Here is a 144,179-nt window from a genome sequence, read left to right as displayed (position 1 = left end):
ATTTACAATCAATCCACTAGGTGAAGAGGAAAGCTCTAACAAGTTCCTAAATCATTTTGTTCAGACCTATTCCCAAAGCACCTGCAAAATTAGACCTAAAATTCACTTTCCTAAATCCATTCCCATTAGTCACCTGTAATATTAGACCATTCCCATTGGTTGTAGCGTCGATGTGATTGACATTGATTATTATCACCAACGAGTCGCCGATTCAAGTTTTTGTTTGTGTATACATTATGTCTAATGTGATTGTGCGTGATAGTCATCGTGCTTTGAGGTTTCGCCTCACATTAACCATTTACTAGTTACGATGCTAATATTTTAACAATTTTAGGTTCAAAAAGTTAGAGCCGAAATGGAAAAAGATGAAAGGAAGTCAAGAAACGAGTTGGAAGAACGAGTGCAACAAATGGAATAAATGGAAAAAGAACTTAAGGAAAATGAAGAAAGAAGGCAAAAACAATTTGATGAGTTTATGAGAAAGTTTGAAGTCGGTAGTAATTAGTAGTAGTTTCAAATATTTTGAATTCATAACTTATTAGTGAAGGTTTGTTAATGTACACTTGTTTTGAATTTATGTTATTGTGTTTGTTAAACTTATGAAATAGCCACATTTATCTATGTGTGACCAAAAGTATGATAATAGCCACAATTTATATTACAAAAGCATTATGTGTGACAAACGGTAAGACAATGGCCACACCACAAACTACAAAAGAGTGTTTGACTGGCAAGCTCACATTTTTAGCCACATTGACAATAACCTCCAGTGTCTATATGATATGATTAGCCACACAATACCTCACTATGTGTGACGAAAAGTTTGACAATAGCCACATTTTAAATTACGAAAAGCATTATGTGTGACAAACGGTAAGACAACAGCCACACTATAATCTACAAAGGAGTGTTTGAGTGACAAGTAAACATTTTTAGCCACTTTTAATGTAATATCCAGTGTCTATATAATATAATTATGTAAGGCCCCGTTACCGGTAGCCCTACTTTGGTGTTGGATTTACTCATAAACGCAGTTCTAAATATCAGAGTTAAGTAAACATTCACGGAACATAAAAACTTTCATAAAACATTTCATAACAATCCAAAACTTGTCTTAAACAAACAACTTTTCTTTCAAAAACTAAGTAATTAAAACATAACACGTCTTGAGTCTTTTGATGCCAGCCTCTTATTCAATGTCGCGTGTCCCCTCAAGCGAGCTGCCTCATTCTACTCACTTGCGTGCATACTAAAAGTCAGCTACGCTGAGTGAGTTCTAGTTAATCACGTATCGTATAATACATACACTTACCTTCAATCATGCACCCGAAGATACATAATATTTACTTTACTAGCTTACTTTCATTACATAATTTCATATATACATTCATACTTTATTACTTTCATACTATATAAATTACTGTTCATTCTATCTCAGATATTATTAGGGTCTGGTCCCTCTTTCCTTTGTATATCTCAGATATTATTAGGGTCTGATCCCTTTCTTGTCTATCTCAGATATTATTAGGGTCTGGTCCCTTTTTACTTCTCTATCGCATATATTATTAGGGTCTGGTCCCTTCTATTTCAGATATTATTAGGGTCTGGTCCCACTTTCTTCATCTTCGAACATACTGTCTTTACATACCCATAACATACATACTTTCTTTAATCATTCATACATATTCATATATTATACATATATATATCATACACATTCATCTATCATAAACATACCTCCCTTGTTAGCACGTGCAATATCCGAAGATCGTTCACGTACCGACAAGCTTTCACTCACATTTAAGATATACATACATAACATATAAACCATATAAGGCATACACTTACCAGTTAAGGTAAGTGTATTAACTATCACATCGAGTATGCACACAACCCCGAAAACATAACAAGGAAATGGGGCTAGAAACTCACCTGAATGCGGTTACGCTCTCCGTTAATCGTTATTCCCTTCTTGAGCTGTACACGGCTAACTGTATAATATTTACATGTATCAATTAACTACTACTACCCATATCGTATTTTCTATCTTTATATAACCCATAACGAACGGGGGTCCGGGGGCAGCGCCCATGACAGCGGGGTCTAGGGGCGGCAGCCCCTAGCATGGTCCAAGGGGCAGAGCCCCTGGCTGGGGTCGAGCTGCCAGGTCAGCTTGGAAAAATTTTATTTACATTAATTGTCTTAACACATTTTCCACTAGGATTTTAATTTATTTCTCAGCGAACTTAACTTTTGGCTAACTTAATATTAAGCGAATTTAACATTAGCGAACTTGTATTAGGCGAAGTTCCCAGTGGGCGAACTTGTATACAAGCGAACTTAAGGTTCAGCGAACTTATCTCCAGCGAAGTTAATCAGAAGCGAACTTGGATTCTGGCGAACTTGTCAGGGGCGAAGTTACTTAGTTGCGAACTTACACCGCTAGCGAAGTTATGCCACAGGCGAACTTATGCTTTCGGCGAAGTTATACAGCAAGTTCACTGCAGCGAGCTGCTGCTGCCGGAGTTCGTTTCACCAATCCAAAACACGCGTTTTGCGACCCTTGTTCGCTTATTATGGTTCGGCCCTACTCCCAGCCGTTCCCTAGACCGATTACGGCCCAAGCTTGACCCGAACGATTCGTAAAGTTCGATCTTTTAAGCTAAAATGTTCCAACTAGGTTTACGGGTTTATTAGGTTCGTTTTAGCATCAAGTTTACAACTTTACGTTTCCTTTATACTCGACCTATTCTCATTCTAAGTTTCAAGGCTAAACGTTTATAAAAACGTAAACTTTAGGATCAAAACATACCTTATATACGTTCGGCTGGTCGCGTTTTGCTTGGTTATCTTGTATCTAGCTCTTATATGAGAGATCTATTGCTATTCGATGTTCGTTGGTCGTTTCACCCTCTTCCTCTCTCTCTCGGCCGTAAATAATAATAAGGAAGTGTGTGCGTTTTTGAGTGTGTAGAGATTAGGATGGAAATGAATGAGGGTTTAGGGTTTTAGGTTGGTTTAGGGGATATTTATATCCCTTAAAGCCCATGGACCTAAGGCCCATTCCCATTTAACCCACCTTAATTAATCTAAGTCCATGATCCGTTCTTTACTCGATATTAATTAATTAATAACGCGAAATCACTAAACGTAACTTTCTTTATTTAGCATTATAATATTTAGGATGTTACAAATTAGCAACACTATTATTAAATTTAAGTGACCATTGCTTTGCTATATCCACACGGTATAGGTCACAATGCACGCTTAACACAACCCTATTGGCCACATTATTATAAAATTCATGTGGCTGAAACATTAATTCATGTGACTCTATACGTGCAATGGTCACTCATAGTAAATAGTCATGTGGCCATTTTCTACCGTTTAGCCACACTTATTGGAGAGGCTTCTTGATGGCCAACAACTAATGCATGTACCCTTTAGCCACACTTATTACCACATAAGGCCACTAAAAACTGTGTGTGGCCATATCATACCCACGGTGTCGCGACCTTTGGCCACATATGACCTGAACCAAATGTGTGTGGCTAAAGGCCTACGGCCACACTTTTTCGTGTGACCGAAGGTCAATAAGTGATCCCGTTTTCTTGTTTCGGTTAATAAATAAAATATGTGTTATTATGAGCTGGGCTTGTGTTGGGTAAATAGAGTGAGTTATGGACTTGGGTTAAAAACGAAAGAAGAAAAGACCATGGGCTTAAGCCCATGACCCATCATATATATACAATAATTACTCCATAATCCATTCATTTCACATATTCCATGCACCACCCAAAACACACACTTAAGATCTCTCTCTAGTTTCTCTTTTCTCTAGCCGAACCAAGAAGAAAAATCGATCCCAACCCGAGGTAATGATAGTATAATCTTGTATGGATCCAAACCCGCTAGATTTAGTTGCGAAACGACGAGCCGACACCCTTAAACCGTTTAAGTCATGAGATCCGGGTGGAATCGGGTATAAACCGAACAAAAGATGAGCTTAGGGATCACCCTAGCTCAGATATGGATCGAACTGGACGAAAAAACGGTGAAAAACGAGTGAGATCTCGTTTTTCCGGCAAAATCGCGGTTTTCCGGCGACGACGGCGCCGGAAAACGGCGTACGAGGTTAAGCATGTCAAAGAATGTTTTTGACATTCTCTGACCTAACCCTAATTCGTTAACGGAAGTTTAACGAACTAGCCTAATTCGTATGCTGATTCGTTAAAGAAAGAGTGACGAACTAGCCTTAGTTCGTATCCAAATTCGTTAAGGAAAATATAACGAATTAACCCCAATTCGTTATGCCCATTCACTAAGGTTCAATTCGTTATGATGACCAGTTCGTTATAAAATGGTCATTCGTTATAAGAACCAATTCGTTATAAGGTTCAGTTCGTCTTTAAGGTCAATTTTCGTTATAAAGGCCAATTCGCTATGAAGGCCAAATCGTTATGAAGTAACGAATTAGCCAATTCGTTATGAAAAACAGAAGTAACGAATATATATATATATATACATATATATATATCACAATCAAACAATTATAATAATTATAAAACAAAAAGTTGGCGTGTAGTGGGGGGTGGTTCACAAAATCGCGCCCTTTTGGCTTGTTTGTCGCCCCACTACGGACACCCTAATGAGTGTGGAAAATTTTGTTTGATTGGAATGGATTGGTGGAAGAGTGATAAATTAATTTTGTAATGAAGATTAGGTTTTAGATTAGTTTGTGAATGAGTTGAGTGAGTTTGGTGGCTAAACTATACAAATTGATAACTTTTGGCTAAACTATACTAATCGACTTTTAAGCACGTATATATAATATAATGAATAAAAAAATTACTGTGTAAAATGAGAGCATATTCGAGTTTTGTTTTTCTTTATAATCTTCTATAATATACATAGTACAATATGTTAATGATAATATTTGAAATTATATTTTTTTCAGTATTTGAGAAACATGGTTTGTTGTTGATTTTTAGATTTCATCAAGTATTTTGAAATATATAGTAAAATAATATGTTTATATTTATTTTTATAAAAATGTATATATATAATATAAATATAGTATAAAAGAAAAGTGAATAATTATTTATCTATTGCATATATTAATGCCAATTAAGATCTTAGTTTTGGAGAGAAATAAATTATGAGAATTAACTAAAAGATAACTAGTGTCCACAATTATTTTACTTTATTAGAATATATAGATATATATGACTTCAAGGCCGAGAGTTATGGGCTTACCCTATAGATTTTCTTTTCATGATGTGGGCCGCCGTCAGTAGTTACAACAAAATATGGTTTAGGGTTACACTTACTATTCTATATAAGGAATGAAACTCCAATCACAAACTCGTCGCTCACTTCTCGCACTCTCTAGATCCCTCTCCCAAAGACGGCATCTCTTAATCTGTGTGCAAAGTAAGCGCTTTTGATTATGTTTTACTTATTTGCCTCGTAATCATTCATTATATGTTTCAAAATCATAGCTGGTTTTCAAAAGTACATATCATGATTTTTAAGTTTTGGTATTTTTATGGACATATATCCATTGATTTTTTTGATGTAAATATAGCATGTTCACTTATGTTTGTTGTGGAAATGTCTTTTCCGGTTCTATATTTGGTATGTGCAAAGTATTTGGGATTTAACGTTTTCTAATTGTTTTGTTAATTATTAATGTCAGGATTGATGCTACCCATCTTACGTTACAAACAAATTAGGCTAATCAATTAGAAGGACATAACAACATGATGATTGTTCATAGTATCTCGGTGGTCGGGTTCAAGGTAACGCTTAAGCAACTTAACTACTTAAGAAAATGGTAATTGACAAAAACGTGGGATGAACCAGAAAAATTAAATTTGTTTAGTTTTTATGATATTCATTTGTTTCTGTGATTTTAACAATTTGCATATTGTGTTGTTTTGGTAATGTAAAAGTTGAGACCCGCCCTTGTATCTTATTTCAATCTTAACAAAATAATTATTATAACAAAATAAATTGGGTCAACTAGAAAATCATCCTACTCAAGAATCATTCACATGCTTTAAACTTATATTAATGAAAACGGTGTCCTCAGGTTGCTTGCTTCCTGTGTTTCGATTCAGACCGACATGCGAAGAACTTCTTCTACGTTTCCTGAAACCCAAGACACAAATGTTACCTTTGTCTTACCCGATCCCTGAAACAAATGTTAGCAGTTGGGCTCCATGGAATTTACCAGGTCCGTTTTTATTATATAAAAACAAAACAGAAAAAAAGTTACATAAGATTGGGTTTTTAATATTTTATGATAACTGCTTCTTTTTTGTTTAGGTGATTTGAATGCAGAACGGTACTTTTTTAGCATGGCGCAAACCAAGACCCAAGGGCTAAACAAAGCGATAGAAAAGCTCCAACGGGATATTGGAAAGCGACAGTGAAGAAAAGAAGGTTTTTGATTCTGAGAAAAAAGGAAATTGTGACAAAAAGGAAACTCTTTGTTTTCTACACATCCAAGCCTCTAAATGGGACTAAAACGAACTGGATAATGCATGAGGACTTTAAAAAATATATGATGAAAACTCGAGTTCACTAAATGATGTTATATATGGAGAATGAAGGTGGTTCAAGTTCACTTACGGTTGCGTGTGAAGATGAAGAAATAGTAAATAGATAGAATAATGTTAATAGTAGTATTAATGGTGTTTTTAAGTTAGTAATTAGTTTATGTTATTTTGGAACCGGTTTAATATGAAAGGTGTAATCTTATGTAGATAATGAATAATATCAGTTACTATTTTAACTTTTTTCAAGCACTCACTTTGCAATTAAAGCTGATTATCAAATAATAAATGAAAACCAAGAAATCAGATTCATGTTTATCAATCTCAAGATTCCGTGTCCATATTTGAGAGCTTAACACTTTTTACTATTATTAGATGATAATCTGATTGTCAAATGCAGTTTGAATGTATCATAAAACTTGTTAGATCATCTCCAATAATGCTCACGTAACATCGTTTGGATTATAAACCACTTTTTCATGTCATTGACCTTCCGTTTCAATGGCATGGAGGTGATAGTTACGGCTAGAGATCGTATGGTCTTAGGTTTAGTAACCTAACTCAAGAGGGTTTTCCAACTGTGGTGGATTTCCTTATTAATATTGTCTGGTAAGTCAGACCTGAAACGTCAAAATTAGTATGAACGGTTGAGAAGAGGTTGACGAAAGATTTAAATTATTATAAATTTTGTGAGCAATAACAAAAACAAACAACCATTAAATTTATAATAAATATAAAGTAAACGAACATTTAAATGGGTTATTTATTTTTTCATTAAAAAAATGTAACGTCTACTTTAAAAGAATAGTTATTAAATTAACTTTTTTTTATTTATTTTAGGTGTGTTTTTAAAAATATTATATGTTTTTAAGTTTTTTTAATACTAGGTGTATTTTTAGAAATGTTGTACTAAGTTTATTTTTAAAATGTGTTTATTATCCTGGTAATTGATTTTTTGTCTTTTATTATTTAATGTATTTAATTGATACGAAATACAAATAAATTAATTATCAAAGATATAAATTATATACAGATTAAATAAGGAAAAAGTAGATGATGAAGTGATTGTATGAAACAAAAACAGATAATAACCACTGAAAGAGAAATACAAGTTTTTGTAAGCTAGTTTAAAATCTTATGTGGCAAGAGGCGGACCTAGGTAGTTGCGAAAGGGAGAGGGGGGGTTGTCCCTATGGATTTTTTTCTTTAATAGTATATATATGATATACTCTTGACCGCCCGCCGTGAACTTTGATGTCGGCATGCCGCCCCCATGAATACCAGGAAAACCGTATAAGAAAGAAGAGAGTTAAGGAAAGATTTTTCTTTTTCTAGCGAACATGTGTATAACTCGGTTACGTAACGTTGGTAAAGAAAGTAGAATATTCATGGACAAAAAATTACAATTTTAATACAATAAAATATTAGAAAAAGAAAGTTGGTGGGTGATTGCCTTTTGTGTCACACCTAGGACCATGCGTGGCTAAAATTTCTACACTTAGGCGTTTTGTGACACATGACGGTTCAATCAGTATTGAAGAGTTATGTAAAAGGTGGTATAGTAATGGAAAAAAACTCATAACTCTCATGCAATTATTACTCATCTATCTCTCTCTCTCTCAAAACGCCTCCCCTTCAAAGTTAAAATTATGTATATAACTTTGAAACCCATAATTTTACCCATAACTTCGAGGGAGCAGTGTAAGGGAGAGTTATGGGCCATTTTATCCATAACTCTCTCACTACACCGGGTCTAAGAGCATCCATAACAACAAACTGTTACATCAACGTTATATCGAAGTTCAAATTTTCTTAAAAACTCACACTTTCTTCCATAACAACAAACATTCACAAACTACCACATCATAACCAACTTCTAAAATTTATTTATATTTAATTAAATTACTTTTATAACAAATTTAGTTTTATAATTCATATATATTTAAATGATAGATTGCACATTTAAAAATATAACTTTAAAAATTATAAATTTAAAAATATAGTATTTAAAAAATAAAATACAGTAAACTTAAAAATAAAACATACATTAACCGACAATAAAGTGTACATTAACTAAAATAAAAACATACATCAACTTAAGATAAATTATTAGATAAAATAAAAAATTAATCTCAATTGTTACGTTTTTTCCTTGATTTTTTAACATGACGCTAAGTGAGTTTCCAACGTGTTCGACTCCATATTTTAGTGGTCCATCAATATAATGGCATACCTTGATTAAACAAAATTTGATCCATTTGCTCATGAAATTTATCGAAAGATGTCGTTTTCTTAGTCATATATTCTTGCATTTGCTCAATGACATTATCGATAATTGGTTAATCTTTCACTTTGCTTCTCGCTCGTGCCTTTGCCTTTTTTTTCCAATTGATCGTTGCAATTGTTCAAATTCATCCACCACATTGAACGCCACTTCATCACTCAAGTTACCGAGATTGACGTTGAAGCTTTTATGTGCGTCTAAAATTGATGAGGTGTACTTCCCCGAAGTTGATGTTTTCGTCCTTTTATAGTGAACCGGCTTGGCCCTCTTTGGCTCATGTCTAACAATATTCCACACATGCTCATACTTAAAAGCACCTTTCGTCTCTTCTTTAAACTCGTTTTTTGTGTGGCTCATGACTTGATCGTCATATCACCCGCTTCTTTTTTGTTGTTGGATATGGTTGAATAACTCTTAAAACTTATGAACCAGACCTGCCACTATGTGCCAATGCGACATTAAATTTTTGACAGATCGAGAGATGTCACCGCTTTCATTACAGAAATACTTATGCATCCGAGCCCAGAAATCATGGTTTTTTTTGTTGTTACCGGTGTTAGAGTCAACAAAGATGTCAATGAAAGCACAAACTATAATTATTTCTTTGGCAATATTCCATCTAGGTATCGTGACCTTTGGCTTAAAGATGGTCCGACGGTGGATTTATCCTTCTTTCTACCCAAATGAGCTATCGGGTGTATGGATGACGTTCCAGACGATTGAGGAGATTGGTGATGAATTCATTGTGTACGGATTAAAGTCGAGATGAAAGTGTGGTGGAAACTAAACTTGTTGTAGATTATTTTAATAATTTTGCATCATAATAGTCAAATGATGCTTCTTTTTGGAGAAGAAGCCTAGTATTGACGTTTCTTCGTGAAGAAGAAACATGACACATAAATGGTAAATAACTAAAAGGACTAAAGTTCCAAGTGTTTTATACAACAAATGATATATCAAGGTTAAAACTATGTAAAACAGACTAAAAGTCTGAAGCTAGATCGTTGATATAGTATTTACAAAATGTTACTTTCATACTATAGGTCCGAGGTAACGCACAAGCTGAAATCAGTATTGTATTGATCATCATAAACAAAGGAGAATGCACTTAAACTTTTATAACTCTTTAATCGAGTCATTAACAGTTTACATGAGAATATGTATTCCTAAAACTTTACAAACAAAGGTAATCGCTGGCCCTCATGCTATCGTATACGTTTGTCCGGATTCTTACCTATGCGGTCAGTCGGTGGGCACACCGCACCACAGATGGTCATTCTTCAGCCATTACGTGCCGGATTTAAGTAATATTTGAGTGGGGAATGGTCTGGTGTATATTGGTAGTTGGTAAGTACTCGAACGTTGCGGTGTTTGTTGAGCGGTTTCGAGTTGAGCTTGAGTTTATAATAGAAATTTAGAATTTCATAACTTGGTTATTCTCTTTGCCATGACAGGCCGAGTCACAATATACCCATCAGGGATAATTAAGTATGTAAAATATTTTAGTGTCAATGTGTTCACCAACATGTGTTGCTGACGTATTTTATAGAATGTTTTACAGGTAATGAGGAATATAGATAGAGGATGGTGGTATGGCCATTAGACGATATGATCATATGTATAGTTTAATGTTAAAAAAATGTAAATTATAGTTTTTCAAGTTTAATACTTTTGTACTAGCTATCGGGTGTTTAAGTCATGAGATTTAAAAATAATAATATTTTAATCAAAGACTTATGCTTTAAAACCTTAAACTCTGATATATTTATAAAACATGTGCCAATATTGGTCACACTTCTAGGCACTAATATGGAGCGTGACAACTATTCTCTAAATGGACTAATCCCCATGTACGTTTAGGATGCAACTTAGTCGGATAGAACCTAAGGCCCCGGGTCCCACTGCTATTTTTACCGTAGATCCTATCACTATGAAGAATCAGTTGCATGAAGTGCTAGAACGTACTAAATCCCGCGAAGGCTTGTAGTCTCATGATAGAAGAAAACTAATGCGATAGACACATATTAACAATCTAAAACCATGAAGCAAACTCTGATTAAAACCTACTTATAACTTGAAGCCCCTAAATCACAACCGAATAGAGAAATGCCTTATCAATTTACAATTTATCTACTAGGTGAAGAGGAAAGCTCTAATAAGTTCCTAAATCCTTTTGTTCAGACCTATCCTAAAGTAGTAACTCAATCAACTAATTATATTACTAGTTTGTCCATTACTCGTAAAGGTCTCAAGCCTTAGATTGAAAAGTGTCAATTTAACAACCTAAAAATAACTAAAATTAATCAAGGAGCATAACTACTCTCTAGATCAAAGATAACCACACAAACCAATAATATAATCAACACAAAAAGGGCATACATGCACATCATAAGTAGGGCTGTTCAAAAAGTTCACGACTCGAAACTCGCTCGATAAAAGCTCGAATAAACTAGCTTAATAAACTTGATTTGAAACAAACTAAGGTGAGTTGGCTTATTTTTGTAACTGAGCCAATCAACCATGGTTCGGCTCGGGACATAGCTTGGCTCGTTGGCTCAATCTTAGGCTCGTTTAACTTCAAATTTGGGCTCAAACCTAGCTGAGGTGCCTCGTTTAATTTCGAACTCGAGCTCGAAGCCACCCTGACTCAACTCGTGAACAACCCTAATCATAAGAGTGTAAAATTAGAATTTTACTAAAATCATGTAAACATAAACATTAGTCAAAGATCGTGACCGTATTAAAGTGTAGAAATATAAATTTGTTTAGCAAGTGAAATATTCTTATTCTTCATTCTTTTTTTTTGTTTTGATTGATATAATGATTTAGAATGTAGTTCTCATCAATTATTCATGTAGTACATGGTCTCAAACTAATTTATCTCTTTGTACATTGGTATGTTGTACTTAGTGCTTTGTTGATGTTTTTGATCAACCTCACACATCTTTATCCCTTTTTCATTTTCTATATTCATTATTAATTCTTACACTTTGATACAATCATTTTAGCCCATATTACACTTACCCTAATAGCTAGGGGTGAGCATATAACGTTAACCGAACCATAACCGACTTTACCGAACTGATTTTAACCGATAACCGACAACACTTGTGAGCCTACTTAGTGAATTTTCGAAAACCGTCAAATGTGGGTCGGTTTTGGTTAAAGATACTTTCAAATCTGTCATAACCAAACCACCCCATTTATATAACTATGGTAGTTGAGAAATAGAGATTTGAAAATTAGAAGTAGTGCATGATTGGGACATTTATAACTCTTTGGCTTCAATAGGCTTTTCGTAGTATATGGTTCGTAGCCTATATCTCTGCACTTATTGCTCTTAGAAATCTCTACACCTACTAGGATTTTGGCAAATATTAATAATATTAGTGACTATGCTTAGTGATTCCAATATTAATCCAATCTTCCAAAATTAATTGTCTGTTCATAGTTGCCCGGCTATTCAATTTTTCAAAATATCAATTAGATATACATAATTACAGTTAAAAAAACTATATATTCTACTTCCAGAATTCACTTTAGCCACTATTCACCATTCACAATCATGGCATTTTTTGTAAAATATTTTGCACAAATGTTTTATGCCCGATTATATTTATTTTGGTCACGGTTAATCGATCCATAGTGACTCATTATAACCTTCAAAACCAATTAACCAAATCCGTCATAACGGATCGGTTTATCTATTAATTAACATATCGGTTATGGTTACGAGTTTGACAAAAAACCGGCCCAAACTGAGCCATGCACACCCCTAGTAATAACTATACATAAACGGGCGTGCTTCAACATTTTACATCCACCTTTCGTTTGCCGAAGCCTCCTCGATCCCTATTTTTAACTGCTTGAATGCTTTAAAGACCGTCATCATATTAAACAAATTAGATTTTTTTTTAACAATTACGCCCCTACCACAACGCAATGGTCAAAATACTAGTTAAAACTATAACATTAAAAATACATTTGAGTGAGTGAGTTTGGTGGCTAAACTATACAAATTGATTTAACTTTTGGGCCAAATAGAAAAGAAAAACCTAACTACTTTACAAATTAATAAACCCTGCTGCACTCATCGTCGATCTTTTACAACCTCCATTAACGCCGCCGTTGCAACTAAATACAGCAACTTTAGTCTCATACAAGCATGAAGCTGAAAGTAATATCTCGTTCAGCAGATGAATTCACACGCGAACGAAGTAACGATCTTCAGAGGGTTTCTAGAAACTTCGATCCCAACCTTCGTCCTCAGGAGAAGGCCGTCGAATACGTCAGAGCTCTTAATGCTGCTAAATTAGATAAGGTTTGTTGTTATTATTATTATTATTATTATAAGTTGTTGTGTTGTATGCATTTTAAATGTTTGTGATAATTGGGGGCATAATAATTTAGGTATTTGCAAGGCCTTTTATTGGAGCCATGGATGGGCATGTCGATGCGGTTTCGTGTATGGCGAAAAACCCCAACCATTTGAAGGGGGTGTTTTCGGGCTCTATGGATGGAGGTATGGTTAAGTGACTAGTGTTTCTTATGTCATTTGTTTTAAGTTAGTATTGTATGTTTATCAAACTTATTAAAATTAGTGTTGGAGAACTCGTTACACGCGAGTCGGGTGGTGGGGTAACATGGTTTAATCGGATTGGATTTTATATGTAAGTTTTCAAATTACACACGCAAACATAGAAAATTTTCAAAATTTCATATGTAATTTTATAAACTTATTAATCGAATTGGATTAATAAATTTAGTTTTTTAAATATCTTGAAGTTTTTGACAGATTTTGACTAAAAGTTGAATGATTTGGGTGGTTTTGACCAACTACCAATTATTGGTTTGATGGTTTCACATAGCTGAAATTGCATCGGTTACTCACCATTAGCAATTGCTGACTAATCAGCAAATAATACTGGTATTTGCAACACTGATGAAATGGTTTTACTTTTTGTTTTATGCATATCTTAAGTGGCAAATCCAATCTGTTTTTCTACTTATCCAAAGTCCAAACCAAGAATTTATGGGTTTTCTCATGCTAAGAACTGATATGTTTTTGTTGTATACATAACTGTGTTAAGATGACAATTATAACATAGATGATGAAAAATATTGCATTTGGAGTTTTATTTGTGAATGTATCTAGTTTTAATGCTGTTAAGTATGTTGGGTCGAGACCATGTAGTCGTTTATATTTTTGTCTACCTCTCTTGGTTAGTGGCTTTGCCAAATGACATGTCGGTTTACGTTAGAAAATGTAACAATTAGTTGTCACTTTAGTCACCAACTATGTCCTTTGGTCAGTTTGGTAACGGTAAATTTCATGTACCATGCCTTGGTAGATCATTGTTTCAGATGTGGGGTTAGACCAAAACAATATGTCCTTTATGCAGAATAAAAATATACACATGTTTTACCATTTTTGAGCTACAACTTCTTAGTCACAGAGTACTTGAAAGTAGTTTGGATTGGACCCATAATGTACCTTAACCTGAACCCAACCAACGTTAGGGGTGTTCACGGTCCAGTTTGACTAGGATGTTTGGGCAAACCAGCAGTTTAGTGGTTTTGTATGTGAAGTGTGAACTAAACTGACCGACAGTTTGGCGGTTTGTTATTGACAGTTTTAACAGTTTTGGGGTTTGGTTTTGAAAGTGTGACACTTTGACCCTTTTTTACTTACAACTTTATTCTCTTTTTCACACGTCAGAAGAATGTATGCTCAAACTTCTAACCACAAGCCGTGCTAAATGTTTTGAATTAAGGAGACGGGGCACTGACCCTTCTCATTGCTAAATAGGTCTTGTTTGTTTTCTACTTTGCAAGTTGTCTCTTTGATAAGTTCTAAAACGTTTTTGCTTTTTGCAGATATTCGTCTATGGGATATTGCTTCAAGGTACTTTTCTGTGCTTTAACCTTTTTGTTGTTCAATATCTGTCAACATTTCAGCTTGTTTAGATAAAGGAACTGAGCTGACTCGGCTCGGTTTGTAAACAAGGCGGTGATTTCTACTATCTAATATATACTGCTTTTTTTTCTTATCCAGAAAAACAGTATGTCAATATCCTGGTCACCAAGGTGCTGTACGCGGTTTGACAGTATCTACAGATGGACGTATACTTGTGTCATGTGGAAGTGACTGCACGTAAGGCCAACTCTTTTTTCTGGTCACCAAAATTTTTATTTAGATTTTTGATATGTTCAGTTTGTTTTACCAGAGATAGTTTGTGGGTCGACATCTGTCAAAATTCTAGTAGCAATATTGATATTGACATCTGTATCTTTAATGATTGAATCAGTGTTAGACTGTGGAGGGTCCCTCTTAAAAGTGGCATCGATTCGGATGACTCATCTGATAGCTCAGACAAGGTCAGTGGTTTCTTGATTATTGATGAAGTGATTTCCTTTTTTGACACACTTGTATCATTTGCTTTCTGTGAATGCAGTCACTGGCATCCTATGTTTGGAAGAATGCTTTTTGGTAAGTTTATTTTGCTATATTTTAAGCACAGTATAAATTTGTTGCATCTTTATCTTTTGTTTTGCAATTCATATATTCTCATGTTTATTCAAGCTACTTTGTTATAAGACAGTCTTCAGAGGCACAAATCAAACATAATATGATCAACAATAAAGTAAGAGTTAAGTGCCATTTTAGTACCTATGATTTGTTTCATTACGCAACTTTAGTATCATTTCTGAATTTATTGCAAATAACTACCTCACATTTCTAAAACTTGCTATTATAGTACTTTTTTCTAACCTCGTTTATTTTTGTACGTTACGTCAAGGGTAATTTGGTAACTTCGTTATTCTATTTAATTTTTTTTATGTCCCTTTTATCTTTCATAACCACCCACCATTGTCATCGTTCTCAACACCAAAATAAGCATATACTTCAATTTTGCAATCCAAAAACATATTTTGTTAAAGAAGCTTTAAATCAAGATTATACACTTCCAAATAAATCGCTGGAGACGACAAGAAACACCGGCCCAAACGTCGCCGCTGTATGGAACAGATCTGGGTGAAAAATTTTCCGGCAAGAGAGAGGAAATCGATGTCCGTTGCGTTTTTCGGCAGAGCATCCTTCCCTATCTGCTATCTGTGTGGTCGATGGCCCGCCCGCTAATATGGTAGTGGTGTGAAATCGATGGCCCCTAATTTGATGTTCCAGGTTACCGTCTTCCCCGGCAAGGAAGAAAATCTGACAACCACCTCTCTTTATCTCTCTCAACAACCATGTCACCACCAGGAAAACGATAGATCTGGAATGGTGGTGGTGGCCGGCAATACACTACTGCACTACTAATTTTTTTATATCTTATTTGAGCAATCTGGCAATATGGCTGAACAAGGGCCATCGATTCCTGTGGAACAAACCACAATTCAGCCTTATTTTGAATTAAATTGCTCCATTGCTTGAAGATCCGACTATCAATAAAGCGAGGAGTTTGAAGAATCGATGAACGATTGATGGGCAGGTGTTAGGATTTGGGCATTTAGGGTTATGAAAGTATAAAGGTGAAGTCATTTAATATAAAAGAAAAAATAAATAAAAAATAACAAAGTTACGAAATTACCCCTGACTTAACGCACAAAAATAAACGCGGTTAGAAAAAAGTATTAAAATAGCAAGTTTTAGAAAAGTGAGGTAGTCATTTGCAATAAATTCAAAAACGGTACTAAAGTTGCGTAATGGAACAAACCACAGGTACTAAAATGGCACTTAACTCATAAAGTAAATAAAGCATATTTTGATATACGTGAGCTTAAAAAATGGAACTTTAATGAACATAGTTTGTTACGAAATCATTTAACATACAATATCTCACTTTTTCTTGGCAAGCAGCATACCTTTCATCTAACTTACACTAGCAATGAGTTTTTGCTCTTTTTAGCTTTACCGGCCATTCAATATTGCACAAATTTATTTTAAGATATACTTTTTGGTTATGCAAAGATGCTAAGTAGTCACCCTTAAATGCAACTTTATTTTTAAGTACAAATATTGGCACTCACAATTCACGTATTATCTTAACCAACCAATCACTATTCTAAGCACTTAGGGTCCTGTAAGTCAAGACGTGAGGCAAAGGTGTTAGCTTCACGTACGAGAGGTGCCTTATATTATCTAAATACTTTTAAATTATCTCCAGATAACATTTCTTACTTGTTAATCTTTAAGCACTAAAGTAGATGATAAAAATAGTATATAATATAAGAAGCATGCACACTATTTTCTGTTCCTTTTTTGTGCCAACACCCCTAATTTTACCCAAATGTACATGATTACTTTCGACGAGATTTTTAAGGATATTGATCATATAAATAACTTGTTTCCGCCCAAATGTTTACTTATAAACATGCTCTAACAACAAAAGCATCATCAAGTTCCTTTTGGTTCTTCGCTCAAGCTCTTCAAACCTTCAAGACAAAAATAGACTCTATTTTCAACCCATCTTAAACACATGCCTGGGCTTTTTTGTAAAAATATTAATATTTTTCAATTAACGTACTAGTAAAGTGTCCATTTTGTTCTCTTTTTTTACCATGACTAAGTTTTTACTTGCCTATTGACTTATTTTGACACTGTCTTACGTCACACTTTGGTTAAATCTTGACTTGTCTCTCTTTTCTTTTCTGTTTCTCTACAAAATAAGTTCACATCAGAATATAATTTCCAGTGCCAGATCTAGACATTAATATCAGGGGTAACGGTCAATTTTTTTTTACATACAATGTAAACGAAACAAAAATAGAAACATGATATATAGGGTGCTAATTTCTTCTATTCGGTTCTTGAAAGCTTGAAATCGAGCCATTACATACTACACAAATTAAAACATTATTCAAATACTCAACACGCATTCACTTGTGTAAACCTGTATTGATAAGTTTCATTTTAGAAAAACATATTTCAACGGTTGCAGTTGCAATCGGTAAAACCAGCGTTAGCTTTAATATTCGATAAGCTAAAGGAAAAGTAGTGTGCTTTCTGGCTTCCACCATTACACGAGCAAGGTCGCACATTCACCCAATTTTGCAACTTTATCATCTTCCTTTAAAGTGTGATAAAATGTCGTACGATCACCCGAAATACACCATTTTTCTTCATTACTAGTCTAAAATCATTCGGATACATTTTCGAAAATGCCACTATCTTAGATATGTCAAACTTGGAAAACGAATCTTAAGATCTAAACCAGACATATTTTTTAACAAACTAGTTGAGACCTCACTAAATCTATTTCTAGGTTAATGAATTTGCATATCCAAAACCATATTATAAATTTCAACCTCAAAATGATGATTATGTTGAGCTTGCTTATGTTTGATGTTTCTCGTGTAAACAAAAGAAAAAAAGGTTAATGGTTTCTAGTTGTTTTGGGCTATAAACTTTGTTTGGGCTTTATTTGATTTGAACTTTTAAAAAATGATGATTTTGTTGAGCCTGTTTATATTTAAGTCTGATCCTGTTTAATGTTACTAGTTAAAAACAAGAAACAAAAAAATTAGTTGTTTTTATTTGCTTTGGGCTATAAATTTGTTTGGGCTTTATATAATTTGAACTTTTAAATTGGTTGGTCTTTAAACAAATAGGGGCAACATAATATTTCTTTTCAGGGGTAGCGAAATACGAAAATGGTCCAAAAAGAAAAAAAATTACACTGCCCATCCGCCCCTGATGATTTCCATTACATTGCATCCATTTTTTTTTTAATTTTGATTTTTTTTTTAAATTCTCATGTTTATGGCGTCTACAGAATATAATAATGTGAAATTAATTGTGATCTGTTTTCATAAATACTTTTTATGTTAACCTATGGCTTTCATTTTCTAGGGCTGTGGACCACCAATGGGAAGGCAATTTATTCGCCACAGCTGGTGCTCAAGTGGATATATGGGATCACAATAGGTAATGATCTGGAAATTGTTTAGATCTTTATTACAAGATTTATGTGTGTTCTAATTATTCGCACATATAGATCACAGCCAGTCACCAGTTTTTCTTGGGGAAATGAAACGGTTATATCAGTTCGTTTTAATCCTGGTGAGCCAAATATCTTTGCAACATCTGGCAGGTATTCAACACTCTGTAAAGTGGCATTTTACATGCAAAGCATCAATATGTTGATGTGATTTGTTATGCGAACTTTTACTTTGTGACAATGTAATCACATAATATATTTTTGTGTAGTGATCGGTTCATAAAAGTTTATGACCTTCGAACATCATCACCAGCAGAAAAGGTTCCGATGCAGGTATGCATGCAATATGGCGTTTTAACTTCATAATATCTTATTCTTTTAACATTCCATTATTTCTTTATATGATTCACTCAACTTTACTTACTAGTTTATTACTAACTCGTGTGTGCGTGTGTAAAATGGCTTAGTGTTCAATAGGCAAGTTTATTACCAACATTAGAAAAAGAAAACAAACGAAATAGAATGTTATATAGCAATTGGCTATTTGATAATTGATACAAATATTAGTATTAGTTTTATTATTAAATTTATTCTTACATTGTCATGGTTACGATTACTTACTATCAATGTTTGTAATTAGTATTATTCCAGGACTGCAGGTGATTGACACGTTGTTAATATCTTCACTAGTGTTAGTTTAATATTTACACTTTACTAATATAATGTTCCTTTGAGTTGTAAAACATTCACTAATGTTGTGAGTTAACAAATATACTTTCTTATTAGGTTAAAAATCAGTTTACTTATTTTTCATTTTTGCAGACAAAGACCAATTCTATAGCTTGGAATCCGATGGAGCCCATGAACTTCACAGCTGTAAGTGGCTATATAAAGCGACCAAAATTAAATTAGAAAAATTATTTAATAGGAAAGAAAATTGCACTTAGAACTTGTTATTGTGTCAGGCAAATGAGAACTGTAACTGTTACAGCTTTGACGCAAGAAAGTTGCAAGTTCCCACATGTGTACACAAAGATCACGTGTCTGCAGTGTAAGAATGGCATGAGCATATATATATACGGGTTATGTGAATTAATAATTTAATACTAATAATTGTTGTGTGTAAACTTTGCAGTATGGATATTGATTACTCACCAACAGGCCGTGAATTTGTAACCGGATCTTATGACCGAACCGTAAGTTAATTTTTGTATCAGAATTAGTAATGAAAGCATCCTCGTTACTCATACATTACGTTATTGGGTTTTTGCAGGTGAGGATTTTCCAGTACAATGGTGGACATAGTAGGGAAATCTATCACACTAAGAGAATGCAAAGGTTTGTTTTCTTGATGCTTGTTGATGATAATAATAATAATGTGTTTTTTGTTTTGTGGGCCCACGCGTAATATTTTGTTTGTGAACACAGGGTCTTCTGTGTTAAGTTCAGTTGTGATGCAAGTTATGTTATTTCGGGTAGTGATGATACAAATCTTCGACTTTGGAAGGCTAAAGCATCTGAGCAACTTGGTGTTGTAAGTTTTGTTTATTTAACTTTTTTATTTCTGTTTGGTTGCTAGTTTGCTATTAATTTTTTATGCCTCAAAACACACTTCATTTGATTATACAACACTGGGCGGACAGGGTTTTAAAATGGGTACTTTTTTATATGATTTAACTAAGAAATCTGTCCAAATTATGAAAAACGAATTACATGGATGGTCCCTGTGTGGATTACCCATATAAAGGATTTTATACTTTATTTTTGGATATTACATCCCCCGCCCTTAGATGTGGTTAAGTTTACCTGTTTGAGCACTATTATTTTTTAGCTAATATCATTAATATTACCTGTTTGACCAGATTCTACCACGAGAACGCAAGAAGCATGAATATATGGAGGCTCTGAAGAATCGTTACAAGCACCTTCCTGAGGTCAAACGCATATTGAGGTATTATAAAGACCCTAATGGATTGGTCTATTCATGAGGCTCGTGTTTCTCTGTTATAAGAGCTAAATTGGTTCGCGTTGGGTCAATGATAGTCAAATCGGGGTTTTGCTTAAACAACTGGCAGGGGTGTAATGAGCCAAGCCGGCTCGTAAGCTACTCGAAATCAGTTTGTTTAAAGATTGAATTGAGCTGTGCATAAGCGAGCTTGATTTCGAGCTCGAGTTATAAAATAATCTTGTTTACTAAGCGAGCCCGGGCCCGAGCTTCACTTAACTAGCTGGAGCTGGCTCGCGAGCCTATGATATATATAATTATTTGTTTAATGTATTAAAATATACTTATATAACAATATTTATTGTATATAAATTTATGATAAAAAAGGCTAAACAATATATTTCATGTTATATATAAAACTTATGGTTAAAAAATGTATAAAAATAATTAAATTTGTGTATTAATTAATTAATAAATAATAAACGAGCCGAGCTCAAGTGTGAACAATCAATTCATGAGCCTAGATTGAGCTTCAGAAAAAGAGCTTGAATCGAGATTGAGCTTCAGAAAAAGAGCTTGAATCGAGCTGAGCTCTAGTTTGAGCCCTCTTTAAGTCAAAGCGATCTGAGCTCGAGCCTAGTTGAGATCTGGCTCTGCTCATTTTCACCTCTACAAACTATTTGGGTTGAAACCGGTCTTTTTAAGGGAAAAGATGTGGTTTGACCGGTTTTTAAGTATAGCGTTACAAACTGATTTCAACCCTTCGGTTCGGGTCTGAACCGGGTTCAACGAAATTGGTTTCCAAATTGGGTTTATCAGGTTCGGTTTTTACTTTGGTTCGGGTTAAGAAACTGTAAAAGCAAAGTTGTGTCATAAGCAACAACCAATGGATTAGATAACGTGTCAAATTTTGAATATAGTTAACTTCTGTCATATACTCGTATACAAAGCACTTTTTTTAATTGTATTTTTCTTGTTCCATTTTGACGTTTATAATTTGTAATTTGTTTAATTGTTTTTTCCATTTTGACGTTGATGCAGGTATAGACACTTACCGAGACCAATTTACAAGGCTGGTTTGCTTAGACGTACAATGGCCGATGCAGAGAAGAGGAAGGAAGAACGAAGGAGAGCCCACAGTGCCCCGGGAAGCATGCCGAGGAAGTCTGTACGTCAAAGCAGAATTATCAAAGAAAAAGAATGACACTCAGCGATTTATCATATGTTTCTCTCTAGTTAATGTTCTAAGATTTATGTTAAAATTCAAATTAACCCAATTTTGTTATATTATTGATATATCTTTTAAGTGTTGAGATGAGTTGAAAGTTTTTAAAACTCTATGAAACCCGATACATGATTTGCAATCCACAAAACCTTTATAATTTAGCTTTAAAATCTTAAGTGTCGGGTTAATCCCGATCATTTATCAAAGTTAAAAGTTGGGATTATATCATAGAATAGTAATCAACTTTTGCAAGTGTCTCAATTAGGTTACTGGTGCAATTGTTTGTTCTATTTAGGTAACTAAGTTTTGTTTTATGTCTCAATTAGATTTTTTACAAGTTCTTTGTTTTTTATTCTTAAAACGACATTCACTTATTAATAAATGTGATATTTCATATATACAGAAAGGTAAAGAAGATTAAGGCTTTATTAATTATCAGTTGTTTGGCATATACATCAACAGTTCTTGTACATGAAAAGAACAATTCTTGGGCTAATTAAACTCAAGACAAGACACAATAACAAGAACAAAAGGTAACCAAAATTAAACATTAGGATGTCACACATCCAAGTGCTGAAACGTCGTCGAATTGAAGGGAGATTGAACTTCTGCTCTGGACCAAAAATTTCCCAGAAGCAACCACCGCGCGCGCATGTTAGAGAGGTTTTAAACGCATGTTGGTGGTATTTTTTGAATCCCTTGTCTACGTAATTCCCCCATCACACTATCAAGTGCGGGCGGTTTTAGTCCAAGTGGAAGAGGTTGCCATGGCTTTGATAATATATCTCCAATTGCTGCATCAATGCTCTCCTTTGTCTGTTTCACAAGTTGTAACAACAACAAAATTATAAACAATATTCACAAATATAAATTTGTATATATGAATATACATAGATATATGTGTGTGTATATTATTTATATATGTACATGGCCTATATTTATTTGGATCTAGTAAAAGATATTTGGTTTGGACCGGTGTATTTTGAGGGCTATTAGGACATATCATGTTGCATGTGCTATTTATTGGCACTTAGTACTCTCATTTTCAATCTTTCTCGTCCTTTAGAAAACATGACAAGTACTTACTTCTGTTTTTATTTTTGGCCATTAAAATTCAAAATTATTAAGTAAAATCTTGTATTTGCTAAAAGTTTCATATAGGGTAATTAACTTAGTACTAATTGGTTAACTTTTTTTTTCTTCCAAGAATTGGATTGAATTAAATGAAGAACAAAATCGCGGTCACATTTCCTTAAACATAACTCTTTTGACTGTACAAACCGTGTGGTTAAGCTTGTTTGAACCTTTAACTCCATGTTTAATAAGTGTAGATTGGTACTTACTGGATGTAGGTCCAATGGTGGCCGGGGGCAGGATTGTCCGCTGGATGGAGTGGTGACAACCACGCCGGAGTCTATTTTGTACATGGCATGGGGTGGTGGTACACCGGGGACCGGTACATGCGGAATTGGAAATCTCTGAAAATGTATATAACAAAACAAAATGAAAACCATTTTTTTACAAAAGTTACCCAACAAGGTAATTTAAGAATAATAATAAGCTTACCGCTTGTGGTAAAATTTGTGGGTAGTATGGTGCCTGCACAAACAAATGTATTAGGTTAAAAGTGTAATTATGATTATTAAGATATATATTATATGCGTTTTTATTTTTACAAAGTGGACACGGGACAAGAACAAATATTTCCTCTATCCCGGGAGATTAAGAAGCTGACATCCGACGCTAAATTCTTTTATTTAGTTATTATCATACTTTAAGTGTATAAAGTAGATATAACACATCTATAAAGTGTAGCTAAAAGAATTTGTATAACTAGAAAACATAAAATACAAGTAAAAGGAAAAACATAAATTTTGGAAAAAAAAACATACTCTTTGGTGATGAGGGTGCCAAGTTGGTGGAGGAGACGTTGATGGTGGCCAAACATGTGGCAATTGCGGTGGTGGTGGTGGTGATGGTGAGTGCGCAATATGTTTTGGCCATACTTGCATCAAAGGCCTCTCCATAGAGGGGTGACCCCATACATGCAACGGTCTATAATGAGGAACCGGTGGCATGGAAGGGAAGCCCATGCTTGGTGGTGGTGCGACCCAAGGTCCCATGTCCCTCTTGCCACCTGGGCCGCTAACGCCTCCTCCAACGGGCTTGGTGCCACCATACATTTGACGCCTATGACTCCAACTTGCCGCCTCGGCTTCCCTTGCAAGCAGATGTTTTCGATGCGACCTATATTTCTGTAGCAAATTACATAACTTTGAGATTAGATTTACATGTTTGCATATCTTAAAAGAAAAGTCCCATCCATGCACATTATCATATCCTCTCAACTCTATTTTTAAAAGTTACAAAAACATTTTAAATAATCACATAAACATCAAACTTGTATCAGAATTAATTACCATTAATTCATATAATTAAAGAAAGTAAATATAATGATGAAAAGACACAATATTTATTTTACCACATATATTTTCATTGTATTTATAGTGTTGTAATTTTATTAATATACCTTCATTTTTTTTCTTTTTCAAATTTTTAAAGATTTATGATTCTTTCAGTTAAATAAAGGTAAAAGAAAACAAACAAAATATGAATGCTGCATCTCTGTCGTTGTTTCTTAATTGGGATCAATAAAGTTGCCTTTTTATAGTACAAACTACTTTAGAACAGAAATTCATTTGCCTGCAAACCTTGCATGTGAAGACTTTTAACATTAGATGTTTTTTCAAAATAATTGATGTATCATATTTTAACACAACCAATTTACTTGGTACTCAAAACTTTCTTTTGAAATCGAAAATTTTCAACTTTTAACCGAAATTTATTCACCGAATGAAGAGCTTATCATAATCAACATGCCAATAAATGTTATAGATAAATATGAAATGAGACTTCATCAAATCTGTTATATATGTAAATTTGCTTTGATTCAAAGTGAAACCAAACATATATATTTGGTGTTAGATGTATAACATAATGGTGATTACATGCCAAAAATTCCCCATTGTGGTCCATATATATCTTTTTGTAATGACTATTTACTTACAAAAAGAAGCTATAGTACAATAACATTGTAGCCTTACCTAATTGCACAATATATGATATACTCTTAATAATTTATTTAATGCTCCAAATAATAAATTAATATTCAAAATGAAAATAGTACTATATAATTTTGATTTCCTGGATAGCAATAATTGATAAAAGAATTCAGCAGTGTAATTACAGTTAACAAATGATTAAACATCCTTATGAATAATATTATAGATATCCATACAATATCTAAATATGTAGTTAGAAAAATCTATAAAAGAATATACCAAAAGATATAAAATTGCGGGTATGATTCATATGTATATATACCTGAAGATGGCTAGCAATGTTGTGGCGAGTAAGACATCCAATACCCATAATCTCTAGAATTCTCGAAGGGACTGCCTTATCCACCCCCAACTGCTCCACGGCTTGCACAAATCTCCGGTGAAGTTCCGGAGTCCAGTCCACCTAAAATATCCATTGATCATATATCATTAAAATGAACTTTTTATATCAAAGAATGCAACTTTAATGATTTATTTATATTGGTTTTAGTATGTATATTGGGATCTGCTAATTAATTTAACTTTTTCTATAATAAAAGGCTGCTGTTATGTTTCCTTCAGATGATACTCGTGAAGGGTTGGTCACCCGTGAACTTATTTATAGATAAAACTTTCATTCCATTTTGTGGTCTACATGAGTTTTATGTAAATTTAGGGTACAATCATATTTGCACTTATAGATTAAGTATGTGTTTCTGTACTACTTCTGCTAACTCAAGATTTCTTTTCTATACACTGTTTCCTTAAAACCCTAATTGTATCCTTCTAAAGACATCATATTTATACATATAGAGAGAGAGACGTCAAATGACAGTCAAATACTCATATGATTATTAGTCAAAAGCTTAAGAACCGAATGGTTCAAAGAAACCAAAAACGGCGTTCTTTATAATAATTAAAACTCATAAAACTCTCTAAAACAATTAACCCTAATCTCAACTTACTTATAGGTGTATTAATATTTAATACTTTAACTAGATAACCAAATAAGATAGATTTAAATTTAATATATATTGTTTAAAAATGCAAAAACTATATTACTATATTGTACTAAGCAAACAAAAGAAACCCTAGTTCTTGTTAGTGAATGTTATGGTTATCCTAGACCAATAATTTATGTGAAAGAATCCTATTATTATTTACCTTCACTTTTCTTTTCCCTTGAGATGAACTCTTGGATTTATCCGACAAAGATTTGATTCCTAGATTGGTTTCTTTTTCCTTTGGAACAATATTTGTTGCCTCAGCTTCATGTCCACCATCTTTTTTGCTCACAACTTCTTTAGTTGACATCAACTCTTCATGTTTCTTATCACTAGAGAAAGATGTCACACTATTATTATTAAACTCACATGAATCTTCTCCACCACTAAGCGAAAATTCACCGGCAAGGAGTTCCGGGTCCATTTCCAAATCAGGCAACATGTCTTGACCATCCATCCCCACAAACAAATCATCAAAATCAATACTTTCCAGCAAATTATCATCCGAAAAGTCCGGAAAGTCGGATGAAAACCCTCCCTGATCTCTTCCATCTCTGCCCGTGGTGTTGTTTTCTAGTGGTGACACAACAGCTAACATTACCACACTAGTAAAGTGATGAAGTTGTGTATATATTGTAACACAAACAAATTGTCACAATATATGGTGGTCTAGTACTTGACTAGAAGATGATATTTTGCATTAGATATGTATGTTTTCCGGTGAGATTTCGATCCGGGAACTAGAATGAATGATAGAAGAGACAATATGCAATAAATAATTGGATTGCAATGCTTATTGCAGTGTGAGAGGGTGGTGGTGAGGATGGATCTCAACCACAACAAGTATGAGTTGAATCGGTGAAGAGGGGTCTTGTTTGTTTGTACTTATGCATATGTTTTTGTATTTTTTGTTCATATTATATCATATCTTTAGACAGACAATTTTATATTAGTTGTATATAGTAGAGAATGTGTGATATGTGGGTGAGGTTTTTTTGTGGAGCTTCAAAAATTGTTTCTGCATTATGCTTAAATGGCGCACTCGTGAGTAGTTTTATTATTTTCTTTGGTGAGAGTGATGGGAGAAAGGCAAGTTGGGCCCTAATAACTTTTTAAATATTTTTTTTTGTTATATTAATTTGCAGAGATGTAACTTTAATTTGGTTTGTGTATTTTTTTAACCACAAGATTATTAGATTATTGATATTTTTTTACCGGTAAAACAAACTTTTATTAAACAAGCAAACAATTACAAGAACAAGATAAAAAAGATGTTGGATTAAGATGGCGCGCCCCCAAGTAAAGTACAATGAATTATCACCGCAAATTGAAGTAATCCATGATATATCACCTACTAAATACCTCCTAGCTATTTAAACAACAGGAAACACAACCTTTTATTGATTATTGATCATCTATAAAATGGGCAACAAAGTACTCTAGTTCAATCCAATCCCGGATTTTACCCACAGGTAAAAAAAAAACATATTCTTCTAATCATTATCTATGACATGTGACCCAATCATTGGACTCAGCTTTTTTTTTTCTGTTTCTAAAATAATGTAATATAAGAGACGTGCTATATTTTACCTTCCTCCTCTAATGGTGTTTGGAAATACCCAAATACCAAGTCTGTTTTTTCTAGACGGGCGTTAACTGTTAAAACTGATTTTGACGTTTGAAATCTGACTCACTTAAGAACACTATCAAGATGGAACTCCATTGCTATGGGAAAACTCAATTGAATCAGATTTCGAACCTAAGACCGTAAAGATCCTACACTTTAACCATCACCCTCATGTCATTGGACTAGAATGTTAATTATACTTTTTATTTCCGTACCCAAAGGCTTTGAGCAATAATGTACGTTGCTAAGTAAAAATCAAAATCGGAGAACAAATACTATGAAAATTGGGCACTTGTGATTGTAATTTTGATCGAAAATAGATGCAAAATAGTCTTTTTTTTGGCTGATTTTCCGCAACTAATCACATTTTCCACCCGCTTTATGACAGAGGATTATTTAACGACAAAATCTTTGCCATCACAAATCTTGTGACTAAATTTGCGTGTTTGTCTTACATTCAGTGTGATTGACCATGAATCACTCTGATTGAACAAGTTTGACGTACGCTGAATGTATATGTTTGACGTAACATGTCATATCATTTCATAGGTGTCACAGACTCACAATGGTTTATGACTTATAATGGGGCCTTATAAGTCGATCGTACTGGTTTTTGTTACTGAGTTTGACTATATTTGACATGCATAGTGTGAGGAACGATTCCATTTGTAAGAATAAACTAAGAAGATGTTACTGTTAGTTGCTATGATTGGTGGAATGAATATTAACAATATTACTCAAACTCTCAATGAATTACTTAGAACAATTTGGAATAATAATAACAATAAGTTTCATAAAACACAAGTCATGATCACTTTCATGCCCAATTATATTACTTTTAATTCTTAAAGGTTGCAAATATTACAAGAAAGATAAGACACGAGCATTCTTTAATATTCATGTGACAGAGTGACAGACTATATATACTTTTGGAACCTTACCGGCCACCACTAGCAACCTGATGGACAACTAGAAATCTAGAATCAATACAAACCAATGATTTGGTTGTTTAGAATTAATATAAACCATTGGTACTAAACTAGTGCACAATGAATAGCTTATATAACTTGTTACAAAGAAACAGAAAAAAACAAGTAATTAATAGACAAAACAGTTTTAGGATAAATCCGTTGCAGACTTGAGTATCTTGTCCTGTATAATATAATGGCCGGCGCATTACAACATAATTGACACGGGAAGTCGGGAACATCATAACTAAACCTTAATTAGTGAAGGTAATGTTTGCTAGGTACTCTATATACCCTTGATAATTTCATAAAGCGATTTTAAAACAAAACAGTTAGCGAATGTTGGTGATCAACATAACGCCGATAAGCATGAAAATCATTTATGCTTGGTATGAATGAATGATAAATTAAACGCCAAATACTTGACCGTATTTGAGTGGTAGTCTAAACACTCAATTGGACTACCAACACCCTAAGAGTACAACTACTCGTACACATTAGGTCACCATGACTAATCTTGTAGCTCTTACATATGAACGTCTATAATTCGGTCCTATACTGGTTACATCGTCTCACCTGTAACACATTTAAACACCGGATACAACTATACGCATACTAATGGTGAGTTCTCATGTTAAACTACTTTATGCAATTAAATGGTTGTAAAATCTTTCAAATCGCGTTTATAAGTATGAGAGTTAACGTGTTCCCCTTTGTAACATGTCTTTCCTTCTGTTAACAAAATATATATGGTTCTTTAACATATAGGTTTTATTAATCATTTTGATTATCATGGGAACTAGTTTTATAACCTTGAACTTAAAAGAGGTCTAGTTTTAAAGATTCAAACCTTGCTTAAATTGTTGGATTCGTTAACGGGTTCAAAACCTTAATAACTAAATTTACAAGCACTAACATAGAAAAAGATAACTGTCATCTATGCTAGGTACCCTTTATGTCACCCGCATGCAAAGTTTAGGACCAAAAGTTTAATTTTCAAGACTTGGGAACCTAAAGTGAAATATGGGTTTACCACAAGGACCTTCTTTGCTATTACCTCGAGAAAGAAGTGTTCTAAAAATCTGTCTATGGGCTATTGTTATTTTCGTGTCTTTTCAAAGATCATGTATGGTCATTTAATCAAACTTTTGTGATTAAATACTTGAAGTGTTGTGTTTATTAATAGTTTTGTATTGTTATGTTAGTCTCATTTCACCCGTTGGATTCTTTTTAAAAGATAAACACGCGCCCCATCGTGAAGTACGGGTTACCTGTCTTCTAGTTTGTGATCTAGTTCTGTTAAACCTTGATATTTGTTGTGTGTTTCTTAATCGTCATATTTATTTATTATGATATTGTACTTTATTATGTTCTCCGCTCCTATCCAATTCGATCAGACGTCTGAAAAATTCTAGTGTTCGGTTGTGAGAAATGTACTCACTGTTAAAAGGTAAGCTCATGGGAAAAAATCGTGAGTGCTCAAATGCGCACGAGTACGTTAAACTCTACTAAATACTTTTAAAAACATTTTGAATGTTTGAATTTGTGATAGCAGATTAAGGTGCTAATGCTAGCTTTACCATGGTTACTTGTTGATGTAGTTGACAAATCTAGATTAACATTTTTAAGGACCCGTTTTAATTTGCTTTAAGACCTCAAAATGATTGAGTCAACACCCTAGGACAATCGAGCCCGAATCCGATGAACAAATTTAAAACCCGAAACATTCATGATGAGTGATGGGACAAATACTCTTGTATATATGAGGCCAGGTATGTGATTATTTTTGAACTTTTTGTAGGTATGAGATCAGATGATACCTGACTCAGTTACTTGATAACACATACTCGTTTACCTAAATATATAACAAAAAAAAATTTATTGTAGTTTTCGATTTTCGTTAACTATCATTTGGTAGCAATTTTTAATAGTTTTATTATGTGATTTTGTTTTTTTTGAAATATATTTGATAGTTTTTTTCCTATTTTTTATTTCATGATATGAAGCATTAAGTTATTTCTTTATTTATGTCATAATAAATTTTACATAATTTAGATATTTCAAAAATTTTATAACGATGTTGACATGCATATGATTTATCATACTTTTAGTTTATTGTAGTGGTTAGCAGCATAAAATTGTGTTAAAATTAAAATGGTAAGTAAAAACAATTATTTGGAAATGTCAAAAAAAAAACTTTTTAACAAGCTAGCGAGTATGCCATATACGTATAACCACGGGTGCACCCATACCTAATGACTAATTATCTGATATATACCCAACGGGTAGGGAGCCGTTGATGGATTACATGAGGAATACTGGTAGAATGTACATGTGTTTTATAAGTTTGTGAATAATGTTTTGCGGACATGAGACCCTAATTTGTGACTAGGTGTTGACTAGGAATACCAATACCCGACTCAAACTCATCTTGTTTCTATCCCTAGTCGGCCTTGGCTGTGTTATGTAAATGAGTTATAGCATCACATGTAAATCTAACAAAGTTAGGTGCACTGGTTTGAGCGTGTGGCATACATTAAGCGAATACCACAACCCTGGTGAGATGGTAGAGCAAAATAAGGAAAATGAGTGCATAAAGTAGTCGTCAAGGGCGGATATTTTAGGTTTTTAGTATTGTTATGAAACAAGTATGTATATTATATTTAGAAGTTTGTAAACATCAAGTGAATGCGCTATGTGGTTATTTAGCATGACTTGAAGTCATCTGTTCTTTGGCCACGTAGGTTTGAGTCTTGGTGTTCACATTTTTTTTTCAAACTTCAACTTTCAAATATCAAAATTGATTCATTAGATAAAAACTGTTTACTAAATTAGTCTTCAACTACTATTTGTATCCACTTTTACTTTCAAAACCAGATTAATCAATTAAACTATAAATTGTTTGCAAAATTTGGATGCCTTTGGATCCAAAAATTTTATTTTTTGAAACATCACTGAATTTTTTTTTCTAGATTCGTCACTCGGAGTCGTCGTAGCACATTAGACAAATTTCATACAACCTGTGGGCATAAACAAATGTCGGGTTCATTAAATTATATCTTGCATCAAATACTACACGTCATTTTGGACACAACGGCTATAGAAATGAATGGAAAACTCCACAAGTGTGTTTAAGTGTGGGAAATTTCAAAATAGACGGATTTTTTTAGTAGCCTTCACTTAAAATATAAAAGCAAGTCTTAAATTTCTTCTACCATGAAAATAAGCTAAATATTAATTTCTAATATAATAATTTAATATATTTTGGGTTGAGATTTAAAGAATGAATTATTGCAGTGGAGTCAAAGTCTAGGCTTTGGAGCTTTCTTAGAATAAGAGAAATCTTAATTTAGAGAGAGAGAGATGAAAATAACACAAGAACAATTATTGAGGTCAATTCTGGTCTGCTTTTTAATGCAAGTCCTTATCGGTCCCACTATGAATTGTAAAGATACATGTCTCCTCTCTGACGGTTTATATCGCATATATTTGCTCTCTAAAATGAAAAGATAGTATTTTCATTTTACCAACCGTGGTTTTAGAAAACAACACCTGTGTCATCATCATTTTGGTAGGGTCATAAGTAATTTTACTTTTAAGTTTATCTAATAGCTTTTTTCGTTTGACGTTACGGGTTTGAATCCCGCTTATAATCCGATTTAAGCCTGGGTGAAGCATCACTAGATGGATTAGGCCTCACAATATCGAACCTTCCCCCCCCCCCCCGGTCCCCCGTCTCTCTTTGAGAGCTTTCTAGGGCTTTAGTCAAGTGTTTGTCACTAAAAGAAAAAGGAAAACAACACTTCTATTACATGGTATTCGATTATCAATGACAAAGTAACTACAATGTCTTTTTAATGTTTAAACTTCAAAAACTATTATGTTAACAAAATTAAATACTACAAGAATTATACTTAACTAGAATGGATTTTTCAAGTTAGTCTAGTCATACTTGAAATTTAGCATGCAAACAATGTCCATACATTAAAAAAGGTGTAATACTATTTGCCTATTTGGAAGTGTAATTTATACCGGGTCAGTTGACTTCTTGTTATTTCAATTTTCAAGCCTTGGTGTTGAATAATAATGTTTGTTGGTCGATAAAAAAATAAAATTTGTGGTGTATTTCACATGATTCAAAGTTAATACGATGTTAATATAAAAGAATGTAATCCTAATTTGGTTCTCTAGGTATGTCTTCACATAATTGATCGGCTAACATTGTTCCTCTTAATTATTTATTTGAATATAATAAATAGTTTAATGTAAAGGATATTTCTTGACTTTTAGCACCCAAGTTTGAAAATCTACTATTCTCCCCTTCTCAACATGAATATTAAGTTATTCCTCCATTCAGAGTTTTGAACCAAATAATTTTTTCTAGCATGTAATATTGGAACTATTTCATAACCATTAGAATTCAATGCTAGATGGTCGACCTTAAATTCCAGTTATATTATTTTGCTATACGCTGTTTTACTTCCAAAGGGTCTCTGCTTTTGCTGTTGGTAACTCTGGACCGTATTCACAAGCTGATGAAAATGGAACGAACTAAGAGTATGTTTGGTAGCCCCTTAATGATTTTATTAAAAAGCTACATCCAAATCAGTCAGAGACAGAGGGTGTTTAGTTACATATTACAATGGCTTATGGAGTCTTTTAATGGTTAAACTTCAGAACATGTTAATAATTTAGAGACTACATTTTAATCAATCAGACTTCTTACTGCTTCAACATTAGATTGCCACGGCCCTTAAGTTGACAAGCCGGTCAAGTTGGTTTAGTTTTCAAATTTTAATATAACTAATATGATAAAGTTTTGATCACTAAGTTATGGTTAGAATACAAATATAAGGCTTGGTTAGAGGCTTTAAATGCGTGATCAACGGAGAATTGTTATAACGAGTTTTCGAGTCAGTTTTCTCTTGCAATACTAAAGTGTTTGATTAATCATGTGTATTGATTTGCTACTCAAACTGTCTAACTCTTTAACACATCTCTATATACAAAATTAACAATATTCATTATCGATTTTCCTAAACTATAAATTTTAAAACTAAAACTTGAAATGCCTGTTATCGTATGATGACCTTTTTCTTCAAATTAAGTGGGGAATATTTTATTGAAAAATTTTCATATCTTTGCTTACAATTACAAAAGTCTATATATAGACTAAAAGAAAAAACCGCCATAAGCCACCTAGTATGGAAGTAAATTATTTCTCCTTACATCACGGATAATTTTGCTCTAATTTGTTTGACTAGCTCTTATACCCAAAAATAACATATTCTAACATTCCCCCTCAAGTTGCGTAGTGGGATCACCAATACCCAACTTGCAAAGTGTTTCCTAAAAGTTTTTTTTATTCACCGCCTTCGTTAGAATGTCTGCTAGTTGATCTCCTGATCTGACAAATGGTAGTTCAATTATGTTATTTTCAAGTTTCTCTTTTATGAAATGTCGATCAACCTCCACGTGTTTCGTTCGGTCATGTTGCACAGGATTTTCTGACAATCTTATAGCTGCTTTATTGTCAGATAGAAGTTTGCATGCTTTCTGAGATGGGAAACCAATTTCTGCCATTAACTTTCTGAGCCATAATATTTCAGTGAGCCCCCTAGCAATGCCTCTAAACTCAGCTTCAGCACTTGATAAAGAGACAACCTTTTGTTTTTTACTTCGCCATGTAACAAGATTTCCTCCTATAAATGTGAAGTATCCTGCTGTCGATCTTCGGTCATTTGGATTACCTGCCCAATCTGCATCTGTATACCCTTTGATTTCCAGGTTTCCATTCTTTCTAAAGATTACTCCTTTGTCTGCGTACCTTTAAGGTATCTCACAATTCTAAGAGCAGCTTCCATATGTTCCTTTTGTGGATTGTGCATAAACTGACTTACTACGCCGACTGCATACGCTAAGTCTGGCCGAGTGTGAGCAAGATATATCAGTTTCCCAACTAGCCTCTGATACGCTTCTTTGTCTGTTGGTTCTCCTCCTTCTCTTAACTTGAGTCCATGGTTAACCACCATTGGTGTTTCAACAGGTTTACAATCAGTCAATCCAGTTTCAGTTAGGAGATCTAGAACATATTTTTTTTGAGATATGAAAATAGCATTTTCAGACCTTAGGACCTCGATTCCTAAAAAATACTTTAGGGCTCCAAGGTCCTTCATTTCAAACTCATCAAACAGCCTCTCTTTAGTCTTACAATTTCTTCCGAGTCACTTCCGGTTAAAATCATGTCATCGACATAAATTATGAGGCATGTTATCAAATTTTTATTCTTCTTTAGAAACAATGTATGGTCCGAGTTACTTTGTTCATACCCAAATCTTTTCATTGCTGATGTGAATCTTCCAAACCACGCCCTTGGTGATTGCTTTAGACTGTATAAAGCTTTCTTCAGTCAGCACACTTTGTTATCTTGAAACTCTTCCATAAATCCCGGAGGGCCATCCATGTATACTTTCTCTTTTAGTTCCCCATGGAGAAAGGCATTCTTTACATCGAATTGATGAAGAGGCCAGTTTTGATTTGCAGCGACAGAAAATAATACCCTGATTGTGTCAATCTTGGCGACCGGAGAGAATGTCTCCGAATAGTCATTTCCGTATGCTTGGGTGTAGCCTTTTGCAACTAGTCTCGCTTTATATCTTTCCACTGTTCCATCTGCCTTGCGCTTGATTGTGAACACCCATTTACACCCCACCGTGTTTTTTCCTGGTGGCAGATGGCAAACTTCCCATGTTTTATTCCCCTTTAATGCATTGATTTCGGCATTCATTGCTTCCCTCTAATTTTTACTAGACAAAGCTTCTTGCACATTTCGTGGAATCTCTTCTCTGAGCAAGGCCTTAGTAAAAGCGTATGCCTTTTCTGAGAGATTCCCCCTGACCATATTTCCGATTGGGTACCGAGATTTCCTCAGTTCATGTTCAGGAGAATATCTCTTTGGAGGTACCCCTCGAGTACTTCTCGGAGGTAGCTCATATCGATCTTCCTCCTCTTCTTCTTCTTCTTCTACTATCGGTTCGGATGTTGAGCTATCATCATGATCACTTTCAGAGTTAGTATAATCATTATTAGGAGAAGAGTTTGTTACCTCATGAGTATATAGTTCAGGAGATTCATCGGTTGATAGAACAGGTTCGTTAGGCTCTATATTGTTTTCAGAGGCAGGTTCGGTAGGACCGTGTGCTTGTTCTGTTGGAACTACTACAGGAAAAACAGGCATGGACAACCAACTCAACGGATCATTAGTGGTGGCACTAATTTCCCCCTGATCCTTGAGAGGGTTATAGTAGAATGCTGACTCGACAAAGGTACAATCCATCGTGACATACATGTGACGGGTTGGGGGGTGATAGCATCGATACCCCTTTTGGTGAACTGCATACCCCACAAACACACATTTGCGTGCGCAAGGATCAAGTTTGGTTCGTTCAGTTTTCGGTATATGGACAAAAACAGTCGAACCAAATATTTTTGGTGGAAGTGTAAGGTGTGAAGGTATGTTAGTATGTGAAGAAAGACTTTGGATGGGGGTTTGAAAATTGAGTATTTGTGTGGGTAGTCTGTTTAGTAGGTATGTAGCGGTGGAAACCGCCTCAGGCCAAAATGACTTGGGAACTTTCGATTCTAGCATGAGGGACCTAGTCATCTCAAGAAGAATTCGATTCTTCCTTTCGGATACACCATTTTGTTGTGGTGTATTTGGACATGTGGTTTGGTGGACCATTCCGTGTTCTTGTAAAAATTGTTGTAAGACATGGTTCACATATTCGCCTCCATTATCAGACCGCAATATTTTTATTTTTCTATTGTATTGAGTTTGTATCATACGATAAAAAGATATGAATTTTTCAGCTACTTCAGCTTTATTTTTCAACATGTATACCCATGTCATGCGAGTAGTATTGTCAATAAACAGCAAAAAAATCTAAACTTTGAATTAACGGAGTTTGGGGCTGGCCCCCATACATCTGAATGAACCAAAGAAAAGATTTGACTCCTCACGTGTGTTACTAGGATAAAAAGAGGTTCTGTGGCTTTTTGCCAAAATGCAAGTTTCACACGACAACATGTGATTATTTTTTGAAAATAAAGACGGAAATAACATTTTAAGATACCCAAAAGAGGGGTGACCCAATCTACGGTGCCATAGCCAGATTTGCCTATCAGCTGTTCCGTGAGCAAGCCTAGCAGTCCCGTGTTGAACCACCTCGTCAACAAAATAGAGCCCTCCTTGCTCAGTGCCACGCCCAATGATCTCCTGAGTAAGAATATCCTGTAGAAGGCAAAAATCTGGATACATTAGAACTCTACAATTTAATTCACGTGTAACATGGCTAACTGAAAGTAGCTTGCAAGATAATGAAGGAACATATAAACAATTTGACACTTCAATTGTTGGAGAGGTCTTCACACTTCCTGCTCCTTTCACTAATGAAAAATCACCATTTGCAGTTTGGATTTTTTCTTTTTTGAATTTCGTGTGGTTAGTTAAATCGGAGCGATCGTAAGTCATTGTATCAGTTGCTCCACAATCAAAGATCCATTTCTCTTCCTTTTTTTGAGGTGACTTACTAAGTTTGAGAGGCGTTTTGTTTATACCTGATTGCTCAAAATTATTTCCAACACTCACTGCTGCAAATCCTTGTTGACCATCACCTTCACCTTTTGTTTTTTCATTGTTGTCTCCACCATTGATTGTTTCCTGGTATCCAACTATCTTAAAGCAGGTTTCCTTGGTATGTTTTGACATACCACAGTGAGCACATTGGAGTTTTGACTTGTCAACCCATAGCTTAGTTGATTTTTCTGCCCGCCCTTTTTGGTTATTTCCAAAAAATTTCTCACCAGAATTTCGAGTGAAAAGGCCTGCTCCAATTCCCCCTGGCGAATCACCTTCTGGGGGTAATTTTCGACCCTTATGAGACGAGCCCACAGGGGGTAATTTTCTCCATTTAATTTGATGCTTTGTGTTACATTTTCTGAATTGGATGATTGTTGATGCTTTGGAAGGCCAGAAAGACCAGATTTGAGGATTCTTGCAATCTGCAAGGTGAGTTCATCGGTATTTAGATCTTCTCCTGGCATGATTTCAAAGATTTTTTTTTTTTGGGTGGGTATTATTTTTTCTTTTGAAGATGGTGGGTTCCAGCAATCGTCATCGCTCTGATACCATCTTCAAATTAAGTGGGGAATATTTTATTGAAAAATTTTCATATCTTTGCTTACAATTACAAAAGTCTATATATAGACTAAAAGAAAAAACCGCCATAAGCCACCTAGCATGGAAGTAAATTATTTCTCCTTAGGCTGAGGGGTGTGGGCCGCTAACCGGGGCGCTAGAGCCCCTCCGCTCGCGCCCCGGGGCGCTAACCCCACATCACAGGGGCGCGAGCGGGGCGCGAGCAGGGGCGCGAGCGCATAAATCCAGGCAGGCGTGAGGCTGGTCGCGGGAGAAGAGAGAGAAAATGGACGTTGGGAAGGTAAAACGAGCCGTTGGGAAGGGATTAAATTAAAAAATATATATATTTTTTCCCTAAATAATACCCCATTTCATCTATAAAATACCTCATTTCACCCATATCAATCACCACAACTTCAAAATAAAACCCAAAATCAACCCATCTTCCCAACTTTTTTGAATATATTTATAAAAAAATAAAAAAAAAATTCGCTGGAGCCCCTGCTGGAGCCCCTCCACACCAGGGCCAGGGGCTCCAACACCCCCCTTATCCAGTTTCTCTCTCTGCCACACGTCATAATATTATTGGCTGGAGCCCCACTGGAGCCCCCATTAGAGCCCCCCACACCCCTTAGCCTTACATTACGGATAATTTTGCTCTAATTTGTTTGACTAGCTCTTATACCCAAAAATAACATATTCTAACACTTTTAAGTTTTGACACGTTGAGTAACATTTACATTTTTTATATTTTGTAAATCCTTTTTACATTTAATATTTTTTTCCCCCAAAATAGTCCCTTATTTTTTAAAAAAGATAACTATAGCTATTGTGGGTGGGAAACTCACGGACGTAGGTTGAAAAGATTGGTGTTCATTTTTTATTTAAGTGTAAATATTGTTAGGTGTGAAAGGGTAATAGGTGTGTTGTATGATGTGTAAGATGTTATAGTCTCACCATTTGCAAGACTGGTTGTTTCTAATAAAATTTGTCGTTAAAAAAAACAAAACAAAACTATAGAGAAACCTTTAAAGGATTTGCATTTAAAATCTTCGTAGATAGACATTAAAAACCAACAGTTACATCTTCAATTTAAGGTTTGCAAAGATTCCGTAATCAAATAGAAAGCTTAATATCAATAAAATATGACAAACAAGCCTCTTTTTGAATGACATTAACTTGGTAGTAGCAATGTTTCTTTCAAACGGTCATAACACTTATCAAACTATCATAATTACCTGTAGTGTGTTTTCCCCTATTAGGTTGTCCTCAATGGTATTCTCGATTAAAATACCTTCTATTTCATCTAAATTTAAAACACAAAAAGGTTATAAGTTTCCTCCACCACGGAAGACAACCACACGTCGGAGAAGACGACGACATGCCGGAGAAGGCGACGACACGCCGGCGTACGTTAGCAGCGGCAGCGAATACAGTGCACAAGAAGACGACGACACATTATCGGAACTACTCGATTGTTTCCTCCACCACGCCGGAGAAAACGACGGCGATGGCGACGGTTAACGATTCAGAAATATAGCCGTTGAAAGGGAGGGGGCCAACCAATTTTTATCAACCGCGCCGGTCGTTCAAACAATCGGACCTTCGGCGCCCACCCTCCAATCGCGCCCCACTGCGGTGTTCCGCGCCCATCGGCGCCCGCCAGGTCAGCCGTTGGAGCCCCATAGCGAGCTTAGTGACATACACTTGTTGAAATTGAATTGGAATTCCAGAAAGTTCCTACAAAATTATTGTCACATGCGTAATTCAAACAATTATAAATCACCTTGCCTCTCACTTAACCCAACTAGTATTTACCAACTGTGTCAAAGGATCATTGACAACAAACGAGATACAAATTCCAAATTGTTCCTTCTTGAGGCTAAGTTACTCGCCTTTTATTTTATTTTTTTGGATTCATATGAACATGTACACGATGCTCATTGAGCAAAGCAAATTATTTATTTACATACATGATTTAAACCCAAAAATCTTTTAAAGGTTTATAAAAAGAAGTTGAAAATACGACCTTACTTGAACATGTTCTGTTCTATAAGCTCGTACCTCTGTATTCTTAATTCCTAAGAAAACAAAAAGAAAAAAAAAAGAAGTTGAAAATGCACTTGACAACCACCGTACACCTAAAAGTGAGGGTCGTGTCGTAATACTACGGTTTCTCTATAGACATCTTGCATGGTCAACATCACTTTTGATGGTTATAGTTTTATAAAAGTGTGATTAGACTTGGACATATAAAGCAATTAATCAATCCTAATTATCATATGATCAATTTCACTATCTACATGACCAATTCAGCTAGAGTTATCCAAAATCAAGTATTGAATCCACCATGTAACACACCTAACAATTGGTGTGGGCTCCATTTTCCTGATTTCAACACAACCCAAGTTTGTTTCAAATACCTTTGAAATGAGTTTGATAACATTCCATATGATTCCTAAATTTGAAAATTAACACTTACAAAGTATATACAGAGCAAGGTTATAATAAGAAATAGATTTTTCTTAAGAAGTGTAGAAATTATGTTTTTACTATTAAATCTAATAAACACACCGCACAATAAACACATTTTCTACATCCACAGTCAGATCAACATATCTAACGCACCATTTAGACACACTCCACTTCTTATTATAACCCCACCTAGTATACATATATATTGTTGAAAAATTTTTAATGAATGTAAGATCAATATAAGTCTCTTCATGTACATTTTATAAAACTCTTCTTAATTATGCCCATAATGAGAATTAAGTTACAATGAATGTATATAAGTGACACTTATAGTTAGATTTTTCATGAATTCTAATGGTTATGTATAAATAGAGGCTTTGTGCCAAGGTTATATATAAGAAAAACAAGAGAAGTCTTAAAAAAAAGGATGATCAAAAAATAAACCTTAGTATATTTCTTTATCCAAAAATATTGCAAATGGGTACTCTTTAAACTTCATCTTCATATTTTCAAGTTCTAACACACTAAAATATCCGGTGCAACATCGGGTGTGTGGCCTTTCCCGGCTGTACATACTGCTTCGGCTGTTATACCCTGGGAGACAGACGTGCTGTCTTATATAGAGGCGCGAAATCTGTTTTAAGGGAAGCGTGTTAAACACGTGCCTCAGCCTCAACCATCAACCACACTCAATATATATTATTTTGTTCATATGTTGTTGCAGTCAATGGAATTACCCACATAAAGGAAAAAACAAGACGAATGTGAAAATACTCAACGAGGGGAAGACTCGAGTCAAGAAGTTCCTGTTAAAGTTCTCACCAAAGACAGACATCGACATGAATCTTTATATTATGATATAAATTGTACTTTATTTTTATTTTATTTCCTTGTTGATTTTGTACACGGTATTGTACTACAGCATTTCTCTAGTATAACGAGAGTATCGTTATACTTATTTTATTTTATTATTTTTAAATAATATGGTGACCCATGTCCTATATATATATTTGTAATAACTAAAATCCGTTGTTGGTCAGCCAGGTCAACAAATTCGCCAATTTGATAGTATTTGTTAATTTTAGTCATCATATTGTTCGCAACCTTTAAGCGGCCACATCAATAGTTTCTGCAGCCAACATAAGGGAGGTGAATCAAAGTCCAGGGCAGGTGGGTGATGTTCAAGTGTGATTCAGAAACTTCACACCATACTCTCACCTCCTTACCACTAAAGCATATAATATCATAAATTTTTAAGAGTTACGTTTTGATGTTTATAAGTATTGATTCATAAAGTATCCCGTGATAATAAAAGTAACCAAGCGTGTGTTTTATAAAAATAGATGAGTTAAGCGTTATTTTCATGTGTGCCAAATATCTCATATTAGTACTTTTTTTCTAACCTCGTCTATTTTGTCCGATAAGTCAGGGGTATAGATTAAGAGCGATCCTTTATCCGTATTGGCACGCATTGGTTCCTCATCTTTTGATTCTGTGTCAGCCAATGCATCCATCTCTTTAAAGTACAATCCTTCAAATTGTGAATATAGGTGTCAAAACGAAGTTAAACATTCTTGGTTTTTTTTAAAAAAAAACTATATAATATAAGTATTTGAAGCTAAGTTATATAAATACAAAGCAAACCTTAATACTTTTTAAATCTAATGTTTTTTTTTTAAAGCCAGGGACGATTTTTTAGGGTGCCAATCACTAGGGATTGGTTTCTTGTGATGCAAAAATGCCATAGACGAGTGTTTTGGTTAGGGGTTAGTATTTTGACATTAAAACCTGTAGCCACGAGTACTTTGAGGGGGGAGGGGGTGCATTAGTACTTCGAGGGGGACATTGTCAAAGTTGGAATCTTTTTCCTCCCAAGGGACTTGCACGGAATTTTCATTTTTTTTTTATCATAATCTTATATATAAGAACTAGCAAGTTGTAAATGTATATTACAAGCTTTGTTTCTAAAGTGTAGCCTCGATACGTGAGTAGTTTTTCAGACTTTAGCTTGGTTCATGTTTGACTCTTTTTTACTAATTATTAAGATGTTTTATTTGTATATTGTTATAAGTGTTTTCATACAGTTATAAACTTATAATTATAAGTTTTATATATAAAATAATGTATATTATACATATATATTTATTATAGTTCATATATAGTAACTATTATTTAGTAGATGCATATTTAATATATTGAGTGTTTTTTTCTTTTGAACAGATATTTATATATTTATTAGGAGGCTCGATTAGCCCGTGAACCTAATCAGGCACAATAAGTGAAACTTAAATTCGAACGTGCTTATTAAAGGTGCTCTAGTGTAGGTTGAGACTTGATTTCAATTTTTAAACAAGCGGTCACGAGTAGATTACGAAAGACTTAGCCCGTTCACGCCTGTAATTTTAACCTCTTCATTAAATCTCATGATCATCTCTTGACCCTTTCAATAGTCAAGCGATACCATTATGGTAAAAGGAATGTACATTCGAATTTTATGTCATTGTTATTTCATTGGGCCTTATTGGGTCATCGGGCCTTTGGATCCCAACTTCAACAAAGAGCATCCTTATTAGCTTGATTAGGATTTTGGAAAAAAAAACTGTACAAACCATATGGTTAACTAGTAAAGGTAGATCACTCAAAGTCCAAGTTTCGTCACTGCTTGCTTGTAAATCACTAATGATAAATGAGATACACATTCGAAATTCATAATCCGATATATATGAATTCAGTTTTTTTAGTTTAGCCCGAATTGGACTTCTTAAACCCGAATAACTAAACTAAACCGAAAACTTAATATGTAATTCGATTTGATTTAAATTCCATCGGTTTGTACTTTGTAAATAACATATATACCAACACCACCGAATCCAAAAAATAACTTCCAACTCCCATAATTCTATATCACAAGATTTGACGAAGTCAAGAGGTCCAGAAACAACTTTGTTAACTTTGTGACACGGACGGCAAATAGTTTGATTTGACACTATAAGTAAATGACTATTTTATCCTTCATATTTGTAGAACATTTGTTTTTCGAATAAAGGACAATAATGTCCAAATAAAAGAAATTATAACAACCTTAAATCCAGCCATGAATCCAACGATCCGTCTTATTCAACATACATTTCTTGTAGAACTTAATGGATTACTTCAATGAAGTCATGTAATCATGTTTTGTCTTGTGTTCAAACTCAAACCCTCTATAAATATTAATATTGTCACGCATAAACAAAAACTCAACGGTTCCAAATTAGTTACGGTTATAGCTTTTAGATTTGTATCGATTGCAAAAATGTATCGCGTTTTCTTCTATCTTTTGGTGGGAACTATTTTTGTTATAGCAAAATGTTCATATGCCACTATGAAGTCCAATTATACAACCCCGGTTATTTTCATATTTGGTGACTCTACAGCTGATGTAGGAACAAACACTTTCTTGCCAAAAACCAAAATACGAGCGAACTTTCCTTACAATGGGATCGATTTTCCCAATTCTAGACCTACTGGACGCTTTAGCAACGGCTTCAACAGCGCAGATTTCCTATGTTAGTTTGGTTATGTTAATGAAAATCTAGTTACACACATATTTTTGCTTACTAATAATACATGCATGTTTTGTATGTTTTCTCTACGTTTGGTCATATGAAGCCAAGCTAATGGGACACAAAAGAAGCCCACAACCATACTTGTTTCTACTGAAAGTCGGCTTGAGAAAGAAGATGTTTAGAGGTGTAAACTTTGCATCCGGAGGCTCAGGTCTGCTTGATGTGACCGGAGAACACCTTGTAAGTGTGCTATGGTTAAGCCATCTAATATGCATTGTTGCATATAACTTGTTGATGTGGTCACATGACCGCATAATATTTAAAGGTTTGTTGTTTGGTTAAAATGCATACAGAATGTTGTGCCAATGTCCAAGCAAATCAAGCAATTCGAGACGGTTCTCAAAAATCTTATGGTGGTAAAGGGTCGACGAGCGGCTAAAAAGATAATCAAGAAATCGGTTTTCGCCATTAGTGTGGGAAGCAATGATATTTTTGGTTATTTTGAAGATCAAAGCACAGTTGATCCTACTGTTTTCATTCATTCTTTAATGAAGGCATATGAGTGTCACATTGAGGTACATTGTTCAGGGTTATGTGATTATTAAGACACAAATATATACCGCTATTACAAAAACATAGACATATATATATATATAATCCAGATTTTGAATCTTAATATAATATGTTTTTTCGAGAAAAAACACGTTATATAACACGCATATAGTATTGTATAGTTTTACTTATTTGTAAAGCAATTAATGTTGGAATCATTCTAGTCTTTGTACAACCTTGGAGCAAGGAAGTTTGGGATCATTGGTGTACCGCCAATCGGATGTTGCCCATCACAAAGAATTCACAACACGACTGGAGGATGTTTCGAGATTGAAAATACTTTTGCTCGAGCTTTCCGCTCATCACTTGATGTCCTCTTGAACAAACTGTCTTGTAAGCTAACAGGAATGAAGTATTCACTCGGAAATTCATACGAAATGACCATGAATGTTATCAATCACCCACAACTATTTAGTGAGTATCTTGTTATACTTGTCTTTTACAAGATTTTGTTTTGTTATTTCGAAAATAATTTGTAAGAATACAGGGAAAAAAAAAACTTTTTACCTAGTGCATGTACATTATGAACCTCCATTTACTCTATTATAAAAAAAAAAAAAACTTTTTGTATGTTTTTCTAATTTTTATTTAACAAAAAATTTAGCTTTATCAATAATTTGTAACTTATATTTTTTATTCAATTTTTCTTCTTAAAATTTTTCTTAAGTTTTGTTAAAACTTAGTTTTATCTGAATAAAGTATTTTTAAATATTAATATACTGAAATATAATTTATTTATGCCATATATGCATATTTTACAACAAATGATTTTATCGCGCAACATTTTAATTATTACTTTTTACAGATTTAACGTACGTTGATAGAGCATGTTGCGGCAAAGGATGGTTAAATGCTGAAAAGAGTTGCACTCCAAAAGCAAATTTGTGCTCAAATAGAAACAATTACCTATTCTGGGATTTATTCCATCCAACGCAGTATGCATCGAAGCTTGCAGCCATAACCTTATACAATGGTGGACCGCAATTTGTAACCCCGATTAACTTTGCTCAGTTGGTAGCGAACTGATTATTTAGTTTTTGTGATTCGTTTTTATGATTCAATCAAACAAACATATGAACATATCATATGTAGGAATAAGTCAGGTTTGTCTTGAAGCATGTTTAATGCTATAAAAAGACGCTAAGAATCGCGTACACTATTTTATTTAGTGTTATTGACTTGATTAAATCACCAAAACTCAAATTACCAAGTGAACTTCCATGCAACCAAGTGAAATCGTCCCACTCTCAAATCTAGATGTAACTAGGTGATTTACCCGATGCGTTGCGCTAGCTAGTGATGTTTGCCTGTTTGTATACACACTGAAGAAGCAAGCCAGCGTGAATTCAATCGGCATCGGGTTACGTATACGTAACTGGAACTAAACAAAAAAATTAATTTGTCAATACCCAGATACATCTAATTAACATGTTTTAAACAAAAAAAACACGTTGAGGCGGAGAACCGACGTAAATATGGTATAATAGCGGCACTCGTAAAAATTATGATACGAAAAATAAATATTTGAAACGAAGTTTATGTGATCGGTAAAACACGGACATTGCGGCAGCGAATCGGCGCGAATTCGATGGGTATCGAATAGGTTCGTTATGGTACCGAAAATAAACCCTAATAATAATTTTAAGAAATTAACATATTTAAAAGAAAAAAACAAATAAAATAACAAAAAAATATATATAAACACAAAAATATTCAAAGAAAAGTCTCCACATAACCAAAAAAAACTATTAATTTTTTTTAGAGATGTGCCTTCAATCTGCACACCTTTTTCTTTTATAATTTTCTAAATTCTAACAAACTTATTAACAGTCAGCATGCCAAGTTTTCACAGGTTAAATGTATTTTCATATAAATAACACTATACTAATAAAATATTTCTTTAAAAATCTTGTGTGGGACCAAACTTCTCAATATACTAATTAGATAATGTAGTTATTGAATGTATACAAGGTTAGTTTTTCAATTATTTACAAAATTGTCATTACGTTAAATTTACATATCGCATGTAATCATCTATACATGTGATATTATTAAGGTTTCTTGTATTTATGATACTCTATCGTCACATTGTTTTCTATGTTTTTTTAACAATTGACTTTCACATGATGTTCCACTTAAAAAAAAACGTCACCAGCGAACTTTTTAATAGAAAGAACAAACGACGTAGATGTGGTTTCGAGTTTTCACATTTGAGTGTTTTCTTTAGACTTGCCCTCTACAATAACAAGAGCGATAATAAGACTTCTGAGTGACGTCAAATTAAGGTTGATTTTTAGAGAGCATATATATTTGTATAACTTTGTAATTGTCTCTTGGATTTTCCTAAGCATGCAATGTTCGAAAGGAAAGCAACCTATACATTACACCAAAACATTTACAAGGAAACTCATAGTATACAGAGTTGGTGATGACATTTTTACCAACAAAATTGCCTAGCTAACGGCTTCTGTCCTAGTTTCATCACCGTTACAAAACTTCCTTCCGACTTAAGCAGCCCCAATTTCACACGTCAGTCACCATGACGGCCCACCACCGCCCACCATATCCGATGCCACTTCTCCCCATGTCCCTCCAAATAACACCTGTAAGTATCTTTATGTTAAACTGAACAGAAGTTATAAGAAAAATACTTGTAATCTTAAAAGTATTGGTACTTCATGTTAGGAAAATTTATTAAAACTATTCTTCATTATCTTTCATATATGAAAAGAAATGATTATGTCAAATTATAAATAATTTTAGATTAAGTTTAATTCTTTTATTTTTATTATTTCTTTAGCAATAGAATGGCTACTACTTGAATACAGTTGGCAAACCTTGAATTTAATTTGATCAAGTAAGAAACTGTGGGAGAGTAGATGGCAATGCATACCTGGGCTTGATAATGATTTCAGAACCAAGGCATCCACCAGATATACATTTTCCCGAGGTTTTTATGTGAAACCGCTTCAGCAATTAACCGACGAACTTGTCCTTCTACAGCAAGAGGCAAAGACGGTGCTGCTCCCACACCAACAACAATACCTTGCAATCGCGCTTCAATATTGCTTATCGCTCGCTGAATTTTCAACAAGTAATAATTAGCTCTAGTATATAACTTATAAACAACAAAATTACAAACATATGAAACAAAACTTTATTTTTTTACCATGAAAATCCGTTTGGGAAAACTCATTGTTCCCACCAAAATACCCATCAGGTACCGTAAGACACAAATTACGCTGTGCATGTAGCCTTCAAGGGTTTCAGTGGAACTAAACATTAACTCAAATGTTCGTGAACCCTGGGCAGAAATGCGGGACGTTCGTTACTTTTATTAACAAACGATCATGGACAAGTTTTTTGTTCATTTATCTACACGAATGAACATTGAAACATGTATCAATCGTTCATTTATGTTCCATTTAAATTCGTCTATGTTTGTTTATTTAGGTTCATTTATGTTCGTTAGTTTACATATTCATATAAAGATTTAGGTCTATAACGCATTAGTCAACTTTTAGTAACTTTTTAAGAACTAACATATTGCTGTTCACATTTACTTTTAAATGATTATAGCTCAGTTATGTTTGTTCAATCAAGTTCAGTAATGAATGTTCGTTTACGTTCATGAACCGTTCATTTATAGTGTGAACGAACAAACATAAACGAACATGTTCAATTTCTTAACAAACAAACATAACAAGAAAACCACGTTCGTTTGATTGTTCGTGTAAGCCACGGTCGTTTTGGAAACTGAGACAAGAAGACGAAACCTGAGCATGAGGGTTTTGGACTTCCACTCCACTGGATTTGTGAGTTTTAGTCCACTCTACAAGTGGGTCATGGATGAAGGTCTCGAGTACACTCATTAAAGTTTCCCTGTGTTCTCTTAATACCGAAAGAGTGATCTCACTCACAGACCTTCAAAAAGGTGCCTTCATACCCTGTTATCCCCAACCCATCAATCATATTCTGCACACACCATACCATAAACACGATATCAGAATTCAAAAAAATGTATCATTATGTTGGCAATTCTGATTTCCATTGAAATTGGAGATGCAGCATACAAATTTAATGTGGTATCCATTTGACTACAAAATACTATGCTCGGCCATTTGATCTCTTTATATCTATACATGTGTGTGTGTGTATGGAGAGGCTCATTACAAAAAAACTAAATTATTGCGTGAACACATAAAAACCTAAATCGTTTAATTTTCCTACCAATGGTTCAAATTTTTAAATCTCTTACTTCTCACATGCAAATGTATACGATATCTGCATATAAAAAACCACTACATTAAATGTTCATGCCTTTTTTTAATTTTTAAACGTTACCTAAACATGTGTAGGTTGTGTAGAAAATATACCTATGTGTATATATACTTTTTTAGAAATAAACATTGTAGTTCAACCATTTTCTTGTATTTCAACATTTGTTAACATTGAAAAAAATGAATGATTTACTTTTGTTCTTTCTATTCACGCAAAAACTTTCATTTGCGAGTATTATATTATGCATATGTGTGTGTGATTGGAGGGGGGTGGAGTTAGGCTAAAAAATTAATTTTGCCTAAAAAGTATAAAAAGAAAATTAAGCAATGATGTTTTAAATTTTTCAGACATGATGTCATATAACTCCATGCCAAAAAACTTAAAACCACCATGCCGGAAAACTCCTTTTATACCTTTTAAACGAAATTGACTTTTTAGCCAAAATCAAACCTCTGTGTGTGTGCCTGTGTTAAATGCAGACATTTATACCAGTGTTGAACCTAAAATCTACATGTCAATGAAATGCCAGCAACCATTAATCCTAATTTTTCAATCATGTTAATTATAAATAATACAAATAAATGTGTGCATTAAAGAAACAGATGCATAGTTTCAGAACTAATCACCTGAGTCAACCTGAAAGGTACAAGTTCAGGCTTCTCGAGTTGTAACCCTTTATCAAATAAGCAACTGAAATCAACATGAACACAGTCACCAGTAGTCGAGTCAAAAAGAATATTCTCTCCATGACGATCTCCAAGACCAACCATATGACCAACCATTGACCAAACCGCAGTAGTGTGTGCATAAGCAACCCGAGCCCTAAACCATGCTGCGGGTTCAGAAACCGTGTTCAAAAAACACTTATGAAAAGCAGGAGGAAACATGGGAAGAATTCTACTCTTCAACATCTCATCTTCAGCCATTTTACCATGGCATTGATCGTATATACGCTTGATTTGAGGGTTAGTTTTCTGTCGGTCAAACTTGCCACAGCTTATGTATATGTCTTGAAGAATGTGTCGAAGGCCACGAGTGTGTGGGACCCATTCTACCATCCCACAATCCTCTGTTAATGGAATCACAGCAAAAGTGCGCACGTAAAGCTTTCTTCTTCGGCTTTCGGGGCATTTGGATAATAATCGGTTTATCATCGCGTTAAACTCCATCATTCTTGCGTCTTTCCTAAGGTCATCTTTCGGTTTGCACAGGAATGGGCGCTTCACACCGTCACTTCCCAGTAGAATAATCTGTAGCAAGACAGAGTCAACACAATCATACAATAACATGGCATAAATATTTTAAGCCAGATACAACCATCAATATTTCAAGAAAGTTAATTTTAGGTAATATAATCTGATAAGCAGTGAAAATGATGGTGTGGCATAGAAGTGTGCACGGAACGGAAATAACCGACGTAACCGAACAAAATAAAAAACTGACTGTTTGGTTTTATGTTTTTTCTCAAAGAGATTTCAGTTAAGTTTTGATTTTGCTATGAACAAAAAACCGAACAAAAAAACGATTTTAAGTCATTTAGAATTAACTATTATACAGTGTAGCCTCAAATTTCAGGCCGAGTTTCATTAATTTGGTTCTCTTTTTTGGCCCAAAATTCTCAAGCCAAACTTGTAAAACCAAAGAAACAGAAACCAAGCTGAAGTCATTGTGAAAACCAAAAACCGAAACCAAATGTTTTCAGGTTAGTTTTATCTTTACAAAAACGATTTGTTGGTTCGGTTTCGATTTTGCTGTCAACATAAAACCAAACCAACTGGAGCCGAACCAAACTGAAAATCCGATTTTAAATGATTTACAAGAATATAGTATATGGTGTAGCACAAAAATTTTAGGTCCAAATGTGTAATAATCAGTTAATCATTAATTAACTAAGAAATGTAGGCTAAAAGTTTCAAGCCCAAATTCATTATTTTAGCTTCTGCTTTTTGGCCCAAAATTCTGAAGCCCAAATGATAAACTAAAAAAACCAAAATTGTAAAAACCGAAAGAAAAAAAACAAATGGTTTCCGAAAACCAAAAACCGTATTTTCAGTTTTTGGTCTGGTTCAATACGATTTTGCTTGCCTTTTTGGGCCGTTGAAGTGATGAAAGGACCTCGGCTTCATCTGCAATTCCCGTTATAGTAGGAAGATCAGTAGCTGAGAAAAACCCTGTTGTACTTGTACCATAAGTGGGGAGATTAACATTAATTGATCCTAAAGTAGGCATAATGATCTCCAATGGCATCATCCTTTTGAGGGCACTAAATTCAGTAGAAATGTTGATTGTTGCTGACTTGGACTGACCAGAATGAAAGCAAAGCCTAATAAAATGGTCAATTAGGCTCGCAAACTGACCAAACAAACCGTTAGGTGCTCCCTGATTGAACCCTTTTCGGGCATTGTTTATAATCTCTGCAGCCGCTTCGCGCCTTGAAGGAACTGTGGATTTTGAAACAGCTGCCATGATCCAAAGAGCTTGTTGTGTGTATTGTTGAAGAACAGAGGTGATTATCGCTTTGACCACTCGCACAATTTCATCATTTTGGTGGCAGATTCTTGAAACCAATTGAGGGAGAACAGTTAGCCATTGGTAGGTGGGTAAATCTTTCAAACACCCTCGCATAATACCCATCACCTGCCAGTGAAATTGAGTGTATGTCACGCAATTACTAAAAAATTGTAAAAGAGACTGATATAGCATCTGAATGTTGTAATTATATTATTATAATGGTGGGGAATCCTCTATATATAGAAAAGAAACGAGATAGGGGTGTAAAACAGCCAAGCTGCTCGTCAACTACTTGAAATCAGCTCGCTAAAAGCTCAAAGTAAGCCGAGCTTAAATGACCTCGAGCCTAAAAATAAGCTTGTTTCGTTAACGAGCCCGAGCTGGCTCACACGCCTATTATTTATATAATTTTTATTTAATATAGTAATGGGTTGGTATCATTTAAGAACTCTAAAAAAGTTAAGAACTCTTAGGAACTCTACACAACCAAACATTTTTTTTAAAAAAATTTATACATTAACATTATTTTAGAGTAGTTTTATCATACTTTATATAAAAAAATTTGATTATATATATATTAATCACAAGTTTACATATGTGTAAAATTTATATACCAACAAATATACATAGGTGTAAAACAAAACATAGATATGTAAAAAACTAATTTTCAAAATTGTAATCGTAAATATAGATATAAAAAATGATAATACTACACTCAAATAAAATTAACATAAAATTTTTTTTATAAAAAAAGTTAGTTTTCAAGGGTTCCTTTAAGTTCTTAAACAATTTAACAGTTCTGTAATGATACTCATCCATATAGTAATAATTACCATATATAAAATTATGATAATAATAACTAAATAATATACTTATGTTATAAAGCTTATTGTATATATATTAATTAAAAAACAATAAACGAGCCGAGCTCGAGATTGAGAAACTGCTCACGCCGTGCTCGAGCTATATAAATAGAGCTCGAAAAGAGCCAAGCTCAATATAAGGTAAACAAGCCAAGCTCAGGCTCGGCTCATTTACATCCCTGCTTAGAGATACTTATCTTGGGCATGTGGGTTAAACACAACTAAACCCTAATAATATCTAGTAATAACCAAAAGTTAACAAAAATTATTATAAACAGAAAAAAAAAATTACCTTCCCATGAACATTTTTCATATCTTTATGTGATGCTGAACCTTTCCTCTGATAAATGCTACCAAACTCAAACCATAATGTCAACAACCTCGGAAGTGCTTGAAAGAGATTCTTATGACCTCTATGAAGCCCCTTAGCATAAAACAACAGAACATCAGGAAGAAAGTACCACCAAGGTTTTTCAGTATTAGACCCTCGAGTATTAGAACTTGAAGAACCCATTCTGGGACCCACATCAGAATTTTCTTCTTGGCGTTTTCTTGCATCAACAAGCACCTCATCACAGTACTTAGCAGCATAAAAATACCCCTTTTCCCATCTGGGCTGCAGTTCTCTAACCCTAGCAAAAAGCCCAATCACATCTTCCTTCTGTTTCAAACCAGTATAATGAATCCACCTCGAATATAACAAAAGTGTTTTTGCAACATCCCGGTTCTCATTGGATGCTTGGGTGTTGCAAGGTAAAGATGGCTGGTTTAAAGGAACCAATGAGAGGCTAGTAATTGATGACATGGCAGCAGAGCCTATCACTTCAACAGGCATGTTTATTAACGATTGTTGCAACTCTGCTATCGCACCTTCCGACCACCTTGTGCTCCACAACAGCTTAGCTTTTTCCATATGAACATTACCCGCACCCGATGCCATAGCTTCCAAAATAGCACGGTTAGCCTTCTCTTAGTGACCAGCCGAACGACACAGTTTTGCATATTGTATCCAACAGTTCCCAACTTGACCACCAAGGCCACTAGCACCAAAGACCAGCCTCCGAAACGCCAAAAGTGGTTCGCGTGTCCAAAGAGACGGTTGAGTAAATCTCAGCCGATTATCCCAGTTTTCAATTATGTTCACAAAGTCCGGTTGACCGACACATGACTTTTCCAAAAAAGATTCACCATTAAGAATATTATGAAAATCCTCAAGTTCTTGTAGCACGTGAAGCTTGACAACATAAGGGTACGCACGCGTATACGAATCCATGCCAGCAGCAGCTAAAGGAGCTATGAGAGCTTGTTTTGACAGACCAATTTTCTCACCAACTGAAAACTGATCTTTCATCCTCATTGCTCTAAGAATCTTAGCAACATCCATATCAAATGAAGCATTACTTTCTGAACTGCTACAGAGTAAACCTTCTTCATCGGCACCATCAAGATACTCATCAGTTAAGTCCCATCTTCCAAGCCTCCAAGCTGCCTGAACTCCTTGCATACACCATGTTTTTTTGTATTGAGGGATTCGGGATATTAACCCATCAACGTGTGTAACCACTGCTTGCAAATGACACATGTTAATTAAACAGTTAAGAACATCTGAATGCCTCTGAACAGAAGTTGATTCCATCTGTAAAGCTTGTTCACAAGAAGTCAAAACTTCAGCCCAGTTTCCAGCTTTTTTATTTATCAAAAGCTGATCTTGCAAGCTTTTTGATTTCCTTAAAGATGCTAAACCTGACAGCCCATCTGGTTCATCCAAACCACTATAGATTTCCATTAAAAATGATACATCTTGATCCTCAAAAACCCCACTTTTTTCAGCTGATGGGTTAAACGATCCTGACTTTTCACGCACGTGACACTCAAAATACAACAAGGACCGAGCGTAAGCCTGACACCTAAAGGAGGCCTTAGCAAGGGTCACTTTTGGGATTGCATACAAAAGCTCTGAAACATGTTTGCACTGCAGAGATAATTGATCTAAATCCATCGAGTAACTTACAGCATGATCTTTTAACTTCTGCTTTGAATAGGACTGAGATAGAGCAAGTTCTTGTCCAATATCATCGACCCACTGCCCAAGATTATCGAGTAGAGTAAAAACTGCTTGAATGCATACTTCACTTTGACCAGAACTGTTCTCAGAAGCTGCAGCGTTAAGAACCGTAAGAATTTCTTCTGTTATTCCATGACGGGCCTCTTCAGTTCCATGTAATACAGTATCTAAAACTAAGTACGGTAGCAGATACGTTGCGGTTTGCATATCGTGACGTACGATACCTCGGCACGCGTTAAAAACACTTGCTCGTGACCCGTTTGCATGCACGATAAGCTTTTTGACCCAATTGAAGATCCATCTACGAAACTTTAACGAAGGCCGGTAAATTGGACCGGAAGATGCAGAATCAGAAACGCCCGGGAGCTGGAATCTTGAGGTTAAACAAGGAGCGATTATCTCTTTTACATAGTTAGAAAACCGGTCCCATAATCTTTGACCCCTCCCGTCCATGTTAGTTGACCCGATGACTTTTGAAACTCGAGAAGATGAAACATTTTCATCAAGAGATGCTTCACAACCAGCAATCTTTAACAGTTCCTGTATAGCTAGAGCAGCTGAGTCTTGAATTATGGTATCGGGTGCGGCTCTAAAAGCCCGGGCTAAATGTTTATGAATCAGCTCAAAGATTAAGTCGTCATCTGAACACGCGATCTTGAACCGTTGATTTGAAGACCCTTTAACTTTGGCAGGATCAACGGCTCCAAGCAATCCTAGACAATCAGCACAAACTAACTTTAACCGTTGTCCAACTATGGTTCTAGATTCTTCTGCACAGCCTCTGAGTAAAGATGTAATTAAAGAGCTTAAAACATCCATATCTGAATTCCCTTCCCCATTAACCATAACAGTAACATCATCCCTTTTCAGTTTTAGCAGTTTACTTAACTCACAGCTATCATATACCTAACGTTTAAGTTTTCGTGGTTCAAACCGTCAACAATTTCTAGCAACTGGTCCTTTAAAGTCATGGCCCCACGTGCTTCGTTTATTACTTTGTTCACTTCTGCAAGGGCGGGAATGTTGGGCAGAGAAGGAAATTCATAGATATTATGTTTTAGAACCGATTTATTCTTGAAAACAAGTTCTTCCAAAATTTTAACAATTTCGATCATGTGTAAAGAAGAACGTTCTTTTTGTTTCTCGAGTAAGGGGATAAGTGCAGCAAAAACTTTAGAGACTACATGTTTAGTGCTTGAAGGTGATACCTTTGCTAATTGTTTAATAAAACAATGTAAGACCGCAAGGCCGTCACTCTGCAATGGTTCTTTATCAATTGCATGCATAAGAAAAACCATGAGTTTTGGTACATAAGTGCTGAGGTGGGACCCCATCATGTTAATCAACAAGTCTATGCGTTTTGTTGCTTGTATTTGAAGTGAAATGTCATCTGCGTGTAGCATCTTTCGGTCAATGCTGTTAAGAAGACCGACAAAATGATTTCTTAAAAACCCTGGAAGATCCTCATCTCCTGTTAAAATTTTTGCAATTTCTTTTATCATCTGAGGTACCCTTGATAGCCTGTGATCCAGCAAAGAAACAGTGAAGCAAATGAAAGTTAAAATTTACTTCATTAAATAATTTATAATCGTTACCAAAAGAAAACTAAGAATTTCATTTGAGTAAGGTTTATAGAAAATAACAATATTATCAATGAAAGTTCAAAGTTATGAGCATTTTCTACTTTGTTCGAAATGAACGATGACAAAAATAGAAATTAAAAAAAATAACAATAAAGACAAAACTATGAAACATGGTGCGCACATTTAAGTTAAAAAGAATCACTAGTATGTTTAGTTCAGGGATAATCCACAAAAAGAGTCATATTGAGTAACGGGCCGTAACAGGTCGACTTTTTCATATTGATAAAAATGGATCAGAACAGGTTGGGTTAGCCTGCAAATGCTTTCAAAAGATGTTACAAATAACTAATATGTTCATTATGATTACAAAAACAATGTTGTAAATAAGAGTTTATGAATCTAAATATTTTAAAAGAACATTTAGAGGTTATATGCATTAAACTTTCAAAAACCCGTTTGACTTATTTGGCCAGCAATCAAACTGAAATTTCCACCTCTAAATAATTCAGTGGCCCCTGATTTGGAATTTTTATGCATGTTTACTCTGATATCCTAGCAAACCAACATAATGCAGTTAAAGTGAACTCAGAAATCAAATCAACCTGGACCATATTACCTTATACTGTTATCAACTGAATCAACAACATCAACAGAACAAATGAGTTCATCCAAAAGTGCAGGTAAAGCAGCTGCAAATATTTCTTTTTTATCAGAGCCAGTCTGATCCCGATAAAACTGCAACGCACAGTCTAATTTATGCCCATCTGCTTGATAAAGAGCGTAAGAAAGAACTTTTGGTAGCCAGTTAACTATAAGTTGAACCATATCTGTATTCAACCATTTAGCCAACTCAAATAAAGTAACCACTGCTTTATCATCATCTTCCTGAGCAATCACAAGCTTTGGAAGAACCACTGGAACCATATTTTTAACAAGTTCAGTAGCTTTAACCTCAAGAAGTGTTGCAGCAAATTCTTCAACCATTTTTGGGCTATTAACAAGCCGTAATGATAGATAATCATACACTTTGTTGCGTATAGGTATACATTTAGCAAGAATTTGCTTCAAGCCTCCATTGACAAGAAAGAAACATGATCTGTGTATCAACTTAGATGCACACATACTCACAGTAACGTACGGATTGTCAAGTTGATCGAGCAGTAAAATGAGAGAAGATAAGAAGAGTTGACTATTTATATCTGCTGCAACCATGATACCTGCTGTTGCTTCTAGAAGAGTTTCAAATACTTCTGGATCATTAACTGCTTCATACCCGTTTTTAAACTTATCTAAAAACATTTGCTCGTTGAGAAACAAACCAGAAAGTATATGCTGCTCAACAAAACAACCAATCTGTCCACTTAATGCTTCTCTCACAGACTTCTTTCTATGAAGCAGTAAATAATCAAATGCTTTTATCCACTCGATTTTCGTTTCATGTAAAGCACTTGGATCCATGTGGTGAAGAATCTGCCCAATTATTGCCACACAGGAGATCTGAACCTCTTCAGATTCATCATAAACAAGAGTGAAAAAGAGGCGGATAAGAGATGAATAATCACAATCCAACATATCATGGAGTTCAGGCATTATTGAAGGCAATTCATAGTTGCGAATGACGTTTTTGTCACACGTTGAGCACCAAAATCCTTGCAATAGCTGATCCCGAGTCGAACTCTGTTTGTTAGTATCTTTTAAAAATAATTTGCAGTTGTTCTCTAATGAATGTTTTGTGTCATCACAAGATCCGCATAAACATGCCAAATAACCAAGAGAGATGGTTATGGATTTTTTAACTTTCTCATTCTCCTCTTTTGAAAGAAACCTGACAAAAAACATAAACAGGATTTCAATAACAGTCAATGTAAAATTCTTGTAAGTAAACTAGGAAAAAAAAACTTGAAAGAGATCTTGTTACTAATCTCTATTCGAATTTCAGCTTGTAACCATGAATGGTTTCTCCCACTTCTATTCGTTTTTTTATACCTGAGAAAATTAGGCTTGTAAACAAACCAACGAATACAAAGGGAGCATGTTCATGTTTGTTCATTAATGTTAAACAAACAAACAATCAAACATGAACAACTAAACAAACAGGTTTCCTGTTTGTTTTAGTTCGTTAAGAAAAGCATGTTCATGTTCATTTATGCTCTCGTTCATTAATAGTACAAGACCATAAACTAACAGATCACATATGTAAACGAACAAACATGACTCGACAAAGATGAACGAACATAACTGAGTGAACACCAATTAGTGGTAAAGTGAAAATTAATCAAATGGGCCTAAAAATTAATCGTAATGAGTGATATCATAACTTGATAAACTAGACGAAATTAAAGCGAGCCTAAAATATTAAGTGAACATATAAATGAATGTATATGAACCAACGTTCAAGAATATAAATGAACCAACGAGGCATGTTTTCATGTCTATCCATTTAACTAAATGAACAAAAAACACTTGTTCATGCCCGTTCATTTATTAAATAGATAAACGATTCACTGAACATTTGGTTCATTTACAAGCCTAAGTAAAATATATTTGCAAAATCACTACGAAAAAAGTTGCTTACTCCAATCTCTTAACCATTTGTGGCAAGATATCAAATCTGAACAGAATGACAATCAGAGGCATAACAATGACGGCTTCACTTCTAACTTCTTCTGCTTCATCCTGAAGACCCAGGTCCAAAATACCTAAATCACTCCCACTTGGAGAAAAGTATCCCATTAAGGAAATAATCTTAAGGCAGAAACATTTTGTCTTCCAAAGCAAGCACGGTTCAGCTGACATAGAGGAATGATCCCAGCAAATCTTCAACACTGACTGCACTAGATTTGAAGCATTACCGTTATCTTTGAAGAGATCGTCTTTCACAGAAAGTAACCCTAAAACAAGGACCACGGTTTCATATATTATATACGTAAGTGTGTGTCTGTATACAAAATATCACACACACACGTATGAGTAGACTACAAAAGTGGAAGAACTCTGTACAAGGGATATAATTTTCACAATTTCAACAACAAAAAGCCTCATTACAGAAGATACATACAGCAGAAATTATTTGCTAATATAGAATTACAGTGCACTAGTTTAAGTTGCAAAATATAGTAGCCCCAGCATAATATGCAGCTTGCGCATCCAGATTGGTTACTAAAAATTATTTATAGTATCTAATCCAACTTTTCAAACATTCTTAAAGATTCCACATTAGAGACCAACAAAATTTGTATTAACTTGTATACAATTAGTTAGTCTAACAAGGCACACGCATCTCATAAAAAAATGAACAACCACTTATATTAGTTTACTTTTCAAACATTCTTAATGGTTCAACATTCAGACTTGGTTTCAAATTTCAGATCTTAAGAAATTAAAAAACAAACAGTCCCTTACTCTGTTTTAGCAGTAAACAGTGAAGTGCTTCAAGATAGATAGGTAAATCCACTCCACCTAAATTTTCTTGGTTTGCCTGTAACAAATAACTCTAATTTAAATTATGGAAAAAAACTTGTTTCGTTGTTTGGGTATTACAAAAAATAAATAAATACCTGCTCACAAATCCAAGGAATCCATCCAAGCATCTGGCAAGAAATTTGATGCAACAACTTCATACGAGGGTATTTGCACAAAACAATGCAGAGCATGCTAAGAGCTGTCAAATAAGCTTCTCGTTTTTCTACCATATTAGCTTTGCCACCTGGCGGTTCCAGGTATTCAATAAAAGAAAGAAGTGAAGACCACATGCGTTCAGCATATTCCTTTTTTCCTTCATTTTGTGAACTGGGCTTAAAATTATCCAAGGTGTCCAACTTCTGTCGCTTAACATTTAGAACATCTTGGGGGTAAAGTGGTCTTTTTTCTCCAACTCTTCCCAGTTCACATCCACCGGTTATTGGTACTGATGTATACGAACAATCTTGCATGTTATTCGTCTCTTCAACAGAATAAGGATCAAGAATAGATAGAGCCACTTCAAAGCACTCGACCAATCCATAATAAGGTTTTGGAGAACAAAGAATATTTAATAATGATTCAGGCTTCCAGATATGAAAAGAACATAGTTTAGCAATTCGTACATATGCACCACACAATGCAGCCTGAAAAAGATAATGATGGAAGAAGAAGAGAACAAAGTACACATATTGCCTAATGTTGACCCTCAATATCTTGTAATAATAATTATTATATCCAGAAATTAACAATTAACAATAATGAATATACCTTGAGATCAGGGCTTTCTGTCTTCTGCATTGACTCAGAGAATACACTGACCATATCGACAGCTGTCAGCTTGACAACATCATCACCACAACTGGAATATAGTGATTGAAGGCATCGACCCAAGGAAGAATCATAAGTTATGTCTCTGCAAAATATAATTGTTACAAGTGTTCTATGGAAAAGACTTTCTAAAGAATTTAGAATTAACATTCAAGAGTAAAGAGATTTATTGCACACAAGAGATGAAAGCACTTGCAGGTCAAAATTTAAAGTCAACTTCCATTCACTTCATTTCTCAGTTGCGTTTTTTGCCTACCATTTCCATTATGAAAAGTAAGAACCACAAAATGGAGTTGAAATATGAAATTAAATGGTCAATGGGCTAAGCGAGTTATGAGATGACTCTTGATATTTTGGTTGGCTAAAGCTTTTGGGCAACAAGCATGCTAGATCTTCCTTAATTATCCTTCCTAGCCTCCTCATAACAAGATGATGACACTTCATAAAGCCTAACCATTTCTCTGTCTCTCTCATCTTATCATCTCTTGGTATTACCATGTTTCAACCAGAGAATTAATGAGAGACAGTAGGCAACACAACAATATAAGTATGTTCTCTGTTTATATCTATGATTTGTTTTGCTTCCTTTTAAGGCAGTAAAGTGAACAGTCAATGTCTAAAAGTAGGCATTAGCATATATCATGGAAGATGATACTATGAATCATTTTTAAAGTTGATTTCTAGCAGGACATAACAAAATATTTAACATAACTTTCACCCAGAATCTCTCATGTCCTTACACTGTAATGAAATTATAAATCATTGACACATAGGATGCCAAGGGTATAAGATTCTATAGTAAAAAATATAGCGGTACCAACTATGACCCGTTTACTATAATATTAAGGTTGTGTAATATCCCTATTTCCTGATGAGTCAAATTGATAAAATCATAAACTTGAGCTAAAAAGATACGGGACAAATGGGTCGAGCACTCGAGCTAATCAAAACTTGCCCTAAGTGTATCGTTAGTGCATACATCCAACCAACTCACTTTATTAAAAAAAATCGTTAAGGTAATATATATAGTTTTTGTAACCATGTTATTAATGTATATAAAAGATTAAAAACTGGAGAAAATGTGTTCTGTGTCAGCCCAATTTAACACATTTTCTCTAATTTGATACAAACACCAACATCAATACCTGAACACAGGGAGCCCATCCTCCACTTCACTTAGTATGGTGGATATTGACAGAATCATGTTTTCACTAGGAATGATGTCATCACTTAACACTGCTCCCAAGATGCGCACCAAGTCAAAGCAAGCCTTCATAATATTTGTTTATTAGAAGCCAACAGTGGGAGAAAATGAAGACACGTAATATCATGCTTAACCAAAACTGATGTAGGAATCAGAATAAACATCAAATATAGTCAAACTAACCATTTGCAAAGCAGCATCTCCATAGCACAGTAGCTTACAAGCAGCCAAAACAAATGGCACATTTATTAGCCCTTCCACATTTAAAGCTCCTTCAGTTAAACATTTACAACAAACTCTAATAATCCAAGTAGCAAAAGGCTGCTACCTGGCGAGTCCTGTGAGGTTGATCATAATACCAACACCATCAACCGTGTTGTTGCATACCGGTATATCACCAAGGACATTAGAGTCGAGGGGACATTCCACATAGGGACCCACTGAAGCACCTCAGAGACACTTCTAACTCTGATTCGCTTGTTTTGTTTGATACTGATGCTATAGTCAGGACATCTGTTCAAAAGTAAAAATACTTATTAATCTAATAAAATATGAAGAATATACTATTATTAATGCAACAATAACAGTCAAGTTTGTTTGGGCTTTGTACCTTCAACTACCATCATGACATCTTCAAAAAACTGGCGGTATGCATCTCGGTCTCCTGTACGAAGCAAGGATAAAAGGGATCCTAGTGTTTCAAATATTATTCCATGACGAGAGCTGAAAAGTGAACATTAGTTACCCAGAAGTCATTTATGGAAGTTCATTTAGGGTAAATAAAAGGAACACGAACAATAATAATAATTAATTAATAAACACAACACGAAAACCAGAACATAAGATACAATAACACTATCAGCCATTACAAGAGTTTCAATAACTTGAACTAATGGATGGTTCGTTAAACATTCTATTAGGCTTCATTTAAAGTATAAAAGATAGCTGAATACATAAAGGCTTTAACCTGAAAGATCAAAACAAGCAAGCAAATTTAACCAATTTACTATTTTGAATAACACAAAGAACAAATGACAGAATGATGATTGAACGAATTAACAAAAAAACTTCCATCTCATAACTTCAAAAGCATATAAGAATTAAATGACACGTCTAGAGATTGACTCGAAGGACCAATCACTCACCAGAATGAAGGTTCCGCAAAAAAAGGTATTACACGAAAAATTATTGGTAACACGGCACTAGCTTTTCCATGAAAAAAAACACCTGGAAATTTCTTGGCTGTATGAGTCAGTAATTTCAGTATAGCAATCACCTCCCTCTCATTTGCTGCAATAGTAGACAACCCTTCTTAATTCCAGAACAAAATAAACAAACTGATTTTGAATAAAAAGCAAAATAACCTTCAACTCCAAAATCACATTGAATTAAACATAATAACAATACTAGAATCAAAACAAAATTATGAAAAATCTCTTAACAGTAACCATGAAATTCGAATAATCGGAGTCATAGGTATGATCAGTTAAAATATCATGTTTTGTGCAATATAATGACCAGCATAAGTAAATATAAAGAGGAATAATACAATATACAACAGTTTATCAGTATAAAGTTATAAGCCCTAGCACCATCTCTTATTATACTCTCTCTTCGTTTACGAACAATCAACAACCTATGCAGTTAATGCGGAAAAATATCGGTTATCGCATTGGGATATCGGTAATATTAATATCATGCAGAATTTATATGTATAGCAACTTAACACTAACAATTCAGTATACTCTAGTCTCTTACCATTAACAAATTAAGCTTTTGCAACTTACAAAACACTAACAATTGTAGCAAGTAGGAACTAATTACGACTTAAAACATTAACATTAAACACTAAACATCGACAATTAAAACTTAAAAAACTAATACCGGTGCTATATCGGTCAAATAAAACTGTTGTGTTCGCTAACCCTAAGCCCTAATTATGCAAGTAAATTGAACTTTTACACGTAACATTATCAAATACTTATTCAAAAGTGTAATCGGTAAGTCGAATAAGGTCGAATAAGCTACCAGAGGATGACGGAACGACGTAGGCGTGAAGGAGATTAAAAATAATGCATATTTTCAATAACAATTGTAGCAAGTAGGAAGTGACTAAGACTTAAAACACTAACACTAAACATTGACAATTAAGACTTAAAAAACTGATACCGGTGCTATATCGGTCAAATAAAACTGATGTGTTCGCTAACCCTAACATTTGCCCTAATTATGCAAGTAAAATGAACTTTTACACAGAACGTTATCAAATAATCATTTAAAAGTGTAATCGGTAAGTCGAATAAGGTCAAAGAAGCTACCGGAGGATGACGGAACGACGTAGGCGTGGAGGAGATTGGGGATAACGGCACGGAATCGGAGTTCTAAAGAGGCATCGTCGGATTTGTTTGGAGGAGTTGAAGATGATGCAGCGATTCGTTCACGGAGTTCGTGAACCAGGCTTGACAAGTTCGCCATTGGCTGAGTGTGGTGTAGTGTAGTTACTTTCCCTCTAGTTCGTATATTTGAAGGCAGGCAAATGGAGGGATTTTGACTGGGAACTGGCGGGTGGCACTGATGACGGTTGACTCCGACCCGGATCCGTATTCGTTTAGCGAACTGTTTGGTAGGAAGTTCGTTTACATTCATTATAGAGTTGTGTTCGTGAACTTTGTTCTTCGTTAATATTTTAAAATTTTATTGTTTATGTTAAGTTTGTTTCGTTAATAGTTTGTTTATAAAGTCTTGTTATAACCAATGTTGCAAAAGTCGCTAGGCGGTCCCTAGGCGGCCGACTCCCTTGGAGGGAGTACTCGGAGTAATCGGGGAGTAATCGGACATGGTAAATATAAAGAAAATTAATATTTGGTTATTATATATATGTCAAATATCATAAGTTTACTAATATTTATAACAAAATCGGTGAATATCAATATAAATAAAAGAAATACATTTTTAAATATAAAATATTCTAAAAATTACTAATCATTAATTAAAAAAATGATATTTGTTCTTTAATATTATCGAAATAACAATTATTTTTTATTTTTTTTATTCAAAATCGGTCCAAGTTCACCGATAAGATGTGATTCTGGCTGAGGTTGACCACATTTGACTGATTCTTAGTAACTAGGCGGATTTACAGAAACTCGCCTCGGTGACATACCTTGTAGCGAGTACTCGGAAAGTACTCGGCCTTGTAATCCTACTTTTACAACATTGGTTATAACTAAAAAATCATGTAATTTGTGCTTCGTTGACATTGTCATAATAAAGCTGCTGATTGAGGATGATTATGTTTATGATTATTGTTGTCTCAAGTGCTTAAAGTTATATTTAATTAAGATGATTATGTCTAATGTTTAGGATTAAGAATGTTGCTTATTTTTCAAAAGTTTATGTTCATTTGCGTTCGTGAACAAGTTGAATTCTTTAAAGAAAGAACATGAACAAGATTTTTTGTTCGGTTGGCCTTCATGAACCATTCGTGAACAAGTTTAAAGCTAAGCGAATAAACATGAACAATACTTCGTTTGTTTTGGTACGTTTACAGCCTTGCTCATGTTATCTGAATCGGTTAAACCGGTTGAAGTTTTTAATTCATTTTTGTAAAAGTGTTAGAATAATTATGTGTGTATACGCCTAGTCCAAGGTTTATAAATTGTTCTGATAACAACATTATAGCGTGTTTATTTCACCTTTGCATCAATATTGTATTTGAAGTTAAGTATCAGCGTGTCACCTGTTGGAAAATATAGTGAATGGATATGGTTTTATTAAATATGACTTTTCAAGTGGTGAATTGAAAACTAAACTCTTAATTGATGTTTTATGTCTCTAACTAGAGTATCTATGTCACTTTATTAGAGGTTTAAATTCTAATATTAAGTTTTTAATTAATAAGAGACTTTTCATCCATGCATGACTCTATATAAGAGTTTTTTTGTGGCTCATCCATAAAAGAGAAAAATGATTCTTGAAGAAGTAAGAACACTTGAAGACCCCATATGTAGGAACCTATAGAGAGGAATACTCTCTACTCGTTTCTATCACCATCTTATTTTTCATTATTTCTTTCAATAACAACAATTTACCTAATGCAATCTCCAGTGCGACTGCCATCTCCGGCAGTACACACACTGTTCCGGTTGTTGTACCCTGGAAGACAGACAAACTCTTTAGTAAGACCCAAAATCTGTTTTAAGGAAAGCATATTGAATACCTCTCAACCAACGCAATGTATATTGTTGTAGTCAATGGAGTTGGGTCAAGAACAAGAATATGTAGCCACACCAAGGAAAATTGTGACATTCATGATAAAACGAGGTATACTATATTTATTACGTAGCAATTAAACGATAAATCGGTTAATTCGTAGTGCTTAAACGAGTAACCGACCGATACTAATTATGACCCGTATACATACTGAGGGGTCATATACGAGTTATATATATGTTATAGAGGCTAACATATTGATATTTAGGCCCCAGTACGTTTAAAACTCTTTAAACGAAAAAGGTTTCGTTTATCGATACGCTATAAGCTTAAATGCAATCGTTAATATCAAAACAAGCATTGTAGCATCCGTTAAGCCGAAAAAGATTTATAAAACACTTATATGACATGTTCTAAGCAATCCGTGAAAATATTTTGGAAGTTTACAACGAGTCAGTACGTTTTTCTTATTTTACAAAAATAAGCCGAAAAACACTCGTTTTTGCGCTATTTCTCATACCCGAATTAATTTTCTTGCGAAAAACCGAACCCGAACTAAACTTGAAGTGGGCTTTTCATGCTTGGGCTTGTGTGATTGGAGTAATGGGCCAAAACAGCCCATTAAGGGGCTTCCAAGGATTTCCGATCGGAACATTTACCAAACATCACATTATTGTTATAAACATAACTTCATCCTTAAGTTTTTTTTTCATTCATTCTAATTTACAAAACATTTGAAGTCCAGCAGCTCTAACCTCTGTTCTCTCAACTCCCTTTCAAAAACCCTAAGGTAAGATCAAAGTTTATAAAGATTTAACCAAGTTTGATTTATATAATTAACATATAAACATGTTTTAGTTAGTTTTAAACATGTTTAACCATCCAAAAACCCTAAAAATCAAGTAAAATTATGTTTTGATGTTAAACATGTTTACAAACCAGGAACATATACTTTTTTGGTCAAAAACGCGGATTAGAACATGAATACAACGTTTTTACGGTTAGAAAGTTCGGTTTGAACCCAAAACCGAAACCCTAATTATCAAGGCTGTTACATGGATGATTTATGATTGGTTTGATGTTATATGATATGTAGATATACTGAGTTTGCAACCCGAGACCCGGAAAGTCGTTTAAGCTAGCAAAATTCATCGAAAACCGACAAGGTAAACCCGTAATACTCGTTTAGGGGCTGTTTAGTATTAGGTTGTGACGTGCTTGTTGTTAGCTTGTGAAAACTTGCAGGCACATTAGGGATCATATAAATGAGTCCCTGTTCAAATTTGGTAATTTTTCGATAAACGGAGAATATTTGGTGAATTTATTCCCGTTTATGAGCGTTTATTTGGGAAAAATAGCTAAACATATTGAAAAATTATGAAACTTGGTTTTGGAGTTTAATATGTGATGGTAAGATCACTGGTAAAGTTTGGGAATCATTGGAAATGTCTAAGTATGGTTTGTGCGATCATGGCTTAACCGAATTTTAACAGCCGAAAAACGCACAAAAAGGCATTTTGTCAAAAGAGTTAGGTTCTGGAAATTTTGCAGGGGCTATTTAATGACATTGAGGCCATTGGTAAAAATTATCGGATTTTTCGGAGGTCGTTTGATATAAACGGGCCATTTATTACACGATTATAACCTATTAAATGAATTTTTATAAATAAATAAATAATCATAAAATTTCTGAAAATATTTTTATAAAATTCTCCATGTCTTAATGTATTTTTACAAAAATTTACATAATTTATATATAATTACATATTTAGTTATGATTTATCAAAGATTTAAATTATAATTGTTTTAACGAAACCGGCAGTTTTGTGTTTAACGGACTGACTGGTATGTCAAAATGTCAAAAGTGGTTAAATATCATATTTTTGAATGATATTAATAAAAACAAACTTTTTACGAAAATTCCGGACAATTCGGGTGGATTATGCGCGTTTTGTATAATCAAACCCGTGTGAAAACGGAAACGAACCCTGCGATCAAACCAGACACCGAAACCTTAAAATTCTTTCATAAATCGAATCATTTTATCAATCAATATATTTACTTAAGTTTATGTGATCTTACCTAATCCCGAAACGTATAAACGATCAACTGAGCTAGGCTCGGAAAACGGTGAAACTGAGCCAAATCCAGTTTTAAACATTTCATAGTATACAACGTCACAATCTAAGACTATGGTCATGTTCTGGGCCTAACAGCTATACCCAGAGTATCTATACAGCCCGACTTAGCTTGAACACTGTACTAGTATTAACGATACGATACCGTTTATAGGAATCAGGCTATAAACGAGACATCTGACTTATTGATACGTGATTTCTGTGCGAACTACGATAAGGTGAGTTTCACGACCCCCACTTTCTAAACTGTTTTACGAACTTTTGGGGTGAAAAGCATGTTTACATATACTGATATACTTGAAAACGTGTGATGATGTGGATTATCTAAGTACTAACACTTGACAAGTCCCCACAAACACAAGTGATTAACTTCGTGCCGGTGGCGTGTGGATAGTACTATCGGTTTGACAAACCCAACTGTGACAGAGCCGGTGGGGTAAGCCGGAACATATGTAAAACCAGTTGCACATTGTCATTATATATTTACATACTGCTATGTGGTGTTAGACATAGTACATACATGGGGCAAATTGGCTGTTAAATGCCAACAGGAGTGCATGGGCAGGAGAGGCCATGCAGTATAGCTCGTTTCGGTTTCACTTGTGGCTTAGTATAATGCATCATACACAGACATTTATATATACACACTGTAAACTTTACAAACTCGAGAACTGATTTCATTGATACTCGTGAAACTTGAAACTCACCAACTAGACGTAGTTGACCCGTTTTGACATGCTTTTCAGGTAAAGCAAATGTGGAATGATTTGCTTACATGCTTGGTGTTAGGAAGAAAGTTGAATAGCTGTGAATAGACGCTGATGTAATACTGTATAAGAAGCTCGTAAACCGGCTATGTGTTTTTCTCATCTAGTTTGTAAACTTAGTACCAACCCATGTATTATGATGTAAATTAGTTTATGAATTTCTTTATAAACAATGTTGTTGATACCAGTGTTATCTGTTACATTCCCGTATTACGCTTCCGCAACTACCTAGTCGGGGTGTGACAGAAGTTGGTTTCAGAGCCATTGGTTATAAAGAATTAGGATGTCCCTTAGGATACCCTAAGATAACCGTAGGCTCGATTAACTCTGGGAATAAAATAATATTAATTAATATACACGAATGATTCTCGTGATGAACGCGAATGGACAAGTGGGTTATTATGGTCCGGAACGTAATAACGGACTTGTTTGTACGAGGAAATTCGAGAAGAAGTCGATAAACAATCGAATAGGTAAAAACAGCAACATACATGTATAAAATATAATAATAAATAAATATTTGTGTATATAAACGATTATTTGTGCTTATGTGTATAAATACCTGCACGTATCTTACTATGATTAATATAGAAGGATATTATTCTTATTACTAACCATTGTGCAGGAATATGTCAAGATCTACTGATCGTTTACCTACTACCCTACCAACAAGGCCTGAGGAGGAGGAGGAGGATCCGGAAGAAGAAACTGAGGAGGAACCAGAGGAAATAGGAGAAGGTGCAGATGCGGTAATTCCACGTGAGGTACCCGCAGATCAACCCGACTTATCGGGTTACCGTTGTGACACCTACCCCCCTAGGGAATCCCCTAGGAATGTTGCAGGACAGGGAGCTATTAGTGCTTATCATCCACCTGTTAGAGCACCCAGATCCCCTACTCCACCTGTACAGCATACACCAGTACCCCCACCCACTATTAGAAACCGTCAGACCGCTCGCATTTCAGTGCGTCCACCTGAGCACACTTCTCTCCCACCTCGATCTACGTACCATAGGGGAGAAACATCACGTGTCCAGGTCACTGAGATACCTATTCCTACTTGGGGTTTACCCGCCCCGGTACCCGAGCCACCTCGTTATTCTGATTCAGCATGGTTTGGTTTAGCGACTGATCAGCTTTTAGACCACTCACATTCGATAAATAGCCTAAACCTGCATAGACATGATATGCAAGATCACATGCGGTACATGCAGCAAGAAATCAGGATTGTGCAAAGATCCAGTGCTCACAGCCACGGGCGTCAGGATCGGGCAATGATACTACTAGGGGTATGCTTAGCGGTTAATGCGGCCCTAGTGGCTGCTGTTGTTTGGTTGTGGTTCCATGTTGCAAAGAACGGATAGGACATAATAGTTTAGCCGTATGTATATAGTCTTTTGATATCCCAAGCAGCATTTTGTTACAGCATGTTGGGCTGACTTGGGAGTTGTTTGTGGTTTAGTACTATTTCAAGCACTGGCCCTTATCGGGTTAAGTCTACATGTCACTTAGTGACAAATTTTGATACGCATATACAAGCGCTGGCCTATACCAGGTTAAGCCTATGCGCTAATTTTAGATGCATATGTACAGTAATGATTGTAATTAATACAAACGTGTTTTCTTTGGCATAGTTATGTGTTGTGAAATTGTAATATCGTAAAGTTGTGTTGATCATAGTGAAACGGTATTGATTATTATATAATTGATTATTCTATAGAATGGCCCCGAGGAAAACAAACCCTTTGTCTGAGGCGGAAGTGGCCGCAATGATTGCTCGTCAACTACAAGCAGTGATACCAACAATTGTAGCCCAAGTCACTGCAGGCATACGTGCTAACAATACTGTTAATCAACCTACGAGCACCACCACGGCCACTGTTAATACACCTCCGCCGGACACTAATGTAGCCCCGGGTGTTACTACCCCGGTGAATACTGATAATGTCATAAATAATAATAACACTCTCCCAACTATGAATGTCACTGGGAACCCAGAACCTGTTGTGCACCTTGATAATATCCCGAACCCTGTAACGGTTGTTAACACAACTAATAGTGATAATACTCGGACCAATACCGATAATAACAATAATAATAACCGAGAACCCCCGCGTCAGGAGTACTCATACAAACAATTTACATCATGTAAACCGATTGAGTTTAAGGGTATTGAAGGACCTAACGGGCTGGTCAAGTGGATAGAAAAGACCGAATTAGTAATTAATATCAGTAAGTGTCCACCGAACCGCGTGGTCAAATTTGTTACCAGTATGTTTCTAGACCAAGCGCTGATATGGTGGAACACGGTAGTCCAAATAAGGGGACAAGATGCCATTAATCGTATGTCATGGACTGAATTAAAAACCCTCATGTTAGAACAATTTAGCCCAAGAGATGAGATCCTGAAATTAGAACACGAACTTTGGAATTTGGAAATGAGAGGCACTGATCATCGAAGTTACACAAATCATTTCATTGAATTGACTCGTTTGGTACCATGGTCAATTATTCCGGAATCCAAGCGCATTGAACGTTATATTTGGGGACTGACCCCAGCTGTGAGAAGTATAGTCTATTCCGCAGCCCACCCAACTTTAGAGAGTGCCGTGTTACAAGCCAGCATCGTTACTTTTGACCTTACAAGAAATGGTGTATTAAAAGTTCCAGGAGAATCATCCAGTTTGAAACGAACTAGTTATACCTCTAGAACACAAGTGAAATCTCAGAATAAACGAATATGCCCTACAACTCAGGACTATGATATGACCAGTTTCGACATGAAACATGATACATACAAGGGGTCATTTCCGAAGTGTGGAAAGTGTAATTTTCATCATACTGGAAATTGTCGAACGATCATATGTCAGAGAAGCGGAAATATTGGGCATAATGCCCCAAGTGGTAGAACAATAATGAATACTTCAAACCGACAGTTTCAAACAACCCAACCTCGTCGTTCACAAACACCTAGTCACCAACCAATCCGACAACAATCTAATCAGCAAACTCCATCTACAATGAACCTCCAACGCAGCTAAGGGACGCGCGTTTGTATTAGGACCGGGTGAAGCGCGTGATGATCCGAATGTGGTGACAGGTACATTCTTAGTTTCGGGTCAGTATGCTTCAGTTTTGTTTGATACGGGCGCCGACAGAAGTTTCGTATCTGTTAATTTATTACCTTTAGAAAATATGCCGGTTAGTGAACTAACAAAACCATATACTATAGAACTCGCTAACGGTAAGTCTATACTTGTTAATCGAATAGCCCGAAACTGTTCCCTTATCTTAAACGACCACCCATTCCTTATTGATTTACTTCCAGTGGAATTGGGAAGTTTCGATGTTATAGTCGGTATGGACTGGCTATCTAAGTATAAAACTGAAATTGGCTGTAAGGATAAGACCATTAGGATACCTCTTTCGAATGATGAAGCTATGATTGTTCAAGGTGAGAAATCTGGTACAGTACTGCCTCTCATATCTCAACTTAAGGCATTGAGATATTTACGCCAAGGTTGTACTTTATACTTGGCGAGTGTAACAGTTAAGGAACCCGAGGAAAAACGAATGGAAGACATCCCAGTGGTACACGAGTATTCAGATGTATTCCCCGATGAGTTGCCTGGTTTACCACCGACCCGACAAGTTGAATTCCGTATTGACTTGATACCAGGAGCAGCACCCATTGCTAAGGCACCTTATCGACTCGCACCTTCTGAAATGCAAGAACTGTCCAACCAGTTACAAGAATTACTGGACAGGGGTTTTATTCGCCCTAGTTACTCACCGTGGGGAGCACCAGTGTTGTTTGTAAAGAAGAAGGATGGGAGTTTTCGAATGTGTATTGATTATCGGGAATTGAATAAAGTGACTATAAAGAATAGATACCCCTTACCTCGAATTGATGACTTGTTTGATCAGCTCCAAGGTGCGAAGTATTTTTCAAAAATTGATCTTAGATCTGGTTATCATCAAGTAAGAATTCAGGAAGAAGACGTACCAAAAACAGCCTTCCGAACTCGGTATGGTCACTATGAATTTTTGGTTATGCCGTTTGGGTTGACAAATGCACCCGCAGTGTTTATGGACCTCATGAACCGAATTTGCAAACCTTACCTTGACAAGTTCGTGATAGTATTTATTGATGACATTTTGATATATTCGAGAAGTAAGGAGGAACACGAACAACATTTGCGGGAAATCTTAAAATTATTGAGGCAAGAGAAGTTATACGCAAAGTTGTCCAAATGTGAGTTTTGGCTACAAGAAGTACAGTTTTTGGGACACATTGTGAACCACCAAGGGATCCAAGTAGACCCAAATAAAATTGAGGCCATTAAGAATTGGCAAGTGCCTAAGTCACCAAGAGAAATTCGTCAATTCTTAGGACTAACCGGGTATTATAGAAGATTCATTGAAAACTTTTCAAGTATTGCACAACCTCTAACCCTCCTAACTCAAAAAGATCGAGCATACGAATGGGGAAAAGAACAAGAAATGGCCTTCCAAACGTTAAAACATAAGTTATGTGAGGCTCCAATATTAAGCCTTCCAGATGGAACTGATGAATTGGTGGTATATTGTGACGCATCTCGTAAAGGTTTAGGATGCGTACTGATGCAAAGAAAGAAAGTAATAGCATATGCTTCCCGACAATTAAAAGTGCATGAAAAGAATTATACGACCCATGATTTGGAATTGGGAGCAGTTATCTTTGCATTGAAGATTTGGAGACATTACTTGTATGGCACTAAATGTACCATCTATACTGATCACAAAAGCCTACAACACATATTCGATCAGAAAGAGCTAAACATGAGACAAAGGAGATGGGTAGAACTGTTAAATGATTATGACTGTGAGATTAAATACCATCCGGGTAAAGCCAACGTAGTAGCTGATGCTTTAAGCCGAAAAGACAGAATCAAACCATTAAGGGTACGAGCACTCGGAATGATTGTTCAAAGTAGCCTAACCGAACAAGTTCGCGTTGCACAAGATGAGGCCTTGAAGGCAGATCAGCTAGAAAAAGAAGAACTACATGGAAATGAAAGGAATTTTGAGAAGAAAATTGATGAAGTATATTATTATAAAAACCGGGCCTGGATTCCAACACTTCATAAACTCCGAAAGCTGATTCTTGATGAAGCACACAAATCCAAATATTCTATTCATCCAGGTACTGATAAGATGTATAAGGATGTTAAAGAATTTTACTGGTGGCCTGGTATGAAAAAGAATATAGCCGTGTATGTAAGTAAATGTGCAACATGTGCAAGGGTAAAGGCGGAATACCAAAAACCTTCGGGAATGTTACAACAACCCGAAATCCCACAATGGAAATGGGAACAAATTACCATGGACTTTGTGACACACCTTCCTAAAACTTCTCGAGGACACAACGCAATTTGGGTAATTGTGGACCGATTAACCAAATCCGCACACTTTATTCCCATCCGTAACAACTACACCACCGAAAAACTTGCTCAAATTTACATCGATGAAATAGTATCTCGACACGGAGTACCTCTTTCGATTATTTCCGATCGAGACAGTCACTTTACTTCACATTTCTGGCAAGCAGTACAAGAAGCCTTGGGAACCCGAATCGACCTAAGTACGGCTTACCATCCCCAAACTGATGGTCAATCCGAACGAACCATCCAAACCTTAGAAGATTTACTTCGTGCTTGTGTACTGGACTTCAAAGGGAATTGGGATCAACACCTCTCGCTCATTGAATTCTCTTACAATAACAGTTATCACAGTAGTATACAAGCAGCACCTTATGAAGCTCTATACGGGCGAAAATGTAGATCACCACTATGTTGGACAGAAGTGGGTGATACTCAAATTTCAAGATCCGATTTAATTCAGGAAACCACTGATAAAATTCACCAGATTAAGCAAAAATTGAAAGTTGCTCGTGACCGACAAAAGAGTTATGCCGATGTTCGCAGAAAACCGTTATCTTTTGAAATAGGTGATAAGGTATTTTTAAAAGTATCGCCTTGGAAAGGTGTTATAAGATTTGGAAAGACTGGTAAACTAGCCCCGAGATACATCGGACCTTTTGAGATTATTGCAAAAATTGGTCCCGTAGCTTACCGATTAAAACTACCCTTAGAACTGAGCACTATTCACGACGTGTTTCATGTATCGAATCTGAAAAAGTGTTTGACTGATGAAACGACAATAGTACCACTGGAAGATGTGCAGATCAACGAAAAGCTCAATTTCGTAGAGGAACCGGTAGAAATTGTAGACGGGAAAACCAAACAGTTACGACATAACAAAATTTCATTGGTAAAAGTTCGATGGAATTCAAAACAGGGACCCGAATATACTTGGGAACGAAAGAACGAATTCCGAAAGAAATACCCACACCTGTTCCCTAGAAAACCGATGACACATTAAATTTCGAGGACGAAATTTCTTAACGGGGGGAGAATGTGACATTCATGATAAAACGAGGTATACTATATTTATTACGTAGCAATTAAACGATAAATCGGTTAATTCGTAGTGCTTAAACGAGTAACCGACCGATACTAATTATGACCCGTATACATACTGAGGGGTCATATACGAGTTATATATATGTTATAGAGGCTAACATATTGATATTTAGGCCCCAGTACGTTTAAAACTCTTTAAACGAAAAAGGTTTCGTTTATCGATACGCTATAAGCTTAAACGCAATCGTTAATATCAAAACAAGCATTGTAGTATCCGTTAAGCCGAAAAAGATTTATAAAACACTTATATGACATGTTCTAAGCAATCCGTGAAAATATTTTGGAAGTTTACAACGAGTCAGTACGTTTTTCTTATTTTACAAAAATAAGCCGAAAAACACTCGTTTTTGCGCTATTTCTCATACCCGAATTAATTTTCTTGCGAAAAACCGAACCCGAACTAAACTTGAAGTGGGCTTTTCATGCTTGGGCTTGTGTGATTGGAGTAATGGGCCAAAACAACCCATTAAGGGGCTTCCAAGGATTTCCGATCGGAACATTTACCAAACATCACATTATTGTTATAAACATAACTTCATCCTTAAGTTTTTTTTTCATTCATTCTAATTTACAAAACATTTGAAGTCCAGCAGCTCTAACCTCTGTTCTCTCAACTCCCTTTCAAAAACCCTAAGGTAAGATCAAAGTTTATAAAGATTTAACCAAGTTTGATTTATATAATTAACATATAAACATGTTTTAGTTAGTTTTAAACATGTTTAACCATCCAAAAACCCTAAAAATCAAGTAAAATTATGTTTTGATGTTAAACATGTTTACAAACCAGGAACATATACTTTTTTGGTCAAAAACGCGGATTAGAACATGAATACAACGTTTTTACGGTTAGAAAGTTCGGTTTGAACCCAAAACCGAAACCCTAATTATCAAGGATGTTACATGGATGATTTATGCTTGGTATGATGTTATATGATATGTAGATATACTGAGTTTGCAACCCGAGACCCGGAAAGTCGTTTAAGCTAGCAAAATTCATCGAAAACCGACAAGGTAAACCCGTAATACTCGTTTAGGGGCTGTTTAGTATTAGGTTGTGACGTGCTTGTTGTTAGCTTGTGAAAACTTGCAGGCACATTAGGGATCATATAAATGAGTCCCTGTTCAAATTTGGTAATTTTTCGATAAACGGAGAATATTTGGTGAATTTATTCCCGTTTATGAGCGTTTATTTGGGAAAAATAGCTAAACATATTGAAAAATTATGAAACTTGGTTTTGGAGTTTAATATGTGATGGTAAGATCACTGGTAAATTTTGGGAATCATTGGAAATGTCTAAGTATGGTTTGTGCGATCATGGCTTAACCGAATTTTAACAGCCGAAAAACGCACAAAAAGGCATTTTGTCAAAAGATTTAGGTTCTGGAAATTTTGCAGGGGCTATTTAATGACATTGAGGCCATTGGTAAAAATTATCGGATTTTTCGGAGGTCGTTTGATATAAACGGGCCATTTATTACACGATTATAACCTATTAAATGATTTTTTATAAATAAATAAATAATCATAAAATTTCTGAAAATATTTTTATAAAATTCTCCATGTATTAATGTATTTTTACAAAAATTTACATAATTTATATATAATTACATATTTAGTTATGATTTATCAAAGATTTAAATTATAATTGTTTTAACGAAACCGGCAGTTTTGTGTTTAACGGACTGACTGGTATGTCAAAATGTCAAAAGTGGTCAAATATCATATTTTTGAATGATATTAATAAAAACAAACTTTTTACGAAAATTCCGGACAATTCGGGTGGATTATGCGCGTTTTGTATAATCAAACCCGTGTGAAAACGGAAACGAACCCTGCGATCAAACCAGACACCGAAACCTTAAAATTCTTTCATAAATCGAATCATTTTATCAATCAATATATTTACTTAAGTTTATGTGATCTTACCTAATCCTGAAACGTATAAACGATCAACTGAGCTAGGCTCGGAAAACGGTGAAACTCAGCCAAATCCAGTTTTAAACATTTCATAGTATACAACGTCACAATCTAAGACTATGGTCATGTTCTGGGCCTAACAGCTATACCCAGAGTATCTATACAGCCCGACTTAGCTTGAACACTGTACTAGTATTAACGATACGATACCGTTTATAGGAATCAGGCTATAAACGAGACATCTGACTTATTGATACGTGATTTCTGTGCGAACTACGATAAGGTGAGTTTCACGACCCCCACTTTCTAAACTGTTTTACGAACTTTTGGGGTGAAAAGCATGTTTACATATACTGATATACTTGAAAACGTGTGATGATGTGGATTATCTAAGTACTAACACTTGACAAGTCCCCACAAACACAAGTGATTAACTTCGTGCCGGTGGCGTGTGGATAGTACTATCGGTTTGACAAACCCAACTGTGACAGAGCCGGTGTGGTAAGCCGGAACATATGTAAAACCAGTTGCACATTGTCATTATATATTTACATACTGCTATGTGGTGTTAGACATAGTACATACATGGGGCAAATTGGCTGTTAAATGCCAACAGGAGTGCATGGGCAGGAGAGGCCATGCAGTATAGCTCGTTTCGGTTTCACTTGTGGCTTAGTATAATGCATCATACACAGACATTTATATATTCACACTGTAAACTTTACAAACTCGTGAACTGATTTCATTGATACTCGTGAAACTTGAAACTCACCAACTAGACGTAGTTGACCCGTTTTGACATGCTTTTCAGGTAAAGCAAATGTGGAATGATTTGCTTACATGCTTGGTGTTAGGAAGAAAGTTGAATAGCTGTGAATAGACGCTGATGTAATACTGTATAAGAAGCTCGTAAACCGGTTATGTGTTTTTCTCATCTAGTTTGTAAACTTAGTACCAACCCATGTATTATGATGTAAATTAGTTTATGAATTTCTTTATAAACAATGTTGTTGATACCAGTGTTATCTGTTACATTCCCGTATTAGGCTTCCGCAACTACCTAGTCGGGGTGTGACAAAAATTAAGACGAACGTGAAAATACTCAACGGTGGAAAACTTGAATCAAGAAGTTTATGTTTAAGTTCTCACCAAATACTTCAACATGAATCTTTATATTAATATAATTGTTCTTTATATTTATTTTGTTTTTTGGTTTTGTACACGGTATTCTACTACGGTATTTCTATTGTATAACAAAAGTATTGTTATACTTATTTCATTTAATTATTTAAATAATATTGTGACTCATGTCCTACATTACCACTAATCAAGTAAACCTTAAACCTAATTTTTTTTCCAAAAATGAACCCGCAACCAACTCTAATAACAATTCGGGTTATTCGATTAATGCTTTTTGGCCCTATTTAACCCAAATATATTAATAGGTATATTAATCTATTAGAACATATGTATAAAAATAACATATTTCATTTAGCTCCTTGATGCCTATAATAACTAGTTATTTCGGTTTTCTACTAACGGCTTTAACTATGTTAATAAGGAATCAACGGGCATTTCCAGATATATTACTCAAAAGAACCGGCACAATACGCCTAATCGATTGGAGTTACGAAAATTCTGTCCATATTGTTACAAACATACGATTCACGTGGAGATAAAGAAATAGATTGAAGCGAGTACTCTAGAATTTCTCTTATATTCAACCCCATTGCTGATAATAGAAGATATAATAATTGCATTGTAGCGGGTATAGTTTAGTGGTAAAAGTGAATTACAACTCCCATCCCGCCTAAAATTCTAGGAATTCTTTGATAGTTAGAATAGATTCGGAGACCCGGCCGACTTATCCGTTTTAAATTTAAAAGATTTCGAAATTATCTTCTTTATTTGGTAATAAATAGACTTTCGAGTTTTTTTTTTTTTTTGTAATCAAATAATGGGTCTTTTTCATAGGAATACCGTTTGTTTAGATCCTTATTTTGAGACGTCTGAAAATCACTTATTTTGGCTTTTTTACCCCATATTGTAGGGTGGATCTCGAAAGATATGAAAGATCTCCCTCCAAGCCGTATATACGACTTTCATCGAATACGGCTTTCCGCAGAATTCTATATGAACGCACACCTTTGGCCAATTTGATTCGTTGGAGAGATAAACTGGTGGCATTTTCCATTGTACAAGCAAGATTGGTGGGATTAGCCCACTTTTGGCAAATTGAACCTTACCTATAATACATGTGAAGGCTGAAATATGTAAATGTGACGCATAAACATGTCCCAAACAAGAATGCTAAATATTAAAATAAGAAAACGTACGACTTACACGAAATAAAGATAAATCAACAATTAAAGTAGTAACATCAGAATCTTTGAGTCCCCTAAAATACAGACACCCGTTGCCTACAGCCAATCCTAATCGCTATGAGAACATGGATCATGTACACGACAAATGAAAATAACACCAAATACACATTTGACTAACCAAAGTATGGTTTAAAGAATGTGTTGGATATAGTAGTGAAATATGTGAGGGAAAACAATAAAACCGACATTCTTTATTGGCATTGATGTTTTACTGGCATATATGCAAAAACATGTAAACCATGCGATAGAGAAACAAAAGATAATAAGGTAACATATGATGAGACGCACCAAGGATGAAGGGATACCTAAGCGCGCAACTGGACGACGACATACCTAAATGAGACATAGTCATGGCAGCGGGGTTAGATGTGCATGGTTAGTGTTGGGTTTTGTAGGCCTTTTCGGTGTAGGCCCGGTTTATTATTTGAAGTCCAAAGGGCAGGCCCGACCCGGTTTGGATTTCTTGTTTAATAAGATACAAACCTTAAGTGTGTCTCTATATATTTGATGTCATGTACTTGTAATCGTTGTCACTCAATAAAGATATACCTAGTTGCCACCCGTGGACGTAGGTCAGTTTAGACCGAACCACGTTAAATCCTCGTGTCCGTTTATTGCTTTCGTGTCGTGTTCAGTTTCGTGTGTGCGTTTAATCTTAACAAGTGGTATCAAGAGCTTAGGTTTGTTTCACACGAACAACTCGTTGAACCGTTTCTTACACCGCCGCGTCACCGCTAGCAGTCGCTAGGGTTCCAACGTCACCGCCGTTATTTCTTGTTGCCGTAGTAGCGCTGCTAGAAGCAGTCGCCGACGATCGTTATTATCAGGTTCTGTTATTATTTTCTGAAAGCAATATTATCATCCACCATCGTGTGCCGTTGCAGAAGAAGACCCCTTTTGTTTTGTCTAGTTTTCCCATAAACGTGGAGAATTGTGACCAAATTTCTTTTTTTTGGTTTGACCTACCCACCTTTGGGCCGTAAACTAGCAGCCCATATTTGGCAAAATCAACTTATTTAGTTTGTGCCACAAATAAAGAGCAGTAGGCTTGTTTTGTTTGAGTTTTGTGGGTTTTTGGCAGTTTGGTCTTTTATATTTTATTTGGGGGTCGAGATTCTATTTTGCAAAGTATGAGGCAAGAATAGTTGAATCAAGATTTTATTTTTCGTTGAAGAACAGTTTTAAGTCAGAAGAAGCGTTAAAGAAACGGAGAACCAGTGCCAACCGCGTTTGTCAGGTTTTATCGTTTTAGTTTAAAAATTTATGTTTCTGATTTGCAATTCGTTATTCCGCTGCAGCTTTAAATAGGTTGACTATTTAACAAAGTTCAGTAGAACAGTTGTTAAGTTCAGGCCCATGCGATTGTTGTGTCTGTCTCTGTCAATGTTGTAAAACTAGGATTACAAGGCCGAGTACTCTCCGAGTACTCGCTACAAGGTATGTCACCGAGGCGGGTTTCTATAAATCGCTTAGTTACTAAGAATCGGTCAAATGTGGTCAACCTCAGTCAGAATCACATCTTATCGGTGAACTTTGACCGATTTTGAATCAAAAAAATAAAAATTAATTGTTATTTCAATAATATTAAAGAACAAATATCATTTTTTTAATTAATAATTAGTAATTTTTAGAATATTTTATATTTAAAAATGTATTTCTTTTATTTATATTGATATTCACCTATTTTGTTATAAATATTAGTAAACTTATGATATTTGATATATATATATATATAATAACCAAATATTATTTTTCTTTATATTTACCATGTCCGAGTACTCTCCGATTACTCCCCGAGTACTCCGAGTACTCCCTCCAAGTGTAACATCCTAAAATTTTTATAATGATAAATAAAAGAAAGTTATGTTTAGTGATTTCACGTTTTAGTTATTTAATGTCGAGTAAGGAACGGGTCATGGGCTTAGATTACGTAAGATGGGTTAAATGAGAATGGGCCTTGGGCCCGTGGGCTCGAGAGTTACTACCACAAGACCCTACCTCCCATTTTTCACTAACTTCCTTCCACTCCCACACCCAAACACTCTCAATTCTAGAGAGAGAAACTAGAGAGAGAAAGTTCTCAAATCACAAATCCGAGTCCACAATCTTGTTCCTAATCGTTTTTGGTAAGTCCCTCTCGAAAATCATCCGTTTTCATAACCATTTTCGGCCTCAAATCGAGCAAAAACTCCCATTTTCGTAACTTGAGTTTTCGGGTCAAAAACCGTCTTGTTTTGGTGTCAAAATGCAACTTTTGATGTTTAAAATCACTGGGAATCGATAGCCCTTTCAATCCCGAACATTTCCATGTCAAAAACTTCGATTTTGGGTCAAAAATCTGGAAAATCCGGAAAACCCGTAGGTTTCTCCGTCGCCCAGCTTGAAGGCGTCGAATCAGTCCATTCGATCGAATGAGTCAATCGAATCAGTCCATTCGATCGAATGAGTCAATCGAATCAGTCCATTCGATCGAATGAGTCAATCGAATCAGTCCATTCGATCGAATAGGGAAGCAACCGAATGGTCTCCATCTTATTCGACCGAATAAGCTGCATATTCGACCGAACGAGTTCCTATTCGATCGAACAAGTGCCATGTCCGACCGAACGAGTTTTCCCAACTGGTTCGATCGAGTGTGTGTCTAGTTCGATCGAGTGTGCCTCAGATTCGATCGAATATGTCCCTATTCGATCGAATCAAGCCAGAACCAAGTTGTTTCCAAGATTCGCCTGAAGTGAAGTTCGTTTATGAAATAAATTAAAAACCTAATGGAAAATGTGTTAAGGCGGTTATCGAAAATGAGTAGTAGTAATAGTAGTAGTAGTAATTGATATGTGTAAATATTATACAGTTAGCCGAGCCCAGTTAAAGAAAGGAATTACAATCAACGGCGAGCGTAACAGGATCCAGGTGAGTTTCTAGCCCCATTCCTTGTTATGTTTTCGGGGCTGTGTGCATACTTGATGTGTTGTTAATACATTTATCCTAAGTGATAAGTGTATGCCATATGTGATATATGTGATATGTATGAATGATTGCTTGATGGTACGTGAACGATCTTCGGATATTGCACGTACTGTCAGGTTGTAACGTTATAAATATGGTAAGTATGATATGTATGAATGATTGCTTGATGGTACGTGAACGATCTTCGGATATTGCACGTACTGTCAGGTTGTAACGTTATAAATATGGTAAGTATGATATGTATGAATGATTGCTTGATGGTACGTGAACGATCTTCGGATATTGCACGTACTGTCAGGTTGTAACGTTATAAATATGGCAAGTATGATATGTATGTTTATGTGTATGAACGTAATAAAGTTAATAAAAAAAGGAAATAACGGTTGTATGGTTGTATGGTTACGAAAAGGGTACCGAGCCCTAATAATACTCGAGGTATGATGTATGGTTGTATGGTAACGAAGAGGGAATCGAACCCTACTAATATTCGAAAACAAGGGACCAGACCCTAATAATATCTGTGATGTTAGGGACCAGACCCTAATAATATCTGTGATGTTAGGGACCAGACCCTCATAATATCTGTGATGTTAGGGACCAGACCCTTATAATATCTGTGATGTTAGGGACCAGACCCTTATAATATCTGTGATGTTAGGGACCAGACCCTTATAATATCTGTGATGTTAGGGACCAGACCCTTATAATATCTGTGAGGTTATAGGGCGAAAGGCTCTTTAAAACGTATGATTATGAATGTAAAGAAAGTATGTAAGTAAGAATGAAGGCATGAGTACTTATGTGTGTATGAAAGAAAGTTATGAGGTTAAGTACGTATGTATGTAATATGGTATTGTATGGTATTGTATGATTAACTAGAACTCACTCAGCGTAGCTGACTTTTAGTATGCACGCAGGTGAGTAGGTTGAGACAGCTGGCTTGAGTGGAGGACACATGGCAGAAGACTAAAGCCTGGCATCTGAAGATCTGATATGTTTTATAAGTTATGTTTTGATTTTGAAAGACAAGAGGAATGTTTTAAGACATGATTATGAATTGATATGTAATGTTTTATGAAAGTTTTATATTCCGCGTAAAGTTTTAATTAACTCTGATATTTAGAACTGTGTTTATGAGTAAATCCAACACGAAAGTAGGGTTACCGGTAACGGGGCCTTACACCAAGGGGATCGGCCGCCTAGGGACCGCCTAGCGACTTTTGCAACATTGGTCTCTGTTTTATCCAGTTTTTCGTTTTAGTCATTGTCATGGCAGAAGACGAAAAAGTTTCGATACAGAAGTTTGACGAACAGAAGTTTGGTTGGTGAAAGATGCACTACTTTGTCAGAAAGACTTGGATGTAGTGTTTGAGGATGAAAAACCAGAAAAGTTGTCAGAAGCAGATTGGAAGAAGTTAGACAAGAAAGCTAGGGCTTGTATTACATTGTTGTTGTCGGAAGATGTGACATTTACCGTCATGAAAGAAACCATAGCCCGTGGTATGATGGACGCACTATCCAACATGTATGAGAAGCCATCGGCAGCGAATAAGGTCTATCTTATCAGAGAGCTAGTGACAACTCGAATGAAAGAGGGTGGGTCAGTTACAAAGCATATCAATAATCTTAATTCGAACCTCTCCCGCTTAGTGTCAGTCGGCATTAAGTTTGATGATGAAGTTCAAGGTCTTTTGTTGTTATCCTCTTTGCCCGACAGTTGATCGCAAACAGTGACTGCGGTTTGTAGTTCGTCTACAAAGATTACTTTTGATGGGATTTGGGATTTGATTCTTGGAGAAGATTCAAGACGCAGAAATTCAGGTGGATCATCAAGTGATATATTAGTCACAGAAGGTAGAGGTAGGGGAAAACAACGAGGCAGTGGGAGTAGGAAGAGGAGTTAGTCTAGGACTCGTAATGGTATTGAATGCTGAGGTTGTAAAGAGAAGGGACACTTCAGGAATCAGTGTCCGAATGGTAAGAAAGAGGTGAACGTTACAGAAGTCAACACTGCAGAAGAATGCCCAGAGGATGAGTTTTACGTTCTTAGTGTTGAGGATAACGTTGATGCTTGGGTGATGGATTTTGGTGCATCGTTTCATGCCACTCACTGTAGTGAAACGATAAAGAATCTAAAGTTTAGGTATTTTGGAAAGGTTCGACTTGCGAACGATGATATTCTAGAGGTTACGGGTATGGGAGATGTTGATTTGATAACTTCAGCCGGTACTTCTTGGACTTTGAAAGATGTTAGGGTTATTCCAAGTTTGAAGAAAAGTTTGATTTCAGTTGGGCAGTTGGATGACCAGGGTTACGATGTTAAGTTCGGGAATGGGCAGTGGAAAGTAGTCAAAGGGAATCTCGTTGTTGCTCGTGGCAAGAAAATGGGTTCGTTGTATATGGTCGATATGTCACCGAAAGGAGTGGATCCAGTTTTGGTGAAAGACAAAGTCTGGTTCACAGAATCTCGTGGGCAGAAGAAGGTTCGTTTTGCAAGTAACAAACCCAGAGCCAAAGTGAAGATTCAGGATGAACGAGCTAGGAAGGTTAAATCAGTCAGAGGACATCGTGACAGTGGGAGCACAGGTCGTGTTTCAGTTACAGTTCTAGGTCGACAGTGGATTAAGAAAACCAGTATTCCAGCTGCAAAAGTCTCTCCAGTGAATTACTAGCTGAATATGGAGAGTGTTTGTTCTCAACGTATCTCAGGATCCGGTAGTTTGTTTCAGTGGGAGCCGGTAGGGACAGAGAAAGGGTCAGGGGCATTTTTAGCCGTGACTGACGTGTTGGAGCTCCGGGGAGCTTCAATGGGCCTTCAGGTTAATTGATGAGAAGGCGGTGGCAACTAGAAGATGGTTAATGTTCGGATTACATAAGTACAATCAGGAGTGCAGACGAGAGTACTCAAGGCCTCCGAATGGGAGTTTGTTGGGTTTCGTAGGCCTTTTCGGTGTAGGCCCGGTTTATTATTTAAAGTCCAAAGGGCAGGCCCGGCCCGGTTTGGATTTCTTGTTTAATAAGATATTTGATGTCATGTATTTGTAATCGTTGTCACTCAATAAAGATATACCTAGTTGCCACCCGTGGACGTAGGTCAGTTTAGACCGAACCACGTTATATCCTCGTGTTCGTTTATTGCTTTCGTGTCGTGTTCAGTTTCGTGTGTGCGTTTAATCCTAACAGCTAGCTCAAAGACCTAAGGATCCAAGGCGCATACGTGATACGACCATGGTGGGGTGATGGAAGTATGTTTATGAGTGTCTAAAGGTGCAACTTTGGTATAAGTTGCAGAGGACGACTCGAGCATGTTTGGGATTGAGTTGAAAAATGCTTATTGGCTTATTTGTATTTTCAAAAAGTCAATAAGTTAAAATATGTTTGATAATCACAAAAAACTTTTTTTATTTTAGCTTTTTGAATGAGTTAAAAAACAGTTTTGCAAAAGCTCAAAATCCTGGTTTTTCGAAATGGCTTTTTGAAAACAAACATTTTTCAAACTTAATCCCAAACATGTTCGAGATATCCATGGGGTAGGATGGGAAGGGTTTGGCAGAAAAGATGTGGTTGGAATGGTCAAGTAGATATATTTAAAGTTTTTTTTCTTTAAAAATTCTTTGTGATTATTTAAAGTACATGTATTTGTGAAATCAATGACAAACTTCTGAAAAGTAGCACATTTTGTACATGCGAAGGATATGTTGGCGATTTATGGCGATTTATTTAACTATTGTGTTACATACACTTTTGTCTAAAGCTGAATGTTAGCTCTTCAACTTTTGACATCCTTATTATCAATGTGCATTTTTTTTTCACAAGTTATAAGAATTAGTTTTTCCTTTAGCACATTTATTCTAAACAACTTTAGAAACTTTAATATACTAAAATAAGTTGAATAATCTTCGTGTATAAAATGGCAGAGTATATTTGTTTTTTCTTATAGGAACTATTAACCTATATTTATAATATATCAAAAAGAATTTTGTTTGCCCTATATATCATGCATATAACTACTACATTGGTTGAATTTTATACTTGTAACTTTTCTAAATTGTACGTACAACTATTCTATCTTTGCCTTAAGCCTCACCCTAGAGATGATCCGTAAAAAATATCATCCCTTCTGGTGGTGACCGAGTTCAGTTTTCGTACTATAACTTTTGATTCACATTCTCGACTTCGTGAATCGAGTGTGCAAGATCATGTACTTGATGGTTTACATTTCCTGGCTTAGTTAGGAGCTCCCCATGTGGAAGGAATACGCGTAGGATTGATATGCATAGGCATGCTTCGAATGTTGATATCAAGCGGATAAGTTCTATATTCGAGATCTAGATCTTTAAAGATTCGCATCATCTCCTCAACAATTTTACCCCTCCTTGTTAGTCTTTCTAATATATCTTGATGGTTAATTTTATGTTGCACCCAAACCGATAACTTTTGCGTGTTTAAATCATACATGTCCAATGTTAGTATGTCTGGACTAGGGTACCAATACTCCTTGTTGCTCTCAACAAAGCTACATATATAGCATTGATAACACAATTAGTTTAACTAATACATAAATTCATAAGATATATGATGATATTTTTGACTTACTATCTAAACCTAGTCGATTTTAGATATATTTTAGCTTGATTAAATAATATAATAAAACTTTCTACAGTTAGAAAAAAAAGGGGTTGACTATTAAAACTAACTATATTGTAACTTTAATGCAGTTTATATAGTTATATATAATATATACTAGTTACTTATTTAATTCACACAAAATGAATAAAAAGAGTGTTCGCATATACTTAAAAAGTTTTCTTCACTTGTTACCGCATCTATTAACTCAATTAAATTTGCCACGTCTAAATTAAAGTGAATACCACTAGGAATAAGAAAATAAAAACTTAGTTGGAACATGAACTCGAACTCATACCTAAATATACGTTGCTTAATGAGTGAGATCGTTTCTGCTGGGGTGGCGACATGAATCAAGAAATTAATTGTATCTGTCATATCTGAACTACGATAGAAGTTACCGATGAATCTTGTTGCAAGAGTACTATTAGGAAAGTATATTTTTTGATTGTCTGCTCTGAGAAAAATCGTGTTTAAAATATTCATTTCTTCCACGATCATCTGAGGAGAATTATTAGAAAAAATTATATAAGACAGTAACAAATAGATGAATGAAGCTTTATTATAAATCATAATAAAATTTTTAATTCCAATAAATGAAGTGATTAGATTATGATGTTTTTTTCGAACGGTGACTTTCACACTTAAGCTAGCACTACGCGGTCAAGTCGCGCCCCACCACCCCACTTAGGCCAGATATGTTGATATGATCGGGATCCACGCTGGCATCCAAGTTTGGCTTGGCGTTCCCGGTAAAACCCAGTTTGCTCACCCCGCTCGAAGGCACGACAGGTTTTTAATGCTCTGGGAAAATCCGATCGGAATCAGAATTATATTATGATGTGATATACTTTCTTGTTATTTTTTCACAATTAAAATGATTCAAAAGTGCATTAAAACTTTCAATAAAAATTAATTGACGGACTTAACTCGACCGCATTTCTTAATGACCTGAAAAAAGCCTCAAGGACAAATCATCTAAACTCGTTCATTAATGACTCGACCAAGTTATAAATAACATGTATCTAGCATTCTGATGGTAAGGTATCTTTAGGAATAGAGTTAGGGGGTGTTTGGTGCTTATTTTTTTTTGCTTTTTGCTTTTTGGAGGGGTAAAATGTCCAAAATGCCACTCCAAAAAGCAAAAAAACTTCAATTTGGTGCTTTTAGATGTTTTTGAAGTGCTATTTTGAACATTTTTTCTCTCCAAAAAGCAAAAAGCAAAAAAAAATAAGCTCAGCCAAACAGCCAAACACCCTCTTAATGAATAAGAATCTAGCTTCTATATATAGACGGAAATAAAGCTTTTCAAAAACTCAATCTAGAATCAAATCTATCAATAATGATTTTCCATCGTCTTTCAATTGCCACATTAAGACCGATCAACAATTTTAAAGTGTGTTTATTAACATTTTATAAAAAAAAATAAAACGACAAAAAATATAAGTTATAGTAACACTTATAGCATCACCTAAATGTATATATAAAAGTAGATACAAATAAATAAAAAAGAAACAAGTATTACTATAACTTACATTTAAAATTTAGAACAGTTTCTAAACTGCATTTAGATAGACTTAAAAGTGTTACAAGTTGGTTATTATATTTCTTAAACAACCAAGAATTAAGTGTTCTATAAGACAGTCTTATCTAATTTTGAATATACATAGTAGCATATATAAAGGCTTCAACTTACGGTTACCAGTTTCATTTCTTATTATAAGAAAAAAGGTAAAAATATCTTTAATAAGGTATATGAGTTTTAATTTTCTTCTTTTTAAAAAACAAGAAATGTGCATTGATACCTGAACTCCACCAATCTCACAACGATCCCCAACATCGAAAGGGTGCATCACAAACAAGAATATGATGGACTCGAATATGGTTTTGCAAGTATTTCCGAATATAAACGCCACCACAACAAATTGAGAGCTTATAAGGACTATAACTTGTGTAGTCATGATGTTTAGGATTACAAGGCAAATGATCAAAATGACAAACGCGACCAACACATTCACCATTCTGTGTAGTTTGTCGACTGCGGTTTTCGTATCATTTAGTGTCAATGCAAGTGATTTTCGCTCTCGAAAAACACTAACCTGCGTTAAGTAATGACATATCATTCCAAATTGGCCTGATTTATTTGTATACCTTGGATATGGTATAAAAAACGTATACAAATTTACTTAAATACAACATGTTATTCTATTAAATACTTATATATTATTTTTTATTGTTACAATCATCTTATATTATTTATTTATTTGTTTATGTTAATTTTTTTCATATGTAAAACTTAAAATTTACCACCCAATTCTTCAAGGCTGTCTTCCCAACTTTTTCATCCTCAGGGGATGCTACTAATAAAGACATGGTCTTTATGGCTTCATCTTCTCTCAAGAACCTCATCAAATCTTCCAAATAAATGAACCTAAAAAAACAAAATACAAAATTACACCTAGTTGATTTAGGTAAAACAAATTTTTGTATATCAATTCATTGATTTCATTAAAATTGAACAACCGGTCAATTTGATACAATGGGTCCAAATGAGTCATCACCATCATACACATTTGGACCCGTTTTGATACTTCTACAAAATTAGTATTTTCAATTCAACTCCATTTTGGTTGAACACCTTTTTGACCCGAACAAAATTGATAGTTTTTTAAACGTTATGTTTTAACCCAAACAAATTTTGCTAGGTTTACTTAATTACCTGGATCGGCGTCTCGTTACATTCGTGAAAATGCTCCTAGCAGCATGTTTCGCCTCGAGCTCACTTCGGATTTCAGTGCCAGGTTCATCATAGTACGAACCTTGTAACCTTTCATCCAACGTTGTCAAGGATCCATGACGAACAACCTTCATCAACCTCTTCATATTCCAAGCCGAAACATTCTCATGATTCAACCTATGCAAATGATCAATCGTTATCGCTTGATCTTTCCCTCCTAATCTCCCACTCCCACCACCCTTTCCTTTAAACGAATACGCCCCAATTTCAGAAACCCGCGACATACTCTTCTCTCGCACATTATTATTATGAATCTCCATCAACGGAGGCCCAGACAACGTCTCGATCACATACTGGTTAAACAACGCGTCCTGAATCCGATCAAAAAACTTGTTCACATGAAATGAAGACGCGAGAACCTTAACAACAAGAGTCTTGATCAACCATAATGTGGTGGTCACAAGCATGCACACCATAAACTTGTTTATAACCTCTAGCAAAGGGATACCTTGGGCCTCAACCGTCTCATTAAATATCGCGTTCCACGCAATCAAAACCCAACATAACCAGATACAATTCTGGACCGGAACACGAACCCCATACACGAAATAAAGAAGTCGTTTACGTAGCAAGAAGTTTCGTTCTATAAAGAACACGACAACCCGAACACACCAACCGGATACCAACCGTCCACATATTAAAACAAGGATCAAAAGCTCCCATTGCCACATAAAAAGCCCCATGAATGATCTTCTTTCCCATTTTGGAAACCTAATTGTACAAATAAATGATGTCATGATAAACACAAAGCTGATCCATTGGATAATAGTCATGCAATCAATCTTATTATCCTTCAAATCACCAGGATTATCATCATCAAACAATGATTCATCTTCGTCGTTGTTTTCTATTCTCATGGAGTTGGATTTAGGAACGTTACTGGCCTCCGGTGGATCTGATAATCTTGATTGTTGAGTTTTGGTTCTTGCTAAGCTTGTTCTTCTCAGAATAGATACATTTTTTAAAGCCTCACCAGTGCTCGCGCGGTCAACGTAGGTGAAGTTGCGCGGGCGCTGGTGGTCATCATCATTGTGACCCTCATCCGATGATGATGACTCTTTGTTGTACTTGCTGTCAGCTGATTCATCGTTCTCAAACGATTTTTTCGAATCTGAAACCCTAATATTATTATTATTAGGGTTTCTTTTCTGCATGACGCCACCATCAATTTTGACGATGACGTCATCTGAGTCATTTGATTCTGATGATTTGTTTAACGGTTTAGGGTTATCCATCACAGAATCAAACGTTTGTTAATGGTGAATTGTGGATTAGAACGGGAAATCCAGAGCAACGTGAAATACACGATCATGCAATCGGTATTTTGCTCTGGATTCAGCCATCCTGAAAATGGTGTTGGTGTTACATTGGAAGGATTTGGTTATTATGTTTTTTAGATATAGAATGGTATTTGAAATATATGGGAAACCAGAAGTCTTGGTTTTGATTAATTTATTATAAACCAACGGTTAAGCCACGCATGCATGTCTCTTGTGGTTACAACAATTTAATTCTGTTAAGTTATTATTATCAAAGTTTGAGAAGAAGATTTTTGAAAAAAATTTTGTCACAAGAAAGGAAAATGAAGTCCAATAAGAATTAACACTAGTATTGATTATTGAATGAACATTAGATCTTTGTAAGTGAAGATCGGTTTGTTATTATTATGTTACGCCTACGTGGAAAAAGTCAATACAAAAAGACAACGGAAATGCTTCATTTCCTTTAATAGGAGAAGAGATATCTTAATATAGGATTAAATATGGAAAAAAATTCAAAAAGTGAATCCATTAAGCATGTGTGTGACATCAACACGGTTGGGGTAAAGATAAATTATATGCAAACTAAATGACAAAAACAAAGATTATATTACGATCTTTTAATAAGTTTATATTTTTATCTTGGAAAGCATAGTGAAAACTAATGTTATCATAAGTTCTTAACTTTGGATCCGCATCCCTTCTACTTCATTTTTATGTAAATTATGAGGTCGTTTGTCCATGACCTGGTGGTTTAGTGAGTTAAATACTTACAAATACAAGTTTGGGTAAGTTTTATTTGACAAAATTGTTGTAAGTAAATGTGTTTGTTCACTAATTTTAAGAAATAACAAACTCTTACACTCGATATATAGCGGACCTATTCAACTAAGATGTTGTGCGAGAAAATCTAATGATTTTGTAAATAATAGTGTATATATAACGAATTTGGATAATTTAAAACCATTATAAGCCCATTTTACACTTAAAAGTACAAACAACTAATCAATGAAATTAGCCGCAGTTTAAAAGTCACAATTTATCATGAATTCTTCAATCATTCAAGTACTTCTAAAAAAATCTCAAAAAATTACTTTATTGGTTGATTATTAGATGGATAAGTTATTATATTATTTGATTTTTAGTTAGTTATTTTCTTATATACTTAACTATTTTAATGTTATTATATGTGTGTGCACTTGAAAATTGAAACTTACTGTTAGATTTATTATTATATTATCGAGACTTGTTTTTTATTTATGATCCGGTCCGAATAGATCAAAAAATTCTTTTAATATTTAGCGATACACAAATGCCCCTAAACATTTCTATTCCATATAAAATTACGGGCCTACTGCTTACACTGTCTAACTTATTATAAATTCTCAACTAATATTTTGAAAATTGGACTTGACACTGTTTTAATTTCTTATCAACAAATATTGTACATACTCTTCGCAAGTAGCTTAAGGGTTTGTTTTTTGTTGTATGAGTGAAATTTATCGAAATCACTCATCACTGGATTGTTGTACTTAAGTATGTTTTACAGTGAAATTCTCCTCTCATTCACATTCAATACACCAAAAATGCATTGGTGATATATAGACAAAGTATATTAATTAGAGATTTGCTTGAGGTGTCACAAAAATATCTTGGGACTCAACGTCCACAAAGAACATGGTTTTACCCACCATTGTGTACATAACGGGAAAAGCAACGAATCTAACAACATTAGTGTCACATTTGACATTCATACCAACAAATATTATCCATTTTTGTCATCATTGAACTACCATAAAAAAACTTTCTAGGAGGTCACGAGTCATTGGAAATCATATAGTTTCTCTTATTCACAACTAATGCTTCTCCTCTCATTCACATTCGATACCCAAATAAACATATTGATAATATTTAAGGTGACAAATTCCTTACGAGTAATATCTCCCCTGTGGGCATAATACAACGATATGGGATTCGCTTGAGGTATCACACACATCCCTTGAGACTCTCGCCCATGAAGGGGTTTTGCCCACATCATGTACAAAACAAAAAAAGAAGTGGCTCCACGTATAACCATTAGTTGCATCTAGCACTTATACCAACCAATATTATTTATTTTGAATATAACATAGAACTCACATGTGTGTTTTGTCTGTGCAAGTGAACTTTTTAAGAGGTCACTAATTTGGAAACCGTAGATTTTTTTTCTCTCATTCACAGTTAATGCATCCAAAAAAAAGTTAGTGATATTTGAGCATGATATTAATTATGCCCAAGTCTCTACAATCGTCGCTGCTATCGAGACCCCCTCTCTTGTATCTCCAAAGGGGACCTACTAAGAGCCCAACGAGCTCACGTGAACACGCTAATCTTAGCATTTTACGTAGAAAATATATATAAAATTTTCGAGTGAGTCCATAAGAATTTTAGAAGTGAACCCATAATAAAGAGTTTATTGTAGTGGTAAATCCCTTTTCCCTTAAATCTTCTACCTTGCTAATCCTAAGGTTTGAGTCGTGTTAAGCCATTTTTTTTTTGAAATAATTTATTTATTGTAACAAACCATTGTTTTTATTGTTTTTAGTAGTTAGGGTTTTACGGAGTATGACTTGTTCTAAAAACTAAACCATCTAGACCCATCAGCCGTTCGCGCATCATGCTTGCCTCCAGCCTATGCCCAACTGCCCTCTTGATTTCACCCTCCTGCATCTCTCTCCGACGACCTTTGTAATTGAATGCGTGATGATTATATGAATGATTTTTATAATGATTTCTTTTACATTTTTAAAACATCCCGAAATTATTTTTTTTAGAATAGTATAATACAATAATAATGAAATTCTAGTGTTTTTCTTCCTCCCTTCATGCCGATAACCTCGGGCCAATCAGATTAAAAATGAATATAAATCATTTAATAGTAGCCACGCTTTCTTATCTATTTTCCTCTTTCCCTCTAAATTTTATCATTTGTCACGCTTTTTTTTGAAACAGACTTTTATAATATATAATATGTTTCAAATTACAAGTTTATTTAATAATGTTAGGGTTCTAAGAATTTTTGGATCAAAATGTCTGAATATAGATTGATTTAGTTGAAAATGTTTATATTGTAATTCGGTTAATGTTTGTACTCCGGCCCTGCTAGATTCTCAGGTTGAGGGGTGTGCTGTATGTTTGTTAACGACATTTGTTAAAAAAAAACTTAGGGTAAGAGAATTGTTATCCATGAGGGCTCCTATTAAATGTCATACGAATCCAAAATGAAATGAAAAACTAAAAAGTACACAATATCCATAAGTTAAAACACTTTAAAGATGGTCCACTTGAGAAAGTAACATCCATCTTCTAGTGCCAATCTTCTCTCTATCTTTTGACACTATATTACCCACATTCTTTATTCTTTATTGTTCCCTCGAAAAATTTTGCAAGCATGTCATGCGCAAGAAAGGCATGACTCAACCAATTGTCTTGTCAACAGACATGAAAAAATGAACATAGTTATTGACAAGATAGTATAATTGAAAGTGGCTTCCAGTCAGAGATACGACATACCTATAGTTAATTTCTTGATTTTAATAGTTTTACTTATTCCATGGGCTTAGACCTTTGCAATGTTGACAGTTTTGGTGCCTTAACTTTCACAAATCATGCATAACGGGTCATTCATTATCTCGCACGTACATGCATGTGTAGTGAATACGTGCTTACACACTTGTATGTACATTTATATAGCTAAATAGGGTGTTACACAATGAAATCCTAAAATTTTATAGGAAAGTAACATCGATGATCGCTGCTTCAACTTCAACCATTAAAACAAACGCTTGAACCAAAAATTGTAAGTTTCCAAAAACTTTTGGAAAACAATGGTTGCAACAATAAGAAATATCACAAAATAAACACTGACACCTCTTGTTAAAAAAAACAAAAAAGAAAAAAAAACCCAACTACATGATATAAGGAGAACGTTTTGTCACAATATATTAATATGCACTGTCGACTAAAGTATAACATGCTAGACTAAGGCCATCTGTAGTGGACAATAAAAAGGGGCAATAGGGAGCGACAACACCGCCTCTGGGCGAGAAGAGGGAAAAGGGGTGGGGCGACTTCTGCTTATCGCCTGTTCTTCCTTTCTTTTTTAATATTATTATATTCTAATTTGTGTTATATATATATATATATATATCTACTATTATAATAAACAAAAATGATGTTTGTGTCACATGGCACCTAATTGGCTTATTTTTGTGCCAAGTGGCACCCTTATCTTGTAACATTTACGCTGTGTTCTCGAGTCTCATTTAAAGAGGGGAGGGGAAGGAAATGAGAAGAAAATGGGAATGAATCATGTTCCAGAGATTTTTTAAGGAGGGGAGGGGAGAGAAAAGGCTAGAAAACTTAAGTTAATACTCATCCTTCCAAATTGGAGAGATTAGGAGAGAAAATGTTTATGTATAACATTAACTACCTATTAACTTCTACATTTTCTTTCCTTTTCTTCTACTTTTCATTAAACTCGGAAATATGAAATGAAGTGACTTATTTTCCTCCCCCTCTCTTTCTTTTCTCTTTCAATTCTCCTCCTTTTCTTTTCTCTCATTAAATGAAACTCGGGAACACAGTGTTAATTCATAATTTTTCTAATTAAAACAAATCAATTAAAACATTCCTTAACAATCCCTATTTATTTTAGACAATTCTTAATATGAATGAAAGAATTGAATTAATTATACTTATTTATATTTAATTTAGGTGTTATGGGTTAGATATATACAATTATCTAACCAACAATAATTTTTCAAAAATAATTGTTGTTTTATTTGTTAATTTATCAATTAACAACTTCCAATTAATATGTACTGAGTAGAGTATGTTGATAGAAGTTTTCCAATTGTGAAGCCTAGGAAAATTTGAGAGAAAAAAGATCATGGCTTCATTGGATTTAAGTTTTTTTGCCAATAAATTTCTTGATAAAAAGAAGGTTTTTGATTTCTATTGAGTGACTCATGTTCATATAATCAACTATAGCAACAGGGTGTGCGTATGTTTTCTTTTCTTGAATTACTAAGTTATGATTATATTTGTAAAGTAGACGATTTAGAAAAGTATTTTAAAATTTAATGTTAATGAATCAAACTAATAAGTTATTTATTGCAGTGTGAACCAAGTTTTTATTTATTTATATGGAGTTATTTTTGCATATGCGCGATTATTGGTTGGGCTTTCAAGTCAGTTTTTCAAGACATCCTACTTTCTTTTGAGTGGTAAATGAGTAATTTTTTTTTCCACGCATGATATTTAATTTTTGTATATGTAAAGACATAATTAGTAATTTGTTATGATTTGTTTGATGCATATTTGCAGAGAAAAGTTGAATTCTACTGTCTTTGATGTATTGAAGCATTGACTCATTTCGGTATTGCCTTGGATTAATTCAACTATGGCTTATACAACTAAGCTGACCATCTCTAACCATCTTGATAAAAAAAATTTTCGCATCATCTGTTTCATAGTTCATGGGTAAATATTGAGTATGTTTGATTGAACAACTAATGTATTTATAAAGATAATTAATTAATTTATTATACATGTGAATCGTGGTAAAAAGTAGAATCTATCTGAGGTGTTATAGTGAATTGGTAAATTGTCATTAGATTTATTTAAACAAATGAAATGCCACTCAAAGTACAAATATAACTTTTTTTAACTTACGTTGTTATTTTATATTTGAGTAGGAACATACATACATAAGTTTCTTAAATATATTTTATGTTTTGATTAGTATTATCAACTTTCATAGTTGACGAAAAACTAGAGTCTATTATGTATAGGAGATTATTTTGAAAAAAAGAAAAATGAGAACTGAACAACTAGAAAAGGAATAATTGAAACAACGGGTTAAAAAGTCAAAAAGTGATACTTTTATATTTAAAATATGAATTTTAGCATTTTAATTTTTCAGCCAGTGTAACACACGGGTTTTTAACCTAGTATATATATATATATATATGTATATTATTATTATATTACTATTGTATCCCCTACACCATTACACCCCAAAAACAAATTCTCACCTCTTACTGACTGGGCGCCAAACGGCGCAAAACGCCCCAATTTATAACCCTCCACTACGCATAGCCTAAAGAAAATATGGAACTTTTGTTGACAAGCAGAAGCAAACAAGTAAACCAAAGACAGAACATAGAGGTACAAACTGCCCGACACCCATTGAATCTCATACAAAATTAAGCCTTTACAAAGACTAACGTGCACCTCTACATATGTTACCCCAGTATCAAGACACGTGTCATGCACACGAAGCATTATAACAAGTTGTTATTTCTTTCGAATTTAGGGATACAGTGAAACCGGAACCTGATGGGAATATCCGATACCCGACATAACTGGGACGGGTCTTACCCGTCCCATTAGGGTATGGGACGCGTCTGAGATTAGTTTCTAAATTTTTCACAGGTCTGGGATTTCTAATATACCCGATTACCCGATAATATGGACCCGTTTACCCGATTACCTGATAATATGGACCCGTTTACCCGATTATATACCCGACATAATTATATATACACACACACACACACATAATAACAATAAAAAAATGGTATTTGTGTTCAATTGTCTTTTGTGTGTCCTCCATGAATATTAAAATTATATATATATATATATATATATATATATATTGTATTACATCCCGTCACTCACTCATCCTCTATAAACTACGTAGATCTTTTTATATATTTTTTGGTATAATTATTTCTTTTTGTTGAATTAAGTGTATTATGAAACTAGAAAAATATTTTTTTTTTGTATTTTCAAAACCCGATAGAAACCCGATGGGATTTGAGTCGGACATACCCAACGGGCATTTTTAATAAACTAACGGGTATACCCGAAACCCGCGGGTATACCCGATACCCGATAGGTATTTACCCGATAAATACCCGACGGGTCTGGGACGGGGTTTTATAATCGGGTCCGGGTCTAGAAATACCTAGACCCGTCCCAGACCCGACCCATTGCCATCCCCGAATGTGTTGGTCTAAAGTGTCATACCACTTACACTTTATACCGAAACCATTGACATGCCACACAATTTATATGACATATGGATATGGCTAGCATTTCCTATATTATTGGGGTAAGTAATAGTCGATGGCACAATTGTACACTTATACGAGTTATAATGTTATATTAGGGTATATACCCGCGTAACACGGGAGTGGAATAACATGTCACTAAACATAATAAATTTATATAACAAATTCAAGCATGCAAAACTTCTTCAACTTTCGAATCAAAACGTTAATCATTTACAATGTCTAGATATTAAAAGTTTAAAGTTACAATAAGTTAGTGTACACAAAACCACAAAAAAACATCAACAAAAAGATCTAAAAATGTTCTTTCATATTAAACCACCATCAACTTAATATTCTAACAAAAAAAAACTCATTCTGTTTCACCACCTGAAAAATTAAAAAAACAATATTATCCAAATTAAATATATCATTAAAATAATAACATGTTTAATAATGAAAGCCCGTGTTACACACAGATGGAAGTTATAATAAAAGTAAAAAATATATATCATGTAATACGTAAATTGAGTTATATTATATAATGATTTTTATTTATGACTTTTATAATAAGATTTTGATATATTTATACACTATTAATTATAAACTATAATTTGCAAACCAAACATTGGTGTTTGATTTATTTTAAAACAAAACATTCATACCGATATCATTATACATTTTATGTTTCTAAAAATAACTTTTAGAACAAAATGTTGTCACATATTAAAAAATGTATTTTTATAACGTTGGAAGAATTTGAGACGAAGACTCAAACAATGATATAAAATTTCAATATCTTTCAATGGTTAGTAACATGCATCATACGCGTGAAAATTGTGTATATATATATATATATATAGCGACAATGATAATAATAATAACAGTAATAATAATAATAGTAATAATAATAATAATAATAATGAATTGGTAGTGTAATATTTATAAGAACAAATAATTTTACATTCATTATAGGGTATTACATTGTTGTGTTTATTAAAATAAAATAACATACAACAACAAATAACGTAAAATGCCAATTTAAAACATCTTTCTAACTTAATCCATGAAGCCAAAAAGATATATTAATAAAAACTACATCATGATATATGAAGTCATAAATAAAGTCTTGTTTATTAAGCAATCATCGAAATAGAAAGAAATGTGTTGTAATTTTTTATACTTACAAAGAAGAGAACTAATATCACTACAAAATCAATTCAATGCATTGTTAATAAGAGAAATAAATGTACAAATACAATTACAAAGTTATAAACAAATCATAAATGAAGGTTCCTAGCCGGATCTACACAGGAGTATCTCGTAACACGAGGGTGCGGAATCCCCACGTATACGATACGAGTGTTGAGACGATTAATACGTTGAATATAAGTAAACACACGATAATATAAGATGATACTTGATATATTGCAAGAACAAACACGTGATTCAAAAAATCACACAAACAAATCGTTCCACAACTTAACCAAAACGGCCGAAATTAAGAGTTTATAAAGCTCGACAACTTCGCCTAACATACTAGGCGAAGTTGTCATAATTTCGATGGCCTTCAAGTTCGCCTAAAGCACGGCGAACATATAAGAAACAATATTCAACACAAAACAAACAGTTTAACGATTACAGACACAAATAAACACGAGATATTGAACTACTGGCATTATGCACCAACAGACTCCCCCTTGGCAGTAGCTTCATATCTCTATCTTCTTTCTCGTGTCTTGTAATCCAAAAATCTCGTACCACTCGTCTTCAAGCATGAACGCCCTATCTTACGCAGACAGAGACCACCCTCTGGTACTTCTTAGCTTCATCTTTCCACGCAGGATTGTAGAAAATCTTCTTATCATGGAGTACCTGCAAATCATCTTGAGACAAATTAACCAAGTGCATGGGATCATACACTCTCAGAATCTCTTGTTCATCCTCATCTTCCATAACAGCTTCAGCAGTCTTGCAATCAACATACCACCACTTGAGATCCTTCAACACATCCTTGGGCATCATCTTCATCGGCACCTCTTTCAAACACCGAATCGGCTTGTATTTAATTACCATCCAAGGATTACCATCAGCCCTCATGCCTCGTTCCTTGTCTTCTACCAACCTTCCTTTCCGTGGCTTCAATAACTCAAACTTTTTCTCTTTCACACTTTCTTTCCACACAATCTTTCCAACCCATCTTGCAAAGTCGTCACCACTTCGATTAATCAATCTCGAATGTGCCAAATCTTTCACTTCACACTCAGGCAATGTGTTGAGCGATCTCAAAGCCTTCTTGAAGTACTGAATCCCATCGTACCGCTTTATCACAAACAACTTCAACTGTTCGTCATACAACCAGCAAATGATACCTTTCTTTGACTCAGCATAGCCCTTGATATTGTAACTCTTCTTAAACATTGTTGGTACCACAAGCTTCTTTGTCTTGACGAACCACTGAGCACATCCTTCTTTCCATCTAGGCTGTTCTTCCCACTCAGACTCATCTGGCACACTTTCATCTTGACTCAAGTTCACCTTATCAACATTTGGAATATCATGCTCTACACCATCATCAACAATCTCCCCTTCTTCTAACTCACTATCAATCTCTATCTGTTCTGCAATCTTTTCAATCTCTTCCACTGTTAATACATCATTAACTGACTCTTCATCATCATCATCTACAACCACTACATTCTCACCACCTGTACCGCCTGATGGACCAGCAGACTCCCCCTGAGATGTGGAAGTCCCAAGAGTTTGTTCAGTTCTTGGCAACTCACCACCTATATCTTTCGATGCATTGGGATCATCGTCTCTGTCTTGCCTCTTCTTAGTTCTCAATTCATCACCCTTGCAACTCGTCTCCCCCTGAGATGCTAAGAACTGTTTAAGAGCATCAAAGAGTTTACCATGTTCAACGAGGAGTGAAGATTGTATCTGATTTTCTGTCACCAGCCTCTGAATAGCTTGTGTCTGGATGAGGTTGATCCGTGATTTCTCAGCAACTACCCGTTCAAGGGCCGCAATTCTCTCGGAGTCAGACAAAGTAGAATCAAAATCAAACCGCATGTGAGAAATATCTTGAGCATACGGTGGTGGAATTCCCAAACTAGCTGGAATATCAGAGGTAGGCTGAAAAGTAACCGTGGGTGGTATGGAGAAAGGTAACCCTATAGTAGCAACCAACGTCGACTCAACAAATCTAGCTACAACCTCCGATGGAGCAAGAGTAGGAGGTGGTAAGGAAACTATCTCCAGTGCTGTAAACTGAAACGTGGTTGGAGGAGTACCAAATGATGACGACGTGGTCACAAAAGGAACACTTGTGGTGATCGGCAGTGTGACAGTAGAAGCAACAGGTAACATAGTCATACCAGACAACGATGGTGGGGAAAAACGAACAACCCTTGAACTTTCACCAACTCTAAAACTTTCACCAACCCTTTCCTTCTTTGATCGTCGTACCAAACGATATAGATCCTCCTCATAATCTGATTCACTGTCATCTGAGTCTTTCTTTCGCTTGCCATGAATCCTTTCTTGTCTGGCAAGGATTTGTTGTGCTTCAACGATATCGTCAGTAGAGGAGTCAGAGTCAGTTCTCTCAGAATCCGCCACAGATGTAACGATCATGGAAACATTTACACCAGACGCCTCAGCTACTGAGGCTTGAACTTCAGCAGCTGGATCAACCATTTCCATGTCAAAGAACCCTTGCCCTCCAAAGGCAACTTCAAGATCAACCTGTTCCTCTGGAGCAGCAACAGGATCTGCAGGCGGTGCTTGCTGTACCATGGGTGGTTGTTGAACCACAGGAGGTGGTTGAGGGAAATTAGCCTGTTGCGGTGCCGGATCGAGAAATTCATCTCCCGGAGGAGCAACATAAGCAGGATTCACTAAGTAACCAAACAGGGCCGTGTGCCTCGGACGAAGTTCAGGTTTGCTACGAGCACTTGATGACTTACATTGCGCAAAGATTCTCTTAGACACACTTTCCACAAATGAAATAGGACGTCGTTGTGGCAAATTAGGAGCTACATGATTCAGAATCATCTGTAGGAATCTCGGATACATCAAAAACCTTTCCCGTGCAACAGCACGTCTCTGACGATCAATCTCACAAAAAATCATTTGACTAAAGCTGTAAGGTTTGTTGTAAGTCAATGCAGTAATTGCTGATTGCATTGTTGCACCCATACCATTTGTACCAGCTTTTCAACCCGACATGCACACTATCATCACGTGCATAAGGAACCGCCACTGATCTAACAAAAATCCTTTTCTCCTCTGAGAGTCTCCCAACGGACCCGAATACCCCATACGCAGATACGCACCATCTCTGAACATAGCCGGAAAGTCTGTGGGAACCTCAGTCGTCTCATTCCCAAACTGTAAGGCTTCCCTTATATGATTTGCCGAGAACTGTTCCACCTGGTCATTAACAGTAGCTCGTATCACCGGTGGATCGACACGACAATCATACTCAACCGTGTTCCAGAAATCTTCAATGTTCGGTAGTGAGATCGGAAGAGTAGTAGTAATAGCATGAAAGATGCGTGAGCGTATGAGAAACAAAATGATCTCACGGTATTCATCAATTCCTCGAGAATCCGGATCTAAGGTGATATACATGTTGTGACCCGGAAAGAACTGTCTGTTATTATCTCCACCTTCATCACCACCAGCACCTGCCATAGCAGCCATATCTGCAAAACAAACGAATGAAATCAGACAAGTGTATTTACAGGTTACAACTTCGCCCTGCATGGTACATGCGAAGTTGTAGCTTTAGCGAAGTTAGGCGAGTGGCGAACTTGACAACTTCGCGCAAACCCTAACTTCGCCATATGAACGGCGCAAACTCAACAACTAGAATGGCCAATAATTTCCGATCAAGGAGTGTCAATACGAAAAGAATAAAGCGATTTTAGTATCAAATAACATATAATCAACAAAAGGGCCTTCAAACGGACCGACAAAGTGGGACGAGGAGGGTTTGGTACATGAACGAACTCAAAACCTATCATTGTGGATCAGATTACCAGTTGTAACGAAGGAATTATGTGACACAATAACATGACGAACCTTTAACACGGACGAAAACAGATTATAACAACTTTTGATTCAGATGATTAAGTTCGCCAAGGGTTTGAGTTTGGAAAACTTTGACAAGGTTTGACCACTGATCCATTTATATAGGCTAGAAAAACCCAGTAGGCGAAGTTATGTTAACTTCGCCCAACAAGGTAAGTTCGCCCATCAATTAACATCGCCCTCTGCCTAACTTCGTTCGACTGGAAACTTCGCACATTATTTAACTTAAAACAACTTTGTTCAAAGTTGACCAAAGGTCAACTTCGCCTTTAGCTTCGCCCAAAAAGATTAAAACTTAACGATCAAAGAACCAAGTAACCAAAAGTTTAAAAATTTAAACCATAATGCGAAATACATAATGAAAATTTGAATAAAAGAATAAACGGGATCAAATTTCAGTCTTTGACGAGAACCTGCATGTTTTAGAAAAGATCTGAACAGGAATCATACTGAATAAGTGGTTGTCACACAGATCCATGTTCAGCGGTATTATGACATAGAGAAACTGGTTGTAGGCAGGTATAAAACTTAGTATGGTTTTCATCGCTTCTGTGATACGGATTAGGTACAATTAAGCTCAAAATTTAGATGGACATCACATGAGAGATTGTGAGGCCTCCTATCTATTCTCAAAGCGTATTTGGCTTTCCCCAAGTCACCCCGAGTTGACTTCGACCCGTAGTGTCTGATCAGTCAATGTGCACATGTCGACCTTCCGATTCATCTTCCCGAACTTTCTTATACTTTGAAAATATTCTTTCTTGCCTCTTTCTTGATATTTGCAACGAGACTAGCTTCAAAGGCTCGGCGATAATAACTAGGTTTTTTTTTAACAAAGACTATAATATAACTGCAAGTCTAAGACAACTGCAAGTCCCGAATCTGGATCACTGCAGATTACTTAACACTATTTTCGCGGGAATTTGAACACTCACAGGCTCGTGTATGACTGGGTAATCACTTTTTTGCCTATCATTCGGAAAGATGTATGTGGAGACATGCACAGCTCAGAATGACTTTCCACAGTAAATCGAGAAGATTTAGTTTGTATCACTTCCACTTTTACGCACCATAGAAAGCTACCATAACATACAATGACTGTTCTAGAGTCTTTTAGGCCAAATTACTTCACCAGTTAAGCACACAAAAACAGTTTATCTATCACTTTCCAAGGTTGGATCAATCTTCATTTTAACACCGTATAGAGACTTCTTACGAAGTTATAGACTGAAAAATTATATCCTCTCCAAAAAAAAATTAAAATTCTAGCGCCCCGATGAAGTCAAAGTCTTTAGGTAAACGACTATCCTGAAGACTAATGGATCAGCCAGACCGACCACATATGAGTATGTGTCCCTCTGACTAAGTATGAACGACTAATTTTAAGCGAAAGAATAAAAATCCATCATAAACCGCCCCGGTCACTTTCAGTCATTTGGTTAATGGCTATCCTTATAATCTACAAGTAGATGTAAGGACCAAACATATCCTTGGGATATGTCCTTCAAACTTGAGCAACCGACATAATTTTAAGCGATAGTGATGTTTTTCTTTTTTTTTTCTTTTTTTAAAGAGAAAACACGGTTACTCGGGATTGATCATCCCATTAAGCTCAACAAGATTTTGAAAACGAGATCGGTCAAACGCTTTAGTAAAAAGATCGGCAAAATTATCCAGTGAATCAACCTTTTCAAGCAAAAAAAATTCTTCTCAGCACAATCCCGTATAAAATGATGATGAATGTCAATATGTTTAGTTTTACTGTGTTTAACGGGATTGTTAGTTACTGAGATAGCAGCAGTGTTATCAATTCAAATAGAAGTTTGAGTGAAATTCAGACCATAATCGCGCATTTGTTGCTGTATCCATAAAACCTGGGAGAAGCAGTTCGATGCTGCCAAGTATTCTGCTTCGCATCTGGAAATGGCAACAGAGTTCTGCTTCTTGCACTGCCACGACACCAATCTTCCTCCGAGAAACTGACATCCACCGGTTGTTGACTTCCTGTTCTGATTGCAACCTCCATAGTCAGAATCGGTGTATGCACCCAAATCCAGTTTCCACCCTTACGAGTACCATAGTCCCAACTTAGGCTTTCCTTTAAGATACCACAAGATTCTTTTCACTTCCTTCATGTGTGATTCCTTCGAGTTTGCTTGAAAACTAGCACAAAGACAAACTGCAAACATAATGACAGGTCTAGATGCAGTTAGATACATTAAAGAACCTATGATTGCCCGATATTGAGTGGGATCCACATCTTCATCACTGTCGGAATCAGCACCCAGTTTGTGGTTGACGCAGATTGGAGTGTCAAATGGGGTGCTATCATCCATCTTGAAGCGTTTGAGCACATCATGGACATACTTCGTTTGATGAATAAACATGTCATCTTTCTTCTGATCTACCTGCAATCCCAAAAAGAAAGTTAATTCGCCCATGGCGCTCATCTCAAACCTCTTCTTCATGACTGCTTCAAACTCCTGACACATAGTAACTCTTGAGGCAGCAAAGATGATATCGTCCACATAAACCTGAACGAGTAGAAAATCACCCCCTTTTCCTCTTGACAAACAATGTACTATCAATCTTCCCTCTCTCAAACCCATTCTCTAGCAAGTAGTCTGACAATGTTGCGTACCAGGCACGAGGAGCTTGATGTAACCCATATAATGCTTTGCTCAGTTTGTACACATGATCAGGAAAATCTGGGTCAGGGAAACACGGGGGTTGTTCAACATATACCACCTCATCAACTTTACCATTAAGAAAGGCACTTTTTACATCTAACTGGAACACTTTCATCTCTTTGTGTGCAGCAAATGCAAGAAACAGTCGAATTGTCTTCAGTCTGGCCACAGGAGCAAACACTTCGTTGTAATCAATTACCTCATGTTGATTAAACCCCTTAACTACCAATCTTGCCTTGTTTCGAATGATAATCCCCTTCTCATCTCTCTTACACTTAAATACCCACTTTGTACCGATAGCGTTCACTTCTTGCAGTTTTTCAACTAACTGCCATACTTCCATCTTCTCAAACTGTGCCAGTTCTTCCTGCATGGCTTCAACCCACGAGCTATCCTTCAGTGCCATTTGATAATTCTTTGGTTCAATCTGACTGATGAAGCAGGTGTACAAGCATTCATTCATAATACCCGTGTCTTTAATGATTGCATATACACATGAGTGTTCATCTTAACTTCTTCTAGTACGTACACCATCAGAAGGATTACCGATCACATTCTCCAAAGGATGATTCTTGTGAATTTTGGTGGTCTGTACCAGACCGACTTCTAGATCATTCTCAAGATTTGAAGAGAGTTCATCAGAGTGAGGATGAGGTTGAGTGTGAAATGGATTGTAGAATTCATCTTCATTCGAGACAGCAGGAGTTTCAACTGCACTAGACGAGGTCTTTTGATTTTCATTATATTGCGGACGTTGTACGATGTTCTCCTCTTCGTCATACAGCATCTGTGAGGCTATTTTCTCATCATTGTCTGCAAAATCCAAGTAAGGTATATTAAAATATTTGAATAGCTTATCATAGTCGAAAGCCTCTGCCGGTCCCATGCTAGGCCTTGGTGATTTGTAACTAGTAATGTCAGTGTTACAGACCACCTCAACCTTGCTGTTTGATAGATTAAAGACTCTTCTGTTGGGTGTCCCAACAACATAGCCAACTAAGATAACTTCGTCAGCTTTCTCACCAAATTTAGATTTAGTATTTAATATCGAACATGGGGACCCGAAAGGTTCAAGATCCTTTAAATTAGGCTTTCTACCATGCATAAGTTCATAACAGGTTTTATTTAAACTTTTAACTATTAAAACACGATTAAGGATATAACAGGCTGTAGCAACAGCTTCAGCCCAGAACACCACGGGAAGTTTGGCATCTGCCAGCATGGTCCTGGCGCCCCCGATTAGAGTTCTATTCTTCCTTTCAGTTACTCCATTTAGTTGCGGAGTATATGGGGCACTGTACTGATGCTCTATCCTTTTCTGCAAACAAAACATCTCCATCTGATAGTTCTTGAACTCTGTACCATTATCACTCCTGATGTACTTAACCTTCCTCCATCTGATAGTCCCGCACAAGGAAATTTGTGTCATCCAAACCGGCACAGAAACGTGGATGACACCAATAATAAATTACCTTGCGGCAGGTACAGTACCAGAGTTAAAAACACAGGCAAGAAAACTACGCTGTAAAGCACTGAATTATCAACTCATCGATGACATCCTTTACAGACGTAACTTTCTTGGCCCACTCTTAAGATGTGTGGACAACCAAGATGCTGGCTACCTCCTAAGGGAAGTACACGAAGGCATCTGTGGAGTACACGCAGGTCCACGCGCTGTTGTAGCTAAGCTAAACAACGCGGGATACTTTTGGCCGGGGATGCATATGGATGCGCTGGCATACATCAGAAAGTGCAGGTCTTGTCAGCTCTACGCACCCAACACGCATCGCCCGAAGAATGAACTTGTTCCAGTCACCTCTTCATGGCCATTTCAGAAGTGGGCCATCGATGTGACAGGCCCATTTCCTACAGCAGCAGGAAATGTTCAGTTCCTAGTGGTAGCCATCGACTACTTCACCAAGTGGATAGAAGCAAAACCCTTAGCCCAAACAACCGTGAAACATATCAAAAAATTTATTTGGGAGTTTATTATTTGTCGTTTTGGACTTCCACAGAATTTGGTGAGCGATAACGGCACCAACTTTGCTGACAAGAAGCTACAAAAATGGCTGTAAGAACTTCAAATCACCCACACTTTTACCTCAGTGGCGCACCCGCAGGGTAATGGTGAGGTAGAAAGAGAAAATAAGAGCATCGTCGAAGGCATAAAGAAAAGACTCTTGGAACACAGATCCGGCTGGGTGGACGAGCTTCCGCACGTCCTTTGGGCAAACAGAACGCTGAAAAAGGCCAGTACGGGAGAAACCCCGTTCAGTCTCACTTATGGCACTGAAGCCATGGTCCCGGTCGAAATTGGTTTACCCTCACAAAGGGTCTTGATTCAGCCAGAAGACAATGATGCGGAAAGACGGTTAGACCTTATGCTAACCGAGGAACGCAGAGACTTAGCCGCAGTGCGTGAAGAGAACTACAAGCGACAAATGCAAAAGTACTACAACACGCGGGTAAAACTCTGCAACTTCAATGTAGGAGACTACATACTGCGTAACAACGAGGCTTCGAACCAACAACGCCCAGGAAAACTGGCCCCGGTCTGGGAAAGGCCATACATTATCAAAGAAGTTCTGGGAAAGGGCGCATACCGGCTCGAAAGGCTCGATGGCACTCCCATCCCAAGAACATGGAATGGAGCTCAATTACGCAAATGTTATATGTAGATCAATTCCAAACTTGTAAAGAAAAGGCCTAGAGCCACTTCTAATGGAAATGATTCTCCTTTCACAATGTGTTGATAGCCTTACCTTTATACTTATGAACTTCCCACACTGATGTGCCGGTATTCAACGCATAAATATGGGAAGAAGTAAGTCGTTACGTGTGGAAGGCGGCAAAACCCGCATAAACACAAAACGGTAAAAATTTCAAAAGAAAAGGAAAACCTTCACGCAGGTCAGTCATATGTAAACTTTGGTCATCCCACTAAATGAAAGTGCCGGTTCTAACCGCACAAATCATGATAGAGGAAACTGAACTAACCTATTGACAACCGCGCGTCGAACGGTTAACTTATTCAAAATGCTTAGAAAATTTCTAACAGAAGAATGAGGAAAACCTCCACGCAGGTCAGATGTAGGCAAAGTTTAGCCATCCTACTAAGTGCAAGTGACGGTCTTACCCGCACAATCACGAATGAGGAAGCAAAACTTCAACCTATTATCTACCACGTTCAAAGGTTAACTTATTCTAAACACTTAGAAAATTTCAAAGGAAAAGATGAGGAAAACTTCCACGAAGGTCAGATATAAGTAAAGTTAAGCCATCCTAAGTGTAAGTGACGGTCATACCCGCACAATCATGAAAGAGGAAGCATAAACTTATAATCTGCCACGTTAAAAAGTTAACTTATCTAAGTACTAAAGAAATTGCTAAGTTAAATCAAAACATGCGTAAAATAAACAAGGCAAGGAATTAGCACAAAATCATTATTCCATCAAAATTCAAATATTACAAAGATTGCTGGGTGCATACCCGCATACAAAAGAAGCTATACAAAAATAAAAATCTACTCTAATGGTGGAAAGGGATCTTCAGGATCAAGCTTCAGGACCACTTGCACTTGGACCCGCACCATCAGTAGAGCGTGGCGGTTCAAGGAAAGCTTTAAGGATAGCTAGCCCATCATCAGCAGCAGCAACTTCGTTCACCTTCTCCACCACCGGATGCGGGAAGGCGGCATACTGGTTCACTGCTTGGCCATAAACAGCTTCAGTATCCACATCATACAAAGGGAAGTTGGAAGGCGGGATGCCTTTCTCAACGAACCCTAGACCAAGCAGGAAGCCGGCCTTTTCCCCATCCTCATGAGAAGCGTTGAGGGCTGCGCTCATGGCATCGTCGTATGATGTGTCCGTGAAGACTCGATGCACAACCTACAAGAAAAAATACAAGTGTCAAAACCTTTTCTATGTGCAAAGAAAAGTGTAAAGATATGAAATTACGCATACCTGAGACAACGCTTCTCGAAGAAGCCATTCCTTGGTAACCAGAGCTTCCTGGAGGGCAGCTTGAGCTTGGTTACGGGCGTGTTCGGCTTCACTTTTGTTGAGGTTGGCAAGCAACACTTCTTTAGCCGCAGCCTCTTCAACGCCCTTTAGCTTCCGCTCAGTGTGGTCAAGCACCCCCCTCTGGTCCAAGATCTCTTGGAGCTTCTTGGCGTCTTCCATCGCCAAGGCATCATGAGCCTGTTGGAGCGCCTCTAGTTTGGCTTTAAGTTCCTCATTCTCGAGGCGTAGAGGCTCAGCAACAGCTTCAGCCTTGGTGGCCCTTTCAGTTGCGTTCCGAGCAGTTTCCTTAGCCAGCCGAAGCTGTTCGTTAACAGCTTGGGCAGCCTTGGAACGGGCCTCGAGACAGGCCTGAACTTCAACTTCAAGGGCCTTGAAGGCCTTCTCCTTCTCCGCAGCAACGGCGGAGAGCCTCCTATTCTCCTCCCGGACAGCCCGCGCCTGAGCTACTTCTTGGATACGAGATGCTTTTAACTTGTCGTTTTCACGACAAAGCAGCTCGACGCGCGGCTGCATCCGGGCCAGGAGAACCCGAAGCTCATTGGTTAGCCTACCCTTCTGGTAGCTAGCCATGGCTTCCCCCAACGCACCACTGGGAGCTGCGTGACGAGCCCACTCCACGCACTCCACAGGCGTGCGAAGGGTTGTTCCTCGGCGGATGTTCCATCGTGGAACATACACTTCATTGGAATCCGACACTGCAAAAAACAAAAAGCAGTTAGGAAAAGATAAAAAAAAAAAAAAAGAGGCCAAAAGAACCCTACGCACCTGTAGGGTCGACAACAGGCCGATAGCCGCCAAACCCATCACCTGAACCCAAGGGAAATCCATCCAAGAGGTCAGGCAGATGGGAAGGAGGCAGAGGTTGGCGAGAAGCCCCAAGCATACCTGAAGGATCGGCCGTAGCTGCCGACGTCGGAGGAGGCATGGAGGCCTCCGCGGTAGAAACCAACGGAGGTGAACTCGTCGGAGGTGAACTCACAACCGTGGTCGCCGCTGCGGAAGTACCCGCAGGAATAGTCACCGCCGGCTCAGTAACAGATTCGGTAAATATGGCACTGACAGCCGGCGGAGATGTCATCGCAGTTGGAACAGTTGGCTCAACTGGGGTGAGCAACTGAACCAACAACTGAAGCAGGCGCAGCCGCCTGGGTTATCGCCTCAGGTAGGTTGACCAAACCTACCGTCATGGGTCCGGAGGTGCTCCTCCCAGCTCCACCCTGGAATGCGGTAGCATCCATGCCTGCACAAAGAAGATATAAGTATAATGGCGGAAAGATATGAAGTTAAAAAGTAAAGTTTGTACTTACGGGTTTTCTTGAGCCTAAAAGTGCGAACAGGCGGGGACGAACCCGATGGAGCTGGCCTCTTCACGCTGCTCACCGTCGTTGTCCTGGGCTGCTCGGAGGCGACGGTCGTCTCAGCCTCCAGAGCAGTGGTCTTATCACTACCAGGGTTCCCCGCCACCTCCTCGCTCTCGGTCTCTGAATCAGACCGAGGCACCGGATCGGCAGTGGAGGCAACCTTCGCCTTCCCCTTCCCGCCGGCAGCCTTCTTCTTCCGCACCAACGGAGGACCATCTGCGGATTCCTCATCAGAACACAAGATTAGAGGAATTCTAGCAGAGGTTTCAGCATTGAGGGGTCGAGGGTTGAATAACTCCTTACCTGGCCGCCTGGCGCTCAGGATCTCGTGGCCTGGCGGGTAGACCTCCATGAACCGATCCGCCGTCTGTTCAAGGATGGGCAACTCGTTCTCATCTAGAGCACGAGTACCCATCCGAGCAGGACTATCAGCCTCCCGCGGATGCAGGAGCGACTGCAAGTCGTTCCCCTCTGAAACAAAAGAAAAACAGCTAGAAGACAAACCTATATAAACAAAGAAGACAGAGCATACCGTAAGGGACAGAGTTCAAACCGTATTCGAGGACGATGGGAACCTGTGACGCCTCCTTCCACACCCGGCTCATCCCAAGCATCACCATCCCAGACTCCGCAAAGCGGTATACCGGAGTCTGGACCCGGGAGATCTTGGCGAACCACTCCGCCTCCTGGTAGTTGAGGGCGTGAAGGGCGGGGAGTGCTCTCCCATTCTTAAAGGTCATCGCAAGGGGGATGACGCGAGCGGAGATATAAAAAAACTCACGCTTCCACGACCGAAGACTGCGCTCGGTAGCGCAGATCTTCAACCCCTTGATCCGATTGACCAAGGTGTACCACCCCTGGATGCACCTCCAAGAATAGAAGGTCATCAACCGGTCAGCATGGGGCTCCACGCCCAGAATGAGGCACACCCACTCAAAGTGGCGGATCTTGGCGATCGCCATCGGGTGTACCTCCGTCAGATGCACGCCGTGCCTCTCCAAGACACGGTATACAAACTTCGTCAATGGGAACCTGAGATTCCCATAAACGAAGAATGCAGCGTACACCCCTATCTTGCCCTGGGGGGCATCGTACACCGTCTGGTGTGGCTCCGGAAACTCAGGCTCGAACGACTCGAGCATGAACTTCCGGACGACGTACCGATACAGGTCGGCCGGAAGAGCACTCTGGCACTCGCCAGCTGTACTCTTATCGTCCTTATCAGAAGTGGACGAAGGATTCTCGACGAGCACGTCAGACTCCTCGGCAAAAGAAGACATGTTTGGATGTACAGAAAAACGATTTCAGAAGAATGCTTGACGGAATAGTGAGTATTCGCCGGAAATCGTTTAGAAGATGAAGAGAAGTGAAAGTGTGGATTGCAAAGGACCCTCTCCCCCTTTATATACTCATCCCAATTAATGCGATGAATTTAATGCGGAAGAGAGAGAAATCGCAGGTGCAATGAAACTATGACACGTGGCAATGAGCAAGCTGGCAACAGCTGTTGAAAGGACGCGTGCCATTAATTTCGCGGCCACGCGCCCGAAAATTCGCGCCCACGCGCCTGAAAAAGCGCCTGGAATGACCATATACTGTCACGTCGCCATAACTTCCTGCACGTCCTGACACTGTCAGAAGAAACCGTCGGACGACGTTTCAACAGTTTGGACTGTTCTTATCCTTTCACCAACTCTTCGAATTTCAAAATTTCAAAAAGATTCAAAAGTAAGCGGGAAAATACCCCTTACCTTGGCAACCAAGTAACTATAAGATAGGTGCGAGTACAGTGTTAAGGCAAAACCCTTCACATACTTAGCACCCGCAGGGAATTGACGCCAGGAATACCTTGGAAGTAAAGTAACCGTAAGACGAGTGCGGGTACAGTGTCAAGGCAAAACCCTTCACATACTTAGCGCTCCGCAGGGAATTCAAACCAAGAAGGATCTTCTGGGCCATGCTTGCGGAAACGGGAATAACATCCCCGCATAGCGGGAACGTCGAGAACTATATTGTTTGAAACTCCAAGATGGAATTGGTGGTTTTAACATAATTGATCACTATGTTCAAAACTACCAAAACCTCATGGAGAATCCACAAGTGGGACTCAACGCTCCTGACTTGCGAGGAGGTTACAGACCTACCCACTTCATACCCAAAGATCAAGCAGAAAAGTCGGGAATTTCTGCGTGACATTAGGAAAACCGCGGGAAGAATCCCCACGGAAAACCTTAAAACTAAAAACCCTTTTCAAAACCCCTTGCTAAAGTCCAAAAGTTCACCTCACTTATTAATAATTCATGAGAAGAACATTGGACTGGGGGGACTTGAAGAGGTAGGTCCCAGCGTAGCCCAGTTGGACCCGCAAGACTCACCTTGAAGAGGGACGTCTGCGCAAGGACCAACTGCTTCCGCGGTACGCCAGCTGTTCCCGCAGGGAAAGCCTCCCAATGGTGAAGTACCCTGCTTGTTCCCGCAGCTGCGGATACAAGCCATCAGGGAAGGCTACCCGCACTGATAGCAAGGCTACACGCACAAGGCACTAACTCGATACTTCAGTAATGTCACCTGAAGGAATGAGCAAGGCGGGAATACTCCCGCCCAAATGAGCCAGTCCGTATGCTTCTGGAAGATCTTTTGTACTATACCTGCCAAGGTATGGGCAGAATAGACGATCTGACCAAAACAGCCCATGAACCAATCACAGGGTGACAGCTCACCGACAACAGTACGAGGAGGAGCACCCTCTAGTACTGTTTGTCACTATTAGCCGCTGCCTACTCACCAACCCTCACTGTGGGACGTGCGTAGCCTACAGTTGGTGGAACAGTGCATAGCCGGCAGTAAAGGAACAGTATACAGCCGGCCTTGTCACTATCGGCCGCAGCCTATCCACCAACCAGCATGGCTTGTGCGTAGCCCACTGTTGGTAGAACAGGGATACTATTCAGCCGGCTGTACCTTCTTGGAAACCTACCTTCGGCTATAAATACTCCAACACCTTGGAATGGTGAGGACATCATCTGATATCTCATTATCTTATCTTCTCTAGCAATCTCTTAATATACACTTATATTCAGAGCAATCTAGTCTGATTTTCACGCCGGAGGGTGGTCACAAGGAGGAACCCCCCCTTCTCAGTGACGAGCTTACGGTGTCTGTTTTGCAGGTCACCTGAAGAACAACTTTCTTTGCTGGACCTCATCCTCGTGGGAAACATCTATTTAACCCCCAGATTGTCCGCAATCTGCCCGGGGTCGATTAGTGTTTCTTCAACTAGCTGAACCCCTGAAAAGCTCTCATGGTGGTCCAATGTCATGAGGCATGGTTTATCCAGTGGTGTTTTTCCTAAACTTAAACCTGAAAAGATGAGACACGGTTGAGATTAAACCTACGAATACAATTTTTTTTATAATTTAAAGTAAATAAATAAATGGTGGACACGTGGCTATGTAATATTAGACCACCAAAATCCGCTTATTTTCCGTGTATACCGAAGCTTCCTAAAAGTAACTGTAAAAAGTCAAACGTGAGAGGTACACGTGTGGTATCAGTTGGGAGCTTCATTGAATTCAACGGTTAGTATAACAAAAATGAATATTTCGAGTACTTGAATTTAGACTATTAAACGGGTCCTCTTAGTGGGTCAGCCTCACATGTCATCCCTCCTGTATAAATGAAACTAGACGGGTGTCCGCGCGATGCAGCGGGTGTTTGAACCTGCTAATCACGTACAAATATAAGTGTTTATGGTTCGGTTAAAACCTTGAAATCGTTTAAATCTGTCATTGGTTTTACTTCTTTTTTCCTTTTCTTTTTTACTTTCGGTTTGTTGGTCGGTTTCAAAATATTCAAAACGTAGTGAACGGTTGGTTCGCGGTTTACATCGGCAACCGGCCATATGAAATCAAAAAAGACTGTAAATTAACCTAATTGCAATTGATTCATTTTGTAATCTTTCTTGTTATTATTTCACGTCCTAGATCTTTTTATTAATATTTACCATTTATGTGGCTAAAATTATCATTTTTTATTTATGATCATCTCAAGTATCATATTTTGTTGGTTTTTAGTTAAAATTGATGATACATTTAAATTATTAATTATTTTAAACTAAATTTATTATTAAAGTTTAAACTGTGAAACCAAACTGGAATCAGGCCGTTAGTAACGATTCGGTTTCAACTTTCAATGGTTGAGTTTGGTTTTGGACGACAAAATCAGTATTAACGATTGGACTCACAAGTTTAACTTAAAAACCATCAAAACCGACACTGAACACCCCTACGTAACATATTAATTTATTTAAAATGAAAAAAAATTACAACAATATCATATCTAAATTAAAGAGAATAAAATGCTTGTTTTTATGGTGCAATTTGTTTATAAAAGTATTAACGTATGAAAAGGCTATAGTCGTTTAAAAATCATGGGTGAGAAGTTAGTTTACAAGTTAAATTAAAAACATAATATGGTTAAAGATGAGTGACCAGACTTGTAAGCTGAATGGATTGTGTTTAAAAGACATGTTTACCCTTACTAACACATGTAACTCATGCTTTAAGTGTTGTAAATTACTTAAAAATGGGTGTCTTAATTTGCCCTTGTTTGATGTATTATATATAGTATAGATATACATGTAAATTATACAAATAATTTATTACGTGTATCATCAAACAAGTAGTTGTTTTGGCCTGGTTTATTATTCTAACAACGCACACATAATTACATAATATGACACTACTCAATTTTTATTGTTAATATTTTGTTGTATCAAGAGTTTATTCTTTCATTAAAGCTGTCATTAAAAGAAAGAATTCTCAGTTATATATGTAAGTTTGAATGTATGCTAAAGTTCCAACTTACGTGAAAAGTTATGTGAAAGTTAATAGTTTCGCGCAAACGTTAAACTTTCGTTGGAGTTTTCGTGCAAAAGAGGGACCTTACGAAAGTTGGGCTATTCGAAAGTTAGGTCATACGAAAGCTGGCCATGCACAAGTTAAGGCCATAAGAAAGTTTGGTCATACGAAACCAAGTTCAAATAAGAATAAGGGATGCAATTAAAGTTAAATCTATATCTATACTATATATACAGCATGGGTGAATGAGCTTTTAAATTTTAAGAGGTACAATCACTAATTCATAAAATACAATAAATAATGCATAATATTTTAAAATTTTGAGGGCAATATAGTATTTTTGACATCATCTACGGTTAAGAGTGTTTACTTTGCAAAATAGTTACAAAATTGATCCTTCAACTTTAATACAACTTTGGTAATTTGTAAGGTAGTTACACATAAACCCTCCATCTTACCCATTTAATTGACAAATTCATTTAAATATTTTATTTCTTAAATATTTTTTAATATATTGTGTTTTAAACAAAAACGAACCTACCATTGCAATATGCTTATTTTTGTTGACGTTTCAATGTAAATTTTGTTTTATTTTGAGGTGTTGATTATAATGTACAAGTTAATTAAGCATAAGAGTACAACTCAAATATGCAATTATGAACCTAAAATATAATTACAAATTTAACCCTTTAACTACACTAAACTTTTGTAAATTTAATTAATAATTATTTTTCCATCCCCTTAAGTTTACTCATATAATCATATATATTCTTTTTCTTTAATTTTCATTTATATCTTTGAATATAATACGTTTTAATAAATTTCAAACATACAATCACGACGTGTTTATTTTTGTCGACGTTCCAATGTAAGAATATTGGTGTGCATGTTATAAAATTATAACCAACGTGTCATTTAAAAAAATATCAAATTTGGTTTAAGTCAAAATGCCGTCAAAATGAGTTTTGATCATTTTCTTTTAAATACTTTTATTGTTTCGGGTCAACGATTGAGGACTTTGACAGGTCAAAATGCATTTGAGTTATAATTGTATGCAAGTCAAATGAGTCTAAGTCATTATAAAAAAAAGTTTAAAATCTTGTTTAGGCCAAAACATGCAATAAGTAAAATGAGTTTGAGTCGTTTAAGAAATAAAAAGTTGTCAATTTTGGTTATGGTTAAAACATGTTATAAGCATAATGAGTTCGAGTCATCTTAAAAATGGTTTTGGTTTGCATCAAAACAATTATATTCAAGATGAATCCAAGTCATTTAAAATATATATATCAATTTTGGCTCTGGGTGGATATTAAATCTTTGGTCGTTTATGAAGGTTTCAAAAAACTCTCAAATAACACTAACTAACATAGTAGATTTGGTTCAGGTCAAATGCCCAGTAACATGAGTTTCGATCATTATTTTAATATTTTTAATTTTCCGGGTAGACGATCGAGGACTTTGATATGTTAAAACGGGTTCGAGTTATAATGGGATGTAAGCCAAATGAGTTTAGATCATTATAAAAAAAAATTAAAGCTTTGTTCAGATTAAGATGGGTAATAAGTAAAATGAGTTTGGGACATTAAAAATAAACTGTCAACTTTGATTCTGGTTAAAACATGCTATAAGCATAATGAGTTCGATTTATCTTTAAAAAAAGAGGTTTTGGTTTGCGTCATAATAATTATATGCAAAACAAATTTGGGTCATTTAAAGAAATTATCAGTTTTGCCTGTGGGTGAACATTAAATTTTTAGTTGTGCATGAAAGTTTCAAAAGACTTCCCATATAACTATGACTACCATAATAGATTTGGTTGAGGTCAAAATGCTCAGCAAAATGAGTTTCGATCATATAAAACTTGGTTGTTATTATTCGTATACTAATTGTAACATACAAAAGTAATATTCATTTTTTGAAAAAACTGTATTATGCCATATGTTTAAAGGGTTGCAACTACTAAAAATTTGTTTAAACATATTGTCATCACCGCAGCATCGCGTGGGTATACTACTGGTATAAAATAAAGCATGCAAAAATTATAACTCACGTGAAACATGTAAATCATTTTGTGGACTTTGTTTAGTTGTTTGGGCCGTTAGTTTAACTTCGGGCTAAAGTTAACGAAGGTTTTCTTTTTTGGTTATTCATCACATAATTCACTCACCTATCAACATAAATACATAAACTATACAATTGTTCAAAGAAATCGATTCAATCATTGTCAGGGAATAAAAAAAATTATATGACTTAAATGATATAATCAACATTGCTTTAACATGTTGATAATAGAGAAAATTCTCAAAATGGCCCATTTAAGAAGAGGAAAAATATAGCCCTTAAATATTCAAGTTTCCCAATATGTTCCAATAAATTTGTACTGGGGCGACACTTCGGTTTTCGTTCCGACGAGATCTGTAGCCCAATTAAAAAATGACATGGGGATAAAGACTAACACGGTCGTCCAAATTTTTGAAAATCTTGAGACAGAGGTAAAAATCCTAATATGTTAATTCAATCACGAGCATGTGATTAGGCATCAAAATAATTGAACTTTTTAGAAGAAATAGAGATCTTAGAAGATGAAGATGAAGATGATGTGATTGATTCCTCATTCATTCTTGATAGGATGCCACAGAAAGAATTGTAATCGTTTTCATCAAATAGTCTGCATATGTTATGAATTCAGTTAGGTAATTTGATTAATTATTTAAATGGTATGAGGCCACATCATATGCATGGGCTTTGTCCATCACCATCTTTTAACTAAGGTAATGACATTAGAAATTTAGAATTGGCATAATTGGATAATCCAGGATAAACGATCTTACAGTTAGTTTAACCGAATAATTGCGTGAAAATAAATATTAACTAATTATAATGTGTGACTTCAATAATTATTTTTAGAGTTAGAATATCGCTTCACTTGAAAGACTTGAGCGGGTCATACTCATACAATGATCAAAGTCACACAGGCTATCTCAAACTCAAGATATATGTTAATTTACCTTTTAAGGATTTTATACATATTTATTTGTACTAAGTTATCATGTTTTCTAAGTTGGAAATGATTTTTTACTGGCTCCGATTCACTTAAGCAGAAGTTACTATAAACAAGAAATTAATAAAGAAAGATCAATCATCACTTCATAACATTGATTCAGACTATATGGATCAACAATCATAAGCTAACATCGTTAAACATTTATTTAGAAGAGAAAAATGTCTATTTGCTTTTGATTGGCCGTGCGCGCTCTTAACAATTAGGTTATTTTGCGTCCCAACAGTTTAAGGAAAGATGATGGAGGGGCGCAAACTGATCCTGCCCGACAACCATAGGGGCTCCACATGCTAAGTTATTAAAAGAGGGTCCTAAGGGGTTCTGCTCGTAAACCACATGAACGCAAACTGCAATTTACTCAATTATAATCGTGACATTATGCTTTCTAAAAGAAAAAAAAGAACCTTATTCAACAGGTGGTTTATCCACTTAGAATGATACTCTATATACCAGTCAAAGCTCGGTAAACACTTATCTCCTTTGTAGAGATAGCTAGGAGGTTCAATGTGTTGTATTGAAATAAGGTAAAAGTGGCCAACAAACTAATTTTCCTTCGGTTGACATTTGACATACAACCTGTGCCCTACAAAGATAAACTTTGAAGGTAAAAGCGTGCATGTATAAAATGTGGTATTTAATTATTATATGTATACAAATAGTATGGATTTTTTTTATTGGACATGATATGTTTAGAACAAAAATCATTATAATTCATAAGCCGTCTTCAATGTAAAATAATATTGTCATTGTCGGTATCTTCTATCATTCTATAGTTGATGGAAATTCAGCCTTTGCTGCTTGAAATACCTATTATTGCTCGTCGTCTATATTCAAGATCCATAATCTCTCAACTGGTACAAGAAAGAAACCAGTGGCGATTAAGGATGTATCATAAGTCAACATCTGCAAATCCAAACCCCGGAAGCTTGTTGTTAATTTTGATGTTTTTTTCTCTTGGATTTTCAATTCCGATTTCTTATTTTTGCTTGCATTATGCTTTTCGTTCGCATTTTGCGTAAATCATTAAAGTTTTCTCAAATGTTAGTTGTTACTTGTTAGTAAGTGTGTGATGATACATTAGTAGTCCATGTTGATGGGAAGTATTTAGTCCAAAGAACAACTTGTGCATTGAAAATTAAATTTCATTTTGGAGTGCTAGTACATGAATTTGTAGCCCTAAGAACAACTTTTTAATTAGCTGTACAAACCATAAACTTTTTTTGAGATTTCTTATAAATTTATTACTTAACTAATTGATATTTCTTTTATTAAGCTCTAATAATACACTAATTCTAATAATGGTTTTTATATAATAAAACTACCATATTATGATGACTTGTTAAATAAACTCTATATGTGTAAAATGAATTGATATAACTTACAATAAGCATCGTATATATGATCTTCTTGCCTTTTAGCTTTTAAATAATATTCAATATACATTATTGATGGACTTGTGACATATAAAGTCTTCTACTGTTTTATATATTAGAAGACATGTCCATATAATAATGAAATTGTTATTTATTAAAGGCAGTCATTATATGATGGAGAATGTATGTGTGAGTATACCATGAATCCGCTTACTTTAATTTGGTTACGCATACCTATATTAATATTATTATTATTATTATTATTATTATTATTATTATTATTATTATTATTATTTGGAACGTTATTATTACTATTATATATTGTCAATATTCATTAATCAGAAGATCAAGATTTATCGTTCATTCTTCGATGAAGGTACTAATTACTATTATTATAACCTTCTTTTTCCGTCCCTCTCAAATTTTCATCCAAACTTCACCATTAATACAATACAATGTATAAGTACCAATGAAAATAAAATTAATTACACAATGAAAATGATATTCTTTTATTTCTTAATTAAAGATATTTTATTATTGTTGAGATTTTGATTTGTTTCACTTTGACTTTGCATATCTATTTTGATTTTGATCACTTGTGCATTTCCGACCATTCGTACTCTAAGTTTGTATTTATTATCAAAACTAAATAAACTTGAATTGTCAATTAGAACTTAATTGTTAAAAATCCATTCATACTCAAATTTTGAATTTATCATCAAAACTAAATAATCTTGAACAACCCATTATAAGTTAATTGTGAAAAATGTTTTTCAGTACGTTAAATGATTTTTCATTTGTGGTGTAGAGTAAGACCTCATATTCCAAACTCAGGCGTTTAAAGGCTTTGTTTTTGCTAAATGGCCACCGCCCCATTATTTTATGGTTTAGTAGTAATAAACTAATAATTAAGTCAAGTTATTTCTAGAAGTTATAAATAAATACCTTAAAACAAAGAAAAGTTTTGGTTGTACCTTCCCTGTATATAACCAATTTTAGGAGTGATATTCAATAAATTCGTTACATAATTATATAAATACTACGATTTAAAACCATATATGACTGTGTAAACTTTGCTTAATCATAAGCCACCCCATCATGTTGGATAAAAATAATTGTTTTTATATACATGGAGAAACTAAGAAACAACTGCTAGTTCTAACATTATTTAAAAAAAACATTTAAAGTTAGGTATATACATAACATATTTTGTCTTTTTCTTTTTTCATTTAAAAAAAAACAATGGTTATTCATACACCCTTTTTGGTTATTCATACACCTTTTAACACACACCATATCTATATATACACCCTATAAAGGGTGTTTGAATAACACATCCATCTAAACCCTATTTATGAAAACTGACCATAGTCCTAAATACGAGGCTACGAGCTAGTTAATAGGATTCTCCAAAACAACATTGTATCTCTACAAGATGTAAATTTAGCAGGTTAAAGTGTTCACAAATAATTGTTAAAGCAAAGAATAGTAATTAAATCAGGATAAAAGAAATACAATTGCATTTACAAATAGATAATCTTAATTAAATATAGATAAACGAAACTTTTAGAAGTTCTTTGATTGCTTCCTACATTCTCTAAAGTCTCAAGCCATAAGATTGTTTTATTTGTAATGGAGACTTCTCATGAATTTGACACGAATTCATGGGTATGGGTCTCACCAAACTCATATAATCTCAAACGGGTTATATCATCTCATTATATTAAAAGTAAATCTCATCAAATATTTGATATGAAAATTCTAGAAAATAGAAATATACTAAAAATTAATATCATTTTTTTTAAAAAAAGATATTATTTATCTTAAGAAACAATTTGATAGTAAAAAAAATAAGCGAATCATGAGTTTCACCAAACCCAGATAGCTTTTAAACGGGTTATAACATCTCAATTATTTGTGAAACCATTTAATCATCAAACCTTAGTATATTATTAACTTCCTTAATAATTAAAATTATAATTCAAAAAATATATAAATATTAATTAGACATGAAAGTGAAACACAGCCTCCATAATACGGGGGATAAAAACTAATATATATATATAAAAGTTATATGTTTAGTGATATTTATAAAGATGTACGTAAAATGTATGCTTCATAACACGATTAATAATGGATATTTGCTAAATACATAAGTGTTTACCTTCAATATTTTCTGTTAATATTATAGTAAAAGTTCCATTTATTAATGATAATATTACCATTGACTTAGTATAGATAATGCCATGCATGGCATATTTCACGCTAGAAATGTCATCTATCAAAAGTAGTAATTATATGACGGAGAATATAAGTGCATGTATACCATGAATCCATATACTTTGATTGGCTTCAAAGGATTAAATAATAATAATAATAATTATTATTATTATAAAAATCTTAATAGTATTATATTTTTCTTTGCTATCGGTTATTATTATTATTATTATTATTATTGTTGTTGTTGTACTTAAAAAAGTTCTCTTGTGAAAAGCTCGAAAACACAACTAAATCATTCCTAAAGATGACGAACTCATCCCTTTATTCCCCTTCAATATACTCATTTCCAAATAGTAGAAATATTATTAAAAGAATTATGGGAAATATCTCAATAGTTTTAACTATCATATCAATTTTGTATGGGTGTTAACATAATAAAAAGTTACTTTATTATTTTAACATTTGAATTCTGAATTAGTCTCGATCAAATGGTTGAGGTATAGCAGTTAAAGACTTCAGTTAAAAAAATTGGATGGTATTAAGTTTAAATCATACTCGTGACAATAAATAGAGAAGTTCAGGTTGAGTCATGTAGTTTTCCGTCACAAATGTCCAATGAAGAAGAAAAATCCTATAACAAAATGAGAAGTAGCTAACCAACTTCTAGGAGACACATAATTGATTGTACAATGGAGATTATATGGTTCCTTAATTCCTCACTTTTTCAAAGTTCACAATTGAACCCTCCTCTATATACATATTTCTTTTATTTGATAAATTTTACCGGTATTTCAATTATTCAATACATGATTCGCTACGTGTACAATATACGACAAATATTTTACTTCAAGTTTATATTAGCAAACCAAAAACGCAAATACGCAGTTAGTTATTAAAATAGAAAACATGGAATGAAATGAAGAGGGAATGGAATGGGAGAAGGAATGGAATGAACAAGGGAATGAAATGGATCATTACCATTCATTTGTCTTGTTTGGTTAACCTATGGTAATGAAATGAATAATTACTTTATGCTGTTTGACATCCAAAAAAATTGAGAAATGAAATAGAAATAATAAAAATATTCCTATTCCAAAAAATATATTTTTTTACCAAAAAAAAAGAGAGCTGAAATAGCGACGGTGGTGGTGGTAGCTCAGGCGACGAAAACGGTGGTGGCAGTTATGTGGGGTGGTTGTGGTGGTGGGGGAGTCGGTAGTAGCATTGGTAGTGTTGGCGATGGTAGGGTGGCGCTGACAGTGGTGGTGGCGGTTACGGTTAGGTGGTGGTGGTAGCGTTGGTGGTAAGGTGGTGGTGGTGGTGGTGGCGAAGGTGGTGGCGACGGTGACGGTGATGGTCAGGTGGTGGCTATGGTATAGGTGGTGGTGGTGGTGGTGGCGGCGATGGTAGTTGTTAGACGGTGGTGGTGGCAGTTATGGTCAAGTGGCAGTGGTAGCGCTGGTGGTAGGTGGTGGTGGTGGCGACGTTGACGGTGATGGTCAGGTGGTGGCTATGGTAGTGGTGGTGGTGGTGGTGGCAGTTATGGTCAGGTGGCGGTGGTAGCGCTGGTGGTGGTGGAGGTGGTGGCGACGGTGACATTGACGGTCAGGTGGAGGTGGTGGTGGTGGTAGTGGTGGTGGTTGTTGTTAAGTGGTGGTGGTGTTGAGAAAGTAGGGTGAGGGAGGAATGAAATGAAAAAAAAGAATGAGGGTGGGAAGGAATGGTTTTGATAGAATGAGATTCCATATGTAATGGATGATTCCATTCCATTGAGTAACCAAACACCACTTTCTTCATTCTAACGTAATGAATCATTTCATTCTCTCTGTCATTCCTACATACCAAACGCTACCTAATTAGTTATTTAGCAAAGTGCTTGACTTTTAAACCATCATTTTCATTATAATAGTAAAAGATTATGATTTATAAGAATGAGACCGTTACACGATGAAATCAAATACAATATAGGTCCATATGACCCATGCACATATTGTCATTTCATTTCATCTACGTCCCTGAAGAAACACTAAGTGACCCCGGGCAGATTACGGATAATCTGGGGGTTAAGTAGATGTTTCCCACGAGGGGTTAGGTCCGGCAAAGATGGTTGTTCTTCAGATGACCTGCAAAACAGACACCGTGAGCTCGTCACTGAGAAGGGGGGGGTACCTCCTTGTGACCACCCTCCGGCGTGAGAATCAGACTAGATTGCTCTTGAATATAAGTGTATATTAAGAGAAATGACTAGAGCAGATATGATGGTATGAGATAAGATGATAATACCGTTCCAAGGTGTTGGAGTATTTAGCCGAAGGTAGGTTTCCAAGCAGGTACAGCCGGCTGAATAGTATTCCTGTTCTACCAACTGTGTGCTACGCACGTGCCATGCTGATGGTTGGTGGGTAGGCAGCGGCTGATAGTGACCAGGCCGGCTGTGTACTATTCCTTTCCCACCAACTGCAGGCTATGCACGTGCTACGACAGGGGTTGGTGAGTAGGTAGCGGCTGATAGTGACAGGGGTTGGTGAGTAGGCAGCGGCTGATAGTGACCAGGCCGGCTGTGTACTATTCCTTTATCACAGTGAGCTGTTGCAGCTTTGGTCAGATCTTTTGTCCATACTTTGGCAGGTACAGTACAAAAGATCCTCCAGTAATGTACGGACTGGCTCATTTGGGCGGGAGTATTCCCGGCTTGCTCATTCTCTCTTCAGGTGACATTACTGAATTACTTGAGAGTTAGTGTCTTGTGCGTGTAGCCTTGCTGTGCGGGTAGCCTTCCCTGATGGCTAGTATCCGTAGCTGCGGGAACAGGCGGAGTACGTCGACCATTGGGAGGCGTTTCCTGCGGGAGCAGCTAGCGTACTGCGCGTAAGGACGTCGCGTCTCTGAGCATGGTTGGTCCTGCGGATCCAGTTGGTCTTTGCGCAGACGTCTCTTTTAAGGAGTCTTGCGAGTTCAACTGCGCAGACGTCCCTCTTCGAGGTGAGTCTTGCGGGTCCAACTGCGCAGACGTCCCTGTTTAAGGTGAGTCTCGCGGGTCCAACCGCGCAGACGTCCCTGTTTAAGGTGAGTCTCGCGGGTCCAACCGCGCAGACGTCCCTGTTGAAGGTGAGTCTTGCGGGTCCAACTGGGCTCTGCTGGGACCTACCTCTTCAAGTCCCCCCAGTCTAATGTTCTTCTCATGAATTGTTAATGAGGTGAACTTTTGGACTTAAGCAAGGGGTTTTGAAAAGGGTTTAGTTTTAAAGTTTTCCATGGGGATTCTTCCCGGGGAAGTCCTAATGTCAAGTGCAGAATTTCCCACTGTTCTGCTTGATCTTTGGGTATGATGTGGGTAGGTGTGTAACCTTCTCGCAAGTCGGGAGCGTTGAGTTTCACTTGTGTAGATTCTCCACGGGGTTTTGGTAGTTTTAAACATAGTGATCAATTATGTTAAACAACCAATTCCATCTTGGAGCTTCCAACAATCTAGTTCTCAATGTTCCCGCTATGCGGGGATGTTATATCCCTTTCCGCAAGCATGGCCCAGAAGATCCTTCTTGGTTTCAATTCCCTGCGGAGTGCTAAGTATGTGAAGGGTTTTGCCTTAACACTGTACCCGCACTCGTCTTATAGTTACTTTACTTCCAAGGTATTCCTGGCTTCAATTCCCTGCGGGTGCTAAGTATGTGAAGGGTTTTGCCTTGATACTGTACCCGCACCCGTCTTATAGTTACTTGGTTGCTGAGGTATTCTTGGCTTCAATTCCCTGCAGGTGCTAAGTATGTGAAGGGTTTTGCCTTGACACTGTACCCGCACCTGTCTTATAGTTACTTGGTTGCCAAGGTAAGGGGTATGGTCCCGCTTACTTTTGAATCTTTTTAATTTTTTTTTTTTTTGAAATTTGAAGAGTTGGTGAAAGGATAAGAACTGCCTAACCGTTGAAGGGACGTCAGCGTGGTCTGACGGTTTCTTCTGACAGTTTCAGGACGTGCATGAAGTTATGGTGACGTGACAGTATATGGTCATTCCAGGCGTTTTTTCAGGCGCGTGGGCGCGAGTTTTCGGGCGCGTGTCCTGTCAACAGCTGTTGCCAGCTTGCTTTTTCCACGTGTCATAGTTTCATTGCACCTGCGTTTCTCTCTCTCCCCCGCATTAAATTCATCGCATTCATTGCGATGAGTATATAAAGGGGGAAAGGGTTCAGCTTCATCCACACTTTCACTTCTCTCTTCTTCTTCTAAACGATTTCCGGCGAATACTCTAACTTTTCCGTCGAGCATTCTCCTGAAATCGTTCCTTTACATCTAAAACATGTCTTCTACTCATGATCTTGAAGCTACCGCCGAGGAGTCTGACGTGTACATCGAGAACCCGACGTCTGACAAGGACGATAAGAGTACTGCTGGGGAGTGCCAGTGTGCTCTTTCCGTCGACGTTTATCAGTACATCGTTAGGAAGTTCATGCTCGAGCCATTCGAGCCTGAGTTTTCTGAGCCTCACCAGACGGTGTGCGATGCCCCCAAGGGCAAGATAGGGGTGTATGCTGCATTCTTCATCTATGGGAATCTCAGGTTCCCATTAACGAAGTTTGTGTACCGTGTTTTGGAGGGACACGGTGTGCACCTGACGGAGGTACACCCGATGGCGATGATTAGATCGATACCTATTGTATAATAAAAAATTATATATATATTTTTTGCCCCCACCCCCCGCGAAAATTATGGGCCAAGGCCGATTGTCCAGCTCGCACTACCCTAGGGCCACACCTGTTGAAACGGATCTATATTCCGGGAAATATTTTATTAGGAAAATTGGAAATAAATAATCTCACTTTTTATGTATTTGTTGATAATAATCCTACCTTTAAAATATATTCCAACGGTCCAACCCCCGACTATTTTTCTTTCAATGGACCTCCACTAAAACACACTTATCGTCGTTAAGTGTTTTTCCGAATTTCAAACCAATGTTTTAGGGCTTTTATTTGGAAGAAAGATACGAGTCGACTGATGCAAAACTTATCTTGAAACGATGATTTAAATGTCTTGATTTTTGTTAATTGGAAATTCAAACACCGGAATTGAAACACTATTTTGTCGTTTTACGGCTTTGAGATAAGTTTTACATCGGTCGACTCGTGTCATTCTTCCGATCAAAAGCCCTAAAACATTGGTTTGAAATTCGAAAAAAAAAACTTAGGGCGTTAAGTGTCTATTAACGGTGGTACAAAACACAAAAAGTGGGATTATTTATTTCCAATTTTTCTTTTTATTATTTACTAGTTTTTTTTAAATAGTAATATTTAAAAAAAAAATATTTCAGTTATCTGAAATATCCGAAAATTTTTAAAATGCCTATCAGAAATTTCTACTAAATAATAATTATGTATTATTTTACATTTCAGATAATTCATATATCCAAAATATCATAAATTTTTAGAAAAACTAATCCGACTCCCAAAATATATAACATTTTGGGTTCAAAGTTTTTGATAATTCAAGTTCGGTTTCATATCCACATTTTATTCCACACCGCTATCCCCTAGCAATGGTAATCTACATTAGTTAAGGTGAAGATTAACTTGGTAGATCATAGGCGATACATATCTTTTTTACTTTCAAGGCTTCCCTTCCCTTGCATCTTCATTGTCTTCCATTTCTATGGTAGTCAAGGCATAAAAATATTACATTCAACCTCGGGTTGGATATAACTTGTGGTTTTTGAATCTCATCCCTTACCACTTGATTCTAGTTGACCCATTTGTGAGAATATTCTTGTTTTGAAAAACTTTGTGTTTCTAGAACTTTGTTCTCACTAGGAGGGCTAACGAAGTATATTATCCTTTAGTTTCTTGTAAGTATCCAATAAAAACTATCTTTTCATGTTGGTTTTTTAAGTTGTTGAAGGTCTCATGTTTAACTTGATATCATAACTCCAAACCCTTTGAAAAGACAAGTTGGGACTCTTCACATCAATGACGAAACTTGAATAAAAACGTGAGAACCCTAAGCCACAAGTAAACTTCGCCCCTGCTTCCCACATCATATTTCATATGATGACTTTTAACAATCTTAGCTAGAAGCATATTAACTAGTTTTGTAAATGGTATTCAAGGCATAACTTAAAGAGAAGCGTAGTAAGTATGATCGAATTATCATAGAACGAGTCATTTTTCGCAAGGTTTGATTCATCCTTTTGATAACCCCATTATATTCTGTGCATCGGTTGAAGTTTATTGTGAAGCTATTTCATAGTTTGTTTGTTGAAATCATACCTTAGCCTTATGTGTATGTTCTAGCAAGTAAACATGACAATAACGAGATAAGACACTTGCTCATATTTAGACAATTTTATGTTACTTTTTCTCCTAAATAGGTGAAAAATAATGCTCGTTTATGTAATAGGGGAATACGGGAAAAAATATAAATTGTTCTAACGATATATATCATCTCAATGATCAACACAAAAAACTTGAATAATATAAAGAATTTCATGGTGAGGTGATTTTTAAGTTTCCTGTAATCTAGTTTTCTTCATCCATCATTTGTCCGTGCAAACATTTTTGCAAAAGTGAGTGCTTTACTCAAACAATATGGGGTCGAGGGTTCTATTATCAAGGTATCTAAGGCGCCTATTCGATTGTCTTTCTTTAGTCACACAAGATATATTAACACCCAGAGTATCTGGGTGTTGCACCAGCTAACATTTATCTCCCATTCCATAAAAGCGGTAGAGCAAGTAAGGTTTTTACTTTTTCTTTTTTAGAATTTATGAGATTAGAACCCTTAACCATTTGAGAAAGCCTACTATTTTGTACTCACTTTATACAATAGTGGTTTAAATTAGTTAAAGTTAGCTTCATTATTTATACAAAGTGATTTGATACCAATGTCAAAGTTTTGTTTTTTTTTTTCCAGTTTAAAGACTTGTTTCAATCTAAATGAAACATCTTCTAAGGCCATAAGATATCGAAAATGACCCACTTTATGATTAATAGGCGTGCTATGTCACCTTGGATTATTTTCAAGAATTAAGGGTGTTCTTGTAGGAGTTTGTTTTTAGATGGACTAATGATCAATTTTGTCAAGAAAACATATTGCACATTGTTAAATCTTTCAATAGTAGGACTGTCTATTTTTCTCTTATTGCTGGGCCTACAATCTAGTTACGTTTATAACTAAAAGAGAGAGTCATAAACCTTAATGCTAGACTTTTCCAGCCAAAACCTTTCTTTCTCACCATTTCCCACACACATCACTTGTCTTACCTCTCCATTCCATAAGTCATCCATTTCACACTTACAAACAAAACTTAACCTTACATTAAAATCCAATACCATTTTTACCTTCTCTTTCATCACAGTCTTCTATTATTCTTATCAACATCTATACAATATACAGATCTCCAGCTCATAGTCAACCCCTCCCCCTTCCTCCCAGACGCTATCGTGCTAACGCCCTGCCCCTCCACGCTGCTTAACACCTCGACGAATTACCAACTTGTGCTAACTTAACGATTAACGCTTCGTCTCAACCTCTTGAAAACACGTTAAAAACTAGTTAATTTTTTTTTCCAACACTTTACTAAAAACCTATCTATAGGAAATTACGGGACCATGGGTAGATGCCACTTGTCTTGATGTCAAGTGCACGTCTTGGACAACTCATAAAGACCATCTTCTATCATCTTTCATCTTACTTTTTATTTATATATATATATTTATTTACACCACCATATAATATATCAGACAACAAATTATCATATCCATCAACCATCATCTCTCTCTCTAACCTTTTGATAAGCAGCGATCTCTCTCTCTCTCTCTCTCATCTCTTTAATTTATTAAGCTTCCAATTACTGCTGCTGCTTTCAATTGCCTTTATCCATCTGCTAGTTAAACTCACACTCTCACACAATATTAATATTATCATCATCAAACAACTGCCGTAATTCTCACTCTCAATCTTCAATCGATAATTCGTTCATCATCGTCCGTTGATTTGATCCGTAGATCCGATTAATTCACCTCCAGATCTTCATCGTCTTTCTGCTCGGAAGGTAATTATTCTTCCGATTTATTCAACTCAATTGAACAAGTTAGGGTTTTATTGTTCGCTAGTGACGTGCCGTTGTTGACTGCTTAATTAATTAGATTTGACTACAGTTTTAATAGCTTTGACTTTTATTCGTTAGTTAATTTCATCTACTGTTGCGATCATTGGGTTTGTGGTATATGATGAACTGGACTATTAGAGGCTTATCTTAAGCTTAATATAATAATTGCATATATTATTATGTGTTTCTGGACTAATTAGGGTTCATGTTCACATAGTTTATTGAGGTTTTGGCATGTTGATTGCTTATTGGAACATTTGATTAGTGGTGTTATTGATTTGATGAGCATAAGATTGCATGTCTTTAAATGATAAGCTGATATGATTATTGTGGCATATTGATTGTTAGCAGCTATTGTATCATATTTGAGTAGCTGCAATTTTACATTTAAATTATTAGTGTTATACTCACCTTTACGGTTAATCAGATGCGGATCACTCAAAGATTGTATGAATTAAGTTTGACTGTCAGACAGATAGTTTATTGAGGGTTTGGAATGTTGATTGCGTGTAGATTATATGATTGCATACTGAAGCCTGTGATTTTTGTCGTTATTGAGTAGAGGACCTTAAAGGTTGCATATTTTCAAATGATAAAACTGAAATGATTTTTGTCATATTGATTTTTAGTCAACTAGTGTTATGATATTTGAGTGGTTTTCACCTTGTAAGATGGCATATCTAAAATCTGATTTCAATGTCTTGCTGCAAATTCACATTTGAATTAGTGTTATATCTTTCTTGTATGTAGAAAGTTGGAGTTTCTGGTTTGATTTGAGTATTTAACATGAATAAGTTAATCTTTAATCTTAATCAGATGCAGATAACTCAAAGAGTGGATTTGATGAGATGAGGTATGATATCTGGGTTCATAAACTTTTTGTGGGCTTGTTTCCGGCCACGATCCAACAGACACGTTCACAATGGTTCTGATTCGGGTGGTCGTCAAGACGGTCTGTTATGGTACAAGGATACAGGACATCATTACAATGGAGATTTCTCAATGGCTGTAGTTCAAGCTAATAACTTATTAGAGGATCAGAGCCAGCTTGAATCAGGGAGTTTGAGCTTGCAAGATTCTGGACCTTATGGCACCTTTGTGGGAGTGTACGATGGTCATGGAGGTCCCGAGACCTCACGATTTATTAATAGTAACCTCTTTCAACATCTTAAGAGTAAGTTATTTGAACCGCGAGATATTGATTTAATCGTTTTTATATGTCTATCACCACTAGTCACTAATTTATATTGGTTACAAGAATTGAAATTTATGATCACATGCCCGCCATATGATGGTGGATTATTGTGATTGATGATCTATAAAGTGAAAGATTCTGTTTTAGTGTTTTGATAAATGACTGGAATTTGAGCTACATTTTTTGTTTTGATAAAGGGGCAATATTATATATCTCTTCTAAACTTGCAATATTATATGTTTACACAAATAATTGTTTAATAACATTGTGCATTAGAAACTTGTATTTTGGGGATATGTGTAATTTTGCATGTTTAGGGGGGGATATATGAAATCCCCCCTTAAAAGGTATTTTGATGCTATTGAGTGTGTTTTTTTCGTTTTTTTTGTTCTATGAAATTCCCCCTTAAAAGGTATATTGATCCTATTGAGAGTGTTTTTTTCGTTTTCTCCCTGTTCTTTCTTTCTTCGTCTTGTGGACCCCCATCTTCAATTCACCTCAAAAGTTACACCATTTATGGGACCCACTCACCCACAAAATGAAAATGCTAATTACTTGAATCATTAGTCTGTTTCTTGCAATCATTAGTCTGTTTCTTGCAATCATTAGTCTGTTTGAACATATAATATTATTTTTAGTAAATATTAAGCTGGGGGAATTTCATAGATCCTCTTCTAAACTTGCAAAGTTACATATTTTCTCAAAACACAAATTTTCTGTGGATAGTGTATAATGCTTTTCAAGCCTGATTTGGATAAGTATGTCATTTTGCATGTTTAGAAGGGGGATATATGAAATTGGCCCTATAAGCTACCACATTAACTTCAAACTTAATAGCGCTTAACAATTTTCAAATAAATTAATAACTACTTAAAGCTTACGAGTACCATGATTATAAGAATGTTGGTGTTGTCTTTGTTGCATAGTACATATTTGGTTTATATTAAGAAAACAACATGTGTTCTTTCATACTTTTGTGGATTACTGAAACCAACAAAGCTGTTGACTTTTCAGGGTTTACTTCAGAGACTCAATCAATGTCAGTGGAAGTAATAAAGAAGGCTTTTCAAGCAACAGAAGAAGGGTTCCTTTCAATTGTAACTAAGCAATGGCAAATGCAACCACAAATAGCAGCCGTGGGATCATGTTGTCTTGTTGGAGTTGTGTGTGGTGGGAACCTTTACATTGCTAATCTTGGAGATTCCCGAGCTGTTTTAGGGAGGCACGTGAAGGCAACCGGTGAAGTTCTTGCAATTCAGTTATCAGAAGAACATAACGCGTGTATAGAGTCTGTTAGACAAGAGTTGCATTCTAATCATCCAGATGATTCACACATTGTAGTTTTGAAACATAATGTATGGCGAGTAAAAGGTCTTATACAGGTAAAGTTTTCTTACACGTGATTGAGAAAAAAATGCGCAAATGGTTCCTGTGGTTTGACCATAGTGCAAGTTTATATATCAGATATTAAATTTTGCAAACTTAGTCCATACGTTTGTGAGAGGGTTGCATGTTTAGTACCCACCGTTAATCCCAATTAGTTTTTAACACATTCACATGGCATCACTTTTCCGTTAAAACTAACCGGGATCAATGGTGGAGACTAAATGGCAATTTTCTCACCAATGTTTAGACTAAGTTTGCAATTTTTATATAAGGGGCCAAACTTACAATATGCTCATATCATATGGACCAAATATGCATTTTTTTCTTAGTTTTATATTTAAAATGGCTTATGGTAACATTCAAGTATTTGTTTAGCTATTTCGTGGTCAAACAAATACCCTTGCAAATCAACATTGGGGAAATTGTTGTTTTTGATTCATTAATAAGCATGTTGTTAGTTGACATAGTTGTTATTTCTACTTTATGTAGTCATAATAAGCTATTGAATAAAGTCGTTTTTGTGTCACATGGTTCATTTTACAAGCACTTTCAGTTACTGATTGATTAAACTCCTGAATCCTAATTCAAGTTTGTTAGATTTATTGCAAATTGGAGTGTTAACTTCTTTATTTTACATGAATTAAAATGATGAAAGATTAGTAGCAGCTAATTTAGAACACCTAAAAATCTTCAAGAATATTACAATTATTATGTGAATTTCGTAACACTACTTCTTGGCAGTTTAAGATGAATAATTATATACAAATAATTGAAGAACAGTCTTGTACAAAGAAATTAAGAAGTTGGAAAAATTTTTATGGTCTGGATTGGGCCTGCTAGCCCTTTTTCTGTTCATTTTAATAAATATATAATATAATATATACATTAAATGTGATTACAATGAAATCCAGTTATAGTTACTATATCGTCACAAAGATAAATTTGAATGAAGTGAGTCAACAGGTCTAATGCATTAAAAATACACTTTTGGCAACGTTTGACCTGTTTGCGCATTAGCTAAATTTTGTGACTTCACCCCTTTCTTGACCGTTTAATACCCGGCTAGATTAACATTGGCACCTCTCGTAACATTTGGTGATACGCTTATCATTTCAAGATCTAAGTGTTAGGACTTATGTTTTTGCTGCAGATTTCAAGATCGATTGGTGATGTATACTTAAAGAAGGCGGAATTCAATAAGGCGCCTTTGTATGCCAAGTTCCGTCTTCGTGAACCGTTTAAAAAACCAATTTTGAGCTCGGATCCATCTGTTTCAGTGCATGAGTTGCAGCCACATGATCAGTTTATCATATTTGCTTCAGATGGACTCTGGGAGCACCTAACCAATCAAGAAGCTGTTGATATTGTTCAAACTCACCCACACAACGTAAGATGCTTAATATAATGCCTCAAAGCACACCCTTAAAGTTTTGTTACGCTGTTTTGACATTTTAGACGTCAAATATGCTAATCTAGAAATACCAAGATTGATAGAAACTCTTTTTTAAGTTTTAAAACTACAACTGTCAGCTATTATGGTGTCAAATTTTTACTGGTTTCGTGTCAATCTTGCTGTCAAAATCATTCGGGTCTGACCTAAAATTCAAGTTGTATTCTTGTATGTTTTTTATTTGTGTTGACTTGTTAAAATCATCAGAGTTTGACCTAAAAATTAACAAGAAGACTATTTTACCCTTTGGAGGTCAAAGTATTGAATTTTGTGATTTTTTGGCAAAGAAAATTCGTCATCAATTATTGAATTTACATTATCTGTGACACAAACCTTGCACGAAATTTGTAAATTTGGATTAAGTGGGTTTTAGGTCATACCCGCGAACACGTTTAGCTAATTGGGTCATGTTCAGGCTGACCTAGCTAGTTTATGGGTTGACTTGTTTTACTCGTTTAGTTTTACACTTTTTTATACTTAAATGTGTTTTATGTCATAACTGAAAACCTTTTTTTATAATAGTCAGAATTGAAACGAAAATATATATGACATTTTTTTTAGTTTAAAACATAACTATTTTGTATACATTTGTAGTTTTTATCGTACTTGGTATTATTATGTAAAAGATAAAATAAATGAAGTTTCAGGTCAAGCGGGTTGTGTTAACGTCAACCTGTGAAAACTCTTCTTAACATTCACGTTCATGTGCATGTTCACGGTTTTTGGGTTGGTGTCGGGTTCACGGGTCGAATCCGGCCTATTTACCAACTATTTTTCGACTCACAATATCCGCGATTTCTGATGCAGGGAATTGCTAAGAGATTAGTAAAAATTGCGTTACGCAAAGCAGCAAAGAAGCGGGAAATGAGGTACTCCGATTTAAAAAAGATCGACCGCGGGGTCCGCCGTCATTTCCACGATGACATCACCGTGGTCGTGCTCTATCTCGACTCAAACCTCACGAGCCGGGCCAGCTCTCTTAATGTATCTGTGAAAGGAGCAGGAGTGAACCTGCCCTCAAACACACTTGCTCCCGGGCCCACTTGATGAGCCCCACCTCTTCTACAATTATATAGATACTGTTTCTATATTCCTCTAATTTCAACTTTCTTGTACTATTTCATGTGTGAATACCTCCCCCAAAAGAAGGCCAAGGCCAAGGTGGCTTCTTGTGAGTGGTCAAACCAGTCAACCGGTGCACCGTGGTTCCTTGGCTCTGAGCCAAGCCTAGGTAGTTTGTTGTCGATGGTTAGAACCAGGCAACCACAGTGCACCGGGGTTAACCATGCTTTAGTTGCTTGGAGCGGAAAGTTAAAAGTTCTTTAGTTGGGAGTACTAAGACCAAAACTTCATAGATACAAGTGTTATAGTTTATTCCGTTCTTTGGCGGTATTTTTAACTTAAAATGCTTGTTTTTACCTAATGTGTTCATATTTGACTTTTAATAACGTGGTATAGAGGTTTGTCAATGATGGTTCTGAATGGGTTACATGGTTATCTTATACTTGCTTGCAAGCCAAGGATGGGCATTCCTTTAGCTTTATTAAGCAAGTTGAACTGACTACTTTTACCTTTTGTTCAAACTTTGCAAGGGGCGAAATCAGAGGTGGGTCAAGGGAGTCCTCTGGTAATTTAGTCAGTAGATAAGAGGATCTTATGATTAACCTTCTCTCTGGAAATTTAGTCGGTAGATAAGAGGATCTTATGATTAACCTTCTATTAAGAAGTTCTAGTTCCGTCACTGTTTGTCACAACTTTTGGTATGTCTTTTATCAATCTATTAAAAGTCAAAAAGGTACTACGTGAAAGAAATATATTTACCAACCGAAATATTGAGTTTGTGTGATGCTGCCACAAAGATTTATATATAGCAAGTATGGGACTCTAAAACAATGTTTTGGAAGAATCATTTTTTGTGGCACATGATCATATGAAACCCCAAACTAAACTAAACTAATAAGATATTATAAATTTATAATTATCTAATACAATGTCCGCCCGATCTGATTTAGGGATTCATGCAAAATTTTAGTTTTGAGATTTTATTAGAAATCTTATTTCATTCAAGTTGTTTGATAAATTTCTTTAGGCTTATAATCTTTTATATTGACAATAAATTTATTTTTCTTTGTGACATGCATTTTAAGTAATTTTTGATTGATTTTCACTTGAAAATATTTATTAGGACATCCACCGTGGTAAGGATGACATGCAAAAAAAAGTGGGTTAGTAGGTAATGAGGGATTTCAAATTTCATATCTAAGAACATTTGTTGTAATAGTGTGAAAGTGGAGCAATTGTTGTAATAGTGTGAAAGTGGAGCTAAATGATTTGTTGTATATTAATAGTTAATTTTAAAAAATTACACAAACTTTCGCTTCACACCCACGGTGGTGCTCACGCCTGCCCCCACTAGTGTGATAGTGTCCATGCATTTTGGTGCTAGCTTTTAGGATATGTAGAGTTTGGCCTGTTTGGGATGGTGAGCATAATAGGGTGGTCGTCCCCACTCCTTGCAGGCCCAGTTTGGTTTTCGTGTTGCTTAAGACTTAAGTTAATCAAGGGCCTAACGCTAATTATGTTTCCTATTTATATCTTGTTATGTACTTGTAAATCTTGTATCACTTAATAATATAAATTCTAGTTGTCGTCGGTGGATGTAGGTCAGTCAAGACCGAACCATATTAATCTTCGTGTTCGATTATTTTCTTTTGTGTGTCCATGTGTGCGTTTAAACCATAAGGCTATGTGTGGTGGAGGGGCGAACTGCGACACGCGACGCCCAATCAGCAAATGGTAGTATTTTGTTTTTGGTGTGTAATGCTGTTGTAGCCCCTTCTTTGCCACGTCACCATTTTTTATTATTTTCTTTTTATAATTGAACTAAACAAATAAAAACCCATTAAATTAAATAATTAAATAAAAATACGATAAAATTTAAAAAGAAACTAGGTTTTACAACCCGCGCGTTGCTGTTGGGTTACGTATACTGTAAAAGTCATAAAGCTACTAAAAACACACTTGAGAAAGTAAAGACTTAAATGATTAGCATTTGCTGAACGTGTACTGCTTTTTATTAAAAACAAAAAAAAAACGACCAACCTTTGCAGTTGTGCCTAGACAGCCTATCTTCATCATACAAAATGCGGTTATCATTCGGCTATTCATGTATGCAGCGCTGTTGATATATCAGAGTTTTGGCTTATTTTTAGCCGAATGTCCCTGTTTCTTTCATCCTTTTCTTCCCTTCATCTGTATCTGTTCCAAGTAGGGGTTTAGTTAGATTTTTTGTATGCTTATGATTGTTTGGAAGTATGTATACCTTGCGTGCTTTGCATATATAGATATAAATACTGCATAAGCGAAAAGACATAAAATAGTGATGGCCAAAGTGATTTGGAAAATGGGTAAGCTTATAACCCTTTTAAGTTCATGTTCCGGTGTATGCAAGTTTTAGAGAAATAATATATGAAGAGTGCAAAATGTATCTGTTCAAAATTGATATTCTCTATAAATGCAAAAGTATAAGTAATCATAGAAGGTTGACATTAAAGTCAAGTATACAAATTTCAAATTTTGGTACAACTTCTATTTTTGCAACCGTAGACAGATTCAATTAACCCAAAATTGCTGCAAAATAAACTTTACACCCAAAATTCATAGCAACAGAAAAAGAAATGGTTCAATGGACCAAACGGGCTGTGAGTCACTCAAGTTGTATATCTAATAAAAAAATTCTTCCTAAATCATTTTAACAAAATAAAACATAAAGGTAACAACCATGAAACAAAGATGCAAAAGACAATTCACTTTTGTTATGCTATATGATGACTTTAAGTGGTCAAAATATACATAAGAAAATGGATGGTGAAGAACACTAATTTAACAAATCAGACAGTCATCCAATGAAAACTCTTAAGGATCGCCAAAAAAATAACCTAATCATGTCAAAAATAAACAATAAGTATTTCATCGAACACCTTATGAACAAAAGTAAAACAATGATAATAAATGCACACATACATGCATTTAGAAAATCATATACAAAGAGATTCAAATTATGAAGAGTATCTTTTCATTAGAACACAAAGTAAGCAATTCAGATTCACATAAAATTCGACGAAAAGTAAATACCTTCACTGAAATCATAGAATGCATGAATAATGAATAACCTAACAAAACCACAAACTGAAAGAATTAAAAAGGCCGTACCATACGATACTCCAAGCGAAGAACCAACATGTTGCCTGATATGATAATTATCAAACAGATCACCTTGTAATCGTTTAATATCTGCAACAGCAAACCACATAACACAAATTGTTAAACCAAGCGAATGACATTTCATCGAACACACAGTGTGCACTCGGAAAAAGATATCTAAAACCACCAATTTCAGCAATAGTCTATTTAAGGAAACCACAAACCATAAGTAAAACAAAGCAATCAGTAATATAAAGAAATACCCGCTATTAAGAACCATCAAATCAGCAGCACGCATTCAAACCAAACCGCCGAGACCAAGTTCTCGAGCAATCGCCGCACCAAAGCACTCTGACCAGCTGTCCGAGCAATAGCCTTCTATGAACGTGCACCAGGGGTTAGCAAACTAAGATGCATAAGAGAGTGAATGTGAAAACATAACGAACATAAGACAGGTGTGATGAATCATACGTGTCCAGAAGTTACAACTCAAGAATTGCTACTTTCATAGCTTCAACATAAAAGAAGTGTCACACCGGTTGTCATATTTATTCTGCAAATGCACAAATTCAGTTCCATACGGGCCAAACACACCAACATCAAGCCCTATAAAGGAACCAAAGGATTGATTTGAGTTTTTGTTGTAGGAAGTGGCAGTTGTTAATTTTAATTTTATATGGTTCATCAGAAAAGAATGGCTGTTTAAACCAATTAATAACATTATTTCTATTCATACAAAACTTTATACAACAGTGGTTAATCCAGATTTGGTTGTACACACCAAATTCAAAGTCCAAAAGAATTCAAAATGGATCACAGATTACTTTAGGCTCAGGTTCCGCTATGGCTGCAACATTGGTTGCCTCGCCAAATAGCGGAGCGTCATCATAGCCTATATTGAAGATTCAAGCGACAAACCAAGAAAAACCTAAAGCATGTGCCACCACAAAATGGCTCTTATTTCAACAAAAACCCTTAATCAAGTGCAACATATAAGCCAAATTAAAAACCACAAATGTAAAAATGACACGCCCAAACCGGGCTCAAACGACTATCATAGCACAAAAAAACGAATCGAATCATGTTGTTGAACACCACGATCAACAGATAACCCCATGTACGAAAATCACATGCTCAGATCAGTGTCAAATGATCATCATACCACACAGAGAAACCAACTGAATCACATAGAGAAAAAACAACAAAGTCGTAGGTCCATAACAAATAAACTTCACATTATTAACATGTGGAGCATCCACATATGAATGGAAACTATATATACAGCATAAGAAGGTATAGATACAACAGTTAATATGCACAGATGTAAGGAACAGTGAATATGAGCATCGCTGTATGTAGCAAACACAGCTAATAGGCTCAAATACAAATCACCACCGTCTTACATCTGCCAGTGCTGCCGCATACGGTTCCAAAACTGAAGGCGGATAACACCACCCTCTCACTTATGCCACACCCGTAGATAACCAAAAGCCGCCTAGGGTTCTAAATGGAACCCCGACAACAGACGGAATCTGAGCCACAAAAATGGCACAACCGTCATACACACCATCGGCGGTCAGTGACCTCTCAAACAACACGCATCTCTCTCTCTCTCTCTCTCTCTCTCTCTCAATGTCCTTGTGAAAGAGAGACATAGAGAAAGTGGAGAACAGGTGTAGCTTCACATTAACACGTGTAGCATCCAAAGAGGAACGGAAATAGTACACAGAAGTAGGGTAAAGTACAACAATAGAAGCTACAAAGACATAAAAATACAAAAAAAAAAAAATACATAAAAAAAAACACTAATATCCATAATATGCCTGCATTTTTTCAACGGTCACTTTGAATATAATAATAGTAAAACAAGGCGAGAAATAATCTTCGCCCCCCCCGGTCGCCCCAAAAATCGCCTGGGGGCAGTGTTGGCACCAATTTCGTCCACTACACTTGGCCTAACAATTGATCATATCTAAACTACGGCTCTCGATTGGGATCACATGAACATACAGAATCGAGTCTTTCTTGCCACAGAAACTAGTTGTCACTGATTAGGGATTTGCCGACGCACCACCGCAAACAGGGAAGAAAGTGGCTATCTCTGGCAAGAGTTTTTCCATACCCAGTCACCAACGATCTATGCCTCTTTTTTCAGGTTCTATCGTTTTCTTCGAAAGCAATAACCATCATAAAGCGTCGTAGTCGATCAGAAATGAGGTGGTGAACCAGAAAATGAAAGAACAAATCATTAAACCTCAAGTTTATTTATAGGGAAAATTACAAAAATAAACGTTTATGAAAACAAATTTCAAGTTTTAGGTGTCATTTGCAAGAAATTTCAAAAATATGTATTATAAACTAGTCGTGACGAGTAGTTTGTAGAACCAATTAAAACTTTCCACGTGTCCTTAAACTAACCATAACGATCATGTTCACTAATCATTTACTCGTCATGACTAAATAAGTTTCATGCCTCGTAATCACCGCCCACAAGTAATATTTCATAAGTCTTTTAGTCGCGACGAGTCGATTGTAAGGTTAAACTAGTCGCGACGAGTTAACTACGTACTAATAAACTACTCGTGTAGGGAATGTAAACTGGGTAAACTAGCCGTCGCGACTAAATGACTTATGAATTACTCATGGGCGTTGATTACGATGCATGAAACTCATTTAGTCGTGACGAGTAAATGATTAGTGAGCGTGCTCGTTACGGTTAGCTTTAGTGCATGTGACAAGTTTTAATTGGTTTTACAAACTACTCGTGTGTTATCATAATATACTCGTCACGACTAGTTTATGATACCTATTTATGAAATTTCTTGCAAATGACACCTAAAACTTAAAATTTGTTTTCATAAATGCTTATTTTCGGAATTTTCCCTTATTTTTATATTTCTCTATCATACGATACGTGGAGTGTAATAATATTAGCCGAAGAAAGTGCACTTTATTGATTAAGAACAAGACAATAGGTTATTCCTACATGTCACAGCAGATAATGTGTTCGATAACAAGAGAAAACATTAATACTAAGAAAACATAAGTTCCGAAGGCTTCAGTCTTATGAACACTTGAGAGCTTAATTAAGGACTTGATACATTGCATTATAGTGGTTATACTGAGGTTTTGGTTGGTTGTTATGGAGGTGAGAATGGTGGTTGTGGTGGTGCTGGTGATCCATCATGCCATGCCCATTCTCCGGTGCTTTTGTGGAAGTTTCCGGCCACCCCTTAGACGGGTTTCGTGTTATCTCGAGCAATGACTCCCTAACGTGGTCAGCTTGCACCATTTCGCTATCTTTCTTCTGTTAGACCAATTAAACACAGAAAGTTAGTAAACTCTTAAATCTCGTTCCACAATTTGCATAATATTATGCATGTCATTTTGTGGGTACTAAATGATAAGAAATGTGACCCACAAAACGAGTTAACATTTCGTTTTGTGGGTCTTGTTCACTAAATACGGAACATGACCCGCAAAATGAGATGAAAAGTAGATCACCTCAACTTTGAAGACATTCAAAACCAAACATATAAAGCTAGTAACATTGACGTTAGTCACTTCGAGTCCTAGAGAGGTAAAGGCCTCCATTAACCTCACGAATCCTCCCGGTTTGTGCTCACGAAATACTTTCACATAGAACTCATTTCCATCTAATGATGCCACTTCCACTTGTGGCTACACCAACACGAACAAACAAAATATGTTAAAGAAACTCGCTAGTTGATATCATAAACGCGAGCACGAGTGTTACCTCCATTTGTTGACCTTTCTCATTAGCACCATCAATGTCCGGGTTATGTTTGGAGACTTCATTGTTACCAATGACCGAATAAGCTTCCGGTTGAGGCCCGTTCACGAACATCCCATGACCGTGACTATATCTACGCTTTTGTTTACCTCCATTTCCATGCATTACTTCTTGTTCAACGATAGTGCTCTCATTATTCGTAGTGTCCTCATCATCCGAATTCTCTTCCAACTCATTTTGGAGATCTTCCACTTGCCTCTTCAACTCCATCACATACTCGATCGCGTCCTTAAGAATAGAGGCTCTATCCAACTACAAATTAAGAAGATAAACAGTAGGTTTGGGTAATTATGTTTATTGAACTATCTTCTAACATCAAAATCAAACTCACTGGTGACCTTTTCATCCTATTTGTCTTTGAGTGACTAGTTTTGTGTATTTATTTTGAATAGGTTAAGTCATAGCATTTAGACTAAGAAGGTTCTAAGTAGGGTGGAGACTATTTAAATGGAACAAAAATAATTAGGGTATGGTTTGTCATGTCTAAGTCATTTACTAAACAACTCGTATTCAAGTTTGTTTAATTAAAAGCTCGGGTTGACTTGTTTTACCCATTTAATTAAATATGCCTGCTAAGCTGTTTATGATCACATTATCCAAAATTAAAGAAAATTACTCAGTTGAGCATACCTTTGTGATTTTGGGTACTAGAGAACGAAGCGTGTAGAGTCGATCATTAAGCTTCTTTCGTCTTTTACGCTCCGCCATGAGGTTCTTGGATTGTGGTTTACCATTCCTCCGACGGCATTTAGGATCATCATCTTCATCATTTTGATCACTACAATCAGAGACAGAGTCCGAACGGTTCATATCATTCCCTTGTTTCTTTGGAGCATTCTCTAAAGGCTCCATGAGATGCCCCTTACTCATGCTATCACTCATCATCTGCCCTTGCAACGCCATATCTATCTCGTGATCAAACCCAACATTCTCCTCCAAACTAGGATCAAAAGGGTCATCATGGTTCATCATCATAGGTTCACTTGTGCCTTCCAAAAACATGTTCTTTGCGTTTCTGTTTTCCCCGTAGTTAAAATGTTTTAAGAAGTTCATTGGATGCATATGTCCATCAGAGATATTGTGTGGTGAAAGATTCAGGTTTTCTAATATGGTTGCCGGTGAAATTGGTGGTTGGAAATTGTTACATGGATCTTTTTGATCATCTAATACTTGAGCTATGTAATCCTTTGATTCGCCGTCTTCTAAACCATCCATGTTTATCGAGAAGTTTGATGCTACATTAATGTTGCTAAACACATTGGTCACAAAATCAACTATGCTTTGATCTTCGGCTATCTACAACAAACGAAAATGGTAATAAAAATGTGATATATCATGGACGCCTAGAAGTATTTATATCATTCGAAGATACA

The 144,179-nt window shown here is 35.9% G+C and overlaps 6 protein-coding genes and 1 pseudogene across 8 annotated transcripts in view; 3 read left to right on the top strand and 4 right to left on the bottom strand.

The window, feature by feature from the left end:
* Positions 1 to 12,935: 12,935 nt before the first annotated feature.
* Positions 12,936 to 22,035, top strand: LOC143555864 (uncharacterized). The gene is made up of 16 exons (XM_077045339.1): positions 12,936 to 13,165; positions 13,255 to 13,366; positions 14,722 to 14,749; positions 14,900 to 14,998; positions 15,153 to 15,222; positions 15,300 to 15,334; positions 18,698 to 18,772; positions 18,843 to 18,938; positions 19,055 to 19,118; positions 19,608 to 19,661; positions 19,751 to 19,836; positions 19,921 to 19,981; positions 20,059 to 20,123; positions 20,214 to 20,319; positions 20,648 to 20,736; positions 21,772 to 22,035. Exons 1-16 carry the CDS (start codon positions 13,010 to 13,012, stop codon positions 21,932 to 21,934), a joined length of 1,359 nt encoding a protein of 452 aa, XP_076901454.1. The 5' UTR covers positions 12,936 to 13,009; the 3' UTR covers positions 21,935 to 22,035.
* Positions 22,036 to 22,363: 328 nt separating this feature from the next.
* Positions 22,364 to 27,162, bottom strand: LOC143555886 (transcription activator GLK1-like). The gene is made up of 6 exons (XM_077045355.1): positions 26,221 to 27,162; positions 25,340 to 25,480; positions 23,848 to 24,210; positions 23,522 to 23,554; positions 23,299 to 23,433; positions 22,364 to 22,771 (listed from the first exon to the last, which is right to left on the bottom strand). The coding sequence occupies exons 1-6, from the start codon at positions 26,656 to 26,658 to the stop codon at positions 22,622 to 22,624; spliced, it is 1,260 nt and encodes a 419-aa protein (XP_076901470.1). The 5' UTR covers positions 26,659 to 27,162; the 3' UTR covers positions 22,364 to 22,621.
* A 16,461-nt stretch (positions 27,163 to 43,623) lies between these two features.
* On the top strand, positions 43,624 to 45,537 carry LOC143555862 (GDSL esterase/lipase At5g55050-like). The gene is made up of 5 exons (XM_077045338.1): positions 43,624 to 43,874; positions 43,978 to 44,114; positions 44,228 to 44,449; positions 44,651 to 44,900; positions 45,292 to 45,537. Exons 1-5 carry the CDS (start codon positions 43,691 to 43,693, stop codon positions 45,510 to 45,512), a joined length of 1,014 nt encoding a protein of 337 aa, XP_076901453.1. The 5' UTR covers positions 43,624 to 43,690; the 3' UTR covers positions 45,513 to 45,537.
* Positions 45,538 to 47,396: 1,859 nt separating this feature from the next.
* Positions 47,397 to 63,836, bottom strand: LOC143555885 (serine/threonine-protein kinase ATR-like; annotated as a pseudogene). The gene is made up of 15 exons (XR_013139275.1): positions 63,602 to 63,836; positions 62,429 to 62,573; positions 61,894 to 62,006; positions 61,467 to 61,796; positions 61,225 to 61,349; positions 60,020 to 60,164; positions 59,347 to 59,895; positions 59,192 to 59,267; positions 58,365 to 58,680; positions 56,406 to 57,614; positions 52,434 to 55,727; positions 50,853 to 51,404; positions 49,394 to 50,017; positions 48,263 to 48,461; positions 47,397 to 47,565 (listed from the first exon to the last, which is right to left on the bottom strand). The product of XR_013139275.1 is annotated as a serine/threonine-protein kinase ATR-like (transcript).
* Positions 63,837 to 88,278: 24,442 nt separating this feature from the next.
* LOC143555859 (mechanosensitive ion channel protein 8-like) lies at positions 88,279 to 91,091 on the bottom strand. The gene is made up of 4 exons (XM_077045336.1): positions 89,539 to 91,091; positions 89,127 to 89,250; positions 88,625 to 88,918; positions 88,279 to 88,290 (listed from the first exon to the last, which is right to left on the bottom strand). Exons 1-4 carry the CDS (start codon positions 90,849 to 90,851, stop codon positions 88,279 to 88,281), a joined length of 1,743 nt encoding a protein of 580 aa, XP_076901451.1. The 5' UTR covers positions 90,852 to 91,091.
* A 39,520-nt stretch (positions 91,092 to 130,611) lies between these two features.
* LOC143555887 (putative protein phosphatase 2C 60) lies at positions 130,612 to 136,271 on the top strand. 2 transcript variants are annotated; one of them, XM_077045356.1, is made up of 5 exons: positions 130,612 to 130,701; positions 131,575 to 131,932; positions 132,968 to 133,335; positions 134,490 to 134,726; positions 135,597 to 136,271. In XM_077045356.1, the coding sequence occupies exons 2-5, from the start codon at positions 131,614 to 131,616 to the stop codon at positions 135,834 to 135,836; spliced, it is 1,164 nt and encodes a 387-aa protein (XP_076901471.1). In that variant the 5' UTR covers positions 130,612 to 130,701; positions 131,575 to 131,613; the 3' UTR covers positions 135,837 to 136,271. The 2 variants fall into 2 exon arrangements, with proteins under 2 accessions (XP_076901471.1, XP_076901472.1); XM_077045357.1 differs by having other exon boundaries at positions 130,621 to 130,701; positions 131,581 to 131,932.
* A 5,783-nt stretch (positions 136,272 to 142,054) lies between these two features.
* LOC143555861 (transcription factor ABORTED MICROSPORES-like) overlaps positions 142,055 to 144,179 on the bottom strand; it is a 5,071-nt gene continuing 2,946 nt past the window's right edge. The window contains exons 7-10 of the mRNA XM_077045337.1: positions 143,437 to 144,102; positions 142,750 to 143,058; positions 142,497 to 142,673; positions 142,055 to 142,299 (exon numbers count right to left, since the gene is read on the bottom strand). Coding sequence (XP_076901452.1) covers positions 142,075 to 142,299; positions 142,497 to 142,673; positions 142,750 to 143,058; positions 143,437 to 144,102 — 1,377 coding nt within the window. The 3' untranslated portion in view covers positions 142,055 to 142,074. The remainder of the gene's footprint in view (positions 142,300 to 142,496; positions 142,674 to 142,749; positions 143,059 to 143,436; positions 144,103 to 144,179) is intronic.

The sequence above is a fragment of the Bidens hawaiensis genome, unplaced genomic scaffold (assembly GCF_021521415.1).
Source record: "Bidens hawaiensis isolate Kalapana, Puna unplaced genomic scaffold, B.hawaiensis_p1.1 tig00018403_1, whole genome shotgun sequence".
Taxonomy (NCBI): domain Eukaryota; kingdom Viridiplantae; phylum Streptophyta; class Magnoliopsida; order Asterales; family Asteraceae; genus Bidens; species Bidens hawaiensis.
The sequence above is the reverse complement of the archived record's forward strand: the minus strand, read 5'-3'. Positions and strand labels throughout refer to the sequence as shown.

Coding starts and splice junctions, on each gene's coding strand:
- LOC143555859 (XM_077045336.1), bottom strand. CDS start 90,851: ATGGATAACCCTAAACCGTTAAACAAATCATCAGAATCAAATGACTCA. Junction 89,251..89,538: donor GTAACGAGACGCCGATCCAG/GTAATTAAGTAA, acceptor TTGTTTTTTTAG/GTTCATTTATTTGGAAGATT. Junction 88,919..89,126: donor CAGCCTTGAAGAATTGGGTG/GTAAATTTTAAG, acceptor TACTTAACGCAG/GTTAGTGTTTTTCGAGAGCG.
- LOC143555862 (XM_077045338.1), top strand. CDS start 43,691: ATGAAGTCCAATTATACAACCCCGGTTATTTTCATATTTGGTGACTCT. Junction 44,450..44,650: donor CATATGAGTGTCACATTGAG/GTACATTGTTCA, acceptor GAATCATTCTAG/TCTTTGTACAACCTTGGAGC. Junction 44,901..45,291: donor CAATCACCCACAACTATTTA/GTGAGTATCTTG, acceptor TACTTTTTACAG/ATTTAACGTACGTTGATAGA.
- LOC143555864 (XM_077045339.1), top strand. CDS start 13,010: ATGAAGCTGAAAGTAATATCTCGTTCAGCAGATGAATTCACACGCGAA. Junction 13,367..14,721: donor TTCGGGCTCTATGGATGGAG/GTATGGTTAAGT, acceptor TGCTTTTTGCAG/ATATTCGTCTATGGGATATT. Junction 14,999..15,152: donor TCATGTGGAAGTGACTGCAC/GTAAGGCCAACT, acceptor TGATTGAATCAG/TGTTAGACTGTGGAGGGTCC.
- LOC143555886 (XM_077045355.1), bottom strand. CDS start 26,658: ATGTTAGCTGTTGTGTCACCACTAGAAAACAACACCACGGGCAGAGAT. Junction 25,481..26,220: donor AAGGGAAAAGAAAAGTGAAG/GTAAATAATAAT, acceptor TGGATATTTTAG/GTGGACTGGACTCCGGAACT. Junction 24,211..25,339: donor ACATTGCTAGCCATCTTCAG/GTATATATACAT, acceptor AATTTGCTACAG/AAATATAGGTCGCATCGAAA.
- LOC143555887 (XM_077045356.1), top strand. CDS start 131,614: ATGATATCTGGGTTCATAAACTTTTTGTGGGCTTGTTTCCGGCCACGA. Junction 131,933..132,967: donor CCTCTTTCAACATCTTAAGA/GTAAGTTATTTG, acceptor TTGACTTTTCAG/GGTTTACTTCAGAGACTCAA. Junction 133,336..134,489: donor GAGTAAAAGGTCTTATACAG/GTAAAGTTTTCT, acceptor TTTTTGCTGCAG/ATTTCAAGATCGATTGGTGA.